Source organism: Anabrus simplex, chromosome 10, assembly GCF_040414725.1.
Source record: "Anabrus simplex isolate iqAnaSimp1 chromosome 10, ASM4041472v1, whole genome shotgun sequence".
NCBI lineage: Eukaryota > Metazoa > Arthropoda > Insecta > Orthoptera > Tettigoniidae > Anabrus > Anabrus simplex.
Genome location: NC_090274.1, coordinates 127,331,757 through 127,453,652, shown reverse-complemented (window position 1 = coordinate 127,453,652; position 121,896 = coordinate 127,331,757). Strand labels below are relative to the sequence as shown.

General features: G+C 39.5%; 1 protein-coding gene across 2 annotated transcripts; it reads right to left on the bottom strand.

The window, feature by feature from the left end:
• Nucleotides 1–3,996: 3,996 nt before the first annotated feature.
• LOC136882139 (UBX domain-containing protein 11) lies at nucleotides 3,997–62,208 on the bottom strand. 2 transcript variants are annotated; one of them, XM_067154682.2, is made up of 6 exons: nucleotides 62,089–62,208; nucleotides 55,355–55,486; nucleotides 51,580–51,668; nucleotides 14,289–14,448; nucleotides 8,558–8,728; nucleotides 3,997–4,323 (listed from the first exon to the last, which is right to left on the bottom strand). In XM_067154682.2, exons 1-6 carry the CDS (start codon nucleotides 62,203–62,205, stop codon nucleotides 4,201–4,203), a joined length of 792 nt encoding a protein of 263 aa, XP_067010783.1. In that variant the 5' UTR covers nucleotides 62,206–62,208; the 3' UTR covers nucleotides 3,997–4,200. The 2 variants fall into 2 exon arrangements, with proteins under 2 accessions (XP_067010783.1, XP_067010784.1); XM_067154683.2 differs by lacking the exon at nucleotides 8,558–8,728.
• Nucleotides 62,209–121,896: the final 59,688 nt, after the last annotated feature.

The following is a 121,896-nucleotide window of genomic DNA, read 5'->3' as shown; positions in this document are numbered from 1 at the left end:
ACATGAAAGAGACTGGCCATCAATTTAGTACAATAGGTAGAGACCTCAAGATAATAAAAAATAATTTAAAAAGGAAAGTTAATGACCGAATATGAGAATATTTATATTTGTTTAGATCAGTACTTCAATAGGGAAAAAACCTAAACGATGCAATCGAAATAAAAAAGCCCATTAATAGAACAATTACCAAAATTGCTACAAGCCTTCAAATCAGATAACAGTAAAAAATTTTAAAATTTTCAACCATAAACCTTCTAATACATCACAAATCCAACTCCCACCTTGAATATACATAGAGACCCCCCTCCGCAAGTTAAACCAGCATCCAATACCTGGCCCACACCCCCTTCTCCTACGCCCCCTACTTATCCTCCTCATGTTATGCTAGTACCCAATGCTCCACCCACAGTTCCTTCACCTTCCCCACCTACTCGCCGTCCACCACACCCATCCCATACGTATAACACAAGAAGTAAAAACACGACGACAAATAGTCTCAGACTGCAACAAGCACAGCTAAGCACTAAACCGTGAAATAAAAAGGGTTAAGTGATGTTTCAACCTTAAGAATCTATAAAAACAATTATAAACCATTACACTCATAATATCCTTTTGTTACAGACATATTCATCCATAACGCTGCAGTAAACAGCGCATCAACAACTAAGTTACAAATATTCGTGTCCCTTTTAACCACGCTTCAATAACAAACAGACCAGTAAAAATTGGCCGACTCAAATCAGTTGGGGATTGGTGAAGACTACACGTATAATGCATACAACAGACTACATACCTCCAATGATTCATCTTTTTTTTTTTTTTTTTTTTTTTTTTTTTGCTAGTTGCTTTACGTCGCACCGACACAGATAGGTCTTGCGGCGACGATAGGACAGGAAATGGCTAGGAGTGGGAAGGAAGCGGCCGTGGCCTTAATTAAGGTACAGCCCCAGCATTTGCCTGGTGTGAAAATGGGAAACCACGGAAAACCATTTTCAGGGCTGCCGATAGTGGGGTTCGAACCTACTATCTCCCGAATACTGGATACTGGCCGCAATTAAGCGACTGCAGCTATCGAGCTCGGTGATTCATCTTTTAATAATGGTATAATTCTCATTTAACGAGAATATATTGCAAGTTTAATCTTCTAATTCATTAATCTTCAAATGAACATTTATACTTTGATAAATAACTTAACACTAACAGTATTAGAAAAAAAAAAAAAAAAACGGGAATTTTTAGCCAAACCTCACAATTTAATTGGCACATTACTATGACTTGGACATCAACCTCCTGTGATTAACGTCTAGTCTATTATAGACCTATTTTAATTGTTACTTCTTCCTGTTTACTTTTTATATAGTAATGGTATTTTATTGTGTAATAACATTTTAATGAACAAATAATTGTAAAATAAGGTATAACATAATGACTCAACCTTGAGGTAATCATACAAAATGGCTGGAGACGCTCGACACAACGAGCGAAACATGTCCCATTTAATATTTGTGTTGTAGTTAATGTCCTTTTAGAGACATTAAACATTTTTATGTATTGAATAAGGTGGATATAATTACAAGTATTTGTAACTATTAGTAGTAAGTTCAATACGGGCAAAAATATTCAATTGAGAGATGGCGTGGAATTACATTAGTAGATGAATAAATTTGAATGGCGTCTTTAATAGTAGGAAAGATCACAATATGAAGATAAAGTTGGAAATCAAGAGGACAAATTGGGGCAAATATTCATTTATAGGAAGGGGAGTTAGGGATTGGAATAACTTACCAAGGGAGTTGTTCAATAAATTTCCAATTTCTTGGCAATCATTTAAGAAAAGGCTAGGAAAACAACAGATAGGGAATCTGCCACCTGGGTGACTGCTCTAAATGCAGATCAGTATTGATTGATTGATTGAAGGTCTTATTTTATGTCTGTGAATGTATGATTGTTATCAACCATATGAGAACCCATTGCTGAGAATCTGCCATATTTTGACGTTAACATGTTCCTTATACCTTATATAGGCTCAATATGAAATTTATCACATGTGGTGCTGAGTAGATTAATGATCCATGTTAAATGTCCGAATTCTAGCAAATGACGACTTCTGATGTCGATAGTTCACTCGACACTTCTGTGTGGTGCTGAAGTCAGGGCTGAATCTCTGAAGCTTGACAACTTCTGGCGAAGGATAGCTGCAGTACAGCAGAGATCAGCTTTTGCGTATTACAAGCGCATATTTTACAGTATCCGAACCTGCGGTTCTTACGGTAGCAGTGTAGCACCGACTGATTTACTTGCCTTAGAGAGACAGGAAGTCTGGTGAACTCAAGGGGAGCTCAGAAAGAAGCATGCTAAGAGCTAGCTTATAGGCAACGAATGGAACGATGGCAGCAAAAATGGAAGGAAGATCCTCGAGGAAAATGGACTAGCGGCTGATACCATGTTTAGCTGATTGGGTTGCATGAGCTCATGGTGAGGTTTACTTTTATCTTACACAGCTCTTGACGGGTCAGGGATACTTCCATACTTCACACAATTTTTGTATTTTATCATTGGTCAACTCAGAGAAGATATTTAGAAGCTGTGCAAGGAGAATTGACGCCAGAAACTATTGTGCAGTTGATGCTACGAAACCGAAAATCTTGGGATCAGGTAACAGTATATGTAGAAGGCATCCTGCATCAGAAAAAGAGGGATTTGAATGCTTATGAACGGCAGTAAAGGAGAAATAAAGGAAGAAGAAACCAGAGAAATTAGGATGACACCACCCTGAAGTAATGCGAGAGCAGTTCTGGGGCGGAGATATACGTCATGGAAAAAGGGTGTGTGGGTTTCAGTGAGTATCTCATACGCTTGTGGAGTGCAGACCCTCACAAGTGTCTCATGAAAGAAGAAGGAGAAGAAGAAGATTATTATTATTATCATTATTATTATTATTATTATTATTATTATTATTATTATTATTATTATTACGTCTTCTTTGGTTGTCCTCCTAATCAACTTGCCGTATGCCATTTTTGGATCTAAAGCTCTCCCTGCTTTGGATATTTAAGGCCCTTGGAGGAGTACTGCGAGTCCTGCAGTGTAACTTTCAGTAGAGCTGATACTGTCAAAGTTAACCAATGCGACAATATATTTTGAAAAAGATCGAGACCAGGCTACTGAAGTCAACAATCCATGTCTGACTTGTCTGCCACTACACAACTGGAGTGTGAATGTGAGAGTGCTTAACATGTTTAACAATATATTAAAATGATGTTAATGACAATCACTGTCATGTTGTATAAATGAAGGTAAACATCTCTAATGCAATTCTCTATCTATGTTGTGCATATTATGTGCTCTTCTTTTCTTAATAATAATGAGCACCAGAATTTCATGGCTGAATGGTTGGTCCAAGGAGTCCCGGATGTTTGTGCCTTCTTCAGCATTAGAATTCATCGTAGGTTGGATCCCATCCTTACAGACACCCAGGTTGCCTCAAAAGAACTACACCAATCCTTTCTGAAGGCCACAAGTACAAAATGATGGTGTTTCAGGACCCCCATGATAAGCTGGTGTGTTGTCTGAGAGAGAGAGAATGTGCATGTTTGTTTTTATGGCTTTGCTCCTATTTTCATAGGATTTCAATATTTCTTTGGTTAGTCTCTGAAGGTTCATTCTTTTGATGTGACTGTGAATGTATGTTCTTTCCAATTCTGTGAGTTCTGTTATGATATTGCATTGTTTTTTATTATCTCCTCTCTCATTCAAAGTTGAAATTTCAAGATATTCTGGTTTACAGACTTTTTTGTGTGTGTTTGGAAATATATTTCTTTTTGTAGATGTTTTGGTGAGTTAATATGTTGTTTTCAATTCTTGGTGTCTAATGTTGTTCACTTTATTTTGATTTCATTTTCTTGAATTATTTCACCAAGAAATTTAAATTGTGGAATTCATTTGATTTAACCTTATTTTTATTTTGAAGCTTGTTTCTTACATTTGTATTCTGCTTTTTTTGAATGATGTCTGGAGACCAAGTTTATGCAGTTTGATGTGTATTTTAGCTGAAACATAAAGTAGTGATACAGTTTCCCTCCTCTGTATAGCAATATTTTATTCCTTTTTGAAAGACTTCATGATAACTTGAATGTAACATTCTTAATAAGAACAATATACAAAATGATGTGCTAATAGTGAACTTAATGGAAGATTCTCTTAGTATTTTGATGTAGGAATATTTGGGTCTGATGTCTTGCGGCCCAGCCTGTAGCCCTTCCCGCAAAATGCGTGCCACTTGTTCTTGGGATCTTCGTATGGGGTATCACGTTTATCAGTCACCTGCAAAGGAGATATGATATTAAACAAGATTCTACCAATAAAAAAGTCTCAAACATACAAGGGCTTCTCTTCTGAGAAGCATGGTGAGTTTAAAGCTGCTACATCAGATGACGTAACATATGTTTATTTTACTTGAAAAGCCACCACAGAATGTGATTATTTAAAAACATGTTTTTAACATTTGCAGTTAATGAAATTAAATGATGGTTTCTTCTGAGAACTTAATTTTTGTGATGTGATTATGTATTTACTGTACATGTAAAATTATTAATTTAGCAACCACAAATATTTTAATTATATTTTAGATTGCTGGCTTAAGTGTAATGAAAGAACCCATGAAAGGAGAATTCATTTTAAAATATTTTGCCTTTATATACAAAAAAAAAAAAATCGTCACACCTGCTCAGATGATACAGATGTTGATTTCCATAGGGAACGTGAAAGTTTTTTGTCCTGAATGAGTAAATTTATAATAACAATGTAGTTGGTCCGTTATTGCACATTATAAATTTTCCAGCTAACTCATTCCTATTAGTGCATTCATTATCAGGATGTTTCTGAGCTTCCAACTTCTCTACTATCAATAACAAATTGGAAAATTCTTTTTTTATTTTTATTTTATTTTTTTGTGTTTTGCAACCTCTACTATTTATAGCGGAGCGGTGATGGTACAGAAGGTAATACAGACTATTTGGGACAGAAGAACGAAAGCAGTGTTTTTGCAGATGATCTACTAATATGGGGAAACAGCAAGAGTGAATGCATTTCTTATGGAATGAAGTTCTCAGCACAAAAGAGTGAAGTGCTGATAATGACACAAAACAAGAACCGAGCGTATAATGGCGTGACATTAGGAGGGGAGCAGTTGAAAAAGCTGAAAGATTTACATACCTGGGAAGTGTAATTGAAGAAAATGGAGTAAACAGGATGGAAATCAATGAAAGAGGAAGGTGTGCAAATGGATTCTTTAAGAGTGTGGGATGATTGATATGAAAAAAGGGATGTATCACAGAGAGGTAAAGGAATTATCTACAAGATGTATTTTGTGCCAATTTTGACGTGGGCGATGAAGAAGAGGGCTACAAGTGGTGGAAATGAAGTTTCAGAGGTGTCGAGAAGTTTAACGAGAATGGACAGAGTAAGAAATGAGAGAGTTCAGGAACTAGTAACTGAGGTACCCCTACAGGAGAAGATAGAAAAATCAAGGCTGCAGTGGTATGGACATGTTAAACAAATGGGAGAAGAGAGGATACCAACAAAGATGTTAGAAATGGAGTTGCCGGGAAGGAGACCTAGAGAAAGACCGAGGGACAGATGGCTGAAAGGTGTAAAGAAAGAAGAGGGAACTGGATGACAGTGAGAGAAGAGAAGTGGTGGATGGAGAGGCTTATGTTCCAAGCACATCCAGCCTGTGGTTGGAAACTGCTCCAGATGATGATGATGTCCTAAAGAAAGCAGCACAATTTGTTCTGGGTGATTTCTGACAACAGAGTAGTGTTTCAAAATTTAGCAAACTTTATTGCTGCAAAAATGTCAAGTAAGGAAATGAGTGGTAGGTTCTGAGGTGTCAGTGGAGAGTTGGCATTGAATGAGCTTCAAGGGAGTTTTTAAAAGTGACAAAGATCATAATATATCAAATACTCATAGCTGAATATGAAAGGGGGTTCAGGAAAGGAACAGATAAACAATCATCAGGTACTGTACATGTCAGCCTTTGTGGACTTCATGAAAGCATATTATTAAAGAATTCAGGGGCGACCTGAAACTGCTGGCATTAATTAAAGATATAAAATCCAAGAAAAAGTTCCAAGGATGTCTCTCATATTCCTTTGAGGTCAAAACAGGAGTCAGACAAGGCAATGGGCTCTCTCTGATGCTTTTCAACTGCACTCTTGAAAAGATCATCCAGACCTGTCAAATGAGATTAATGGAAACCGACTACAGCCCAGTGAGAATGGGAACCAAATCCAAGGGAATTATGGTAGACTGTCTAGCTTTTGCTGATCACATCACCATTCTGTAGAAACTGCTAGGATTCAAATCAAACTGTTAAAGGAAATCATCAAACAAACTGTCCTGCAGATATCATCTGAAAAAGTAGAAGCAATGACTAACATCAAAGATGTCCCACCAAAACTCAGGGGACATCAGGCAAGTTACTGGCTGAGAACTGGACAAGGAAGCATTTAGGGAACGAATACACAAACTTGAAATATTCTCTCAAACAACACGCATCACCTACAATAGCATGTAAGATGTGAGAGGACAGGGAGCAAGTAACCGGCTGCAGCATTTTCCATTTTGGTTATCCTCTTTTCTATCCTGCACTTACGTACTTTTCTCTCCTTCCTTTTCTAGTCTCCGAAAGGAACAAGAACGTTAGATCCCAACATGCGCTTCCTTCTGTGTTGACACATCATTAAACAAGCTCCATCCTATGAGCCAAATAAGTCCACCTTAGTTAATTTAAAAGGAGTTCCCATACTCATTCCTACATAAACGGTCCATTTTTATGACTTGAATGTGACAACTTTTTATAATGCCGTCAAGATGCTACAAGATGACTTAATCATGTCATGTGTACATTAGAACAGCTATAAGATCTGTAAACAATAGAACTTTTAAGAGTCACGCATACATTTTTAGAGGACTTTTAATTTAAACCCATCGTCATCATTTCACGAATCATCATTTTTACCTTTCCACTAGCATTTAAAGATGTCTTCAGTCATAAAATAATAATTCACTAGCCAGCTGAAGATGGTCTAAAGAAATACTGAAACATGTATCGGTGACAAGCAATGCCTTTCAATATTGTAATTATAGTGTAAAGTTTGTAACCTTGCATTCTATTGAAATATAATGATTTTCTTGCAAGAGTCAATTTTTGAGATTTGTAAGTCACCTATCGTAATGTTTATTGTGTGTAAAACTACAGACAAGTCAGGGAAGTGTGTTTTTAACGTATTGTCTTGCCTTTTGGAATCGAGGAACAGCGAGAATTTGTATTTAGCTGCCAGTATGGTTCTTAATGAAGCCATGGGTGCCATCTGCTCACAAAGTGTTGTAGATACCCTCAACAAGAACAACGTTCATTTTGACAATGGTTTGGGTACAGTTACCAATTTGGCTCGTTATATGAGTGATTGGTTAATATGTAATAACATGACCAAGTTTCTTATAACATCAGATATCTACTGTTGGGTACTTCCATTCATGTTCCTGCCCTACGTTAGACAACATTTGAAGTATGACAGTCTATGAAGGGTGACTGGTACAGAAACAGGCCACTAAAGAAGAGAGGAATTTGTAAGTCATCTCACCTGGTGCTCCAAGGTCACGGACTAAAAGTGCAAGTGTCGAATGTGGTATAAAACACAGGTTTAAGGATTGTAACAGTGATACATCTGGAATAGGGATGGCAAAACAAGAGCACATGTCTCGAGAATTCTCGATGCCTTGCCGGTGAGAAGAGTACATCACATAGTATGCTGATTGCGAGAGCAATAACACAGAATGCCATCTATAAAAGAAGAGTTTGGTTCACAGCGACGTATATCTGATTTGTCCAAATCAACCCACAAAGCAGATAGCAGGATCTGTCACTTCAGTTGAGCCTGACTGTTCATCCTTCACCTTGTAATTTATTGTAGTGCGTGTTCACAGCTACCGTCCCTGAAAATAAAGTTGTTCAGTACCTTTTAAGCATTAACTAGTAGCTCTTCTATGCTGTATCGCCTGTACTTCTTTATTTCTCATTTCTGAATAAGTATTTATCATTTTATACTTACTTAATTGCAAATAATATTTTGTTTCTTTCTTAAGAGTTTCTGAAATATTTCGATTCATTTTGCAAATACCATAAGCAGAGCATGTTAAAAGATCCATGAAATTCTAAAAAGATGTGTTACAAAAAATTTACTGAAAATGTGACTCTTTATGACAACTCAAGTCCAGTGCTTCGAGAGAGAAATATTGACAGCGTGTCATGATTTAGGGACAGCACAACACTATTCACTTTGACTCGAGACACATTATGAAGTTCTCGAGATTTTGGCTGCCGGCATCGAGATTCTGGAGCAAGAAGAATTCCCATCCCTAGTCCGTAATATGACAAGCGATGGTGAGGTGGTTTACTACAGAACATACAGCCAATAACTACAAAGCTACAAAGCACAAGGAGCTACAGGAGGGTCACATGGCAAACATGATGGCAAGCTAACAAATACTCCACCTGAAAGACCACCCCATCGGGATAATCTTTCTGCAGTTGGTGTGGGAAATAGCCATCCAATATGTCTCGTAATATTAGCCACGTTGCCGGGTCGGAGAAGGACTGAAATGGCCCGCCTGATAGAAGCAAACCATTGGAATAGAGAGTCAGAGGAATACTTTGTATAGTTCTCTGCAAGAAAGAAAGGAAATCTGTTAATTATAGAACTAGGGCTGCATGGCATTCTAACAACATTTATGAAAAACTGCTTGGATCAGAGAATGTTTACCAAATTTTGGAGCAATTGATAAGCCAATAAGCCTTTTTAACACTTTCACTACCAGCTGCCTGAGCAGCTTACTGCTGCTGGGGCCCAGCAACTTGACTGCTGAGTTCTACATTAGTGCACATTAAAGAAATCATTACTGAAAAAAAAAAAAAAAATTACAAAAGACATAATATTGTTTTCCTCAGTGTTTTTATTTACACCCATAAGTATGTCAAATATACTGTGGTTCAAATCCCAGTCACTCCATGTGAGATTTGTGCCGGACAAAGTGGAGGCGGGACAGGTTTTTCTCCGGGTATTCCAGTTTTCCCTGTCATCTTTCATTCCAGCAACAGTCGCCAATATCATTTCGTTTCATCTGTCAGTCATTAGTCATTACCCCAGAGAAGTGCAACAGGCTTCAGCAGCCGGCACAGTTCCTATACTTGCTAGATACGGGCTCTGACTCTGTCAATAACTGGAAACAGGTTGAGGATTCTTTTTTTTTACAACTTGCTTTACAATGCACCTACACAGTTAGCTCTTATGGCGACGATGTGATAGGAAAGGCCTAGGATTGGGAAGGAAGTGGCTGTGGCCTTAATTAAGGTGCTTTACTTTTCCTGGTGTGAAAATGGGGAAACCATGGAAAACCATCTTCAGGGCTGCCAGCAGTGGGGTTCAAACCCACTATCTTCCGGATGCAAGCTGATAGCTGTGCACCCCTGACTGTATGCAGAGCCCTGCGTGGATATGCAAAATAATATTCTCATCCGTTCTGTATCCGCACTTCCTTCATCCGCACCCACATTCTCATCCACGAATGGTTATCCGCATCTGCAAAATGGTTATCCAACGGATAATTTAAATATTTAACTACAGTATATTACACCCAAGGTATTAAAACAAATAGATCTGTTAACATAATACAATAGTCCTGATACCTGGCACCAGAACCCCTACAGTCGCAGGTTTATGAGGGATTTTCTCTTGCGACAACTACCGACGTATTGAACTTTGTTCCTTCCTTCCATTAATTGTGGGCAGGAGCCAGTTAGGCTTAGGTCAGGTTTACAGCTTTTTGGTCTGAAGGCTCTTTATATATCACTATTCTCCCATACCAATGTCAAGAGTCGCCTAACCACAAGCAAAAACAAGAGTGAAAATAACTAAACGTCATTATTTAGAAACGATCAGCAAAATTATCCGCACTGCCATAGAGTTTGTATCTGCCAAGAGACTAATTTTGCGGATATCTGTGCAGGGCTCTAACTGTATGGCCAACTCGCCCAGTTTTTCACTTATGAGGATAACCTAACATTAATATATATATATATACAACCTAAACCTTAATGCACAATCTTACCTATAACATTTGTAAAGTTATACACAACATGTATAACACCTGCATCACACTATAAAAGAAGGAGTATTATCTTTTCTACCCAGTTTTCAAGGTCTCCTCTAGTTTTGTCTGTTTTTCTGCATCTCCAGTGGCAGCTGAAGTCGCCACTAATCAGTGACTGAAAACTAACTCTGTGCTTAGAGTTTTGTATACTGATGTAACTGTGCATGACTGGATTTCAATGTTGTCTTTTAAATTCAGATCGGCTGATAGAATCTGAAGGTCCAGTTTTGCAAAAATTGCACTTCCATATTGTGCAATTGGTCTATTTATGACTAGCGTCATTCTGTTGTTCTGATCATTGGGACCCCTGTGTGTCTCTTGAATGAGCAGGAAGTTGTTGTTGGACCTCTGATCTTCCCATGGTTTATATCTCTGTGAGGCAAGCAGCATCACAAACACTTCATTTCTATAAGCCTGCTGTAACACACAACACTTTTCTTTATTTTCCACTCTATTGAATATCATTTATCATTGTCAGAGCTGACAGAACGGAGAAAGAGGCCTTCATACAACGGAACACACAATAGTATAAACATACTCACGGACAGAGTCAGGACAAGGACAGTGTCCACATCTTCAAATACAGGTGGTGGTGGAAGTGCAACTGGGCAACCATCTTCTTCTTCCTTTTGATTTGGCAGACCATGTTAATTCAGATTCAGCTTCATCTGTTTCCACGCTTTGATCCTCGTCCAGTTCGCATTCATCCTTTCACTCTGCAATCGTCTGTCCACGGTGCTTGGATACGGGATCTAACTTTTCCTTGAAAACTCTTGGTGGTCTTGATTCTCGACTTCTAAGCATCCCTGTTGCTGAATTCACATTTCTTCTACGTCCTTGTTCACCTCCTGATGCCAGCGCACTATAGTTTTCCTGGTCTCAAGAAACTTTATTATCTAATTGGTCAGCCTTCTTGGGTTCATTTTGTAGATATGCCCAAAGAACATGGCTCTCCTCTCCTGGATGGTACCTGATGTCTTACCCATCTTGAGGTATAATTCTTGGTTTTCTTTCTGCATGATCCATCTCTGTTCTTTGGTGTCCCAGTATTTTCCTCAGAATCTTTCTCTCCACTAGTTCCAACTTCTTGACCAATTCTGTTTTTATCAGGTTCAAATATTCAGATCACAGTCTGGTAGTGTCTGAGTTTTGCGTTAATCGAGATATTCTTCTTGTTGTATGTGTTCATAGTTAGTTTATATGCCAAGTTCATCTTGTTGATTCTCGACATCAGTGCCTCTCAATCTGACAGGTCTTGTCCATCCACTCTCCCAAATATTTTAATTTTTGCCACTTTCTGAATCCTTTCTCTGTCAACTGTCTGGGTGCTGTTTTAGTGTTGGTCATGTATTGTGTCTTCTCAAAAGAGATCCGTAAGCCTGCCTTACTTCCTTTTTTCTGGAGTTGGACAATTTGGTTCCGTGCCTCCTCTATTGACTCTACAGATCCACCAATGTCATCCGCAAAGGCTAAACAGTCAACTCCGATTCCATTGTTTTGTGCAATCCATTCATATACTGCCTATTCTTTGCATTTTTCAGTGCCATTCTCTAATCATTTTGTCAAGAACAAGTAGAATAGAAGGAGAGATAGTCCAGCTTCCTGTCTGACCCCTGTTTTAATTGCATAATGTGATGTTTTTGTAGATATTTTGTATATGTCAACTGAAGATGACCCCTTAGGGGTCGAAACCAGTATTGACCCTATTTACCAGTTTGGTAGTAAATAACAGAGTGTATTGATAAGGTGGTGATTCATATTATTTCTATATCTTGACCTTGGATGTTGTGCCAATCACTGTCTGTTTAACGAGTTCTCTTGTCTTCCTATCTTGACCCATTTCTTCTAGGATATGGATCATTGTTCCACTTTCTACTGAATTGTAGACCTTTTTGAAGTCCATAAATGTGAGCATGAATTTCTTGTTTCTCTGTTTCTGGTATGCAATGATCAACTTTAGGTTCAGGATCTGTTCCACACATGATGTTCCCTTTCTAAAACCTCCTTTATACATACCAGTTTATGGTTCCAATTGTTTTTTCTGCTCTATGTAGCAGTGCCTTTGGAAAGATCTTATATGTCTCTGGTAGTAGCGATATTTCCCTGTAATTGTTGACATCTGTCTCATCTCTGTTGAAGTGTTTGTATCCATCAATCTGGCCTCTTCACAGATGTTCCTCAGAATTTTTGTCATTTCAGTGATCATTCTATCAGCATATTTCCAAATTTCTGCAATAATCCCATCTTCATTGTTCGTCAAGGTTTTGATGACGCTCCTGACTTCTACCACAGTCAGAGGTTCCGAGTACGGATTTGGTTCTTTGTCATTGTAGTCAAATTTCTGGGATGGTGGTTCACAATTAAGTAGTATGCTAGAATCTAACTGTTCTCTACATTGCTGTGGGCTACTTTTCCTTCTTGCTTTCTCAAGTTTAGACTTGGTGGATCATATCCACTCAAGGTGCTCTTGAATGTTTTATAAAAGTGATGGTGGTGAGGCAATTGAAGAATACCAGAAGGTATGGGTGAATTGGTGTTCCCAGAAAACACCCAAACACCAGAAGAAGTTCCAGGAAACAAGGAAGAGAACTCCCAAGATCATTAGGAATCTCAGGAGAAAGCATGAGAAAGAACACTTGATCCAGAAGAAGAGGACTTAAAAAAATAACACCCGGCCATAAAACCGGGCCAAGTCCACATGTGCGACACAGTTCGCACCTGCAACCCCACAGATGTGGGAAAGGCGGTAGTAGAAGAAGAATTCTTGGGTGCATGTAAAGCGTATCTGCTCCTTTGAAATAAAGAGTGGAAATTCTGAAGTAAGTTATTTCTCCTAAGATTTGTTTATTTACTATGAAACCCGTTTCCAAGGGATGGAGGGACGTTTTTTCAAGACGTTCTTGGCTGGTTTTCCTTTCAAAATCCTATACCCTTTTGATTCAATGTAATGTTGTTAGGGTATTTTGTTTGGACAAGGCATTAGTGAGTTTGAGATTTCCAACTTTGAGGAGTGGGCTGACATTGAATGTTCAAAGTGACCTACTCTCTTGCAAGCTGGTGCAAGCTCCACTGATGTTCCTGACAACGGTGGATAAGTTACCACCTGAGGTGGTGCCATCGTACTGATTTGAATGATTCAGTTTGGAGCCCAATATCTAGACATAGATGAGAGAAACAACTGAGGTTGTTAGCTTCAGACGCTGCCCCTAAGCCGCCCCCTTTGGTTTGATACCTGCCCATTCTACTCCATTAAACCTGAGTACTTGGCTGCCTCCTCTGCCACCTACCTTCTCTGTCGCAGTTGTTGTTGAGGTCTCCATTCTCTATCAACACTAGTCGGAAGGAAAATGGAAGAGGACTGATGCTTCAAAAAATGAAGGTGTCAGCAAACGAAAAAACAAGATCCATGAACAGCGTGAAAATGAAAGACTCCCTAGGTCTCAAAAAACTAATACAGTTGGGGTTGGTAAAGAACAAGAGTTGGCCAAGGGAGGTCGGATAGGATAGATGAAAGTGAGGAGCTTGGCACAAGTAAGTGGAAGCAATGCCAGGACTCAGCTAAGAGTCCCATGGTCGCCAACTCATGTTCCCAAGTTAAGAACCCCTGGGGCAGGGGGATACCATGGATGTTATTCTACCACCCCTACACGCAGGGGGATCCTATCTTTCTGTATATGACTTGACGTCTAGTTGTCAAGGAGTGAGCTGGCAACACAAGTCTATAATATTTGTTTGGGAAAAGATAGGTTTGAACCCTGGCTGTAGAACAATCTTCATGTTGAAAGATTAAAAGGTTTTGATTTTTAATTTCATAAATATGAGTTGTACTAACAACTCCTCAAGCACAATGGATCCTTTATGAATCAAAAATGTAAAGTGAATCTGTTATAGAGAGTTCAAGTGAACATTGTTTCAGTGTCAGGCAAATACTTGAATGGTATCTTTGTTAAGACTACTGCAGTAGCTGTATGTACTGTTTCAACCACATACCAACTCTGGCAGTTCAGTTCAGTTCAAATGTAGTTTTGGAGAGAAGAAGGCAGAGAAAAGCCCCCTTGGATTCTGTAAATGAATACCTTAAAGGTAGCCCCACTGGCGGTGTAGCACAGCTGCGTTTCACCTTCTCCAGCTATCGTATTTAAATCTTTGATGCTCTGCATTAGGTCTTCGAAGTTCACCGTCAATTCGTCGAGAGGTGCTGAGTGTGACTTTGCAGGACTCCACATAGTTTCATCACTGTAACAGCCAACAAACATTACTAATGACAACTTGGGGAAACAAAAGAACTGAGGTACTAGCCCTAGCAAAGACATAAACACTTTCAATTAACAAGTTCCTGAACTCTTTGATTTAGTGTTCCCTTCTCATTTTACCTGCCAGTTTCTGTAAATCATCATGTTTTTATTTCAAGACTGCTTCATCAACTCTACCATATTTTAACTGGGCCTTGCATTATTACACAACAGGAAAACAGTACATACCTGATTTTTGTATCATACAAAGGTGTCAGCCATCCAAATGAAGATGTTAATCAGGAAGTACATATCAAAAGTAGTTTAATTATACAAGTCTTATGAAAAACATTTTAAAATGTACGGGGAAAAACTTTGACATTCAAGTTTTATCAACAAACCTTCTCAAACAATAAAATTGAATCATTTAATGTGGCTACTTAAGCCACAAATAAACACAAGTACATTTGAAATACATAATTTACCTATTTAGGAACAGTTTGTTTTGGTATATAGTAGTAGCCCTGAAAACATTGGACTCTGCACAGTCCAACCTTGTACCACCATCTACAATACTTTCTTTTCATGCTACAGGTGAATCATCAGCCTGCGCCTCTCTGTCTTAACAAAATAATAAGCCCAAAATTCGGGAGATTTGAAGTATTTCTATCATTTGTATTCAGAATATAATAATGCAGCTAAAAAACTTGCACATTAACAAGTAAAAAACTTGCGGAACTATCACTTGGTATGTTATATGGCTCGTAAGGAGAATATTCATCACTGTCATCTACTTCTGGACCGGCTGCTCCCGATAAAATATCCAAGATATCGCTATCATTGAGCCGGCGTGAGGATGTTTGTACAGTAACACAGCTGACAGCGTGCTCAGCACCCGGCACATCGAGTTCTACGGTAGAGAAACTAGCCTTTTTATCGTTTAGGTTTGAACTTCCCGATAACTGCTGCATTCTAGTGGACGCTAGATAAATTACCACCTCCAAGGAAGGGATGGAAACTGTAAGGGATATGTGCAACTGCCTATAAAGACGTGCAAAAGTCATGCACATATGGTATATAGGCGCCATCCACAATGAGGAAAGCAGTGCGCCGGTACCCCGTACAAGCATAGTGTTGAAAGTCTTAAAGTATTTGTAAATGTTAAATTACATATAGTATCAAGGGGCTGACCTCAAGAATCAATCTTATTGGTGGACATTGCACCTTGTGGGTATTTTCTACCCAAGGCAAAATTAATTGTGAACAGGTAACGGGTATTCTGCCCTCCACTACTTTACCACTGAACTCTCCTATGCTGTCCTCACTGCTTGCCTTTTGAATTGCTAAACTGTTAACACATTTGTACACTGATGTAGGTCTTGGGTATTATAATTTTTACCCAGCACGCATGCTTACGTAAGTTTACAGCAACATCTAATTTTCTCGTGGAATTGCAGAAGTTACGCAATGGACAGCCTAACCGACTTGGTGGCGAACAAGACGATGAAGTTGTAGGTGGAAGTAACAATTCAGATACAGATTTAGTTTATGAAACTGATCATGGCAGCGATTTCGAGCAGAACACCCCTGCGATAGAACGTGAAGGTACTCCTTCCAGCGAATACGAAGTTTATAAGGATAGTGTACCATTATGTATGCGACTTGATGTTTATAAGGGGAGGGATGGTACCGTGTGATTCTAAAGGGCCGCATCAGAGTGCAAAATATTGTTATTTGTTTGCCACGTCCCAAAGGAGAAGCTCGAAATGCAAAGACTGCTATTGATTGCTGGAGGCTAATCGTAGATGACAGGATAATTGATCTTATCGTAGCATATACAAACATTTACACTGAGAGTAAATGGGAGAGAGATGCCACAGAAACCAACCAGGTGGACTTCTGCAGCATGCCGGTTTGGTGCGATCACTGCAGCTCAATACAAGAGATCTTTGGGCCACCGACGGCAGTGGCGTTGACATTTTCATTGCAGCGATGTCCACTTTCTCTTATGATGCATTCTATTTGACAGTATTATTTCTGGATGTCAGAGACCCTCGACAGAGAAACTTGCGCCCTTATGAAATATACAAAGAAAACATACAGCATGCTTACACTAACAGTCAATATCCCACAACTGGCGAGTAGAGCCTTTTTGTGAGACAGTATATGCCTAAAAAGCGGGCCAAGATCCATTTTGGCAGAGTAATGGTGCACATGATATAATGAAGTGTTCAATTGATTGCACTGGGAGCAACATCAGTGTGCCGGGTGGGAGCTGTCTCTCCACATCATCTTTCAGTCGGTGTAGCCATCTCTACCTCGGTCTTCCAACTGGCCTTCTACCTTCAAACGTTCTTTCTAGGCATGCATGTTGTGTTGTTGTGCCATGTCTATACTACGTTAGACCCAAAGTTGTTAGATTCTCTTCTATCAAGTCTGTTTCCAGTTCCATTCCGATGTCATCGTTCCTTACAGGGTCATTGCGTGTTTTTTTAGAGGGTAGTTCGTAGTTCACGTGCTTGCAATTTACTAACTTCTCTTGCTTTCAGTGTTTCTAGACTGTATGTGAGAATGACTTACACAGAGTCATCTTGGTTCTCATGGTCACTCTGTTATTCCAAAGTAGATGTCTTCGAGGATGTAGAAGCTGGAGCTGCTAGACACACTGTATTATTTCTTTATCTGCAGTATCCCTGCTGGAGATCATACTCTCTAGGTATTTGAATACCTGTACAAATTGAATGTTCACCTTGAAGCTTTATGCATTCATTTTCAGTACAACAGTTTTTGTTATACTAACTTTCAACTGACATTGTGTGCCATTGGCAAATGATTTACTGAAAAGCCACAGGATCACATGGCTAGGTACTCTACCACCTGAACTCGTAACAGTTTTCATCCTTGTTCGGTCACGCTTACATCATTTATTCCAAGGAAAGTAAAAGCGGTGGTCTATTAGCTGACTGCACTATGCACTGTGATAATGACACCAGATATTAGAGGAAAGCCTGTGATAATAAAACCAAGGGTGGGGTGTGGGGTGGACACTGTTAATGAGTTATATGACTAAGGAGAAGTCCCATCCGATTTTCAGAAGAATGTTGTTATACCTATTCCCAAGAAAGCCGGTGCTGACAGGTGTGAAAACTACCGCACCATTAGTTTAGTATCTCATGCCTGCAAAATTTTAACACATATTATTTACAGAAGAATGGAAAAACAAGTTGAAGCTGAGTTGGGAGAAGATCAGTTTGGCTTCAGAAGAAATGTAGGAACACCTGAAGCAATCCTGACTTTACGTCTGATCTTAGAGGATCGAATCAAGAAGGACAAGCCCACGTACATGGCATTCGTAGATCTAGAAAAGGCATTCGATAATGTTGATTGGACCAAGCTATTTATGATTCTGAAGATGATAGGGATCAGATACCAAGAACAAAGATTTATCTACAATCTGTATAAAAATCAGTCTGCAGTGATAAGAATCGAGGGCTTTGAAAAAGAAGCAGCAATCCAGAAAGGAGTGAGGCAAGGCTGCAGTTTGTCCCCTCTCCTTTTCAATGTTTACATAGAACAGGCAATAAAGGAAATCAAAGAGAAATTTGGAAAAGGAATCACAGTCCAAGGAGAGGAAATCAAAACCTTGAGATTTGCCGATGATATTGTTGTTTTATCTGAGACTGCAGAAGATTTCGAGAAGTTGCTGAATGGTATGGATGAAGTCTTGGGTAAGGAGTACAAGATGAAAATAAATAAGTCCAAAATAAAAGTAATGGAGTGCATTCGAACGAAGGCAGGTGATGTAGGAAATATTAGATTAGGAAATGAAGTCTTAAAGGAAGTAGATGAATATTGTTACTTGGGTAGTAAAATAACTAACGATGGCAGAAGTAAGGAGGACATAAAATGCAGACTAGGACAAGCAAGGAAGAGCTTTCTTAAGAAAAGAAATTTGTTCACTTCAAACATTGATATAGGAATTAGGAAGATGTTTTTGAAGACTTTCGTATGGAGCGTGGCATTGTATGGAAGTGAAACATGGACGATAACTAGCTCAGAAAGAAAGAGAATAGAAGCTTTTGAAATGTGGTGTTACAGAAGAATGCTGAAGGTGAGATGGATAGATCGAATCACGAATGAAGAGATACTGAATCGAATTGGTGAGAGGAGATCAATTTGGCTAAATTTGACGAGAAGAAGAGATAGAATGATAGGACACATCTTAAGACACTCAGGACTTGTTCAGTTGGTTTTTGAAGGAAGTGTAGGTGGTTAGAACGGTAGGGGTAGACCAAGGTATGAATATGACAAGCAGATTAGAGCAGATGTAGGATGCAATAGTTACGTAGAAATGAAAAGGTTAGCACAGGATAGGGTGGCATGGAGAGCTGCATAAAACCAGTCTATGGACTGATGACTCAAACAACACATGACTAATACATGCTGTCCAGAAAGTTTTGAATGGCGTAGTTGAGATAACTATCCAAAAGAAGAACGCCGAGCTGGACGGTGTGGGGAATGCCCTAAGAAGAAAGATCGCAAGACCCAAACATAGTGAGTAAAGTGAAACAAACTGATTTGTAAACAAGATATTTATCTTAACATCAACATCATCTGATTACAACATTTTTTAAATTTTTTCAAAGTAAAATTACTCATTATAAAAATGGTGATACGATGAACCTTCATTTGTATAGATCACATAACGCGAAGGAATGGGTTGTGCAACAATTTTCTACCCACAGTATATTAATACAAAAATGGTATTTTGCTTCTTGAAAAGAGAAGAGAGTGTTTGTCACGCCCTCTCAGTGTTGCTATTGCTCAGACACTTGTTTCCTTACGTGCACGAATGGGGTGAAGGATTAAGGTGTAATTTTCAATGTTGCTGAGGAATAGGAATTTTTAAAACGATAATATTTAAGTAGCCCAAACCAGGGAACTGAACCAGAAACTAATCTAGATAACCAAGTCAGTGAGTGGTTAGAAATGGACAAAATGGATGCTGTCTTGAAACAGATGAACTTGTGGTACGAGTAGTTACCGCAGATAATTCAGTAACTGAAGATGAAAAGGAAGTTGCCATCATGGAAACGTTAGAAATAATAAGCCACAGAAGCTGGAACTATGCTATCAAGGTCCATTGACTGCAAGAGGAGGCAAAACTTACACACCTAAAAAATGGAAATGGCGTACGGCTTTTAGTGCCGGGAGTATCCGAGGACAAGTTTGGCTCGCCAGATGTAGGCCTTTTGAATTGACCTGCGTGTCGTGATAGGGATGAAATGGTGATGAAGACGTCACATACACCCAGCCCCTGTGCCAGCGACATTAACCAATTATGGTTAAAATTCCCAACCCTGCCGGGAATCCGACCCGGGACCCCTGCGACCAAAGGCCAGCATGCTAACCATTTAGCCATGGAGCTGGACACTTACACAGCTATTGCTGCTTTATAAGATCATCAATATTGCTATGTAGAAGGGTCAGAGAACATTAAAACAGACTTTTTTATTTTAATAAAATATACAATACGTATAATATGTTGGTTGATTTTAGAGATAGCAGGCATTACAAGCAATGTACGTCACATCATTCTACGTTAAGGCCTCCATCCTGATGGTAACCAAATAAGCCCTACAAAGATTACTTTTCAGTTTACGAAATATTGTACAACTTAATCTTCAGAGCTTCTATAACACACAGTATATTTCAGCACATTGTTTCTCCTAACGTGACATGAGCTGGACATCATCATCATCATCATCATCATCATCGTACAGTTCCAGTTTCCCGGGTACTGTTAATGAACCTGTTCCACTTCTTCCTGTCCATATACAACTTGTCATGGAGAACATCATGATCTGGCAACTAGATCAACCTTGATCATGTCCATCCATTGGGTTTTAGGTCTTCCTGCAGGTCTTTTCCCCTCCAGCTGTCTTTCCAAACTTATTCTGGCTGTTCTTGTAGGCTCCATCCTCATCACGTACCCGTACCACCGTAGTCTGGATATGCCGATTCTGTCTAATAGGGATGTCTTTATTCCGGCTTCTTTCCTCACCTCCTCATTTCTTAACTTGTCCATCTTGGTCTTCTGAATGGTGGATCTAAAAAATTTCATCTCTCATCCTTGCATTCTTGATGAATCTCTTTTCGTGAAGATACACGCTTCAATCCCATAGGTCAATATTGGTATGAGCTGTTAAACATCATCAGTTTGGCTGGTTTTGGAATCATGTCATGCCATAAAAGTGTTCTTACTTGTTGGTAGAATTCTGATCCCTTTTCACTCTGTTTGTAATTTCCTTTTTGACCAAATTATCACAGGAGATTACACTTCCAAGGTAAGGAAAACTATCCACACACTCTAGCTGGTGGTCTCCTAGCTTTACACTTGCTGGACGCCCTTCTCTGTTGACTGCCATCACCACCGTCTTGGTCTCGCTGGTGTTGAGGTTATATTCCTGGAACTGGGATTTCCATATGTTGAGTCTGGTATGTACTTCCTCTTCTGTTTCACCACAAATCATGATATCATCAGCAAAGGCTACTGCACTCAGTTCACCTGACTTTTCCTTGACGTTCTTCATTATATTGTCCATAACAGTGATGAACAGTAGGGGGGACAGTGCACTTCCTTGCTGAATTCCGCTCTTGGTCTCAAACCATGATGATCAAACTTCCCCAATTTGTACACAGCTAGTACAGTCTTTCTACAACATCTGAATTTTCCTTACCAGTCCTTCAGGCACATTTCTTTTCCTCAAGCACTCCCAGATCTTATCTCTGGTCATTATGAGGTCAAAATCCTTACAAGGCACACAGCAACAAAGAACAAGAAATTCCTGCTCATTATACAAAAAAAAAAATGTGACTCTCTTATCTTTGAAACTTCCATAATATAAACAGATTAGTTTATGTGCCCTGTTACTTTGTGTAGTAGTATTATTATTATTGTGTATTATTTTCTGGTCCTGACATATTGTTGAATGCCATGTGTATGTTTGTCCGTCAGAGGGCAGCACTCATCAGACTGCGACATCCCCTGTGGAAGGGGAAACTAGGTGACGCGACTCACCGGCGCCAGTGAGTTGCGAGACTTGAACTACCGTGGGTAGATGTGTTGAGTTTGGTGTGCTACATCTGGACCACAGCGCCCTATGTGTATATTTCGTACAGTGTAATTACTTTAGTGAATAAATTAGGTATGTAATGTACATTATGTTGGCCTTCCCTTTGTACTTAATGATGATAATGAAATACATTTCGTGGACTGTGGGAAGAGCTAGGTCTCGTTCGACATGAGTGATCCACTCGAACATGAGACCAAACATTTTGGTCCTCCGGTGCACGATGTGATTCAGTGACACTATTACATCTCTTATAATATGCGCATTTATTAGTGATTACAGTTCATTTAAATGTGTTTATATTTGTGTAAAGTACGAATTTGTTCGTTTCACCGCCAAGCCTACAACCACCCACGTGCTAGGTACTGCGCAGTAAAGTACAAACGAGTAAATTCAACTAACATGCCATATATGTAATTCACAACCATTTTCTACATGAAACACTGTGACTTGTGATGTGATTAACTGAGTTCTAATACAGTTCTCATTCATTTTAAACTTCGAGATATAAGCGTGTGTTGCCGCCATCTTGCGCGGACGAATACAGCGTTGCCAACACAATTGATGGAGATTCCAAGGAGTAGTCAAGATCCGTAGCAGTAATTCCAGAGGTGACCACCAGAGTGTAGCCCAGCCGCTCAGAGCTCTTTGGTTTTCAGCCCTGCTGTGGAAGGATACATCCTCCTGATCTGTAAGTAGTGTGGCATTCCCAGTCCTTATCTTATATCCATTATTTCTTGTTATCCTTCACCGTGGATTCTTTCCAGTGAAAAGTTCTCATAAAGAAGTGAGCAGTCATTAAGGCTTGTATAAAGAGTATAGCTAGTTTTGTCACTGCTTTTAATGAAGGCTCTAATCAGAATGATATTCGACTTAGGCAAATACAAGGATTGGCAAATGCTTTCGCTTCGGTCCGTCTTGCGACGATCCAAGAATTTCACCTCTAACGTCGCAATACGAATGCCCCTGCCTGTCACTATTAATCATTACCTCGGGTTCCGAAAACCAACAAAATAGAACCGAGGTCCTATTCCATTATTCCATGCACACAGTATTCAGGCGCAGCCGGCCTGCTTTAAGCACTCTAATTTGTTCAAAGTAAATGTGCCGGCCCACCTCGACACTCAATGAAGAGCACCGCGGTAGGATTTCATCGGGGTCCGCCTACGGCGCGCAGGAACCGCACGCGGATAACCACGGCGGCCGCGCGCTTTCGACTCGCCACCACCGGCAGGACGTCCCATGAACCATGCCAGTTAGACACCGATGAGCGATGAACCGACAGCGTGGGACACAAATCCAACTACGAGCTTTTTAACCGCAACAAATTTAATATACGCTATTGGAGCTGGAATTACCGCGGCTGCTGGCACCAGACTTGCCCTCCAATGGATACTCGTTAAGAGAGCAGTCATTAAGGCTTGTATAAAGAGTATAGCTAGTTTTGTCACTGCTTTTAATGAAGGCTCTAATCAGAATGATATTCGAGTTAGGCAAAGGCTACTATGTTCAAGTAAGGAGAAATACAAGGATGTTTGAATCCAGTTAGAAATTTTAAATTTTTTTGCTATTTGCCTTACGTCGCACCGACACAGGTATGTCTTATGGTGACGATGGGATAATAAAGGCCTAGGAATTGGAAGGAAGCGGCCGTGGCCTTAATTAAGGTACAGCCCCGGCATTTGCTTGGTGTAAAAATGGGAAACCACTGAAAACCATCTTCAGGGCTGCCGACAGTGGGGCTCAAACCCACTATCTCCCGATTACTGGATACTGGTTGCTCTTAAGCGACTGTAGCTATCGAGCTCGGTAGTTAGAAATTAACGATACCAACGAAGTTCATGATGCAGACAGTGTTGTCAACTTAGCGGATTTTCCGCTAAATTTGGCGGAATTAGAAAACTGTCGGTAGAGGAATGTATAATTTAGCAGACAGCGGATATTTTGGCGGAATTCTAGATTTATTATAGCGGAATTTAGTGTTTTATACATTTTACATTAAAAAAAAAAAGTGTACTCCAGTCTGTCTCTGAACTATTCCGTATTTCTTGTCAGGAGCTATGTGTCTTTTCACGAGAGTTTAATTCTGATGTAAACATGGTATGTCCACGCCTCTGCCAAATAAAGACTTGTGATTCGCTGAGCGTGTAGTACTGACCTCCACCCCGTTAACGTCTCGTATTCAGACGTACAGGGCGGCGCATCACCTACGACAACGGTGCAAAGATCTGACCTTCTGAATAAACAACTAAACCTGGATTCTGTTCACTTAGATTATTGAACATATTCACAATGCACTGCCTATGGTTACTTCTGAACGGTTTTCCTCTTTTGTGCTTCACTACACGCAATGGTCCTACCTCTTGCTCCATGTCTCTCACTATGAATACTGACACTGACTGCTGCTGCAAGATGCAACACCTTATCTCCACTTTGTACAGCTTGGGACTTTCCCTCACTACGAGAAATCTTCCTGAATTACACCACGCCTTGTGCCTTCGTTTCTCGTTATTTAAACACTATTTTATATAAACAAGTTTATATATACCAATATATATGACAACCACATTTTAATTTGATTATGTACTCTTCCAAACTCTCTAAATGTAATAAAATAAAATAAAATTAAATTAAATTAATGCGACGTATTACTTTTTTTCGAGCTTGCATACAGTCGAGTGAGTTTGATGGTTGCTTCTTCAATCAACTACGTCTATATCCACGTGCAAAGGCGACATGCTCCGCCTATTTGTTTACATCAGGATTAAACTCTCATGAAAAGCAGTATAGCAGTCGCATGACGAAAACATATTATTTGAATTTGATGTTATGAGGTCATTTTACCATAAATTTGTAATGCGTGGGAAAGGTTACTTATCTCTTAGTTGACAAATGACGACAGATAATGAAACTGAGAGAGAGTAGCAATTATATTTATGCTGTGAATGAAGACCATTTAATGAACTGGCCTGTTTTGTGTGTGGCCCTTGAGGTAGGGGATTCACCTACAGTAGTTTGCACCCGGCAGTAAAACGTCTACAAGTTTTAGCTCGCTAGCTCGCACGCAGGGGGTTAATCCCTGTGAAACTCACAGATCAGATAAGTGCAGACACTTACTTTATTATTATTATTATTATTATTTTTATTATTATTATTATTATTATTATTATTATTATTATTATTATTATTATTATTATTGTAGGATGATGATGATTGTTGGACATGAAAAGACGCGTGAACTTCGCAGCTACAAAATAGCTCAAGAAAGTGGGTTTGCATTGTGAAGGCACTTACCTAAACGAGCTTGTATGGTTATTTTAAGCCCCATTTCATGGTAGATGTGTTTGATTACAACTGGAACGACAGAATATTAAGTGAAATATTGAAAAGTTTGCGTTGAAATAATCCTGTTGTGAGCAGCCATCTTGTCAAAGATCAAAATCACGTAGAAGGTACACTGTGGTAGATAGACGGTTGTTTTCTAGTGTAAGCACTCCCAGCGCCCACCCACAACTTCATCTCCTTGACTTAACACACGGCCAACTAGACTCCCATATTGGCATGATGGCAGAAGCAGACATTCTGCATGATATGGTGGAACTCCCTGGTGTATCAAGGGGAAGTATCCACAATGGCCGAAATGGTAGGAGTATTGACCTAAATCTGACTGATGATATCAGTCGGCAGATAATGGAGAATCAATACAAAGAAGAGGTGCATCTTGAGACTGCAAGATCACTGTTGATGAAGATAATGGCTATTCCTCTCAAGAACCTAAAAACGGAAATAAAGAATGGCCTCATGAAGCTGGAAGAAGCTTTAGAGGCTGGAGCAACATGCCGGATGTTGTGGAAGAAATCTGCAGAAAAACTAGAGCAGAGACCAACTACCACGGAGAATAAGGAATTGTCCAACACATCAACAGTGACGTATGACTCGGAGGAAGATCAAGGAAAATGGGAAACGTTTCTGTCCAAGAAGAAGAGAAAGAAGAAGAGTGAGGATAGGAAGCACGAAGATATCCCAACAAAACAGGCCAGTAATAATCCTGAAAGTACAGTGCTTAGCGAAAGTGGGAAACGACCTCATTCTAAAACTAGGAGTCGCTCAGAAGCCGTAATCATCAAACCAATGAACGGTAAGACTTTTGCTGATGTTTTGAAGGATATCAGGAACAAGGTGAAGCCGGAAGACAGTGGAGCAGGCATTCGATCTATCCGTAAAACAAGAGCGGGAGCTGTTCTTCTTGAATTTAACAAAACAACTAAGATGGAAAACAGGGAGGTATTCAGTAATTCTCTGAGATATGCCCTCGGACGAGAAGGCTTTAATCCCCCGAACTACACTGGAGATTCGAGACATGGATGGTGTCACTACCGCCACAGACGTGGAGGAAGCTGTAAGATGAGATTCCGGCAATCCCCATGGAGGACTGAAAATATCGGTCTCGAAACCAAACAGCTGGGGACAGAAACTTGCCATCTTCGAAACCAAAGACGAGGACGCTCAGAAACTACTGGAAGCAGGAAGAATCAAGATCGGATGGCTATACTGCATAGTACGAGATAGAACCATGTTACCTCGCTGCTTCCGATGCCTATCATATGGACATCTGGCAAGGAACTGCACAGGCCCCGACAGAAGCAAGCTCTGTTTTAAGTGTGGAGAATCTGGCCACAAGGCAGTAGACTGTAAAAAGAACAATCCACGATGTATGCTTTGTTCAGACAAGGGTGTCAATGAAGCTAAACGAAATCACATTCCTGGATCGGGAGCATGTGCAATATTTCGTGAAGCTCTGGAAAAGGCAAAAAATCATAGTAAATGATGCGAATACTTCAAGCAAATATGCACAGGAGTCAAACAGCTAACGATCTTATGACACAGCTGATTTACGAGATGGAAGTAGACATCGTTATTATTAGCGAACCATATCAAGAGAGAGACCATCCAGGGTGGTTTGTGGATAACCTCGGAACAGCTGCAATTTGGATACCAGATCCAGGAAAAGTCCCAGTAACACAGCATGGATGCGATGACGGTTTTGTTTGGGTACAGACTGGGGGAATCACTATTGTAAGCTGTTATTGTACACCAAATGAATCTGTTTCCAACTTTCAGATGAAACTTGATGGTCTTGAGGACGTAATACGCAGAATGGAAAACAAACTAGTGGTCGCTGGTGACGTAAATGCTCAAGCGTTGGAATGGGGCATGCCACAAACAGACTCCAGAGGACGTCGTATAATGGAGATGGTAGCCAGAACAGGTTTGGTGGTCAACAACATTGGAAATGTACCAACATTTCGACGGCCAGGATGTCAGGGAACAATACCGGATGTAACCTTCTCATCAGAGGAAGATTTGCGAATGGAAAGTGATCGAGAACTACACGGGGAGCGATCATCAATATATCATCTTTCGACTGCTCCAAGAATCTCCTCAAGAAAGAAACATCTTGCGCAGGCCAGCACAGTGGAACATAGCCGGTATTGACAAGGAAAAGTTCATTGATGTAATTCGGAATGGAATGGACAACATAACTGAAAAATGTTTTGCTCGTAGAGGGAAAGAAGCAGCTGGTGTATGTGTTGAACTCACTATGCAGCTAATCCATCAAGCATGCAATGCCTCAATGTCCCGAAGGAGACCACGAAACAGCAAGCGCCCAGCGTACTGGTGGACTGGAGAGATTGCTGAACTGAGAAGGAATTGTCTGCGACTTCGACGCAGGACTCAGAGGATGAGAGGCAGTCAAGAGAATACCTCAGTCACAGCGGAGTACAAGTCAGAGAAGAAGGAACTCCGTAATGCAATCAGAAAAAGTAAAGCCGATAAATGGTGGGCACTGGCTAAAGAAGTAGAAGATGATCCATGGGGACAAGGTTATAAGATTGTCATGAAGAAACTCGAGACATTTTCAACCCCGAGTGCGGATCTGCAAACAATTAAACAAATTGTGGATACACTATTCCCAGACCATCCAGAGAGGATTGACTGTGACGACGAGAAAGAACTGGATGATATACCCCTCTTTACTGTAGAAGAGCTGAATAGAGCTATTAGCTCTCTTAGAAACAAGAAAACTCCAGGACCAGATGGTATACCTGCAGAAGTGCTAAAGATAATAGCAGAACTATGCCCAGAACTGTTGCTGAATATGTACAATCATTGCCTGCAAACGGGTGTTTTTAGTCCCCGGTGGAAAATGGCTCGTTTGGTTCTGATTAGCAAAGGAAACCTTGGTGGTTATAGACCTTTATGTATGCTGGACACAGCTGGAAAAGGCCTGGAGAAACTTCTGCAGCCCAGAATCCTCTCAGCAGTTCAACTAGCAGGGGATCTATCTGTTTGCCAACATGGATTTCGGAGAGGACACTCGACGCTAGATGCAGTGTGGGAGGTGGTGAATACAGCAGAAAGGGCACAAACGGGCAACCATCATTCCCATAAATTGACACTTCTTGTGACCCTGGATGTGAAGAATGCCTTCAATTCAGCAAGATGGAGCGACATGTTGGTAGCTCTTGAAGAAACTTTCAAGCTACCACAATATCTTATGCGCATAATGAGAGATTACTTCAAAGATCACACTCTGTTGTATGATACGGAAGATGGAGAAAAGACAAAGCGTCTGACAGCTGGTGCAGCGCAGGGATCGATCCTTGGTCCAGATCTTTGGAACATAATGTATGATGGCTTGTTACGTTTGGAGATGCCAGAGGACACGAAGCTTGTGGGCTACACTGATGATGTGGCCGCCTTGATAGTAGCTCGTAATGTTGAAATGGCTCAAATTAAACTGAACCAGGTGATGCGGCGTATAAAAGAATGGATGATGAGCCACAGTCTAACGTTAGCTGAACACAAAATGGAGATATTTGTTCTGACGAGGAAAAGGATCGAAACTCTTGTACCAATGACTGTTGGAGAGTTAGTGATAGAAACATCTGCGAGCACAAAATATCTAGGAGTGACACTTGACTCCAAGCTCACATTCTGGACTCATATTCAGAGAGTGACAGACAAGGCAGTAAAATACATGACTGCACTTAGCAGACTAATGGGAAATATTAAAGGTCCGAAATCCAGTAAACGACGTCTTCTCATGTCAACGGTTCAGTCAGTGCTTCTATATGGTTCTGAAATCTGGGCTGAATCCTTGAGATTTGCTTGGTATTGGAGAAGGATAGCTGCCGTACAACGGAGAGCGCATACCGCACGGTTTCCGAACCTGCAATCCTCACGGTGGCAGCAATAGCCCCAATAGACCTACTTACATTGGAGCGACATGAAATCTGGCGTACCCAAGGAGAGCTGGGAAAGAAATGTGCAAAGAAGTGTGCCTTCAGTCAACTGATGAGGCGATGGCAACTCAGATGGGAAAGTGACCCTCGAGGCAAATGGACCAAGCGACTGATACCACGCTTGGATATCTGGGTTGAAAGGGCCCATGGTGAAGTAAATTACTACCTCACGCAGCTTCTAACAGGACATGGATATTTCCGGAAATTCCTGCATAAAGTGGGCAGAGCGAGTGATGCAGCATGCATGTACTGTGATGATATTGACGACGTATTTCACACCTTTTTTGTATGCGGCCAGTGGACGATTCAGAGAAGATGTGTGGAAACTGAACTAGGAGAATTGACAACAGATAATGTTATTTCGGTGATGCTGCAAAACCAGGAATCCTGGGATCACGTGGCAGTCCATGTGGAGGACATCCTTCGTCAGAAGAAGAAGGATTTGGAAGCATACGAACGTTCGTAGAGGAGAAATGAAGAAAGAAGACGTCTGAAAGACAAAGCACGATATCACCCTGAAGTAATGCGAGAGAGGTTCCGGGGTGATGACTCACATCGTGGGAAAAGGGTGTGTGGTTTTTAGTGGGCAAGAATCCCACACACTTGTGAAGTGCGGACCCTTCACAAGTGTCTTTTTGAAGATTTTCCACAATCCCTCGTAAAGAAAAAAATATTATTATTATTATTATTATTATTATTATTATTATTATTATTATTATTATTATTATTATTATTATTATTATTATTATGATACATGCAATAGTAATATTGAGCAGAATGCGAAAACGAATTTGAGGCTTGATATAACTGAACAGATTACGGAGGATATGTTAAAAGGGGAAGAACAACTGGAAATCGCCAGGGGCCTGTTGAAAAGTATTCTTGCAATTCAGCAGAAAAATATGAAGATGGAAATTCAGCAAGGTTTAAAGAAATTGGAGGAAGCCCTAGATGCAGGATCTATGCACAGAAAAGCTTGGAAAGCAACTAGAGCATTAATGCTAAACGATTTGCCCGTTCAAGGGAAAGTAGAACAGAGCACCAGAAACAGAAACGTAGAACAGGATAAATGGGAAATAGCGTTATCCAAGAAAAAGAAGAGGGAACAGAGGCAGAAGAAGACAGATGAAGATGAAGGTACCCAACCTGAATCAGTACCGGTATCTGAAACTGTTAAAAAGAACGAGCATTGGAAACGTTCGACTATAAGAAGCCGCCCTGAAGCCGTACTTATTAAACCGATGAATGGCAAGACTTTTGCAGATGTTGTGAAGGATATCCGCAGTAAGGTGGAGCCGGAAGATAGTGGCGCTGGTATTAGATCGATCAGGAAAACTGTATCTGAAGCGGTTCTTCTTGAATTTAATAAGGCCACGGAAAAGGAGAATAGAGAAAATTTTAATAGAGCACTTAAAGGTGCTCTTGGACACGATGGCGAAGTAAAGGTTTTGACGCCTAGAACTACATTGGAAATTCGGGATATGGACTGTACCACCTCTATTTCCGACGTAGAGGAGGCTGTAAGACGAGAATTAGAAAATCCTAATCAAGGATTGAACGTCTCAATCACAAATCCGAACAGCAGGGGACAAAAACTCGCCATTGTGTAGATAGAAGATAGCGAGGCACGAAAGCTGTTAGACATAGGCAAAATTAAAGTAGGTTGGCTATACTGCGGAGTAAGACGGCGGGCCGTAATTCCTCGGTGCTTTAGATGTCTGTCATATGGGCATCAAGCACGAAACTGTAAAGGATTGGACAGAAGTAAACTCTGCTTTAAGTGCTGGGAAGCTTGTCACAAGGCAGTAGGATGCAAAGCGAGTCCACGATGCATAATTTGCACAGATATGGGCGTTGAAGAGTCAAAACTACATCATGCTCTTGGCTCGGGAAAGTGTATTGTGTTTCGTGAAGCACTAGAAAAGGCCAAAGAGCAGTGGTGAATGGTACAGATCCTTCAAGCCAATATACACAGGAGTCTAACTGCCAATGATCTATTGACGCAGATGACCTATGAAATAGGAGCAGACATCTTGATTCTTAGCGAACAATATCAAGACAGAGATCAACCAGGCTGGTTTTCAGACAATCTAGGGACAGCTGCAATATGGGTGCCAGACCTTGGAAAATATTCAGTTATAAATCAAGGATGTGGGGATGGGTTTGTCTGGGTCCAAGTTGAGAAGGTAATTTTTGTCAGCTGTTATTTTACCCCGAATGAGGCTATTTCAGACTTCCAGACAAAACTAGATGGGCTTGAAGATACTCTGCAAGGGATGAACATTACTAACCTAGTTGTTGCTGGTGATTTTAATGCTCAAGCAGTTGAATGGAACATGCCTCAAACAGATTCTAGAGGGAGACGTACAATGGAGATGGCCACCAGATTGGGATTAATGGTTATCAACATTGGAAATGTTACAACCTTTCGGCGACCAGGATGTCAGGGAACTATACCAGACGTAACCTTCGCTTCTGAAAACATTGCGTCTAGGATAACTGAATGGCGAGTAATTGAAGAATATACTGGAAGCAATCACCAGTATATCACTTTTCGTGTACTTCAAGGGACTCCGCATCTAAGGATTACCACGCGCAAGCCAGAAAGATGGAACATAGCTACTATGGATAGAGAAATATTTCATGAAGTAATACTAAATGGAATGGACTCTATGCCGGATACATGTCACGGAGGCAATAGAAGCATAATTGCTAATAAATGCGTGGAACACACCATGAGACTCCTTCAGCAAGCATGTGACGCATCAATGACCAGAATCAAATAACGGAGAGGCAAGCGTCCAGCATATTGGTGGAATGAAGAAATTGCTGAGTTGAGGAAAAATGCCTGTGACTCAGACGAAGGACACAAAGAGCACGACATAACGATGAAGCTCTCTCAGTAGAGTATAAGACTATGAAGAAAAGACTGCGAAATACAATTAAAAAGAGTAAAGCCGTCAAGTGGTGGGAAATGTCTAAGGAAGTGGATTAGGGTATAAAATCGTTATGAAGAAATTTGGGATGCTGTCAAGCCCTATCATGGATCCATGCACAATGGAAGAAATAGTACACACACTATTCCCTGATCATGTAGAGAGGATTGATGATGAGGCCGAGAAAGAACTAGTTAATGTACCACCTTTTACAACTGAAGAACTGATAACAGCAATTAATTCCCTTAGAAATAAGAAAGCCCCTGGACCAGATGGTATTCCAGCAGAAGTACTAAAGGCGGCAGTCAAATTATGTCCTCAACTGCTGTTGAGAATGTATAACCATTGTTTGAAAGCGGGAATTTTTAGCTTTCGTTGGAAGATAGCTAGACTGGTTCTGATCAGTAAAGGGAAAACTGGGGGTTACAGACCTCTATGTATGCTGGACACTGCTGGGAAAGGTTTAGAGAAGCTATTACAACCGAGAATACTAGCAGCAGTCTGATTAGCTGGCGACCTTTCTGACCAACAACATGGATTTCGCAGACGTCACTCAACTCTAGATGCCGTGAAAGAAGTGGTGAAGACAGCAGAACGAGCTCAAATGGGTAATCATTACTCTAGAAAGCTGACGCTTCTTGTGACTCTAGATGTTAAAAATGCTTTCAACTCGGCAAGATGGAGTGATATTTTGGAAGCTCTAAAAGAAACTTTCAGGCTACCAGAATATCTCATGTATATACTGCGAGACTATTTGAAAGACCGTACATTGTTATACGACACGGAAGATGGTCAGAGAAGAAAACGGCTCACAGCTGGTGCAGCGTAAGATTCAATTCTCGGACCACACCTTTGGAATATCATGTATGATGGTTTGTTATGGCTAGAGATGCCAGAAGATGTAAAACTTGTGGGTTATGCTGATGATGTGGCTGCTGTGATAGTAACTCGTAACCTAGAGCTGGCTCAATTTAAATTGAATCAGGTGATGCGACATGTCAAAGAATGGATGATAGAGCACAAGTTAGAACTCGCAGATCATAAAACGGAAATTATCCTTCTGACGAGGAAAAGGATTAATACTGTTGTATCGATGCAGATCGGGCAGATAGCCATCGAAACAACTAGGAGCACAAAATATCTTGGTGTAACGCTTGATACTAAGCTTACATACTGGGACCACATCCAACGGGTAACAGATAAGGCAGCAAAAACCATGACTGCACTTAGTAGACTCATGGGAAATATCAAGGGGCCGAAATCTAGTAAAAGGCAGCTTCTCATGTCGACTGTTCAATCGATACTGTTATACGGTTCGGAAATTTGGGCTGAATCGTTAAAAATTGCGAAATATCGGAAAAGAATTGCGGCTGTACAACGGAGAGCAGCTTTACGAATTGCTTGTGCATATCGTACAGTATCAGAACCTGCGATTCTAGTAGTAGCAGCAGTAGCTCCTATTGACTTGTTGGCCTTCGAAAGACAAGAAATTTGGCTCACACAAGAAGAGCTAGGAAGGAAAAGGGCAAAGGCTTTGGCTCTTAGTCGCAGAATGCAACGATGGCAAACAAGATGGGAAGATGATTCTAGAGGGAAATGGACTATGATACCTTCTCTGGGCGTATGGGTTGGCCGAAATCATGGTGAGGTGAACTACTATCTCACACAGTTCTTGACAGGTCATGGATACTTCCGAAAATTTCTTCATAGACTAGGGCTAGCAACTAGTACGGCGTACATATACTGTGGTGATATCGATGACGTATTACATACTTTCTTTGTGTGTGTTCATTGGCTGCCACAAAGAAGATGCTTAGAAGTTATGCAGGGAGAAATGACGCCAGAAGGGATCGTGTCAGTAATGCTACGAAGTCAAGAATCTTGGGACCAGGTGGCAGTTTACGTAGAAAATATTCTGCGTCAGAAGAAGAAGGACCTGGATGATTACGACAGACAGTAAAGCAGAAGAAGGAAGGTGAAGCACAAGATGCATTAAGCACGACATCCGTCCTGAAGTAATGCGAGAGCGGTTTCCGGGGCGGAGATAAATGTCGTGGGAAAAGGGAGTGTGGTTTTTAGTGGGTAAGAATCTCCACACACTTGTTGAGTGCGGACCCTCACAAGCGTCTTATGAAAGATCTTCCACACTCCCTCGCAAAAAAATTATTATTATTATTATTATTATTATTATTATTATTATTATTATTATTATTATTATTATTATTATTATTATTATTATTATTATTATTTGAGATCGAATTTCTTGGTGGAAATTTAGTGGATTTTTTGTATTATTTAGCGGATCTTGAAAATATAAGTTGGCAACACTGGATGCAGATAGGGAATCCATTGAAGAACTCCTAGAAATAGAATCTAAGATGGAAACTCTGTTGGATGCAAATTTGAGTGTAACTTCCCCTGCAACGTTTAGTTCTTCAAATATTAGTAGCATGCATGAAATAAGACTCCCTACAATTTCATTGCCAAAATTTACGGGAATTATTTCTGAATTTATTCACTTTTGAGATACCTTCCAGAGCCTGGTAATTAATAATCATGCCTTAACACACATACAGAGGTACTATCACCTACTAACATGCTTATCAGGAGAACCTCACAAATTAATTGAAAGCCTGCCTGACACTGAAAGCAATTTCAAGGTCGCTTGAGATATAATAACCCCAAATTGATTGTAGACCTACATGTTAAGCAACTGCTAGATCTTCCATCAGTTAAAACAGAATCAGCTAAGGATTTACAAGTGCTGCACAGGTTCACATGTCTGCAGCTCCCACGGGACATTCCCTTGGCGGATCCTCAGTTTGGTACACCAGGTGAAGTTGATTTACTACTGGGGGCTTCTGTGGTTTTTGATATACTGCGTCGTGGTCAACTCAAGAGAGAGAGAAATCATCCCGTACTATAGGACACTGAATTTGGCACTGAAACTTATCAGGCAAGATACCACCACACTTTCTGGCAGCAACAGGAAGTAAAGATGTCTCCACTGCGTTCTAAGGAAGAAAGTGCGAGGAACACTTTGTGAACAACACTACTAGGGATAGCACCAGAAGATATGTTGTAAGACTGCCTATTAAACCACATCATGAGGAACTTGGGGATTCATTTAAATACGTCACTCATTGTCTCAATCAAAGTGAACAGCGGTTACATCGCCAACCTGACCTGAAGAAGGACTGTGTCAAGTTCTGACAGAATATGCTGATCTTCATCACATGGAACTTGCGACAACACAAACCGATAAGCCAGCATATTACCTGCCGCGTCATGCTGTAATTAAGCGGTCCAGCACTACCACTAAGGTCAGAGATGTCTTCAACGCCTCTGCTAAAACTACTAGTCACCAACCTGGAGATCGCTGTACCATGTGATTGGACTCAGTTCATTAGAACATGCCAGGTAAAGAAGCTGAAATGCAATGCAGCGATTTCAAAAATTTCACATCTTTAACTGAAACATCTGGATCCCCTTTCACAAATCGCAAGTAATCTACTACTGGTGAAATGTTCCTAATCTCAAAAGTTGTATGGCTTAAAATTTCAGCTGACAAACCTGGAATTATTGCCTACAAGACATCCTTCATTGACACCTGTTTTCAAGAAAATTATATCGAAAGACATTGTAGAAGTGCTCTCATGTTATGAAGAGAAATTCCGACCATACGAAGCGGACCCAAACCCATTACAATCAGCCATTTCAATCATTAAAATGATGTGGCCTCTTTAAGTCGTGGGTATAGGTAGGCCTTCAACAGTCTTCTCCAAGTAGAACGGTCTTGGGCAGATCTCATCCAAGTGGTACCAGCGATCTTCTTGATATCTTTGTCCCATCTGTCCGGTGGTCTTCCTCTAGGCCTTCGATGTTCTCTCGGACTCCACTCCAGCACTAGTTTTGTCCATCTATCATCATTTCTTCGTGCAACATGGCCAGCCCACTGCCATTTTAAGGAGCGTACTCTCTCTAAGATGTCTTTAACCTTTGTAACAGACCGGATGTCATCAGCTCTTTTCCTATCTTTCTTTGTATAGCCTAGCATTGACCTTTCCATGGCTCTCTGCGCGGTCCGAAGTTTCCCTTTTGTGAATTCGTTCAGAGTCCAAGTCTCACAGCCATAAGTCAGCACAGGAAGGATGCATTGGTCAAATACTGTTTTCTTCAGATTTGCTGGCATTTTTGATCTTAATACTGAAGAATTCCTTCCAAATGCTTGCCATCCGAGCTTGATGCGCCTATAGATTTCTGGTCTTATATCACCTGTCATATTTATAATCTGGCCAAGGTAGATGTAATCACTGACCTCTTCTAATGGCATGTTCTTAATATTCACATTTCCAGCTTGAACCCATTCGTTGGACATAACTTTTGTTCAGCAAAATTCATGGACCTGCAAACATTAACTCAGTGGATTCCACGGCAGTACAGTGCATTTTACAGTGATCTCCCTCACGGAGAAGAAGAAGAAGACTAATATCCTACTGATGAGTGATACTTCTACAAATATAAATTAAAATTAATTCAGGAGAAAGTAATTTACAATAATTATCTTATGCAGAACTTCAGTGACAAAATTATTGAGAAAAAAAGTTGTAAAAATTGTTTTAATGTGATAATTATAACATTTTGTATGTATATTATGTTTGTTTAGCTACAGAACAGCTATAAATTGACATTACACACAGTTGTTTGCGTTTTAACTTACTTTCACAGCATCCAGAAGAGTAATAAGGAATTAAGAAGAAAAAGGGCGTATGTACATTTTAACGGTTTTTCCAAGAAAATTTAGTTTGTAATATATGAATATGAATGTATTTCACATCTACATAATTATATGATATGCAGAATAAATATATATAACACATTTACAATTCTACTGCATTTGTATAACGAGCAATTGGCATAAATGTGCAGCCAGTTACTGTTTTTAGCTTATACTGTAAAATTAACAAAATGGACATAAGCCCTTTTGCTTCTCAGTTACAGAGAGAATGATGTTGAAGGAATTGACCTAATAGATATAGAAGAACTTAATACTGTTCTGAAATCCTTCAAAAATAGAAAAGCACAAGGGTTAGAGAATATAAATATGGAGTTGTTCAAATATGGTGGGATCATTCTTAAATTTAGAATGTTACATTTCATTAATCTTTGTTTGAAAAGAAGAAATATACCTGAAGAATGGAGGAAAGCTAAAATAATATCACTTATCAAGAAAGGAAATCAAAGTTTTTGCAGTAACTATCAAGGAAAAAGTTTATTAAATGTTGGCTATAAAATATATGCTAAAATAATAAACAATAGACTTAAAATCATTGCAAACAATGTGGATTTAGAAAAGGCAGATCCTGTACAGATAATATATTTTGGAGAAGAGAATTTAACTTTGCTTTTGTCGACTATGAAAAGGCTTTTGTTAGGGTAGATAAAGAACAGTTATGGAATATAATGGTAAAAAATGGATACTCTAAACATCTTATTCAAGTTATCCAAAGTCTGTACAAAAGGACAAGAATTGTGTTAGATCTAGGATACAAAATAATGAAAGAAATATTAATTAATCAAGGTGTACATCAATCAGGGATGCAGCCTCTCTCCAACACTATTCAATATATATAGATGAAGTAATCAGAAACTGGAAACGAACTGTGCACTCTGGAATAAAATTGAATACAGACACATACATGAATACTATGCTCTTTGCAGATGATCAATTTATCCAGCAGGATGATGAAGATAAACTCCAGAAATCAGTACATCAGTTAAACAGCATTTGTAAAAGTTATAATCTTCGGCTATCCAGAATGAAAACCAAAGTTATGGCATGGCAAGGGAAGTATCCTATTAGAGCAAAGATAGTAACTGACAATCAACCAGTGGAACAAGTCTCAAATTTTAAGTACCTTGGTTGTGAAATATCTTTTAATGATGATGACGAGGTGAAGAAGATGCTTCATCGATTTCAACATACGTGTGGGACAATTCGCCGAACACTGAAAGGAAAAGTAAGAGAAGATACTCAACTTAAATTCTATAAGACTATGGCTGTACCAACTTCGTTATATGGAAGTGAGACATGGGTGGAATAAACAAGCTATAGGAAGAAAATACAATCATCTGAAATGAGATTTCCTAAGATCAGTGAAAAGATACTCCTTAAAAGATAAAATATGAAATGAAGAGATAAGACAACAATTAAATATATTCTCAGTGAATGAAAGAATACTCCAAAATAAGATAAATTGGAAAAACCATGTGCTGAGGATTGATAACAACAGAATCCCGAAACTTGTCCGGAATACCATCCTAGGGGAAGAAGGGATATTGGTCGTCATATGAAGAGATGGAATGAAATCTGTGGCTGGAACAGGCTATTAGCCTAATCCATGAAGAGGAAGTAAGTACATGAATTGCACATTGTTTAACTCATTGGGCCCAAGTCACGGAACCGTTCTGTTTGGTGAACCAAATGCCGGATCACGGAACTGTTCAGTTGTCTCACTTGTTCCTCAAGAGATGGCAGAGTGATTTGTGTAGGAACTCTTCCTCTCCAATGTTATATACTCTTTGCTAATATATCGATAGTGTAATAGAAGTGAGCTATCTCTAAACTTTCAGATTTGCTTCTAAACAGGATGGCTGCCTGTAAACAAATGAAAGTTAGCCCCTTTTTAGAAAGTAATGATGATTAGGAATGGATTTTTTTCAGTGAAATTAGTAAGAGTGTAAGTAATGCTCCTGATGAACAAATAGATGTAGAAATTGATGAGGAAGTACAAGGAGGTGACTCAGCAGGTGGACTGAGTATGGACCCGTGATGCTATAAATGCTTACAATATAGTGATTATTTTAATCCACCTATTCAATGGTTTTGTGTTGCTAGTTCATAATACTACAACATGAATTTACAGGGACATGTTTCGCTCTATTTACAGGCATCTTCAGCCTACATAATTGTCTCAAGGTTAAGACCTGTCATATTTGGATTGTTTTTACAAGTTTTTTGCTTGGGTATAAAACCATGTTATAGTGATAATATGTGAAGAACATAGGAATTATGTACACATTAAAAGTATGACAATATGAATTACAATGTTGAATTGAAGTAACCCTTAATTCTAAAATACATTGACGTCCAAAACATAGTAACTACAATTTGAAAATTAGGCTAAAATTGTTTTCACAATGCTGTGGTTGATTGAATCAACTGTAATATGGCTTTAAATTTGAGTCATAAATATAAATTGAAGGTTAAAATATAGGAGCCTTTTTTCTAAAATCCATTAATTTCTGGAACACAGTAACTACCGATATTGAGAATTTGGTTAATAATTGTGATCTCCAATGCAATTATTTAAAAACACTATGATTTGACTCCATGAGTAATTTGAGTCGAAATGATATTCTAAAAATTAAAATCTTGGAACTGTTGGAGACCAGCTTCTAGAATTTTTCAGGCTTGCTGCAATTTGGTGATTTGATCAGTGAAAGTATTAGAATAATTGGTTTTTGTTTATTGCGACTTAAATCTCCATTGGTAGCAGGTTGTATTAATGCAGTTGTAGTTAAAAGGGGGGGCTTCTATCCAACTCTTGAGTAGCTGTTTATGTTTCTTTCGAGGTAATAGAATGAGTGAAGCATCCCTTTGACTACTGCTACAAAGTCTTGTGGTCTTTCTTACGTTACTGTGACTAATGTCTGTTGTGGCTCCTTGTTAGATTAGTTGAGATTAGTTACATGTAATAAACCTGTGATGCTATCAAAAATGTATTTATTGTATTCCTCATTCTACGGTTTGTGGTGTGAATGCCCTTTGTTTTCATGCATATTTAAATCTGTATTTCTCCTGTAAGTAAGAAATTTCTCATCATGTGAAGCGTCACTATATTTCCTTCAAAATATCCCCAGTTTCAATCCAACAAATATGCAGGGCTCAACGGGTTAACCACATTCAGTAATTGTTAAGGGCAACGCAGGCATACATTCAGTTCCAATAGATAATAAAGCATTAGGCTGAGTGGCTCAGATGGTTGAGGTGCTGGCCTTCTGACCTCAACCTGGCAGGTGATCCTGGCTCAAATATTCAGCCTTGTATCCGTACATTTAATGGCATGTAAAAGAAGTCATACAAGATTAAATTCCACCACGTCGGCATCTCCGAAAGCTGTAAAAGTACTAGGTGGAACGTGGAAACCAGTAACGTTATTAGATAATAAAGCAGTGAAGCAGACATTCTATCCTTGTTGACTACAAACAACATTTGCAGATCTGTCCAGAACTGTTACAAATAACAACAGCACTCAAACCCAGGTCTGGGTTCCATCACCATAGAAAGCTTACAGGCCTGAGGTAAAGGCATACATCTGAAGTATATGATGGAAGACCAAAACATCTGCAGGCGGTCGACGTCGACTTGATGGTGCCTGATCATCATCATCATCATCATCAAAGGCATACGTAGTGGATAAGAACAAGGCTTTCGAGATCGCTGATGTTGAGGCCAGAGAGAGCATAAGGGAGTCTTTATGATTCTGAGTTGAGTCCCAGGAATCCGATAATGACCCTGAGAGACTGAATGACGGAGAATATCCACAAGGGAACGCTTTTCACACATTTTCGTACGCATAGTTTTGATGCATTATGGGTTGTATAGCCTCAGACCTATGAGAATAACAGAGTTCCACTTCTACTGGACGGACAAGTGACTCCTTGGAAGCTACTTCACGAATGAAATGGAATTCAATGGGGCTTAAGGAAGAAAGAAATTAGAACCAGCAAAGAGGATGTGTTAACAATTAATGATCTTCAGGTAAGGGCAGATAAGGGAAGAGATAAGAGATAATGGAGTATATATTCTGAACAGACATTAAAAAGGGAAGGGATACTTGAGCATACAACGCAGTTGCTGTTAGGCATGTAAATGAGCGAATGATGTGGGCAGATTTAACTGTTTCAGCCTCGCTATAGTTGATGGCAAGAATGAAAAATTTGTCTTGATGCACACAAAATCTCTTTGCAGATCACTCTGCAATCTCATCCCAGTGTTCTTGTATTCTGGTGCCACAGCAGGTTGGAGAGGACTTTCCTTGAAGTATGCAATGCAGGATGGAGCTTTTGCAGGAAGTTTTCCTCATATTAGAGATAAAGAAACTCATTCCTTATGGTTTCTGAGATCTGGCAAAAGGCTAGGGTAGAATGTTTTCATAAGAGAAGAGGTGCATCAGGTAAACATTTGTTAACAATGAAGGCAACGGACTGGCCCCAACTTTACGGAGCTCTCTGGTTGCTAGAAGATGTGCAGGGGAAATTTACCAACAACATATCTGTTGTCTCATTGATGAGTACTCAAACGGAGGAATCTCCTATGTCCTCCCTCATAGCAGCAAGTTTTTCCGATACTCAATTTCCCAATTTGTCTTCTTAAGTGTGAACTCATATGGGAATGGTTTTTGGCAGTATTTCCAGAAGACCAGATTTTTCAGCATGTTCCAGCCCTGACCTCAATCCTCTCAAACATCTGGGATGAACTTCGCTCCAGACCCCAACATTGTATTCATTTATTTGCCATACGGCTTGCGACCTGCACATCTGGATGTAGGATGATGAAAATGATAATGATAAAGTGGGAAATAGTACTAAGGGATCTGCTCCATCTTAATGTCTGACAGATGAATCACTATCAACAGAATTGTACGCCCTCACTCGATGTGAACACTGCAGAGAGGTTTGGAATTGAATCCAGGCTTTTCGTACACAATTGGGTGATTACAAATTCTATACGACTAACTCTCCTACCAGCCAGCTAATAAGACTCGAACTGGCTAACCATGGGGTCATACAATAGAGACGACCATGGCACTAGACAGGCTAAAGGTTTGTCATTCGACAGAGACAATCTGACACCTGCAGAGTTTGAGGCCCACATCCACTAGTTTCCCACGCGTGACTGACTAGACAGTGTTTGTATGATCTGCCCCTGCCTTGACGAGGGACACTCCAAAATTAATGCACCATATTTTTTTACAAAGACAATTTTATTTCTACACCTCTTTCCAAGTAGACGTTACATTTTAAGGCAGATGCCTTTTTTTTAAGTTCCTTTAGGGCAATGTGGGAAGTAATTGCAGATAATGAAACCTCAGGCCTTCTGAAAGCACTTATTAGTGTCTAAAATGTCCAAAAAGGGTTGTTAATATTTTTCAGTTTACCGACTCTCACATACAAAATGGCAGTGACTTGTCGATTCAAGTCAACAATGAATGAATGAACAACCATTGATTTCGACCACATCTAACAAGGATAAAAATGAAGCCCACACCTTTTAGCCGTAGAAAGAAACCCCTCAGAATACAGAAGTACAGAATTGAAGAACTCAAAGTCAGCGAAGAAATAGTAGTGAAGTATCACAGTTGGCCACCAACAATTGACATACTTGTGTAGAACATTTTAATTAAGAACCAATTTGAATATTCTAACAACAATGCATAGTTCATCATTTAAATTTTCATTTTTAGTTCTTTTCTCTCTTGTGTGGCCATTTTCGATCCTTTGGGACTCTTAGGTCCAGTAACAATAAAGTGTAAAATTTTCTTGCAGCACTTGTGGCAAGTGAAAGTGGACAATCATCAATCAATCAATACTGATCTGCATTTAGGGCAGTCGCCCAGGTGGCAGATTCCCTATCTGTTGCTTTCCTAGCCTTTTCCGAAATGATTGAATATTCTAACAACAATGCATAGTTCATCATTTAAATTTTCATTTTTAGTTCTTTTCTCTCTTGTGTGGCCATTTTCGATCCTTTGGGACTCTTAGGTCCAGTAACAATAAAGTGTAAAATTTTCTTGATGGACTGGGATCAGAGTTTGCCTCCTGAGCTATTAACTACTTGGGAACAGTTTCAGGCACATTTGCCATCACTCAACAACATTCGCATCTCTTGAAGACTGACGGGAGACGGAGAAATTAAACAATATGAGTTATATCGCTTCGGGGTATCTGCCGGAATATCTACAGCGACAATGGAAGTACATTTGTGGGAGCAAGAAATGAGCTACGGGAGCTTCACACGCTCTTCAGATCTCAAGTACATCAGAGGAAAGTGGATGACTGTGCATCTCAATGTGGAATACAGTGGCATTTTACTCCACCGCATGCCCCTCATTTTGGTGGGTGATGGGAGGTCGGTATCAAGTCTACTAAGTCCCATTTGAAGAAGGTTGTAGGAAATCTTGTACTGTCTTTTGAAGAAGTGTACACATTGTTAGTCCAGATTGAAGCATGCCTGAATTTGAGACCAATGACCAAATTGTCTGATAGTCCTGATGACTATTCATTCCTGACTCCCGGCCAGTTCCTGATTGGAGAACCTCTCACAACCATCCCAGAGCCAGATTTACTTGTAGTTTCAGGTTCTTGTCTGTCCAGGTGGCAGCTACTTCAGCGCTGAGGCAGTACATCTGGAAGCGCTGGTCAATGGACTATCTGTGTCAACTCCAGCAGCAGACTAAGTGGTCAGCAGGAAGGGTCAAACCTTCAACCTGGAACTCTGGTTCATCTCAAGGAAGACAACTTGCCACCTCTCGTGTGCAGACAGAGTTCATGGTAGACACGCAAGCAGGGGCCGATGGCTTGGTGCGAGTTGCCACTATTTTCACTTCCAAGAGGACCTTTAAGTGCCCAGTTGCAAAACTTTGTCTCTTCTCAGAAGAGGTTGAAACTGTACATAGTGAAAAAGTGTAATGTGTAATGTGCTTACACTGAAGGCCGTCACAGTCTTAATGATATATAACAAAAGGATCCATTTTAGTTTTAAACTCTCAAATATTCAAATATTCATGCTTTAATCTTTTAATGTTTTAATCTTAAAAAACTGTTAATTTACTTTTTTTTAACACACGTTGGTGCAATATCGTTGTTTTAGATGTTATTGTATAATATTTTATGAAATTATTGTTCAACATTTTACCCTATAATTTATAAGATTGGAAAGACTCCATATGTATTATTTTTAAGATTGATACAGGCTGATGATGCCCGTAAAGGAGGGTGAAACATGTACCATTGACTTTTATGTATTATGTATAAAATTTTTAACCATATGAAATAGTGGATTATATTGTATTGTATTGAACAGGTGGACTTATAAATATTTTAATAATATTTGAGACATACATATCACTTTGTCGAGCAGGTCGTCTCCTTTCTTCCAAATCTTCTCAGCCCAAACTTTGCAACATTTTTGTAACACTACTCTTTTGTCGGAAATTGTAGCCTGGATTGCTTTTCGCGGCCAAAAAGATGCATAAAATGTGAACGTCGAAGAAATAATAATAATAATAATAAAAGATAAGCATCACGATCATTCCGATACCAGCAATACGGTATAAACGGTATCCGCAAGTTATCAAAACACAAAGGAAGCAAGGATAAGGTTGGCTACATACATTAAAAATAAAATCGTAAATGAAATAAAAGATGCGGATAGGATACTTAAAACTTAAAGGTCTAAATGACAACTACAGACAGGAATAGTGTGGAAAGCGGAATTGGACCCTATGAGGCAGTAAGATCGTAGGATGTTGTAAGGAAAAGAACGTACTCGCCCATACCCTTCGTATAAAATATAATTAGAAAAAAAAAGAAAAGAACAGAAACCTATAGAAAACAGTTCGTAAAAAAGGAACAGAAATACAACTGCAACTTGAATCTTGAACAATAAACCAGAAAGGATATAACAATCTTCTGGATGGTCCATCATAGGATGACTACAAACTTTTCTCGTAATTTCTTTATACAGAGCTACTGGAGGCAACCTGATAGAAAATTAACACATTGCAACATTAAGGATAAAAGAAATTTTAAAACAAGAAAACCTCCAAACAAAAGGTGGCCTCGTGTAACTCAGAGGCATAAATGAAATAGCCCAAACTAAGATCCGAGGTGATTTCCTGGCAGGATAAGAACATTTATATTTCGCGAAATTTAAGAAGAAAGGCCGAAACACACGAAGTTAAATTTAGAAAGAAAAAACAAAATCACATATTACAACATTTTAAGATAATTAAACGTGCTTACCTTAGGGTAGGTTGGCCCCGTAGGCCCGGACCGCACGCACCACGCGTCCGACCTCTTCGAAGATCGAAAGCGAAAGACAACAAGAAAACGGTAGCACACGCGTACCTCACATCATACCGGAAATCGTTCGATATCAAACCGCCAATCGGAAAACACCTCCATGTTAAACCAATTACAACACTTCTAATTACAACCAATCACAAAAACCCTAACTTTATATGGGCATCAAGCAAACGACAAGCCATGAAGAAATTGCTGACGCAACAATTGAACCATCAATTTCTTACACGTGTCGTATAGGGAGTTCATTTTTAAACTGGACCAAAATTTTAAAACATAAAATCAGCAAAACAAATTATACAATCTTCAAGTTTTCTAGTTATCACTAGAATAATTGAAACAATCAAATAAATGTCTTAAATATCTTGAGGCATTTTTTAAAAAGTTCTTTAACAGTCTTATCCAATAATCTTTTGGCCTAGGAGGAAAAAAAACACAACTTTCTTGGGATACACAAAACATAATACAATTTTTCTTCATATGTCCAAACAGTTTGTTTCTAAATAATTTTCTTTCAAAATAATTTTCGGATAGTCTTTGCTTAGAAAAAAAAAAAAAAAAATCTCGAGATACACAAAACATTTTCACACAATCTTCTTCATCGAAACACCAAGTGGCTACATTTTTCCAACATAATTTTCAAACAAATTTTCACCGAGAAAACAAATAAAATTACAATTTCTTGATGTATAGAAAACACTCTTGAGATCGCCGTCCAGTAGTTCTATTCATCCAGAATGAAAACTTAAAACGTTTTCTTGCATCTCGGATACCACATCACCCACTACGGGTTACAGAAATCACCCAGAACAAATTGAGCTGCTTTTCTTTGGATTTTTTCCAGTTCTTGAATCAAGTAATTCTGGTGAGGGTCCCATACACTGGAACCATACTCTAGTTTTGGTCTTACCAGAGACTTATATGCCCTCTCCTTTACATCCTTACTACAACCCCTAAATACCCTCATAATCATGTGCAGAGATCTGTATTCTTTATTAACAATTATATTTACGTGATTACCCCAACGAAGGTCTTTTCTTATATTAACACCTAGGTACTTACAATGATCCCCAAAAGGAACTTTCACTCCATCAACACAGTAATTAAAACTGAGAGGAGTTTTCCTATTTGTGAAACTCACAACCTGACTTTTAACCCCTTTTATCATTGTACCATTGCCTACCGTCCATCTCACAACAGTATCGAGGTCACTCTGCAACCGCTCACAATCTTGTAACTTATTTATTACTCTGTACAGAATAACATCATCTGCAAACAGCCTTATCTCTAATTCTACTTCTTTACACATATCATTGATGTATATAATAAAACATAAAGGTCCAATAATACTGCCTTGAGGAATTCCCTTCTTAAGTATTTCAGGGTCAGGCCTACTCTAATTCTCTGAGTTCTGTTTTCTAGAAATATAGCCACCCATTCAGTCACTCTTTTTTCTAGTTCAATTGCACTCATTTTTGCCAGCAGTCTCCCATGATCTACCCTATCAAATGCCTTAGATAGGTCAATCACAATACAGTCCGTTTGGCCTCCTGAATCCAGGATATCTGCTATATCTTGCTGAAATCCTACAAGCTGAGCTTCAGTCAAATAACCTTTCCTAAACCAAAACTGTCTTCTGTCAAACCAGTTATTAATGTCGCAAACATGTCTAATATAATCAGAAAGAATGCTTTCCCAAAGCTTACATACAATGCAGGTCAGACTGACTGGCCTGTAATTTTCAGCTTTATGTCTGTCACCCTTTCCTTTATACACAGGGGCTACTATAGCAACTCTCCATTCATTTGGTCTAACTCCTTTAACCAAACAATAATCAAATAGGTATTTCAGATATGGAACTATATCCCAAGCCATTGCTTTTAATATATCCCCAGAAATCTTATCAATTCCAGCTGCTTTTCTAGTTTTCAACTTTTGTATCTTACTGTAAATGTCATTGTTATCAATGGTAAATTTTAATACTTCTTTAGTATTACTTACGTCCACTATCTGGACATTATCCTTGTAACCAACAAACTTTACGTACTGCTGACCGAATACCTCTGCCTTTTGAAGATCCTTGCATACACACTCCCCTTGTTCATTATTGGTTCCTGGAATATCCTTCTTTGAACCTGTTTCTGCCTTAAAGTACTTATACATACCCTTCCATTTTTCACTAAAATTTGTATGATCACCAATTATGCTTGCCATCATGTTATCCTTAGCTGACTTCTTTGCTAGATTCAATTTCCTAGTAAGTTCCTTCAATTTCTCCTTACTTCCATAACCATTTCCAAATTTATTTCTTTCGCTTGATGTAGTATGATGAAGTCAAAATAAGTCTGACATTGAACAGTTTTATGTAATAAAAGAGAATGATAATGTTATTAAAAGTTTCTTCTGTTTCTTAACATTTGTTTCACGTAAAAATGAAATGAAATAAAAATGTACTTCTATGCTAATGTTTATGTACATGACCCTCAGCATAATTTCTAAAAATCAAGGCAGTCCTTTCACAGTTACATCAGTCCATTTTTTTTTTTTTATCCACGCTTTGAGAGGAGTTCTCAGATAATTAATTTCCAGGAAGTGTGCAAGATACAAGTTTTGTGCCTCTCTACAGATGGTGCATCGTAATTCTTCTTAGACACTATCGGTTATTTCTTCACCCTCGATTATGATATTGTCATAAACTTCTTCATCCATATGGGAAAAATGAAAATCCTCACTTACGTCATTCATCAAAATTTTGAACACTTTCTCACTAAATAATACTTCAGCACGACTGTGAGTGGCCATGTTCATCAGCTAGCAGTTGATTCACAAAAGCCGTAGACATTCACCTACAAAAACTAAGTTTATGGAATTTCCCATGAGGATACGAACAAGCGCAAATTTCAATAACGTAGTCAATAGACAGCAGATAGCATGCATATGTTTCTGAACCATTGCTCAAGCAGACGATGAGTTAGGACATCAGACTGAGGATATTTTTATTGAACCACCGGATGGTAATGCTGATACAGATGAAGATTCAGCCAATGAAGATGAGGGAGGAATGGTTCATAACCTAACTGGACATGAACTGCGTGCTGCAGCTGAAATATGCTTAGCAAACAACGAACGTATTGGAGGAGATTATGAACCCCTTGAAATTTCCTCTAGTACTTTCTCACCATCCATGCGGCCTACGGAGAAAAATCAACAACAGCAGCAGCAGCAGCAGCAGCAGCAGTGACAACAACAGCAACAACAACAACCTGAAAAACAAGCTCCTGAGTGGATTCTGGAGAGATTAGCCAACCCAGCTATTTATGAATGGATTGATGGTGACGTGTTGATGTTCCATGCCCTCCTCCTGACTACACAACCTATTCAAATATGTCCTGTGTTGATTTATTTGAACTGTTTTTTGATGATGAAACACTAGAATACCTTGCTGAAGAGTGTAAACGTTATGCACAGTACCAAAATGAAATCAACCCTGAAATAACAGTGCCAGAACTGTGATGCTTCTTTGCTATTTTGTTTCTAAGTGGGTACAATCCTTTGCCTTCAAAGAGGATGTACTGGGAAGCTAGTGAAGATGTTAACAATGTCCTTGTCAGCAATTCAATGAGGAGAAATCGCTTTCTTCAGATACAGAAATTTCTCCACTGTGCACACAACACAAAACCAAATGTTGAAGACAAGATGTGGAAGATGCGACCACTGATGGACAGAATAAAGAAAAAATGCCTAACTAATTTTGTTCCAACTGTGCCATTGTCGTATGATGAATCAGCGATTAGGTACTATGGACACCATGGTTGTAAACAATTTATACGCGGTAAACCGATAAGGTTTGGCTACAAAATGTGATGCCTAAACACAAGTGATGGATATTTGATGGACTTTGACCTGTATCAGGGCAAAAACCCGTGTGGTGACAGTGACTATGACAGACTATTTGGTAAAGCTGCATCTCCGTTAGTGCTTATGCTGGATGAACTGCCTAATAAACTTATTCCGTACAACATTCATATGGACAATTTATTCACATGAATAAATCTATTCAGTTATCTCAGGCATTTAGGATACGGCGCAATTGGTACAATAAGAGAAAATCGCATACCCAAGTCATGCCCCTTGCCAGACAAGAAAGCTTTCTCTAAAGAGCCCCGCGGGAAGTTTTATCACACTATTGAATGCAACAATGGTATTGCTTTTGTATGATGGAAGGATAATGCTGTTGTCACCATAGTCTCTAACGGTACTGCAGTGGCTCCAGTAGGAAATGTGAAGAGATATTCCCAGAAAGACAAGAAAAATGTTATGGTTCCTCGTCCAGTCTGTATCGCAAAATATAACCCTGGTATGTGAGGAACAGACATAATGGATCAGGGTATTGGTCAATACTGTGTCAGTATTCGTGCAAAAAAATGGTACTGGCCTATTTTCACTTGGCAGTTGGATATCGCCATTGTGAACGCATGGTTCCTTTACCGCAAGAATCACAAGGGCACATCATAACTTGACTTCCGTAGAGAAGTTGTTCAAGTGTATCTAAAACGCTATGGTGTCCCACAAAAGATTCCTGGGAGAGTAAGTGTTGCCTGAAATACAATGCCAGCTTTGAGATTTGAAGGACTCAATCACTTTGTTGCAAACTGCAATAGGAGAAGATGTGCCAATGAAGGGTGCAGAACAATGTGTCTGAAGTGTAATGTAGGCTTATGCGTAACATGTTTTGCTACATACCATACTCAGTGAGCTATGTCAACAGGTTGGAACAATATTAACAATTTATTGTACCCTGTACAATGATAGCAGTGTAACCGCCCAGTGATACCATATGGTATCAGCTAATATCTCATAAAATAAATTCTTGTTTGAAAATATTGTGTTATTTTTCCAATTCGTATACCCTAACCATCACAAATTAATGAAAATATAATTAAAGTAGGAACATTTTTTTCTGGGCGCTAATGGGTTAGATACCAAGCGCTGTTTTGGGGAGATGCCCAAAATAGCGCCTTGCTACAAGCTGCTCTTCTGTGTACAATGTTCTACTGTATGGAGTTGAGTCCTGGACTTTAAAGCTGCGTACTGCAGTATTTAGAAAATCCTCTGGATTGCTGGAGTCATCAATATGAAAGTGCTGCGTCGCATGAACAAGAAGATGTAAATACTTGAGATTGTCTAGAAGAGGAAGCTTCAACATGCACAGCTTTGTACAGTTGGTCATCCAGCGTACAGGGTCCAGATCACAGACTAGAAAATATCCAGCCATGGTGCTAGCTCAGTTCAGGTTTGCTGTTAAAGTCCAACATTCTTGGAGGACACAGCACTTGAAGATGGAGAGTGGTGGTTTCGACCAAAGAGAGACAAGGGCCGCGAGAATGTGAAAATAAAAAAACTCCCTAGGCGTCTCAAACCTAGTACCACTGGAGTTGAAAAAGAACAAAATTTAACCAAGGGAGGTCAGATAGTATAGATGAAAGTGAGGAGCCTATGACAAGTAAGTCAAAGCAATGCCAGAGCTCAGCTAAGGGGTGTGTGCTCACCAACCCATGCTGCCGCCACACCCCCAACTTCAGAGTCCCTGGGGCCCTTTTAGCCACCTCTCATGACAGGTATGGGAACTGTGAATGTCATTCTAGCACCCCTACCCAAAGGGGGATGAAGCAGGAGGATTTTTTGTTTGTTTGGGGCGTCAACCTACAGAGATCTTTTGCCCCTACTTGCACCATTTGATATGAATCTGCATGTAATTGGAATGGAGGAAGTGTAGAGTGTTGAATGTGAGGAAAGGAACATTAAGGATGCCACAAACAGCTAGTCCCCAGGACCGGGATATTAATCATTTACAATTAAAACCCCTGACCCAGCCGGGAATCGATCCCGGGGCCACCAGGTGACAGGTGGACGTGTTGCCCCCTACACCGCAGGGCCGGACAAGAAGGAGGATAGAACTAAGAGCACATCAGAATACTGCAGTGTATTACACAGAGTAACCATATGGTTGCACCCAGATAAAGAATGTTAATACTTACATGTTTCTTACTCTGGTTTTGAGTAAATAGCATCAAATGCTCCCTCCTCTTAAAAACCATTACAGACTTGAATCCGAACTCCATCTTCCCCATTCCCTCCATGTCAGTTATAAAGATGTGATGTCATTGTTGCCTACATTGCACAATACGTAAGTGTGTACGAGACACAATAACCGTTTGCTCAGCGCGACTTCCACATACCGCGAGGCCCTCACAGTCCATACAAACACTACTCTACTAATCAGTTTTTTAAAACAAATGTTTAAAATATTAATAAATACTTAATACTTCATGCATTAAACATATTATCAGAATGAAGGAATTTTCATGTCTGTCGTATCTCCGTATCATGGAGAATGACAGGAGGGTCCATCAAGGTCTTCTAATTCTAAAAATCATACTTTCAGCGCCATTTTTGTGATCTGTGAAGATCTGTGAAGTGTACTTTGCTTGTTAAAGAGTTCCAACACATGTTCGGTCACGGTCGAACCGTTGAAGCTTCGTGCCTTGACGATGACTTTCTAAGCTGCAAGGAAGGAGAGCATACGAGAGTTCATTAAACTAAAACTCACTTGGTAAAGCTGCTTGTGGTTTCTTTTCCCTTTTTGCTGTCAGCTTTCTTTCCTCCAACCCAAGTGAGATCATAGTCAGCCAAGAACTCCTAATGCAAAAGAACAAACAAGAAAAAATCAAATCATTTTTAGAGAGGTAGCAAATGCTGACTTGGCAAGAACAAATAAGCATGCATCAAACATCATCCACATTCCATTTTAACAAAACATGTAATGTTCAAAGCTTTTGGCTGTCTGTCTCTGTGAACCTTTTTCCCCATTTTAGCCTCTGAGAGGCTTGGCTCTTGGTGTGATTTCTGGTTCATTGCTTGTTATTGACAGTGAACTGTGGTGATATTTGTTTAATAGGAAGTACAGTTGCTATTATCTCTAATCAGAGGGGAAATTGGAAGAGATCCGATACCTCCAAATAATCAAAGTATCAGCAAAATAAAGGTAAGGGCCATGACTCTCTGGGCTACGCAAACCTAATATTGTCGGGGTCGGAAGGGAACAAGACTTGACCAAGGGAGCCGGGACAGGAAAGAAGGAAGCGATGAGCCTGACACAAATGCCACACTCAGCTAGTGGAAACCGTGGTCACCAACCCACGCTCCAAGCCCTTGCTCCATCTTTCAGTTGTCTCTAGGAGTTGGACCAGTGCGATAGAAATGAAACTTCCAAGGATGATCAGAGCTACTGTCTATAGCATGACAACATGAGTGATTCCTCTTTTGTGCTAAGAAAAGTAAGGAATATGTTTGAGTTTGTGGAATGTGTTGTTGTGTTGTTCATTTGTGGAATAAACTGTCTTATGAAACTTTAAAATAGAACTAGCACTATATTTCTACAGTGCGTTTGCTAATTGGTCATTCATTCATGAGTCATGGAAACCTGTCTGGTCTAACTTGTCAGCATACTCCAGCTTGGCCGTGTTCAGAGAGACCATATTTCACAACGACTCTTCTCAAAACATTTCTTTAACCTGGTACCATCAAATCAGCTTCAGTAATTCATTTTGATTTTTTAATTTTTTAATTCCAACAACCAAGTACTAAAGGTTACATTTAGTTATCTCAGAATTTTTGTAATTTGAAATTTGTAAGCTAATGCATGTTCTATCCGCTTTCATATATGATATGGAAACAAAGTTCAGATTATGTTTTAAGTGCACCTCCTTCCGTATGTTAAGTTTCGTGGTGGATGTAACTGCATTTTAAATAATTTTGTCATGTTTCACGCATATTTGAAATGTTTTTTAACCATAAAAAGTATAATAGCTGAATACGAGGTGGTGGATCATTGACCTCTTTCCACGACTCTTTTTTGTATATGGTTTCCACCTCCCCTTGTCATCTTCCACTTTCTTCCCTAATCTTTTTCTGTCACCTCTCTGCTCTGTTTGTAATTCTGTCTGCTTTCATTTTTTCGACGTGCCTCTGTCTTCCTTCTGAACTACTTGTGAGGATGTGGTGGTTACTGTTCGTGTCTCACTGGAACATCTTTCCATACCAAAGTCTTAAAACATCATTTTTCTGTCCATGAGTCATCGTATAAAGTGTCCTGTGGCATGTTGTAATATTGAAATACAGTAACACTAGTAAAGACAGTGGATCGTTGGTTTACACTGCAGACTGCAAAGTTTCTTTTTGTCAAGCATGCAGTAAACAAATTGTGTGTGGAAAGAAGAAGCTTCAGTTAGGCCAAAATTCAACTACGAATCAACATGTTGCAGCTAAAAAGGAAACAAAGCTCCTCAAAATAAATGTTATCGACACAACAACACCCATCTTCATCTAGCTTGAAAATTTAGTTTTACAGTGATTTATGCTACTCACTAATTGCACCAAATATACCATGGAATTCACTTAGCAATTGCACATTCCACAATTTCCTAGATAAATATTGCAATCACACCATTCCAGATGAATCAACACTAAGATAAAACTACCTGGAGTAACCAAACAGGATACAGTAGTTTTACAAGAGAGATGGGAAGGAGATTGAGTGCAAGAGGGTTCTATTCAAGGGCAGAATTCTAGCCAGTTATCTTAGTGAAATCAGTATAAGTCACTGCGGGGAGAACAGCAGAGAGAAGATGAGGAATAGGGAATTGTTGCAGAGGAGGGGAGAAGTAGGAGGAAAGGAGAAAAGGCAGGAAAGGGAAATGTAGAGTAGAAGACAGCAAAAGAGGGGTGTAACAGGGTCATGGGAGGGAGAAAAGGGAGAAGCAAGTAGATTCTGCAGTCATCAGAAAAGATACGGGAGGGGGTTGAGGCTCTGGTCATGGGGGATCTGTTATGAGGCATGTGGGGAAAATGTGTGGAGGAAAGGGAATCAGGGTAGTGTTATCCAGGATTAAAGTTAAGGCAAATGTTGAAGAAAGCAGAAGAGAAGGAGGATGGTACACTGGTACCAACAATTAGGGCAAGCAGGTATCAGTAGCAACATAGTTGGGGATGTATGGGATCTAGTTAATGCAACAGGGGAGAAGTTTAGATTGTTATCAGTGGAATACTGTGTAGATGACCGACCGACCGCCCGTCTGAAAGGTGATCAGATTCTGAAGTGGGGATGTTAGAAACTGGGTAGATAGGGATCTGTGCAAAGATGGCCTGCACTTCAACTACAATGGTTTGTTTAGAAGGGTTATAAGGAGGTGCATTCAGGGAACTGGAAGTCAAGTAAGGATGACATAAAAATGTCAAACTGTAGGAGTATTGTAAAGAAAGGAATATAATTGAGACATAATCCATCTGATAGCTGCCCCAATTAGAGAATCAAAAGATAGGCCCCTAATCAGTTCATATGAACAATATTTCTTTTATCTGATGTTTGTATGTGAACGGGACTTGAGTTAAAACTGCCAACTATTAGGCGGATTCAGACTTTATTGGAAAACGACAATCCAGTACATGGTATTTCAAGACAGGGAGTACAGATGGTGTCTGACAATCACCAATGAATTTTTGAACACACAGGATTTTGTTTATTCTTAGGAAGTGCAGTTTCTCATTTAAAATTGTCCCTCCAGCACCAGTCGTAAGTTCAATGACTTCCCATGTTATCATCAACATTTCAACGAAGTGCGCCCCTCCTCTCGACAGCTTCTCAGTACAGACTAGCACGATATTGGCAGCTATCAGAACCATTTCATCATTGAGGGAAGAGAGAGCGTGCTCCGGTATTGCAGATTTTTCTGGTTGGATTAGATGACAGTGATGCATTGTACGTTAAGCCTGGTGTTAACGCTGTGTTTGGTGGAAGGGACAGGGTTCTGAGTGTAACTGCTGGTGATCTTGCCAATCCTCTCTCTACTTCTCGTCAGATTGTGCAGCCCTCTTGATCTCCACTTCACTCTGGTACAGTGTCCTCATCAACGCCCATGTCTTCGTCTGTACTGAAAAGCTGTGGAGTTAATGAAACATGACAACAGATTCAACAGGAAAGAAGAGAGGCTACAGGCCACCCTGGATTGTACACCACACAAATCCTTCTCACTGTTATAAAAGTACATGCATGCAGCAGTCTGCGCCATTTAATTTTGTCTTGATGAAGGCTACCAAATGTCTACAGGGTTATAATATCAGCACAGTGTAATATTCAAGAAAAACATCAAAGCTCATTAAAGAGAAGACTAATAGTGGAAACAAAATGATGGTATGAACAAGTAATTGGTGGCATGGCTTAATTAATTACAGTCCATACTGTTTTCTTTGAAAGATGATATTTGTTGCTTGTTTGCTTTAGCAGCACAATCACAGTCATGACTGTAGCCAATATAATGTGAACTTACCTGCATCTCTGAGAGTTGCTTCTCCAAGGCCGTGCACTTGGCTAACAGCTCATCATAGGGCAAACCATTTACAGTGCATGGACAAGCTTTCTTCTCTGTTTCCTTAGCAAGTTGTTCTTCAAGACTGGAAATCTAACAGGAAACAACAGTTATGATTCATACAACGTGCCTAGGATTATACGACCCTCCCAGCCAAGTCGTACATCCCACTGATAGTTTTCGTTTCACATCTCACTGATTTCCATATATATAAGGCCTTTTTCTGTGTTAGTGGTAAGAAATGGTATTTCTTGCTTATACATGTTACAGTTGTACCAGTGCGGCCAGTATCCAGTAATCGTGAGATAGTGGGTTCAAGCCCCACTGTCGGTAGCCCTGAAGATGGTTTTCCGTAGTTTACCATTTTCACACCACGCAAATGCCGGGGCTGTACCTTAATTAAGACCACGGCCGCTTCCTTCCAATTCCTAAGCCTTTCCTATTCCATTGTCGCCGTAAGTCATACCTGTGTCGGTGCGACGTAAAGCAAATAGCAAGGGTTGTACCCAAACTACTTCTCAGTACACGGACTCATCCATTCAACATTCCATGCATGCGCTGTGCTGCAAACAATAGTGTTGTCAATGAAAGAATGGTCAAACGGTTCGTCCCCACAAAATTCAAAAGTGCATCACAACCCCAGCAATGTTTTATTTTATTTTTTTATGTTGCACCGACACAGATAGGTCTTATGGCAACGATGGGATAGTATATTGGTAGGAGCGAGAAGGAAGCGGCTGTACCATTGATTAAGGTTGTGCGCATTTACATCTCGTAGACAGCTTTCAAAATGGCGCCGAGTGAAGGTATGGCCCGTCTGATCTATAAGATGCAAGGAATAGATATCTAATGCGATATTATATGAAGGCCATACACGTCACAGAACGGTCATATATTGAAGGCACTACGGACAGTGGACTGTCAAATGAATTTTTTTTACGAAAAAAAAAGAAGACAACGGATTGTTAAAAAACTCCATCTTGAAAATTTTCATCGGAGGGTGCAGACGCAATTGGCGAACGCGCTAAGTAATTTGAAGAAGACGGAAAAATTTAGTAGAAGTACTTGAGAAAAAGGGATCGTCGTAGTAAAGAAACGACGTAATTCACCAGCCAACGAAAGAAAGCCGATAAAAAAATATATAAATAAGCAAGATACGACGAAATACGCGTGGGAGGATCTCGACAGCAACTGAGCTACATTCCACAAGGAAGAAGCAAGTGAAACCTAGGAGAAAGATTCTCATACGGGAAGAAGACTATCTGAATTTAGTTTCAAGAGAAGAAGAACAATTTTTTTCGACATTTGCGGGAAGCAGCCGATATATATACGCAGAACTTAAACCCGACGAAATTAAATTCACCTCTGAGAGCAGCAAAGGAAATAATAATTGAGGAATTATTATCGTCGAATGGAACATACCATGGCTATTTACTGCTCTGAAATCTGCATTTTTGTTGCTAACAGAAGTAGCATGATGATGTCTTGCTAAATACGCATGATGGACCGAGCTGGGGGAGCAGTACATCCTTACTGGAAGACCAACCCACGATGAGGAAGTCAATGGGAAACCAGACCACTAACACATGATGAGGAAGGCAATGGGAAACCAGACCACCAACCCATGATGAGGAAGGCAATGGGAAACCAGTTGACCAACCCATGATGAGGAGGCCGAGGACCTACCAGGCGACCAACCCATGACCTGATCTCAGAGCCAACTACATCCGAGTGGAGGCGGAACAGCTGGACCAGATGTAACGATAAGCGAGCTAAGTCATTTACATTACTTAATTACATAGTTTTTGGTTCGCGTACACAGGTGCTTTTGGCATGTGCCGATAAGTTGGTTATAGAAACCGTGGAATTTAAAGTGCAAGTGAATAATGACAGTGATGTGTGAGATATTTAAGTCCATAGTAATACGATTAAGCAGTGTAGAATAAGATTCTTGTATGTTATATATATCCATCACCGCATTTTGGTCAGAATAACTCGTGAGTAACTACAAGTGGAAAGAAGTGTCTTTAATAACAGCTGATAGTAATGACATTGAGGAATTGCAATGAATTCATATTTGTTATGCTATATGTCTACGTCACGTTGGTATGCGCGGTGGTAATGAATGCATAGAATCACGTACTCTTTGCTTCGCAATAAGTGCATTGAACTCAGCTTTAGGGTTATGATAAATAGCGATATTGAAATGCGTTTATGAGAAAGGAATTGTGGCATTTTGACATGGTAAAGTGAAGATAATCGCGACATGTTGTTATGGAGGCTATGATAGTTAAGATGTTAAACGAATGTGGAAATATGATTACAATAGTGGTAACTCGACGAAGTATGTTGTTGTATATGAAATGCAAAGATTTATTAATGTATTACGTAGAGGCCAAGGAGTGCCTGCAGCTTAGGATATGCCATGCCACACTTATTATAGGGAAGTAATAATGTGAAAGGATACAGTTACGTGAAATTGACCACACCGCAGAGATGAGCTAAACCAAGGTATGGATGGAATTCATTGAAGTAGAATTGAATTTATGACGGGATTATATGTCAATTGTAGATGCTTTGTTCCAATTACGAGAATATTATCATATGTTTTATGACGATGATCTTGACCAAATGCATTCAGGATACCCATAAATGCGGTGATATATTCCCATGTACAAATACGTATTATTTACATTACGACTGCGCATAAGAATTCAGTAACTTGCCTAAACGAGAAATGTTATGGAATATAACAGAGAGAGGGCATATTGAGCCTCAAATACGTGTGTATGTCGACCCAAAACTTATGTTGAAGTTAGATAGATAGCTTATTTATCCTGAAACGGAGTTTGTTGGAATTTACATTCTTTCAATAATCGATGGTTAGGGAAATGATAGGCTAGGAGCCAGGTTTAACAGGCACTAGGGGAAATGCCTTAGTCCGTAAATCGTTAGCCATGCGCAACATTGAAGAAAGAACAAATAAATGAGTTCAGATTTATGATTTACAACGTATAATTTAAATATTATTCATAATTCAAATATAATTGAGATATATAGTTCGAAGTTATAATTCAGAATTATTTTCAAGCTTAGATCTATTTGTTGATCTTACATTCACTTCAGATTAACTGTACGTCTACTCAGATCTATTTAGCTTAGGTTTATAATGAAACTGAGCAATCCTAACAACATAATGACATTGGTGTCATCTTAAGGACTTGATTTCAAGGAAGACCGTAGGAATCCAGTGATTAATTGTAAATATTTGTATCCGATTTTGAATTCATGACGGAACTGATGTACATAACTTAACGTTATATTTATTTTCTTTTTCTACGAGCCAGCGCTGACTCTGAACTTTACTTGTAAATAATACCAGACAAATACTACCCCAAATCAGATTACATTTTCATAGGGCATCTGTTTATTCAATAAATACTATTATTGTGCTTTTCTATAATTTGGTGTGTTATGAATTCTTTCATCTTGACATAGTTGATAAGTTAGTTGATAAGATATGCGAACTAACGAATGGGTATTTACCCAATTTGAATATATTGAGTTCTCACGTCGTTGGTACCTTAGTTAGGAGAAATAATTAATTGATATTATGTCTATATCAAACAACCGCAGATAAGTTTACCGTGGATCGCCATTCTCTTCGACCTCATGTAAAACGAAACCTAGTGTAAAATCTCCAGATTTTACTTGACAATCGGATACCCTGAGAAGAAATTGAGCTGTTGGGAAAAATGTCCAGTCAACGACTGTGTCACAAGGTGAAAAAAAAATTAAATGGCGTATGCTTTTAGTGCCGGGAGTGTCCGAGGACAAGTTCGGCTTGCCAGATGCAGGTCTTATGATTTGACGCTCGTAGGTGACCTGCGCATCTTTATGAGGATCAAATGATGATGAAGACGACACATACACCCAGCCCCCGTGCCAGCGAAATTAACCAATTATGGTTAAAATTCCTGACCCTGCTGGGAATCGAACCTGAGACCCCTCTGGCCAAAGACCAGCACGCTAACCATTTAGTCATAGAGCCGGACGTTGATTAAGGTACAGTCCCATGATATCCCTTGTTTTTATATCCTGAGATGAACCTGCTCAACCAATCTCTTACACAGGTTGCCTGGTGTCAAAATGGGAAATCACAGAAAACCACTTTCAGGACTGCCGACAGGGGGTTTCAAACCCACTATCTCCTGAATGCAAGCTCTCAGCTATGTGATGCAAACCACACAGCCACCGTGCAGATGACCGAAAGACAGACGGCGAATGGACAATCTGGAACATTAGCCCAGATGTTACAGGTGGCTCAATGGGGCTGGCAAGTGCTTTTACCATGTGATACCAAAGATGAAAGAAGTTTTTCAGGCACTGCTGCTGGGAGCTAGACTGTGGTTGTAATTAATAGTTGCCACTAATAAAGAAATAGCCCTCACATCTCAGCCTGAAGCTCTACAGACAGCTTGGCATCACTGAACAAATGTTCTAGTGATCTTTCCTCACTGAGCCAGAAGGTTCAAACCGACTCACCCCATGATCCTCACTTTGACACCACTGGCTCCATAAACATCACATACCTTCATCTCAGACAGTAACAAATATGTTCTAGTCCATACCTAGACATGTATCTGGGCTTAATGTGAAATGTTCATAAGACTGCACCTCTCATCAAAAGTTAAGAAAGACACAAAATGGTTAACTCTAGGACAGAATTTTTCTTTCTTTCTATTTACGTTACGTTGCACAGACACAGAGAAGTCTTATGGTAATGATGGGATAGGAAAGGGCTAGAAGTGGGAAGCAAGTGAGCATGGCCTTAATTAAGGTGTAACCCTAGCATTTGTTTGGTGTGAAAATTGGGGACAGAATTGTCAGCCTACCTAGAAGGCCGGCTATAGGTCAGTTTGACCTATCTCTTGTATTAATATCCTGAGATGAATCTGCTCAAGCAATCTCCTACACAGGTGATACAATGGAATTCCTACAGTCTGACAACAATCAACAGCCATAAACAAGAAAGAAAGATCGGACATTTGAGGACTTTAAAGTATGAAGGCTTTCACGGCCGGTGTCAATATAATAAAAATCTTTCGAGCATTTTCCACGGCATAATAGCCCGGAAGATTTTTATTATATTTGAGGACTTGTCAGAAGAGTTGGATATTTGAAAATGTATCTTCTTCAGTGATGTCTTCCCTTGTGATTGAGGCGGATTGCTGAGGGTGCAAACAGTTTTCTTCAACATTTCTTTTTTTTTTTTTTTAATCCAAACTGAAACTCCTCCTGCTTAAATGCATCACAATCTATCCAAGAGTTTATTGCGTATAGGTCCAAAATGTTGCAGATCAAATGAACAGGCCATCTCCTGGTTCCATCTCAAGTGGAGTATTTGCATGCTCACAATAGTTTCTGTTTTCTTCTTCTCTCAATTCCTTACCTGCATATCGGAGTGAAGATGTTATTGTCCCCAGTATCATCTTTGCCTATTGTTCTTGACTAAGGAGGGAACCTTTTCTCATTGTGCTGATGATGCTGGTCAACTTCTCTGCTAAGTAGTTCCATATATATTCAGGTACATGTTGATCACGAGTTTTAGTTTCATCTTTCTCCAGGGAGGGGAAGTCATTTGACATCAGCAAATAACCAGTACTTGATTCCAAATTTGTCTGGTTTGCCTGGCATATATTGCAGTTTGTTAAGTACAGTTGCTCGTCACAAGTTACATTTTCTCCTGGACTGAAACAGCATTGGGAGTTCTTTATACAGGGTGGACCAGGTATATGAGCGTTAGAGCTTTGGTCATACCGATAGGTAATTTGAAAAAACATATATCAATATCTTGCACTGTTGTAATTTAATCAGCTGCTGAACTTAGTCAATCAGATCACTTGGCAGGCAATTTGAGATGGGCTTATGACGGGCTTGAGAGTGCCGAAAGAAGAAATAAACTTCTATCTATGCTGCCTGTGCCAGTTTACCAGAGTGATTTATGATTGAATTTTAATTAAACACCAACATTGTACATTGTACCACACGGAGACCTCTGCCGGGTTCGAAGCTGTGATCTTCACATAAGGATGCTGATCCACAGAGGAAGTTCACTACAAGATGGAAGCGCCTGCCATCTAGAAATGTCAGCAAGTAACAATGAGTGCAAAATAAAGTATTGACTGTATTTCCCCACATTTGCATATATCTTGGCAAAAGTTCTAAGTTACAATCCTCCCCATTTATCCGGGCTTAGGACTGGCACTGTAACAGATGAAAATCAAGAGTAACAACTGGAATTCTATGTGATAAGAGAATGCTATTGATCCTCCAGGGTAAAGTCTGTAGGGGCACCTTACTGTTTGCTTTAGAGACAGTTTCAGTGACCAAAACTTTCAAAAGAAAATTAGAGGTCACAGAAATGAAAATTCTGTGTTGTTCATGGGAACTGACAAGGCCACAGGGAGTAAGGAATCACGATAACACTGGTAAGGCCATGTTGTGACACATTGCTGGAGAGAGTGGTAGAGGAGGCCATGAACACACTGGAGGGAGACTACAAGATGAGCGTTGACGAAGTGCCAGTCTGTAATCGAGCGGTATGAAGAAGGGACCCTCCCTCCTAAGCAGTACTTAATGCAGGAGAACAACAGATCCTGTGAACTTGGCATCACAACTCCTGTCACACTCACCTTTCCTTGTAACTCAGCAATCTGAGCGTCCTTGCAGCCATGTTTTTCTTCAGAGGAGATCAGCTGCTGCTTGAGTCTTTCCAGACGGCTGTCACTTCTCTGCAGCTCCTTGTTCATGAAGAGCAGTAGATCTTCATCACTCACAGCTGGATGATAAATACACACAAGGATTTCTTTCAAAACAGAGTGAAGACGAGTTTATCAAATTAGTATTTTAATGCTCTCCCTCACCGTTAGAGGTCGAGCTAACCCATGTAGTTACCACCTGGAATGTTTAAATGGCAAATCAAGTCACACACAAAATGACAGGGATGTGAAAAGGAAGAAGGAATAATTATAATTCCAAAATGCTCGTCAACAAACTCAGCCCGTTATGATTTATGTCACGACACTGATTATATCCAGTTGTTTGTGCTTCAAATGGGATGCCTCGGTTGTCCAACCAGATCTGTGTTATGAACAAATCATCTTTAATGAACTATATTTCTGATGATTCAAACAATGAGATGTTCCCTGATGACATAAATCACAACATTTATTAAATTTTTAGCGCCGTATGAGACATCAAAATGATGTAATTTTAATACAGTAGAATTGAATTTTAAATATTGTTTTTTATGGAATAAATCAACTTGTTTTAATACATGTTCCATTAGATTCTAAGACTGAGTTTCATAATTGTTTTAAGGAACACAATCTGTGAAGATATTTGTCAATATTTTAGATTATGTGGCTGAAGATTACCTCAGTTTCAGGTCGAAACTAGTCCCACAAAGTGTGATGTTTACATAGTTACATCAATAAATTGTACTGATTAGGTGGATTTTCTTTTTCATTCTTGTTGTAATTATTCATATCAATATGAAGATTTTTTTTTTTTTTTTTTTTTGCTAGGGGCTTTACGTCGCACCGACACAGATAGGTCTTATGGCGACGATGGGATAGGAAAGGCCTAGGAGTTGGAAGGAAGCGGCCGTGGCCTTAATTAAGGTACAGCCCCAGCATTTGCCTGGTGTGAAAATGGGAAACCACGGAAAACCATTTTCAGGGCTGCCGATAGTGGGATTCGAACCTACTATCTCCCGGATGCAAGCTCACAGCCGCGTGCCTCTGTGCGCATGGCCAACTCGCTCGGTGATATGAAGACTATTTGATATAATATTTTACATGTGCGCTGATAGACAATTTCCAACAGCATTGAAACTTTTTAAGAAAATGAAAGTTGCAGTGGGGTTCAGTGGTATCAGGTCATCTCCTTAAAATTTTATGGAGTATGGGTTTCAAATCATATGATCCTGAGACTCACTCAGCCTACACCAAAAATGAGTACTAGGTTAACTGCTGTGGACAAAGGCGGCAGGCGTAGAGCTAACCACTCTACCCCATCAAATGCTGAGGTTACGGATAGTGGAAGCCTTTACCTTGCACCCCTCCCAGGGCCTTCATGGCCTGTACAGAGATGAATTTGCTTTGCTTTGGGTTTCAAATATAAAAATGTATTGATGGATGTAAAATGTTAGTGGAATGCAATAACGTTGAAATGGTTTTTCTAAGGACCATTTATGACATAACACAGCACGATAACTCAACTATATTTTATTCAGATGAGACCCATACGGAAGGCATGCTGGGTAATGTAAACTATAGATAAGGGGACTCAGCTTATCATGTATAACGTGGAATCAACATCCACAGGATTCGTACTGTAATACAAATTAATTTTTCACTCCAAATCAGAAAAGAGTTCCACTGATTATCATTCGGACATGAGTTGTTGCAAACTCCGCCACTAGGAATGACTTGAATTTCCTAGTGCCTGTCCCAAGTCCGGTAAAGGAGGAGGGTCAATGGCTGGTTGTTGAGCCTTGGGGGTTGCACTAATGTCAATTGAGTGATGCCATTAAAACTCAAGAAATGCTTTAGTTGACAGTCCATCTGTTAACGTAACCAGCAAATCCTACCCCTCATGGGGATGGGTGAGGGCGAGTATCTGGCGTCTTAAAACTGGGTCCCTCGGCTAAGGTATGGTAACCCTGACAGAAGAGTCCCTGGTCCCCCATGGACTGCAAGAGGACAGCGATCAATTATTGACTATATAATGGTCAATGAAAAGGCAGCAATTTATACACATTGCAAAAATCAGAATTCTTGCTAAATGGAGGAGAAGGCTGAATAGAAATATACAGAGAAACCAAGAAATCTATAAGGTATATTTACTACAGGATGATGGAATGAAGTATTTATATCAAAATCAGTACCAACTGGGTGGACTGAGTAGCTGTTGCCAGTCCCAAGCCCAGGGAAAGGAGGAGGATTGGCTCAATGCTGTAAAATGACAGCCAGAGAACATCTTGAGGCAACCTCTATGGTTCATAACCATGGTTGTAACTCGGAGCTTGCTCCATCCAAGGCTATATGCCTTTGACGGTCAAGAATGGACGGAAATCTTTTCGGTAAATTTCCACCACTTGGTACTAGCCAGGGAAGACTGCTTTCAGATACGGTGGGCAGTTGCTTGAAAGATGAGTCACATGAGTCAGAGCATCTGGAAATACCCAAGACAAATGAACAACTAAACCAAAGATTAAAAGTGAAACAGATAAACTATTTAGCAACACATATCATCAACTCTCTGGCACAGGTGGGAAAATTAAAAATCCTAACTAATGAACTAGACAAACAAGGGATCCTTATAGCAGGACTAACAAGAGATGAGGGATTAAGACCAGGAACCCATGGAATGCCAAGGGTATAGAGTGCACAAAGGCATTCCTGGAGAATGATGAATTGTCCACAACTTGGTACAGTGTACAGGATTCATAGTCAACTTGAAAATAACTGATTTGATAACAGATTTTCAGGCACAATCCCCAAGACTCGTGATGCTGCGTAAGTCTTTTTTAAAACTGTACAACTTATTGATTTGTTTTAATTTTGGAAGTAGATTGTTAAATTCTTTTAACATCATATTTGGTAGTGTTAGTGGAATCTTTGTAAAACTGGTTTGCTGATCTTGTTTTATGGGTGTGAATATCTTTGCTGTATCGTAGTTCTGTATTAACAGAAATCATATTATTTTTATACCTGAACATAAATAAAGCTTCAGAGTATTTAATCTGGCATTGCACTGGTAATATGTTTGTTTTCTGAAAAACTTCCACAGAAAATCTGGCCTGTAATTACTGGGGTCAGACTGTGTTCCTTTCTTAAGAACTGGTACCACTCTTGTAATTTTAAAGTTATCTGGTATTACTCCTGTTTGCAATGACAAATTAATATCTAAGTGAGCAAGGGGGCCAGATGATTTGAGGAGTATGTTATTTATTCTGTCATATGTGTAGTTATTCATGTTGGCTAGTGCTTCTATGATTTGTGTACCAGTAACTTCTTTAACATCTGTTGGCCTAAAGTATAGAGAGTTGCAGATCATATGATTAGATAGCAAAGATGGGTTTCATTGACCAAGATCATTAACCAAGTTTTCAACTACATTAACGAAAAATGTGTTAAAAGCTTACAGATATCCTGACTAAAGTATGCATACACAAGTTCTATAACTTTTGGTTTATTATTAGTTCTACCAAGTATCTGGTTTACTGCCTTCCACATTTCTTTAATAGTATCCCCTTTTCTAATTACATGACTATAATATGACCTTTTTAGCAATCTTTTCATTTTGATTATGTCCTTGCAACTTCTTGTGTACTCTTCTATTGTTTCAGTTGAAGGGTTTTTAGCTTTAGTTTTTGTGTATAGGATATTTTTTCCTTTTACCACTTGTAGGAATTTTTGTGTTACCCATGGCTTATGTGTATCTTTTCGTGGTGGTTTTTGCCCGATATTTGAACTAGCTACTTAAGTCCCTCATTAATAAAAACACAGAGCTGGTCGTATGCTTCGTTCACATCAGCAGATAGATTTGAACATGTATTTCTTGTGAAAAAGTCATTTAACTTAGTGTAATTTATGTTCATGTTTGTTTGTACATTTGCGTCACTACTGGATGGAGTACTCTCTTTAATTTACGTTGTTACTTCTAGAATTAGAATATTATGATCATTAAGGTCACTTATTACATGATATAAATAGTAATCAGCAGTGGCAAAGTTTCAGTGTATGTGGTCAATTAAAGTTGAGGATGTGGGTGTTATTCTTGTTGGTAGCCGTGTATTGCAGAGGTAAAAATTGTAACAATTCAATAAAGATGTATAGTTCCTATAAATATTGCTATCTTTAAAAAAAATCTATGTTATCATCTCCTATAAGCAATGAGTTTGATTTTCGTGTATATGCTTCGCTCACGTCAGCAGATAGATTTGAACATGTATTTCTTGTGAAAAAGTCTTTTAGCTTAGTGTAATTTATTTTCATGTTTGTTTGTACATTTGCGTCACTACTGAATGGAGTACTCTCTTTAATTTACGTTGTTACTTCTAGAATTAGAATATTATGATCACTAAGGTCATTTATTACATTATATAAATAATAATCAGCAGTGGTAAATTTTGAGTGTATTTGATCATTTAAAGTTGAGGATGTGCCTTTGCTGGTGGGACCTAGTGTTTACAGTGCACTATGCCTTCTGGTGTGGGCTAGAGCAATTTTGTTACTTACATTGATCGGTTTCAGCTTTATCCTTGGCTTTGACAAAATGAAAGTGACTGAGGTATGAGTGATACTAGTAATGCCATTCCTTCTGCAGTGAGTCCCTGCTATGAATGGTGTGAAAATATTGCTCATAGGGTTGGTTGGTGCATGCATTTCAGTGGGCTTGGCAGACTGATATGTAATAGCAACTTCTGGCTTGGTGAGGAAAGCAACGGGAAACTACCCCACTCCTCATTTCCCTAGTACGCCTCTTCAGTGATGCCTAGGCCATCTATGACAGATGATGGTGGAGCTGTTGAGGATCCAACCAGCCTTCGAGCTGAGGACTAAAATACAACAACAAGGTTGAGGATATGGGTATTATTCTTGTTGGTAGCCTTGTATTGCAGGGGTAAAAATTGTAACAATTCAATAAAGATGCATATAAATACTGCTATCTTTTAAAAAATCTACGTTATCGTCTCCTATAAGCAATGAGTTTGATTTTCGTGTATTGCACAAAACAAGTTCATAGTTCAGATTCCAACAAGTACTGATATTAACAATGAGAAATCATAACCTCAGCAATTCAGAGGGCAGCAGATGAAGCCATTGGAAGGCAAAAGATGGCTTATAAGTTAATGAAGCACCTCAACAGTGATGAAAGAGAAACTGCTAATATAAATGTAATCAATAGAGACGAGAATTATAGGCACCAAAAACAGTTAAAATAGGCAGGCATATAGGCTCTTAAATTAGCCAAAACAGGCATGTAAATAGGCACTAACATGTAAAATAGGCAACAAAATAGGCATGAAAAAATACTTATAATTTAATAACACACTCAATTACTATAAAAGAAATTTACAACAAGCAACTTTTATATGATTTCCAGTAACAATCTTATTCTCCTGTCGGGGAGACTGTTTTGTACTGAGAGAAAGATCTCTCAACATCACAGGAAGTGATTGGACAAAACTTCAATGAAGCCACTTCATCTGGTTTTAGTTCAACTGCTTCATCTACCGCCCCTCGTAGCACCCTGACTACTTTTACCATCGCTTTCTATGATGGCTTCTGCTGCAGGACTCTAATGAAACGTTTTGCTGACAGCGGCCACCTTCCCAGAGGTTCGGTCAAAACTTCTCCTGACTTCTTCCACAACCCTAAATGACACCACCAGGTGAAAGCCACTCTTCTCCAACTCGGTGATTGCTCCCGGCAGCTTGTTGAAGTTTGAAGGTGCTCCATTTTATTCCTCCCACCATTAAGGTGTGCAGGTCTATAGAAAATTGTTCTTGGTTGCTGTTTACAGTGGACAAGTAGAAAAGCTGCGATGACACCGCTTTCTGTATTCGAGTCAAATGCATCGCAGTATTTCTATGTTGATCTATATGGTATCTTTTCATATTTGATCTCAAAAATAATAAAATTGACTTAAATTACAATGTTCCTAAATCTTAAATTTCTACAGGTGGGCTAATTGGCAATAATGCTTAGTATAATCATGCATTTGTTTCATAAAAAAAGAAAAAGGCTATTAGAGGTGATGTTCCTAGAAGTACACGATTTTAAAGTAGGAACAAGAGAATTCATAATTTACATGGAAATATGTCCTTAAAAATGTTCAGTTATAATCTGTCAGTTTTCTGTCGAGTTCACCGGGTGAAAAAATAACAAAATGACTTGAAACGATACCTGAGTAGCGTAGAGGAGAGATCCTACCTATATTCTTGCCAGGGACTCATCAAGCTGCCCCTAGCAGTATTCTTACTTATATAGGAGAATTAAAACGGAGGCACTAAAAATCTCAGATTTGTGAACATTTTATATGTTGCTATTCGCCGGCTTTGGTCAGTCGGGTCAGCTGCCATGAAGACTATTTTCTGTTGCCTGCAATAGATCCTGCATCATGTGTGCCCACAAGGCTGCCACCCTCGTTGAAAATTAGAAAGCCACGTGATTTGAAACTGTCGTGGCATGCGCCCATAACCTTACTTTTTGTCACAATTTAGCAAGACTCTAGATGGGATGCTAGAGTTTACCCACCCCAGACTCTTTTTGCTTGCCTCTCCCCGCCAGCTTAACGGTTACTAACCGGACCTCACCAATCCAGACCAACGGTCTTCTCACTGGCCTGATGTTGTAAAGATAGACTTTGCAGCCTTGTAAAACACGCTGTGACATCGTTGAAGCCGTGCCATCCTGTATGTCTAGCCTCTGTGACATCGTCCTAGCGGCACCACATTCGATCTCCATCCTGTGTTTCGCGAAGGCTTAGCGGAAGCGTAATAGAATTCACTAGAGCCTACACATAGCGCTGGTAAAAGTTACTCACGATTTTAAAAAAATCAGTTGTAGTCCGCGCCTGTGTTGTAGTAGTTAGCGTGAATAGCCGCCACCCACGGAGTCCCGGGTTCGATTCCAGGCTGTGCCACAAAATTTCAAAAGTGGCACGTGGACTGGAACAGGGTCCACTCGGCTTTGCGAGGTCAACTGAGTAGAGGTGGGTTCGATTCTCACCTCGTCTATCCTTGAAGTGGTTTTCCGTGGTTTCCCACTTCTCCTCCAGAGAAATACCGGGATATTATCTACGATAACTTAAGAACGCGGCCAATTCCTTCCCTCTTCTTTGCCTGTCCCTTCCAATCTTCCCATGCCTTCACAACGCCCCTGTTTAGCGCAGAAGATTTGGGGGAGGTACTAGTCCTCCTCCCAAGTTGTATCCCTAACCAAAGTCTCACGCTCCAGGACACTGCTGTTGAGACAGTAGAGCTGGGATCCTTCGCTGAGCCCGAGGGAAAAACCTTCCCTAGAGGGTAAATAGATTAAGAAAGAAAGAAAGAATGAAAGAAAGAAAATATTTCAGTTGTGAATCTCTATTTTCACAGGAAATGAATCAGAGTTCAAAATACCGATTTTTTATTATCATCCACTCTGTGACAAGAGACCACCGGGCGTTCTAACTCCTCGTTCAGTAATTAAATGATTATTTCAATTTTAGCAATATAAATTATTGAAAGTTCACGACTAATACAGCATTGCAACAAAACAACTTTCCACAATACGTAATTTAATAGGCCTATAAATGCTACAATGCAATGCGATCATAGTTCAGTCACAAAAAAGGATAAAAGGAACAAACGAACTTTCCTCCTTACAGCAAGCTTGGCAGAAGACTACGCTTTCATCCATAGTGAAACTGGGATCACCTGTGATCCACCGCTTCAGCCAGTAGGACTTTGACGATGTTTCTTTGCAATTAAGTTTTAAAAAATTTGCGTCACACCGACACAGATAGGTGTTATGGTGGCAATGGGATGGGAAAGGCCTAGGAGTGGGAAGAAAGCGACCGTGGAATTAATTAAGGTACAGCCACAGCATTTGCCTGGTGTGAAAATGGAAAACCACGGAAAACCCTTGTCAGGGCTGTCGACAGCGGGGCTCGAACCCACTATCTCCCGGATGCAAGCTCACAGCTGCGCGCCCCTGAGCCCACAGCCAACTCGCCTGGTGAATTTTCTTTGGGCATTGCCACAGACACACTTCTGCACAATAAATCACAACACGTTCTGAAGATAAAGCGTACGCGTACAACAGTTCACATCGAGAAGGAGGTATAAGGGGTATGGGTTGTGCAACGTAGTTCGACGTTGTGAAATTGTTCCTTGTTTCTCCTGACGGAAATTTCCCAAGAACTATTTCTGGTAACTTCCGAGAATTTCCATTTTTGTTCGTGGTGTAAACAGATCTTGAGAAATGAGAAGGTAATTCTGTCGAGCACATCAGTTACTGGAAGAAAATCGGCTTCTTTAAAATAGATTAAAAAGGCATCAAATAGGCAAATATATTCAAAATAGGCACAAACCCCTGAAATAGGCATTTATAGGCACAATAAAACCAACGAAATCTAGCTTAAAGGACCCCAAAACGGATTTATATCTCAAAAGCCTACGTTTCTGAACACAGGAATAAAATAGGCAAATAGGCAAATTCCCGTCTCTAGTAATCAAAGAAGAATCATGGATACAACACTACAAAGAACTATGGCATAACAGATAGTATGGAGAGAATCAGGAAGATCAAGATATAGATCTGTACCTGAGAGGCAAAAGGGCGTATGTCCACTTTTTGTGATTCTGAGTTACGGCCATTTTTATGTTCGGTATAATCGACCACATCTATGGAATAAAGGCGGTTGTCCTGTTGCCATTCCCTGTGGATTTAGAGTGTGACATAAAGGCGGTAGTCCAGAGTGCTTTTAGGACGGAAAGGGGGCATGTGGGACATCCACCTTTTTTCTTCTAAGTAATTTCTCTGCAGGAAGAAAAAGTCAATAAACATTCACCTCTTACCTACGTTATTGGAGTATGGTAATGAAGTGTGCTTATTATTGTGAATGTTATTATAGTTTCCTGTGTTGCAGGAATATACGAGACCTGCATTATCACATGCGAATTAGCATGAAAACAACAACAGTGAAATATTGTAAGCCACAAGAAGTTAAAAATTACGTGAGACTTCGGTACTTGAACATACGCAAAATGTATAGTTTTTCAAGGGGGAAGATAATATTGCAACTTGCTCTGAAACAAGCACATGAAGTGAGAGGTAAATACATTTATGTTTCTTACTGAAGAGTTCCGTAATAGTCTACATTTTGTTACTGACTATGCCTTGTGGGGTTACGCTTTAAACTGAACAATCTTATGAACATATAACCCTTTATAATAGAGAAATACGTAAATGTTAATTGATAAACATATATTTGGATATAGAGAAACATTTGTTTCCTAAAAAGCTTTTACATTATATTGTCCTCAATGACCTCGAACCAGTGTATGTTGAAGTGTCAAAATTGATTCGCTTAATATTAACATTTCCTGTAACCACGGCTTCCCCTGAAAGGAGTATGAGTACTCTGAAGAGGATTAAGACCTTCTTGCATAATGCAATAAATTAACAATGAAAGACTCAGCAGTCTCAGAACAATTTCTATCGTCGGTAGATGCAGAGTGGGTCTCGGCGCATAACTGACCACGGTTTGTCCGTAGTCCAACAGCTCTGCACTCTGACCGGCCAACGGCTGTCCTGAGAATGGTTTTCTGTGGCTTTCCATTCTCCTGCACTAAGGCGAATGCCAGGACATTTCCTAGTATAGGCCACAGCCCCCAACTCCCTCACCTTCTCCGAACATCTCCTTCACCGTAACAAGTCTCCTGGCCTGAGAGACGGCGTCACCATCTAAGAGGCCCGCCTCCCCCTTCAGATGAGGAATTAAAAAATTTTAGTAGTAGTAGGCAATTTCTATCAAGAAAAAGCCTGTGAAGGAGTTGAGGAATGATGAACTATTGAAGAACCAAATAATTGACCATTTGGAACCAAGAAAACTCGACGTTTGGAACTACTCTACAAGAAACTTTAGGCTAAGATTTCCTGCCTACCCATTCATTAACTAATAGCTTCGCCACTGCATATCCTGTATTGTTTAAGTTGTATTGCATAGCAGCGTGAAGAGAAGCAATTCTGAAATGTTTCTTTATTCTTTTACCTGAATTATAGCGTATTTATGGTAGGGAAAACATTTTTGTTTGTTTGTGTAACAAATAGACAATAATTAAACACTTAAAAATGTATTATTATTATTATTATTATTATTATTATTATTATTATTATTATTATTATTATTATTATTATTATTATTATTATTATTATTATTATTATTATTATTATAACAACCGTCAGTATAAAACCTCCAGTAACCCACAGAGATCCTCTAAGAATGATCGTGAACATCGGAAGGCTAAATTCGAGTATGAACTGACTTAATATGAATATTTTTACCAAAGGAGGAAAGCAATTAGAAAAATTTTAAGTGGCAAAAGGACTAATAATTTGAAAGTAGAGAAAGATGTTGTTGAAGGATATTTTAGGAACAGAATTGAAACTCCGAATGATTGCATGAGAGACTCCTATATTGATTATACGAATGAAACCTTAGATGATACAATTTCAATATCTCAAGAGTTAGTTTTCTCTATTATCAAGAGCATAGCAATTGACACTAGCCCAGGTCCGGATAAAATTTTATTGAAATCTGTTTATGATCCACTTGCTGCTAATATTTTAGCCCATATCATCAGAAGAATATTTGAAAGTGGGTTCATTCCTGAGGTTCTTAAGGCAGCGAGGACTGTTCTTATACATAAAGGCGGTGAAGAGAATGATCTGTCCAAATAGAGACCGATTAGTATTTGCTCCATTATTCGGCGCATATTAAGTAAGATCCTTGATAAAATTGTAAGGGAATACATCCCTTTGAACCAGTTCCAAAGAGGTTTTGTCATGACCCCTGGCTCTTTCATTAACGTGAATATTGTTGATGGCATTTTACGAACAGCTGTCATGAAAAAGATTTCAGGCTGGGTAGTATTCCTCGACATCAGCAAGGCGTTCGATAGTATTGGACACAATCACTTAAAGGCGACAATAGAGAACTCTATACTACCCAGATCCATTAAGAAGTTACTAGTCAACCTTCTCACAGAAAACACAACACAAGTTCAAACTGCTCGTGGTCATACAGATAAGATAAACATCAAATGTGGAGTGATGCAAGGAGATCCCATTTCACCTTTCTTATTTAACTGGGGTATAAACCACATCCTTGATGAACTCACAGACATTAAAGTATCAGAAATGTATGATTTTCAATTGAGTCCTAACACTGTACCTTTAACATTCCTATGCTTTGCCGACGATCTCGTGATCATAGCTAAAGACCAAGCAACAGCTTCAATCCTAGTCACTTCTGTCATAAATCTGCTTCAAGAAATAGGTTTGCATATAAATGCAGACAAATCAAATGCCATTATTATAGAAAATGGTAAACTTCATTCTGATGATATCGTGACGGTCTCTGGAAACATTAGAAGTATAAATGATAGTGAAGAAATAAAATATTTAGGGGCAACTTTCAGACAGACTTTAGTCTTCAATGAACATCAGGTACTTGAAAAATTAAAAGCTAACTTAGATCAGATTACCAGGACTCACTTACTCCAACCGCATCAAAAATTGACTGTAATAAATCATTTTATTGGCCCTACACTGATATACCCCTTCCAGACTGTTTCGGTTGAGAAAATTCCCAAATCAAGTCTGTTAAAAGCCGACAACATGATCAGAAGCGCACTTAAAGAAATTCTACAACTTCCGAGTGACACACCGACAAGTATGATCTATTCGAGCCACAAATATAAAGGGTTAGCACTAATGCGCGCTACTTGGGAAGCGTACCTTCAACAGCTGAACATCAATCTTAAGCTAGAAGCTGTGAATGATTCGCAAGTAAATGCTGTTCGAAATTTCACAGCAATAAAAACTCGCTGCCTATCTGAACTTCAACTCAATGAAGAGACATCAACGAAATCTGTTAGACAACTGCGCGATATACTTAGAACACGCGAATTTGAAGCTTGGTGTGCATATCCACAAAAAGGAAGAGGTGTTGAGTTATTTGCTCAAGTTCCTGCTGCTAATTCTTGGGTTACCAGAAGAGATGGTTTAGCTTGTTCGGAATGGAGGGAGATGTTGAAGATGACCGCGATGGTTGCACCAGTACGTACACTGCCGGGATGTTCTACCAGCACAGGCCACTGCAGACACTGCAGTGAGTATGAAACCTTACCACATGTGCTGGGGAGTTGCCCTCAAGGAGAACTGCTTAGGATCAAACGCCATAACATCATCAGAAAGCTGATTGCTAATGCTCTTCGTCTCAAAAATCTAGAAGTGTACGAAGAAGTCCACTGCCTCGCCGAAAGAGGCAGCACTCGCAGGATTGATATTATAGCGATTGACAGACGGAGGAATGAAGCAGAAATTATTGATCCTACGGTACGCCTTGAATCTTCAGCCTCTCAGCCGACTGACGTAGACAATGAGAAAAAGGATATCTATAATCCAACCATCCCTTTCTTTCTTGAGTCGTATAACCTTAAAAAAATTACGGTGACTGGACTTTTCTTTGGCGCGAGGGGAACAATTCCCAAATCTTTCGTCACATGGCGACAAAAATATAAACTAGCGAGAAGCCTACAGGATGAGATAGTCGTCTCACTCATCAAATACTCCGTTTCGATTCTTCATCACCATTTATATGGAGTTCATGCCATTTAACATGGTTAATTGCAACCTGTCATTTTTTTAAACATTAATCTTTTTATCTTCCCTCAAAATTGTTATTGTGCATTATTCTGTGTCTTATGGCAAATCTAGGGTGTCCTGGATGAGACTAAATAAATAAATATTTATGCATACTGGATACTGCTGGTAAAGGATTAGAGAAACTTTTGCAGCCAAGAATACTTTCAGCAGTTCAATTAGCTGGGGACCTCTCTTATCGTCAACATGGTTTCTGAGGAGGACATAAAAGAATCGATGCAGTATGGGAAGTATTGAACACAGCGAAAAGTGCACAAATGGGTAATCAACATTCTCGAAAATTGACACTCCTTGTGACTCTGGATGTTAAGAACGCTTTCAACTCGATAAGGTGCAATGACATATTGGAAGCACTTCAAAATACTGTCAAACTACCCGAGTATCTCATCCGCATAAGGAGAAATTATTTAAAAGATCATACTCTAGTATATCACACAGAAGATGGGCAGAGAGTGAAGCGGCTCACAGCTGGTGCAGCACAAGGGTCCATCCTTGGCCCAAATCTGTGGAACATAGTGTATGATGGATTGTTGAGGTTAGAGATGCCGGAAGACACAATGCTAGTGGGCTATGCTGATGATATAGCTGTTTTGATAGTTGCTCGAAATTTGGAGTTGGATCAGTTTAAGTTAAATCAAGTGATGCGATGGGTGAAAGATTGGATGGCAAATCACAGATTACAACTGGCAGATCTTAAAACAGAGATCGTTTTCTTGACAAGAAAAAAGATCATGACCGTCATTCCAATGTATATTGGATAAACAGAAATTGAAACATCTAGAAGTATAAAGTATCTCGGTGTGACACTTGATAGCAAACTTACTTTTTGGGATAATATCAAACGGGTGACAGATGAGGCGGTGAAAACAACGATTGTGCTGAGTAGATTAATGAGCAACGTTAAAGGTCTGAAGTCCAGCAAACGACTTCTGATACCGATAGTTCACTCAACACTTCTATATGGTGTCGAAGTCTGGGCTGAATCTCTGAAGTTTGAAAAATACTGTCAGGATAGCTGCGGTACAATGGAGTTCAGCTTTGCGTATTACAAGTGCATATCGCACAGTATCCGAACCTGCAGTTCTTACGGTATCAGCGGTAGCACCGATTGATTTACTTGCCTTAGAGAGACAGGAAGTCTGGCGAACTCAAGGGGAGCTTGGAAAGAATCATGCTAAGGAGCTAGCTTATAGGCAACGAATGGAGCGGTGGCAGCAAAGATGGAAGGAAGATCCTCGAGGAACATGGACTAAGCGGCTGATACCACATCTAGCTGATTGGGTTGCCCGAGCTCATGGTGAAGTTAACTTTTACATTACGCAACTGTTGATGGGTCATAAATACTTCCCGAAATTTCTACATAGAGTAGGTAGAGCGAGCAACTTGGCATGTATTTACTGCAATGATGTAGACGATGTATTTCACACATTTTTTGTATGCTATCACTGGTCAACTCAGAGAAAAAAAATGAAATTGCTTATGGCTTTTAGTGCTGGGAGTGTCCGAGGACAAGTTCGGCTCGCCAGATGTAGGTCTTTTGATTTGACGCCCATAAGCGACCTGCACATTGTGATGAGGATGAAATGATGATGAAGACGACACATACACCCAGCCCCCGTACCAGTGAAATTAACCAATTATGGTTAAAATTCCCGACCCTGCCGGGAATCGAGACTGGGACCCCTGTGACCAAAGGCCAGCATGCTATCCATTTAGCCATGGAGCAGGACAACTCAGGGAAGATACTGAGCAAGGAGAGTTGACGCCAGAAACTATTGTGTAGGCGATGCTACGAAACCAAGAATCTTGGGATCGGGTAGCAGTATATGTAGAAGACATCCTGATTCAGAAAAAAGATGGTCATGAATGCACATGAACGACAGTAAGGAGAAATAAAGGAAGAAGAAACCTGAGAAATTAGCACGACACCGCCCTGAAGTAATGCGAGAGTGGTTCCAGGGCAGAGATGTACATAGTGGGAAAAGGGTGTGTGGCTTTTAGTGAGTAGGAATCTATTATTATTATTATTGATTGTTGCGTGATGGAAAGATGGGTGAATATGTGTGTGCACTTCTTATGTTGAATTTGTAAGTAATTAATGATATGCGTCACTAGAAGTTGAGCTAGAATATTCTTCTAGTACCTGTAGTATTGTTTTACAACTTCATCAAATTATTTCGTTGACTTGTAGACAAATTGACTGTAGATAAGTGTTTCATCATTCAGTATTTAGGTTATAAGTTGCTTTCAAGGAATATACGACATCAAAGAAAGGATCCTTCACCGCCGCGGCTCAGTAACGGCCAGTTAGATTCCTTTCTTGCATGATGACGGAGGCAGAAGTTCAGAGAGATTCGGTAGAGCTCTCTCTTTCGTGTCAGAATAGGAGTGCAAACGTACTTGAATGTGCCAGTATTGGGACACAGGATATGACGCAAGTACCTAATGGGAGGAGTGAGGAAATAACAATGGAGGAACAGCGTAAAGAGTAGGAACATCTTGAGATCGCTAGGGCATTGGTGAAAAGCATTCTAGCTATTCCGCTTAAGAACCTTAAGTTGGAAATCCAGAATGGATTGCGAAAATTGGAGGAAGCTCTCGATGCTGGAGCAGCATGCAAGACATCCTGGAAGAGAGCTAGTGAAAATCTAAAACGGGAACAAACAGCCGTAGAGATAAATGAATTGCCTACGACACCGTTAGTGACGAACGGGGAGGAGAAAGATAAGGAGAAATGGGTCGAGATTTCCTATAAGGAAAAAAACAAGAAGAAGGAAATGAAGGAGGATAACGATATCCAACCTTTAACAGATAAGGTAGATTCTGGCAGAATGGAGGTCATTGATAGTGGGAAAAAAACAAGATAAACGGACCCATTTAAAATCAAGGGATCATTCTGATGCTGTCCTTATCAAACCAACAAACGGCAAGACTTTTGCAGATGTCCTGAAGGGTATTCGGAGTAAAATAAAACCGGAAGACAGCGGTGTGAGTATTCGATCTATTCGCAAAACTCAGACCGGGGCGATTCTTCTCGCTTTTAATAAAGACACGCAAAACGAGAACAGGAATAATTTTAATAAATCTTTAAGGGATGTCCTTGGAACGGATGGCGATGTGAAGACATTAACTCCCCGCACTACCTTGGAAATTCGGGACATGGACAGTATCACCACTGCTTTAGATGTAGAGGAAGCTGTAAGACAGGATCTTCAGAATTTTGAAGGAGAACTCAAAGTCTCAATTAATAAACCGAACAGCAGAGGGAAGAAACTTGCTATCATTGAGATAGAAGATAAGGAGGCCCAGAAACTTTTAGATATGGGTAAAATTAAAATAGGATGGTTGGATTGTAGAATCCGAAAAAGGATCGTGGTATCTCGCTGCTTTCGAAGTCTTTCGTATGGACACCATCCACAAAACTGCAAAGGAGTAGATAGAAGCAAAATTTGCTTTAAGTGCGGAGAAGCCGGGCATAGGGCGGTAGGTTGCAAAGCAAATCCGAGATGCATAATTTGCACAGGCATTAACGTCGACGAAGCTAATCGAAGTCATGTGCTTGGCTCAAAAGCCTGCACAGCGTTTCGTGAAACTCTCGAAAAGGCTAAAACTAGCAGTAAATGATGAAGGTTATTCAGGCAAATATGCACAGGAGTAGAACTGCCAATGATTTTTTAATTGCAATTTGGATACCAGATTTAAGTAGGTGCCCAGGATCAAACCAAGGATGCGGAGACGGTTTTGTTTGGGTCCGCACTGGTAGATATACTTTAGTGAGCTGTTACTTTACACCAAATGAGTCAGTATTTGAATTCAGGCTAAGCTGGATGGCCTAGAGGACGTATTACAAGGTTTTGACAACGGTTTAATCGTGGCTGGTGATTTCAATGCCCAAGCACTAGAATGGGGTATGCCACAGTATGACTCTAGAGGGTGCCGAACTATGGAGATGGCCGCTAGGCTGGGTTTGACGGTCACTAATATTGGAAACGTGCCAACTTTTCGACGACCGGGCTGTAGAGGAACCATACCGGATGTGACTTTTGTATCTGAGGACATCGTGTCAAATATCAATGACTGGTGGGTGATTGAAGAATACACGGGAAGTGATCACCAGTACATTACTTTTTGTATTCTTTCTGAAACTTCACAGATTAATATTACTGGTACATCGTATGAACCAATGCGGTGGAATATAGAAAGTATGGACAAAGAAAAATTTCTTGCTATCCTAAGAAATGAAATGGATAGTATAACAGAACAAATATGTTGTTATAAAAGGAAAGAAGCTGCTGAGAAATGTGTCGAGCTCACCATGGAGCTTATTGGGAGAGCATGTGATCTTTTCATGACTCGTAAAACATCACAAAACAAGAAGCGTTCAGCTTCCTGTTGGACCAAAGATATTGCTGATCAGAGAAGACGTTGTCTGCAACTTAGACGGAAGGCACAGAGAGCGCGAGTCAGCCAAGAAGACACCTCACTCACAGCTGAGTATAAGTCGGCGAAGAAAGAATTGAGAAATGCTATCAAAAAGAGTAAAGTCGACAAATGGTGGAAAATGGCTAAAGAGATGGATGACGATCCATGGGGTTTAGGATACAAGATGGTTATGAAGAAACTTGGAAGTTTCTCGAACCCGATCATGGACTCAAATGCAACGAGGGATATTGTGGATACATTATTCCCAGATCATCCTGAGAGGTCTGCTGCTGATGACAATGATGATGACTTCGTAGATGATGTGCCACTTTTTACACGAGAAGAATTGACGAGAGTGATTAGGTCCCTTAGAAATAAAAAGGCCCCAGTACCAGATAGTATTCCAGCCGAGATATTAAAGCTGATAGCAGATTCCTGTCCACAACTACTGCTGAAAATGTACAATAACTGCCTGGTATCGGGGGTGTTCAGTGTTCGCTGGAAAACATCTCAGCTAGTTTTAATAAGCAAAGGAAAATCTGGGGGCTATAGGCCTTTATGTATGCTGGAAACTGCTGGCAAAGGAATAGAGAAACTTTTGCAGCCAAGAATACTTTCAGCTGTTCAACTAGCTGGGGACCTCTCTGATCGTCAACATGGTTTTCGAGGAGGGCATTCGACAATCGATGCAGTATGGGAAGTGTTGAATACAGCTAAAAGGGCACAAATGGGTAATCATCACTCTCGAAAAGTGATACTCTTTGTGACCCTTGATGTTAAGAACGCTTTCAACTCGATCAGTTGGAATGACATATTGGAAGCGCTTCAAAATACTTTCAAACGACCGGAGTATCTCATGCGCATAATGAGAAATTATTTGAAAGATCGTACTCTAGTATATCACACAGAAGATGGACAGAGAGTGAAACGGCTCACAGCTGGTGCAGCACAAGGGTCCATCCTTGGCCCAAATCTGTGGAACATAGTGTATGATGGATTGTTGAGGTTAGAGATGCCGGAAGACACAACGCTAGTGGGCTATGCTGATGATATAGCTGTTTTGATAGTTGCTCGAAATTTGGAGTTGGCTCAGTTTAAGCTAAATCAAGTAATGCGACGGGTGAAAGATTGGATGGCGAATCACAGATTACAGCTTGCAGATCATAAAACAGAGATTGTTCTCTTGACAAGAAAAAGGATCACGACCGTCATTCCAATGTATATTGGACAAATAGAAATCGAAACATCTAGAAGTATAAAGTATCTCGGAGTGACACTTGATAGCAAACTTACTTTTTGGGATAACATCAAACGGGTGACAGATAAGGCGGTGAAAACAACGATTGCGTTGCGTAGATTAATGAGCAACGTTAAAGGTCCGAAGTCTAGAAAATGACGACTTCTGATGTCGATAGTTCACTCGACACTTCTATATGGTGCCGAAGTCTGGGCTGAATCTCTGAAGTTTGAAAAATACCGGCGAAGGATAGCTGCGGTACAGCGGAGATCAGCTTTGCGTATTACAAGCGCATATCGCACAGTATCCGAACCTGCGGTCGTTACGATAGCAGCGGTAGCACCGATTGATTTACTTGCCTTAGAGAGGCAGGAAGTCTGGCGAACTCAAGGGGAGCTTGGAAAGAAGCGTGCTAAGGAGCTAGCTTATAGGCAATGAACGGAGAGGTGGCAGCAAAGATGGGAGGAAGATCCTCGTGGAAAATGGACAAAGCGGCTGATACCATGCCTAGCTGATTGGGTTGCCCGAGCTCATGGCGAGGTTAACTTTTACATCACGCAACTATTGACGGGTCACGGATACTTCCGGAAATTTCTACATAGAGTAGGTAGAGCGAACGACTCGGCGTGTATTTATTACAATGATATAGACGATGTATTTCACACGTTTTTCGTATGTTATCATTGGTCAACTCACAGAAGATGTCTATATACTGAGCAAGGAGAGTTGACGCCAGAAACTATTGTGCAGGTGATGCTACGAAACCAAGAATCTTGGGATCAGATAGCAGTATATGTAGAAGGCATCCTGCGTCAGAAAAAGAGAGATATGAATGCTCATGAACGACAGTAAGGAGAAATAAAGAAGAAGAAACCTGAGAAATTAGCACGACACCGCCCTGAAGTAATGCGAGAGCGGTTCCGGGGCGGAGATATACGTCGTGGGAAAAGGGTGTGTGGGTTTTAGTGAGTAGGAATCTCACACGCTTGTGGAGTGTGGACCCTCACAAGTGTCTAATGAAAGATTTCCCACACTTCCCTCGTAAAAAAAAATATATTATTATTATTATTATTATTATTATTATTATTATTATTATTATTATTATTATTATTATTATTATTATTATTATTATTATTATTATTGATTGTTGCGTGATGGAAAGATGGGTGAATATGTGTGTGTACTTCTTATGTTGAATTCGTAAGTAATTAATTACATGCGCCATTAGAAGTTGAACTAGAATATTTCTCTAGCACCTGTAGTATTGTTTTACAACTTCATCAAATTATTTCGTTGACTTGTAGACAAATTAATTGTAGATAAGTGTTTCATCATTCAGGATTTAGGTTATAAGTTGCTTTCAAGGAATATACGATATCAAAGAAAGGATCATTCGCCGCCGCGGCTCAGTCACGGCCAGTTAGATTCCTTTCTTGCACGATGACGGAGGCAGAAGTTCAGAAAGATTCGGTAGAGCTCTCTCTTTCGTGTCATCAGAATAGGAGTGCAAACGTACTTGAATGTGTCAGTATTGGGACACAGGATATGACGCAAGTACTTAATGGGAGGAATGAGGAAATAATAATGGAGGAACAGCGTAAAGAGGAGGAACATCTTGAGATCGCTAGGGCATTGGTGAAAAGCATTCTAGCTATTCCGCTTAAGAACCTTAAGTTGGAAATCCAGAATGGATTGCGAAAATTGGAGGAAGCTCTCGATGCTGGAGCAGCATGCAGGACATCCTGGAAGAGAGCTAGTGAAAATCTAAAACGGGAACAAACAACCGTAGAGATAAATGAATTGCCTACGACACCGTTAGTGACGAACGGGGAGGAGAAAGATAAGGAGAAATGGGTCGAGATTTCCTATAAGAAAAAAAACAAGAAGAAGGAAATGAAGGAGGATAACGATATCCAACCTTTAACAGATAAGGTAGATTCTGGCAGAATGGAGGTCATTGATGGTGGGAAAAAACAAGATAAACGGACCCATTTAAAATCAAGGGATCATTCTGATGCTGTCCTTATCAAACCAACAAACGGCAAGACTTTTGCAGATGTTTTGAAGGGTATTCGGAGTAAAATAAAACCGGAAGACAGCGGCGTGAGTATTCGATCTATTCGCAAAACTCAGACCGGGGCGATTCTTCTCGCTTTTAATAAAGACACGCAAAACGAGAACAGGGACAATTTTAATAAATCTTTAAGGAATGTCCTTGGAACGGATGGCGATGTGAAGACTTTAACTCCCCGCACTACCCTGGAAATTCGGGACATGGACAGTATCACCACTGCTTTAGATGTAGAGGAAGCTGTAAGACAGGATCTTCAGAATTTCGAAGGAGAACTGAAAGTGTCAATTAATAATCCGAACAGCAGAGGGCAAAAACTTGCTATCATTGAGATAGAAGATAAGGAGGCCCAGAAACTTTTAGATATGGGTAAAATTAAAATAGGATGGTTGGATTGTAGAATCCGAAAAAGGATCGTGGTATCTCGCTGCTTTCGATGTCTTTCGTATGGACACCATGCACGAAACTGCAAAGGTGTAGATAGAAGCAAACTTTGTTTTAAGTGCGGAGAAGCCGGGCATAGGGCGATAGGTTGCAAAGCAAATCCGAGATGCATAATTTGCACAGACATTAATGTTGACGAAGCTAATCGAAGTCATGTACTTGGCTCAAAAGCCTGCACAGCGTTTCGTGAAGCTCTCGAAAAGGCTAAAACTAGCAGTAAATGATGAAGGTTATTCAAGCAAATATGCATAGGAGTAGAACTGCCAATGATCTTTTGACGCAGATGACCTTTGAGATAGGAGTAGACGTATTTCTTCTCAGTGAACCTTATCAAGACAGAGACCACCCAGGATGGTTCGTAGATAATTGTGGCACAGCTGCAATTTGGATACCAGATTTGGGTAGATGCCCAGTATCAAACCAAGGATGCGGAGACGGTTTTGTTTGGGTCCGCACTGGTAGATATACTTTAGTGAGCTGTTACTTTACGTCAAATGAGTCAGTATTTGAATTTCAGGCTAAGCTGGACGGCCTAGAGGACGTATTACAAGGTTTTGACAACGGTTTAATCGTGGCTGGTGATTTCAATGCCCAAGCACTAGAATGGGGTATGCCACAGTATGACTCTAGAGGGCGCCGAACTATGGAGATGCCCGCTAGGCTGGGTTTGACGGTCACTAATATTGGAAATGTGCCAACTTTTCGACGACCGGGCTGTAGAGGAACCATACCGGACGTGACTTTTGTATCTGAGGACATCGTGTCGAATATCAATGACTGGCGGGTGATTGAAGAATACACGGGAAGTGATCACCAGTACATTACTTTTTGTATTCTTCCTGAAACTTCACAGATTAATATTAGATCGTATGAACCAACGCGGTGGAATATAGAAAGTATGGACAAAGAAAAATTTCTTGCTATCCTAAGAAATGAAATGGATAGTATAACAGAACAAATATGTTGTTATAAAAGGAAAGAAGCCGCTGAGAAATGTGTTGAGCTCACTATGGAGCTTATTCGGAGAGCATGTGATCTTTCCATGACTCGTAAAACATCACGAAACAAGAAGCGTTCAGCGTACTGGTGGACCAAAGATATTGCTGATCAGAGAAGACGTTGTCTGCAACTTAGACGGAAGGCACAGAGAGCACGAGTCAGCCAAGAAGACACCTCACTTACAGCTGAGTATAAGTCGGCGAAGAAAGAATTGAGAAATGCTATCAAAAAGAGTAAAGTCGACAAATGGTGGAAAATGGCTAAAGAAGTGGATGACGATCCATGGGGTTCAGGATACAAGATCGTTATGAAGAAACTTGGAAATTTCTCGAACCCGATCATGGACTCAAATGCAATGAAGGATATTGTGGATACATTATTCCCAGATCATCCTGAGAGGTCTGCTGATGATGATGATGATGATGAATTCATAGATGATGTGCCACTTTTTACACGAGAAGAATTGATGAGAGCGATTAGGTCCCTTAGAAATAAAAAGGCCCCAGGACCAGATAGTATTCCAGCAGAGATATTAAAGCTGATAGCAGATTTCTGTCCACAACTACTGCTGAAAATGTACAATAGCTGCCTGCTATCGGGGGTGTTCAGTGTTCGCTGGAAAACAGCTCGGCTAGTTTTAATAAGCAAAGGAAAATCTGGGGGCTATAGGCCTTTATGTATGCTGGATACTGCTGGTAAAGGATTAGAGAAACTTTTGCAGCCAAGAATACTTTCAGCAGTTCAACTAGCTGGGGACCTCTCTGATCGTCAACATGGTTTTCGAGGAGGGCATTCGACAATCGATGCAGTATGGGAAGTGTTGAATACAGCTAAAAGGGCACAAATGGGTAATCATCACTCTCGTAAAGTGACACTCCTTGTGACCCTTGATGTTAAGAACGCTTTCAACTCGATCAGTTGGAATGACATATTGGAAGCACTTCAGAATACTTTCAAACTACCGGAGTATCTCATGCGCATAATGAGAAATTATTTGAAAGATCGTAATCTAGTATATCACACAGAAGATGGGCAGAGAGTGAAACGGCTCACAGCTGGTGCAGCACAAGGGTCCATCCTTGGCCCAAATCTGTGGAACATAGTATATGATGGATTGTTGAGGTTAGAGATGCCGGAAGACACAATGCTAGTGGGCTATGCTGATGATATAGCTGTTTTGATAGTTGCTCGAAATTTGGAGTTGGCTCAGTTTAAGCTAAATCAAGTAATGCGACGGGTGAAAGATTGGATGGCGAATCACAGATTACAGCTTGCAGATCATAAAACAGAGATTGTTCTCTTGACAAGAAAAAGGATCACGACCGTCATTCCAATGTATATTGGACAAACAGAAATTGAAACATCCAGAAGTATAAAGTATCTCGGAGTGACACTTGATACCAAACTTACTTTTTGGGATCATATCAAACGGGTGACAGATAAGGCGATGAAAACAACGATTGCGCTGAGTAGATTAATGAGCAACGTTAAAGGTCCGAAGTCTAGCAAACGACGACTTCTGATGTCGATAGTTCACTCGACACTTCTATATGGTGCCGAAGTCTGGGCTGAATCTCTGAAGTTTGAAAAATACCGGCGAAGGATAGCTGCGGTACAGCGGAGATCAGCTTTGCGTATTACAAGCGCGTATCGCACAGTATCCGAACCTGCGGTCCTTACGATAGCAGCGGTAGCACCAATTGATTTACTTGCCTTAGAGAGACAGGAAGTCTGGCGAACTCACGGAGAGCTCGGAAAGAAGCGCGCTAAGGAGCTAGCTTATAGGCAACGAATGGAGCGGTGGCAGCAAAGATGGGAGGAAGATCCTCGAGGAAAATGGACTAAGCGGCTGATACCACGCCTAGCTGATTGGGTTGCCCGAGTTCATGGCGAGGTTAACTTTTACATTACGCAACTATTGACGGGTCACGGATACTTCCGTAAATTTCTACATAGATAGGTAGAGCGAACGACTCTGCGTGTATTTATTGCAATGATATAGACGATGTATTTCATACATTTTTCGTTTGTTATCATTGGTCAACTCAGAGAAGATGTTTATATACTGAGCAAGGAGAGTTGACGCCAGAAACTATTGTGCAGGCGATGCTACGAAACCAAGAATCTTGGGATCAGATAGCAGTATATGTAGAAGGCATCCTGCGTCAGAAAAAGAGAGATATGAATGCTCATGAACAGCAGTAAGGAGAAATAAGGAAGAAGAAACCTAACAAATTAGCACGACACCGCCCTGAAGTAATGCGAAAGCGGTTCCGGGGCGGAGATATACGTCGTGGGAAAAGGGTGTGCGGGTTTTAGTGAGTAGGAATCTCACACGCTTGTGAAGTGCGGACCCTCACAAGTGTCTAATGAAAGATTTCCCACACTTCCCTCGTAAAAAAAAAAAAAAAAAAAAAAAAAAAAAATATTATTATTATTATTATTATTATTATTATTATTATTATTATAGATTTCACATCTCCATCTCCCAGACTGTCTGTACTAACTTTCAAAAGTGGAAACAAATTGTACTCCATCTTCAGTGCTCTTGCTCCAATTAGTGAAGATAACAGAAAGAATCAAGAGAAAGTAGAAGAATTTTGGTCGAAGAAGAGCTGCTCAGAACCCCAGAAAAACATGTCAAGATCTTGATGGGAGATTTTAATGCTCAGATTGGAAAAGAGATAAAATTTCAAAACATCATTGGAACATACACGGCTCACAAAAGGGCAAACAGAAATGGTGAAAGACTGATAGATGTTTGTAATCATTTGGCATGAAAAGAATGTCCACTCAGTTTAAGAGAGCTCCCAAGTGGATGATGACATGACGATCACCTAACTCCATGTTAGGAGAATTCCAAATTGACTATGCAGCGACCACCAGCCCAAAGGAAATAATTGATGTCAGAGTGCAGAAAGGTGCTAATTTTGAATCCAACCACTATCTAACGAGGATAAAAGTGAAGCCCACACCTTGTAGCCATAGAAAGAAAGCCCTCAGAATACAGAAGTACAGAATTGAAGAACTCAAAGTCAGCGAGAAATAGTAGTGAAGTATCAGAAAGACATGTTGAGTCCTATGAGTGGGACAAAATGGCTCAAAAGGTTCAGGAAGCAGCAAAACAAACCATTTTTCTTGCTAAGAAGAAGAAACATCCATGGTGGAATGATGAGTGTGAAGATGCTCTACGAAGACGATCAGAAGCTTGGAACAAGTGGAACTCCAACAAACAGACTTCGAAGAATTTAAGATCCAAAGGAAAAGGACAGCACAGATGTTCAAGAATGCCAAAAGAAGGTTCAAAGGAGACCAGATGAGAGAGATAGAAGAGAATTTCAAGAAAAACAACACCAGGAACTTCTACAGGATGTTTAAGATTAAACTTCGAGGTTACTCGTCACCCAATATTTGTTTCAAAAATGATCAAGGTAAGCTGATTATGAGCAACCAACAGAACTGTGAACACTTGGCTAAATATTTCAAAGAACTGCTCAACTGTGATCTACCTCAAGAAAAACTGACGTTCCAGAAACCAGAAAGCACACTTCATGGATCAACCCCGCCAGATAAGAACAAAATAAAGGAAATCAAGAGCTTGAAAAATAACAAAGCATCTGGGAAGGACTCAACTGTTGCTGAACTTCTGAAATATGCAGGGGATAACTTCCTGAAACAACTTGAAACACTCTTTCAACAGATCTGGTCCACAGGAGAAATCCCAGAAGAATGGAAGGAGGCTATCATCCACCTCCTGCAAAAGAAAGGAGACAAAACGAATGTCAATAACTATAGAGGGATATCACTTTTGCCAGTAGCCTACAAGATACTTTCTATAGCACTCAAGCATATGATAGAAGATCATATAGATAAACAATTAGGAGAATATCAAGCTGGCCTTCGAAAGGGGCGGTCATGTGCAGAACAGATTTTTACCATCAAGATCTTAATCAAAACTATGACATTAGCAGCAGATAAGAAAGTGATAATGACATTCGTGGACTTCAGAAAAGCATATGACTCCATTGACTGGAACACACTAATGGAAGTGCTTAAGGAATTTGGAGTAGACACTAAGACAACAACCCTGATTCATCAAACACTAAAAAACACACGATTACAGGTAAAATTTTTAGGAGAACTGTCAGAGCCATTTGAAATTAATGTGGCTGTTGGTGAGCAGAAATCAGTGAAGCAACAGAAGTCCTTATTTTGTAATGTTATGTAAATTTTGTCTTGTCATCATTTTAGGTAACAAAAACATTTAAAAAACTGAAGAATTTGTGCAAAGCAAATTATTGTATGAAGCTTTCTTATTTAAAAATTATTACATATTTAGGCCTATGAAGAAATGGACTATGAAGAAGATTTATGTTCTGTTACATTTCCTGATTTAAATTGTATTATTTTGTTAACTGTGGAAAGGGATGTGGAAATTTTATACATGACTTGTGAGGCAGGGTGTGCCACGTGTAAGTGGCCCTTCCTGTCATTTTGTAATATCTGCTAATATGCAATATGCGATTCCAGAGGATAATTTTCATTGGTCAAAAGTACAAGTGTTTTATTGGTCAGTATATTCGAAGTTTTAATTGGTGAATGTGGCAAACTGGAGTGTTGCTATTGGTCATTTGTGATCTCTCTATTTCCTGTTTGTGGCTCGTCGCGTGTGCGAGTCACTTTGACCGCGTCTTTGAATTTGGATCACTACAGCGGGCGGGCGTGTTTAGCGCCCGTCCCGCAATGGGTCGTCGGTCGCCAAAGGTAAGCGCTTCGTTTTTGCCTTATGTTATTAAATTCATTCTTATTCCCACTTAATGTAAATTCAGTAATTATGTAGAAGATCATCTCGTGTGCCAGAGTTTCCTCTAGTTTTCCACATTTTCCAAAATAGAGCATTTGTATGACTTAGCGATTATGCTAGTCCGCAACGTGTTGTTTTCAGAGGCAAACCTTCTTTTCTAAATCTAGTTGTAATTGTAAGTAACGGTAACACTTTCTTGAATTGTGTAATTAATTTTGTTTCGTTCGAGGTTGCCTCCTTTCATTCTGTAAATTCTGAAACTCTTTTGTCAAAATTTGTTCGTGATCGAAGACCTTAATTGTTTCACTTACACATCTCTTGTTTTGTATCTCAAGTATCAGTTAATCCGCAGTTCATTTATTTATTCGTTTATAATTGTATGTTCATTTCCTTAATAATTATTTGTCTGTTGGGTGTATTATTGTAAGTCTTTTCTCCCCCATAACGTATACCTTCCATAGACCTCGTAGGGGTTCCAAGCACGTTCCACGATCCTGTCTTAGTTGTCATTTTTAGGCCTGTAAGTGTTCCCTATATCTGATGTAATTTTGCATATCGACAGATACTCGTCACGCTTCTAAGTTCTGATATGAATACTCCGCCACTGCGTTATTTATAATTTCCTTAGTCATACTATTAAGTATTATATTATTTACTATTGGTATTACCTGATTATTACTATTATTATTATTATTATTATTATTATTATTATTATTATTATTATTATTATTATTATTATTATTATTATTTCACATTATTACTATTATTATGTTTATTATTTTGTGTAGCCGTATTTGTATTGTCCCTTAACGGTTACAATTAAAACAGGTTTAAGACAAGGAGATGGCCTCTCTCCAATTTTGTTAAACTGTGTTTTAGAGAAAGTTATCAGGGAATGGCAAAAAGAAATGAGCAAGTTCAACTTTCCAAATGGAATTAGATTAGGTCACTAGAGGACCGGCCTCTTGGTGTATGGGGCAACGCGTCCGCCTGTCACCCGGTGCCCCGGGTTTGATTCTCGGCCGTGTCAGGGTTTTTTGATTGTAATGATTAATATCCCTGGCCTGGAGACTGGGTGTTTATGATGTCCTTAATCTTCCTTTCCTCATACACAACATTCCACACTACCGCCATTCCAATTACACGCAGGTTCATACAATATGTTGCCAGTAGGGGCAAAAGATCCACATGGGTCGACGCCCCGAACAAAAAGCAATTTTTTTTAAGTCACAAGAGAACTGGGCTTAAATTTGAATGCCTCGCATTTGCAGTTGATATAGTCTTTTTCAGTTGTAATCGAGCTAGCGAAGCGAGAGGTTGTATTGTGCAGTGAGTGCTGAGTGAGAAGTATGAATATTGCTATAGAGCAATATCGCGCGGCCATAGGTCGATGGCACGGGCGAGTGAAGTGTGTGTGTACGCCAAGTGATAAGGTGCATTTACGAAAATCTGGGCTTGAGGGATCTATGATGGTAGCAGCAGTGGTGGCAATTCTTCTGATTATAGGAGGCATAGAAATGAACCCTGGACCAACGGGTTCATTGAGCTGGGAGGACATAGATAAGATTGGAGAAATAGTCAGAGATGCTTGCCAGTGTGAGCAAACGAGGGAGTTAATTCGCGAGCTGAGAAATGATATGACAGAAATGAAAGACTGTATAAAAGAAGACAGAAGAATTATAACAGAAAAAGTGGTGGAAAACTCTACGGAAATAGAATTATTGAAGTCGAATATGAAGGAGATGGAAGGAGAAACTGATAAATTAAAGTGGCAACAGAAAATGACTATCCAAGACGCTAAGAGGAAAAATATTTTCATATACGGCATCCCAGAGAAGGAAAAGGAGGATTTGAATGATCTAACGAATAAAGTGTTGGATATCATAAATAACCACATAAAGATAAATTGTAAAGAAGAAGATATTGATGAAATCTATAGGCTGGGGAGAGTCAAAGGGAAAAGACCTATTAAGGTGAAGTTGATTTCTGCTTTGAAGGCGAACAAAATTATCCTTATGGGAAGAACGTGAAAGGAGAAAGGATTTGGGTAAGAAGAGATATGGATATAGACACAGTCATGGAACAGAGAGTCTTGCGATTTCACCTAGTAAAAGCTAGGAACTATGGACTAAAAGCATACATAAGAGGCAAACGTCTTATAGTAGGAGACAGTAACTGGTCGTGTATCTGGTCAATTGCACAGCTACGAGAAATGGATAGACAGTTGAGTTCATCACAGCAGGAAGTGCAACGGCCTGTAGAGGAAGGAAGGTGCCAGTCAGCTGCCTGCACAGTGGCTGATAACGTACAATCTGATGACAACAGCGATCTGCATACTCTACAGAGGAACAGAAGACGGCAGAGTGACGAACACCTAGTGGAGGAGGATGGACAACCAGCTGACTGCCGAGTCGACACGAATCCAGGAAGTAGCGGCACACCTGATGACAGAACCAAGACTCTGGCTGGGAAAGGTAAATTCTTGAGTGTAATAGACTTATGGATTAGAAAGGGCAAAGGACAGAAAGACAATTTAGACAAAGAAATAATTACTTCACCAGAGGGTAGTATTATAGAACTGGAGAAAAAGAGAATAACTAGAAGTAAGACAAGCAACTCGTCTGAGAGTAAAAGTAAAAAATAACTAGAATGGAATATTGGTATGGTCAACATTGAAGGTTTCTTGAGCAAGTTAGGAAATGAACAGGTGAAATTGTTAATGTCAGAAATGCACATCATTACCTTTGTTGAGAGTTGGATAGCACTGGGATATGAAGTACATATTGAAGGTTTTAAAACGTATAGTAAGGCAAGGGGCAGGAATGCTCGTAAAGGTAGATATCCTGGTGGTATTCTAACCTTGATAAGGGAAGAAATAAGGGAGAAAATTGAAATAATAGAAACAGATATTGAAGAAATACTTTGGGTGAAAACAAGGGTAAAACAGAGCAGGGAGGTTAATCTATGTTTCGGTTTTGTATACAATCCTCCCAAGGACTCGACATTGGCAAACAAGGAATTCTTCACAGAATTAGCACTAGAAGTAAACAGATTAAGGAATATATATGAAGACATAGGTATTGTAATAATGGGGGACTTTAATGCGAGGATTGAAGACTTAAAACCAATTTATAGTAAAGAGGCTGAGGAAATAATAATTAGAACAAGAATTAGTCAAGATAAAGTTTGCAATAACTATGGTGGAAAACTGTTAGAATTATGTGGTACAGAAGAACTCCATATTTTAAATGGGTGGTGGCCAGGAGATGAATTGGGTAATTTAACGTTTATAACAGAAATGGGTGGTAGTGCAATTGACCTAGTATTATGTTCTAGAAAGGCATTACCACTCGTTAAGAGGATAAATGTTAAAGGTTGGGGAGAATCGCATCACTTACCCATAATTATTAATATGGTAAGCACGGAAGAGAATACTGGGGGGGATTATATAAATAATATTAAAGAGAGGCCAGTGACAAAATATATATGGAGAGAAGACCTCAGCGCAGAATTCTAGGAATATTTTGAAGGTAGATCCTTTGAAATGATCAAGATAGGAATAAAGTCCGCGATGGAAGATAATAAAATAGACGAGGCGATAAGCTATTAGAAAACTCAATATTGATGGCAGGACATAAGATGCGGGCTCGGGAGGTAAGAATACAAAGAAATAGTGGGTGGTACAATGAAGAATGCAGACAAAAAAAATCAGAAGTTATGAAAGCCCTAGACACATTCAGGAAAATAGGCGGGCAGGAACCAAGAATTGCATTCTGTAGCAAAAGAAAAGAGTATAAAGAATTATTGGTAAGAACTAAAGTTTTGTGGCAGAAGAAACAAACTGACAACTTAAACAGAGAGGCTCTGAATAATAATAGTAAGAAGGTATGGCTTAAAATAAATCAAGTTTGTAAGGATAGAAAAAATATAACCCAGGTAAATATAAGCCATAGAGAATGGATAAATTACTTTAGTAAATTATTAAGTGGTGAAGATAGTTGGAAAGAGGATGTTCAGAAGAGGGGAATCTCGAGAGGATTGCGGTGCTCCCTGCCCGCTTTAGATAAGGAAATTTCAGCCGCTGAAGTAGAATAAATATTAGAGAAAGGGAGGAAAGGGAAAGCAGGAGCAATGTCAGGAATAAACAATGAATTCTGGAAGGAAGCAAGCAAAAATAGCTTCATCCTTGCTAGTATAGTCAAAATATTTAACAAGATCTTCGAGGGAGCTAGATTCCCTAAATCATGGCAAGAAGGTATCATCTGTTCTGTATACAAGAATAGTGGAGAGAGATCTAACCCAAGTAACTATAGAGGGATTACGTTGCTAGATTCTTTAAGCAAGATATACACAGGGATATTGGCAAAAAGATTAATGAATTGGGCAGAGGAGTACTCGATCCTGTTGAGATTACAAGCAGGATTCAGAAAGGGAATGAGGACTAGTGACAATATAATGGTAGTTAAAACAATATTAGATAAATATATCAGAAAGAAAAGAGGCAAGTTGTACATTACTGTAATTGATTTAGAAAAGGCTTTTGATTCGGTGAGTAGAAAAGCTGTTGGCCATAAGTTGTGGCAGATCGGAGTATCAGCTAAAATTATAAGAGCAATTGATAATATATATTCGGAATTTAAAAGTTCAGTCAAAGTTAAGAATGGTTTAGTAGTGGGAGAGATAACTTCTAAAGTGGGCCTTAAACAAGGGTGTAAACTGTCCCCCATATTATTTTTATTGTTTATTAACGATATTTTCCACTCGAAAGAATATGAAAAAGGAGCTTCTCCATGTCTTGAGTGCCAAGATATTCCAGGCCTAATCTTTGCGGACGATATCATTCTACTTGCATTAACACCCAGCAAGATGCAAAATAGTATTAATGAGGTAGAGAACTACTGCAAAGAGTGGAACTTAAAGGTTAACCCACAGAAAACCAGAGTAATGGTCTGTAAAAGGGGGTGTTAAGCATTCTAAGAGTGAACAGTGGTGGATGGGTAGGACAAAGTTAGAAGTGGAAAAAACAATCGAATACTTAGGGACGATTATAAGTAGTAATGGAAACTGGTCTGACCAAATAAAAAGATCCAAAATGAGGGGAATAAGTGCCTTGGCTGGTAGCAAAATATTAGATAAAAAGATGCCCAACGTAGAATACAAAATCCAGGAAAACATATTTAATGCAATAGTTAAAGCTAAAGTACTTATATGGATCAGAAATTTGGGGAGTAGATCAGGGAATTGTAGCTTTAGATGTAATCGTTAGCAAATTTGCCAAAATAATTATGGGACTACCTAACTGTACTGCAAACAGTGGAGTAAGAATGATGTGTGAAGGGGTGAGTATGCGAGCTGAGATTGCTAAGCGAAGAGTCAAGTACTGGTTAAGAATAAAGACTGGGGGAGGTGGTGAAATATTAGGCTTAGCCTACCATCACCAAATGAAGCATTTAAACGAAGGCTATTGGGTGGATGGAGTGAAGAAGCTTCTAGAGTACATAGGAATGGGATCATACTGGGTGACTAATATTGAAAGGCATGACAGGAGATTGCATAAGAAAGTAGTTCAAAGAGTGAAAGATATAGAAAGACAAACAATTAGGACAGAATGCAATAGTAAGAGAACACTAATAGAATTTTGTAAAATAAGTGAGAATATGACAATAAGGACACAAATGTAAACAAAAAGGGTAATGAGAGGAATAATCTGGTGGCTGATGGGAGTGTATAAAAATAAAGCTTTAAGAGAAAAAAATGACGAAAATAAATGTATTTTATGTAATTCAAATATGGAAGTGGCTCATTTGATTAAGGACTGCAAAGAAACAAGAAACATTAGAGAGAAATACATAGAAAGGAAAGAATTGGATAAAATTCTAAATGAAAATGAACTGTACACACTCTCTAGTCTATTAAGCAGAGAATGGAAGAAACCGGGAAAGATAACCAAATTATTTAATATTATGAGAGGTATTTGGGAAAAATGTAAAGAAAACAGAGATAATTACATGTAGCTACGTTCAAAGATATATGTAAGCAACTATTAATGAATATGTCTGTGGTAGTAGATTATAACTGAATTTGGTACAAGTTACAAGTAAGTGACAGTTCGAAACTGAACAGAACCAGTGACATGTGATAGTGATGGATGCGATGATCGGACGGCCTCTCCCCCGTTGTGGTGGCCATCCTTGGATGGAGGGGGAGGGGGTGATGTCCGTTCATTGTTTTCAATCGGTCGTGTGGAATTAATATATTCGATTTATTCACAGATATGGAACATTATATAGTATAACTCACTAATAAGTAAGGGCGACAATAATTATAAGTTTAGTATTATGTTTCGTTTTTTAAATTTATATTTGTTCAGTTTTGTCTCTTTGTTCCTTAGATATTGTATATTTCTAATTAGTAGATTCAATTCATTGATATGTAAGCCGTACTGTATACCTTCTAATGAGATTGTTGGTTGTTTGTCTGCCCATTTTATTTTATTTTGGTTTTATTTTAGTTTGGTTTTGTTAGTTTATTTGTTTTTGGCTGCTGACATACAGTAGAGTTGGAAGAGGGCGGGATAGGCCTGACCTATCTCAAGCTAAAGTGTTGATTCGGTACGTCTGCACATGTAAAGTAGAGTAAAGTAGTGAATAGTGTTAGGTTAGAGGAAGTAAGTTGTCAACGAGACAGTGAAAGATGAGCCGAGTTATGGAATCCGTCTCAGCAGTGAAATACAGGTGTGACAGCCTACATGTAGAGCTAGGCAATCCGCACACATGTGGGTTGTTACAGGAAGGAGTGGTGAGGAAATAACATTGACAGCTTAAAGGGTCTATGAGGTATCGGTTTCCGAGCCTCATGAGAACATGTCTGGTCGTGACATCCCAGGGAAGGGTGGTAGCAGTTCCTCACCAGGGGTGAAGTCGCGGCCAGACAGATTTAGGATAGATTTAGTATATATTCATGAAGTAAAGTAGTTAGTTTAGTTAGGTGGTGTGTTGCATGTGGAGCTGGCGATCCGCCCATGTGCAAGATGCTACAAAGTAGATTTAGAGGTAGTTAAGTAGTATATTCATGTAGTAAAGTAGTTAGTTTAGTTAGGTGGTGTGTTGCGTGGAGCTGGCGATCCGCCCATGTGCAAGATGCTATAAAGTAGATTTAGAAGTAGTTAAGTAGTAAGTAGTTAGTGTCTAGCTATAAATAGTTTGTGAGTGTTTATTTTATTGGAACATTGTAACTGGGCGAAAGCCTGTTATGTTCAGTTCATTATAGTCTTTTTTGCAGAGAATTTGCAAATTGCAACTGAGCAGATTGAAGTACTCAAAGAAACAGCAGACATAACAGGATTGCAAATATCTTTTGAGAAGATGGAGTACATCAACATAAATACCACTGACCCAACCTGGACAATGAGGACCAAGTACGGTGACATCAAAAGAGCTACAAAATTCAAGTACCTAGGAGATATTTTGACTCCAAACATGAATGAAAAAGCTGCAATTCAAGAACGTGCAAGAAAGATGGAAAATGTATTTACATTACGTCAAAACAACTACAAATCAAAGTCGCTCTCCTACCTGGCCGAATTCAAGCACTACAGCACGATAGTCAAAACTGAATGTTTATATGTACCTGAGATAATAGCCACAGAGGGACTCGCAGATTTGGAAAAGAAAGAAAGGAGGTTCCTTAGAAAGATTCTTGGACCCATAAAATCATCAGACAAGTTTACGCTACACATGAGACCAAACCGAGAACTATACCAACAATTTGAAAACATCGCCACAATGAAGAAGAGGAGATTGACATTCTATAGACACATTAAAAGATGGCATCAGAGAGACTCGCCAACAGGATCGTCACCTTCCAGGAAAACAGGAAGATACAAGTCCCATGGGTAAAAGAAGTCCACCAATATTTAGAAGAGTGTGGGGATCATGGCAGAAGAATGAGCACGAGCAAGCCAATGGATGAAGGAATATTGGCAAAAGAGGAAGGAGAAAGAACTTGAGAAAGCAATGGAAGTTGCAGAATCGCAGCCCATAGATGGCTGAAATGAAAAGAATTATTATTATTATTATTATTATTATTATTATTATTATTATTATTATTATTATTATTATTATTATTATTATTATTATTATTATTATTATTATTAGACATACATACATAAATTATCATTATAGACTGTTATGCCTTTCAGCGTTCAGTCTACAAACCTCTGTGAATTTACTAAACGTCGCCACAATCCTCTATTTGCAACTAGTGTTGTGGCCTCATTTAGTTCTATACCTCTTATCTTTAAATCGTTAGAAACCGAGTCTAACCATCGTCGTCTTGGTCTACCTCTACTTCTCTTACCCTCCATAGCAGAGTCCATTATTCTCCTAGGCAACCTATCCTCTTCCATTCGCCTCACATGACACCACCACCGAAGCCGGTTCATGTGTGCAGCTTCAACCATCGAGTTCATTCCTAAATTATCCTTTATCTCCTCATTCCGAGTACCCTCCTGCCATTGTTCCCACCTGTTTGTACCAGCAATCATTCTTGCTACTTTCATGTCTGTTACTTCTAACTTATGAATAAGATATCCTGAGTCCACCCAGCTTTCGCTCCCGTAAAGCAAAGTTGGTCTGAAAACCGACCGATGTAAAGATAGTTTCGTCTGCGAGCTGACTTCCTTCTTACAGAATACTGCTGATCGCAACTGCGAGCTCACTGCATTAGCTTTACGGCACCTTGATTCAATCTCACCATATTACCATCATGGGAGAACACACAACCTAAATACTTGAAATTATCGACTTATTCTAGCTTTGTATCACCAATCTGACATTCAATTCTGTTGAATTTCTTACCTACTGACATCAATTTAGTCTTCGAGAGGCTAATTTTCATACCATACTCATTGCACCTATTTTCGAGTTCCAAGAAATTAGACTGCAGGCTTTCGGCACAGTCTGCCATTAAGACCAAGTTGTCAGCATAGCCCAAACTGCTTACTACATTTCCACCTAACTGAATCCCTCCCTGCTATTTTATACCTTTCAGCAGATGATCCATGTAGACTACGGACAGCAAAGGTGAAAGATTACAGCCTTGTGTAACCCTTGTAAGTACCCTGAACCAAGAACTCATTCTACCATCAATTCTCACTGAATCCCAATTGTCAACATAAATGCCTTTGATTGATTTTAATAATCTACCTTTAATTCCATAGTCCCCCAGTATGGCAAACATCTTTTCCCTTGGTACCCTGTCATATGCTTTCTCTAGAACTACAAAACATAAACACAACTGCCTATTCCTCTTGTAGAATTTTTCAATTGCCTGACGCATACTGAAAATCTGATCCTGACAGCCTCTCTGTGGTCTGAAACCACACTGGTTTTCATCCAACTTCCTCTCAACGACTGATCGCATCCTCCCTGCCAAGATGCCAGTGAATGCTTTGCCTGGTATACTAATCAATGAGATACCTCGATAGTTGTTGCAATCCTTCCTGTTCCCTTGCTTATAGATAGGTGCAATTACTGCTTTTGTCCAATCTGAAGGTACCTTACCAACACTCCATGCTAATTTTACTACTCTATGAAGCTATTTCATCCCTGCCGTCCCACTATACTTCACCATTTCAGGTCTAATTTCATCTATTCCTGCTGCCTTATGACAATGGAGTTTATTTACTATCCTTTCCACTTCCTCAAGCATAATTTCACCAACATCATTTTCCTCCTTTCCATGAGCTTGGCTGTTTGCAACACCACCAGGATGATTTCCTTTTACATTGAGAAGATGTTCAAAATATTCCTTCCACCTCTCCAGTGATTCCCTGGGATCTATTATGAGTTCACCTGAATTACTCAAAACACTGTTCATTTCCTTTTTCTCTCCCTTCCTAAGATTCTTTATTACTGTCCAGAAAGGTTTCCCTGCTGCTTGACCTAGCCTTTCCAGGTTGTTACCAAAATCTTCCCATGACTTCTTTTTGGATTCAACAACTATTTGTTTTGCTCTGTTTCTTTCATCTACGTACAAATCCCCGTCTGCCTTGGCCCTTGTTTGGAGCCATTTCTGTAAGCCTTCCTTTTACGTTTACAAGCTGCTCTCACTTCATAATTCCACCAAGATGTTTGCCTGTTCCCAACTTTACACACAGTTGTTCTTAGGCATTCCCTTGCTGTTTCTACTACAACATCCCTGTATGCCACCCATTCTCTTTCTATATCCTGAACTTGCTTACTGTCTACTGTTCGAAACTTTTCACTAATCATATCCATGTACTTTTGTCTAATTTCCTCGTCCTGGAGATTTTCTACCCTTATTCGTTTGCAGACAGATTTCACTTTCTCTACCCTAGGCCTAGAGATACTTAGTTCACTACAGATCAGATAGTGATCTGTATCATCGAAAAATCCGCGGAAAACTCGTACATTCCTAACAGATTTCCTGAATTCGAAGTCGGTTAAGATATAGTCTATTATGGATCTGGTGCCCCTAGCCTCCCATGTGTAGCGGTGAATAGCCTTATGCTTGAAGAATGTATTCATAAGAGCTAAACCCATACTAGCACAGAAGTCCATCAAAGAAGTCCTTCAGTTCTATTCCCAACTCTCGCATTGAAATCGCCCATTAGCACTATTCTATCCTTGCTGTTGACCCTGACCACAATGTCACTCAATGCTTCATAAAACTTGTCAACTTCATCCTCGTCTGCACCCTCACATGGTGAATACACGGGCACAATTCTAGTCCTAATTCCTCCAACTGACAAATCTACCCACATCATTTGCTCATTTACGTGCCTAACAGAAACTATGTTGTGTGCAATGGTATTCCTGATAAAGAGCCCTACCTCAGACTATGCCCTTCCCTTTCTAACACCCGTCAAGTACACTTTATAATCTCCTATCTCTTCCTCGTTATCTCCCCTTACCCGAATATCACTTACTCCCAGCACATCCAGATGCATCCTCTTTGCTGACTCAGCCAGTTCTACTTTCTTTCTTCCATAAGCCCCATTAATATTGATAGCTCCCCATCGAATTCCATTTCGTTCACCAAGTTGTTTCCAAGGAGTCCCTCGCTTGTCAAATGGGAGTGAGACTCCGTTACTCCCATAGGTCCGAGGCTTGGTTAAAATGTTCTGAGCTCAGTAAATTCATGAAGCAGGATGCTATCCTACTTGCACATAGTCCAAGTGAGGATCTCTCTTCTAACGGGTTATGGACCACCGGTGAATTGTATAGCCCTAGCCGCCTGAGCACAAGGAGGGCCATGACTCAGAATATGTCCGAGATGCCCACTCCCATTCCATAGCAACTGGTATCCTGACTCTCAGGACCACTTACTAGGCCACTCAGCCATTGCCCATGGTTCACGAACCAGGACGTGACTACAGTAACCCACAAACATGAACCATTCATTTGTTTAAGAAAAGGCTAGGAAAAGAACAGATAGGGAATCTGCCACCTGGGTGACTGCCCTAAATGCAGATCAGAAGTGATTGATTGAATGGATTGATTTAACCCGTTAACGCCGTGTGTGTCCATATGATCACGGCCTGCATTCCTTCATTTAGATTGCTCTCAGTGCTTTGTATAGTGCTGGAATTGATTGCTGACTGTGTAGATCAATTCAAGAAGCATGTGGCAACTGTGTGAGAGCGTGTTATTACGTGATACATATCGACTCATTGTTTCGGCGCACTTTCGTTTCGTGTCATTGTCACAGCAGCTGAATCATGATGGTGTGCTACAAGTAAGTTTGATATTTCACATATATTTATGTTTAGATTACACAACTAATATGCTTAACAAGTTTTGGAGTGATCTATGTTCACATTATGATGCAGTTAATTTACATTTAACAGTAAATATTACTCCCGTAGGCACTTAAAACATTGCGTGATCGTATGATCACGCTAGGCGCTTGTGTTAGCTATTCACCCTGTGCATGTATTTGATGGTGGACATTATGCTACCTGTTACTATGATTGTTATACATCAATTTTCATTGAACAACTTTATTCAATTTACGGTCATCTATTCTACATTTAAATAAATTGCGACTTGTTAACATATATGCAGCTACAAAACCTTTTTTCCCTTTTTACAGGAATGTTATGCTCCAAGAAGTATTAGATATTCTTGAAGAGGACGAACCAATTGGAGAGGTTAACAGCATTTTTATTAAACCTCTGGAAGTTAATATTCATTCCGACAAAGATCCAGGAGATAAAGATGTTGGTGGATTGGTTGATAACCTCACAGGTCGCCAGCTTTCAAGTAAGGCAGAAATTGTACTCGCTGGCAATGATCGTATAGGAGGCGCAGACGATGATCCCGTTTCAGCAGGAACAGATAGGATGGACCAAAATGTGTCATACTACAGAGTAGGCATACGTGGAAAGAAATGGTGGTAGTTGCTATTCACATGACTCCTGGACGTATCCATTCACAATTCATGGTTACTGCTAAGGAGGTCTGGATGTGATTTGTCACACCTAGAATTTCGTCGCCACATTGTGCAAACATATCTACATAAGTTCAAAATAACGCCAGTAGGAAGAGGCCGCCCTATCACCTCGAGATACAGTATCCAGCAGAGTAGTGTCACTGAAGATGTACGACTTGACGAGATCGGGCATCTCGTAGCGCCCTGCAATCGACGACGCTGTGCTGGAAAGGAATGCTCTGGTAATGTTCGGACTGAGTGCACAAAATGTAATGTTGGACTCTGTGTTCCATGCATTGTCCTATTTCATACAGTATGAAGCATACAGTTCTTATATTTGTTCCTAATCGGTAATTTCTGTGAATTAGATAACTTGAATGTAATATATTACGAATATCTTGAGACTTTTATTGCTTTATTTATGTATGTACATATTGTAATTAATGTATATTCTTCATAAATTATCATCTTAAGTTTATTTTAGTGTATTTTGTTCATAATTTATCAACAACAATACATAAAATCTATAAATAATAAAGAAATGCTATACAGAATGAAATGCTAAGACATCCGCCTAGCGTGATCATGTGAACACACCACCTAACGATGAAACCATGAAAAGCTTAATATTTTGTAGTTATGTTATACTATGGACCTGAAGTGATTTAGACGAATTTCAAAGAAAACGGATGGGAAAAAAAATTTCGGCGTTAAAGGGTTAATTTCAAACTTAATTTAGATCAAGGATATTGGACTCACAACATCGTTTCGTGTAATCTCCATACTTGCTGGCAGGACGATACAGCTTGTTAGAAGACAGTGATGATGAACTTGTTTTACTGCTATCACATTCATATCTCCCTGCCACGTTGTAACTTGAAGGACATCCTTCACCTGTTGGCTGGAAATGAAGATCTCATCAAGGACATGACATGACAGTAAGAGTTAGTACTTATCTACATAATAGAAATTTTACATTGTTATTAATGACCGGATACATGTAAGTAATGTACCTCGCCCCTCATCTTGCCTGGTACGCCCCATTTTGGCGCCACCATCGCACAGTGGGCCAGGAATCATATCTAGCTGGACGAAAGTAATTTTTATCTGGAATGCTTTACATTTGACATTTTATTGTTCGACATGTACTGGTACTGTATATATACTATATTATTTCTTCACTGATTCTGGTAATTCTAGCTGATTTGACTGGGTCATGAAAGAATCTTTGAACAGTATTCCCATCATTGGAATTTCCTGCTCCTCCGCATCTAAGCTGATCAACGATTAGACCCACTTCAGAGTGAAATCATGCTACTATCTGCTGCTTCCTCATAGCAACTTTGACTTTGTCTTCGGGTTTTCTAATCTGCCATGCTCTTACATTAAGTCAGACGGCAATATGCAGAAGGGATTCAAAAAATCTAATGTTTACATGCAGCGGTGGAAGACCAAATGCAAAATGGCTGACATTATCTCTTTTTTGATCTTTACTGAATATTGTTATGGTTTTAGGTGTAGCTTCACATACATAACATTTTTGTGCTGGCATTTCACTCAAAAATTTTCAGACTTTACCATCAACACTAGTCAGGACAAAGTCAGTAATTACATTAAAATTTGCGCCTTCAGCAAATACTTTAGTGGGAACCAAAGATTGTATTTGTTCCTCAATACCACGAAGTTCTCTCTTACTTATGTTTGATGTCTCTTTTTCATACAGAATCGTGATTGGACTACAAAATCTTGGAGAGGAAGGACAAGGATTTTTCCATAGAACCCTGTTACATTAGTCCCCATTTGAAGCAGAATGTAACTGAAAAGGCACCAACGTAATAAATATATCTGAGTCACTTAACTCTGTACTTTCTGACTGGAATTTTTGTTTGTAAACACTTTGATCACTGCTACCATCACAGCCCCACTTGAACACGGCCTTTACCATACCATTGTCTTTCTTCTTCTTCTTCTTCTTCTTCTTCTTCTTCTTCTTCTCCTTCTTCTTCTTCTATGACCGCATAGGATCACTTTAGCCAGTCCATCGTTCAGGTCTCTTCGAAGGGATTGTTCGGGCTTTGCGGTCTTCCCAGTACTTCTTCAGACGCTCCGATCTTCGTGCCCTTTCCTCGGTTGAAAATATGCGTGTTGTTGGTTTGTTTTGTGTAAGGGTAAAGCGGAGGTTTGTATTTTTGAGTTTTGTATTCAATTTTATCTTATTTGTGGTGTCTTCTGTTGTAAGGCCTATTTCCTTCAGATCCTCTCTTACTTCTCTGATCCATTTACATCCTGTTGTGGTATATTTTGAGATGAGATTGTGTTGTACTAGTTGTTTCAGAAATCTTGAATCCTGCATCCTCATGATATGTCCAAAGAATCCCAGTCTCCTCTTATGCATAGTATCTGTAATGGGCTCTAGCTCTTCGTACATAACTTTGCTAGGTATTATCCGCCTCTGTCCATCTTTATGGTATTTCTTGTTGATGCAGGTTCTTCCAATCCTCCTTTTAGTTTTCTGAAGTCTGTCAGTCTTTGATTGTTTATTCAGGTAAAAGAGTGTTTCTGCTGCATATGTAGCTTCCATTTTTATGACTGTGTTGTAGTGTTTTATTTTTGTATTTATTGATAGACTATCTTTTTGTAGATATCCCATGTTAATTTTTGTGCTTTAGCTAATCTATTTGTTCTTGTTTGGATTGAGATTTTTTCATTTAGGTTATGTGTTATTACTTCTCCAAGATATTTAAATTGAGTTACTATTTTGATTTTATTACCATTTATGGTAACTTCTTTTAGTTGTGTTGGTTTTTGGGGCATAATTTCCGTTTTTTTTTAGATGATATTTTGAGGCCAATTTTATTTTCAATGTTTTGAAGTTCTGATATCTAGGTTTTTGCTTCTTTTATGTCCACTGATAACAATGCTAAATCGTTGGCGAAACCCAGACAATTTGTTTTGATTTTTTGGCCATTCTTTATTTTGGGGGGACTTTTCCTAAACCATTCCCTCATTACCATTTCTAGAGCACAATTAAATAACAGTGGTGAGAGTCCATCTCCCTGCCGTAGCCCAGTTTTAATTTCAAATGTCTCTGATGTTTCACCCCTAAACTTCACTTTTGATTTGGTGTTAGCAAGAGTCAATTTTATCATGTTTATTAATTTGGGGTGTAGTCCAAGGTGTCTTAAAATTTTAAACAGAGATTCTCTATGGATGCAATCGTAAGCTTTCTAAAAATCTATAAATGTTATCACCACATCTCTGTTTCTTCTCCTGTTATAGTCCATTATCAACTTAAGACTGATCTCATCTCATCTGATCAGGACAGCTCCTCCAGGGTCTGAAACCTCCTTGATATTCTCCTAGTTCTTTCTCAAGTTGTAAAATTATCCTATTAAGAATGATTATTGAAAATATTTTGTATGTTATGTCTAGGAGTGTGATTCCCCTATAGTTATTAGGGTCAGTTTTGTCTCCTTTTTTGTGCAGTTGGTGAATGAGGGCTGTTGTCCAATGTTCTGGCAGTTCTTCTTTAATCCAGATAGAGACAAGTTGTTGATGGAGGGCAATTTTGATGGAGGGCAACTTTTGCTGATCTTCCTGCATATTTCCAGATTTCTGCAAAGGTCTGATCTTCTCCTGGTGCTTTGTATTTTTTTAAATTTATTCAGTGCTTGTTAGACTTCCTTTATTGTGGTGGGATTGATATTTTCTAGTGGTGTTTTTATTGGGATGTTGGTGTCCAAATGAAGGAGTCCTGTAGGTTCCTCACAATTTAGAAGCTTGTTGAAATATTTAGCCAGAATTTCTGCATTGTCTTTATTGTTATGAGCCAGCTTACCATTTTCATCCTTCATCAGTAGGATCTGGGGTTCATATTTTTGGAGCTGTTTTCTGAAGGTTTTGTAGTAGTCCCTTGATTGAGTTTTATTGAATTCTTCTTCAAGTAATTGCAGTGTGTCCTTATGATGTTGTCTTTTTATTCTTCTTAAGACTTGGGTAGTTTATTTTCTCTGTTTTACTAGAGTTTGATAGGATATTTCTGATTTTTGGGACTGATGTAATAGCCATGCCTGATGTCTTTTCTCCACTGTTTCATCACATTCACTGTTCCACCATTGTTGTTTTTTACGTGATTTAATTGGAACCAGGTCTTCTGCAATTTGTTTAAGGTTGTGTACTAAGTCTTCAAGTTTATCTGTGATTTTTATTTCTTCAGTTGCTTTTTGGTAATTTTCATTGTTGATTAGCTTCTTCTTCTTCTTCTTCTTCTTCTTCTTCTTCTTGAGGCGCCTTCTCCTAGTGGAGGTTGGCGGTCCATATAGCCAGCTCCGGATGTGATATTGCAGCATGGAAAGCATCTTCTGAAGTACAGTTGTGCCAGTGAAGTATTCCTTAAAAGACCTTCCATGGTTGACTGTCAAGGTGTCACCTGTGTGGGACTAGGTCCCGAATTACAACTCTGGATGTGATCCAGTGAGGTGATAATGAGGCCGCTCCTCTGGAGTGCAGAAGCCTTGTGCAGCTGCCCCTAACCTGGAGAACAGATGCTGCATAATGAAGTTCAGTGGCGTTTCCTCCACTGTGGGGACCATCACCCCACCTAAAGGGGCTCATTCGCCCGAAGTCGTTGGGCCCCTTAGGGAGTCAGGTTATTTCCCGCCGCCCAACACTTGGTGTTGGCAGTTTTACAGCTGGGTGCCAGACCAGCAAACCCTCCTCCTTTCTCATTCCGGACTTGGGACCGGACAATGGCGGTGTTATCATCGTCTTTAAATACATTGTGTTATAACATCAGCATGTGTGGTCTACAAGAGCCTGCAATGTTACTTCAGCAGATAACTCTGTCACCGTGAGAGCTGCCTTTGGAGGGGAGCAGTTCAGTTTTGTTTCTCTCACAATATTACAGGTTGCATAAATGTCACTGTTCCTTGCTTTTGCCCCAACTCATATGATGACATACTGTCTCTTTAAAAACTCATTATCTATTAAAAAAAACCTAAAGCTTCTTGTGCGCTACGACGCATGACAGGCACTGATTGCAATTTGAAAGACTTCTTATACCTCGTAGCCCTTGGTGGTGATTCTTAAGAGTCTCTGCAGCATCCCTTTTACCAGTGATACCTCCGCATCCAATACAAGTTCTTTACGAGGTTCCTCTTCTACTAAAGACTGGATATGTCTGCATTTTATTTTATCTTCAGTTTCAATAAAAAGCTTCCTTGGTATTTCCATTCTTGAAGGACCAGGTTTTTCTGTTGCTACTTCCTTGTCTTTGTTATATAATTGTACTTCCCCATCTAGACAAGCACTGCATTTGGTAAGAAAACAAGCTTTCTTTGTACCATACTGCTTCCATTTTATACCAAAATTACACTTAAAAGCACTTAGATTTTTAATAGATCCTAAAATATCCTTAGAAGAGTTATCAGTGCCATATTTGTGCACTATAAAATCATATAGTGCTTTAGTGGAAGCCTTAATGTACAATACCTACTCACAGAGTTCTCATCTTTTCACAACACACTGCCATGACTACAGAGTTACTTGTCTACACAATATAATATTTATCAAAAAGGCGCAAATATGCACAATATTTTAAGGATGGAAATTGAAGAACACACTATAGGCTATATGTTGTGGTCATGAATAGCGCTGAATTCTTACAAGTTCTTTTTATAAATCTATGAGAATTTAATGGATTTGAAAATGATCATTACTTTTTCATTGGTCACTACTGACTCTGTATAGCACAATGAATAGTTATTATGGACATTAAAGGTATAAGTTCTTACCCATTGTGACAACCTAATACCAAGATTAAACTAATGTGTTTCTTCTTTACCATGTTATGACAAAGAGAGTCCATTGTCAACTAACTTATCAAGAAGCGCGCCATCAGAAGTGGCTGACGCATCGCAACTTCAGTGTTTATTTTTTCTTGATTTATACCAGTGAGAGTCAAAACTAACTCAGGCTAGTGTAGTTCAGACAGGGGTAGATGAAATGCACAGGGTAAAATATTGTTTCAGTTAACTTCCCAAAATGACTTTTGTCAAGCTAGATATGATTCCTGGCCCACTGTGCATCATTTTCTGTACTCCACCTTTGGTGATGCTATTTGAGGATCCAACCAGCTTCTGAGCTGATGACTTGACAGACAGACTGTCGGTATGACAGCCTCTACCCTTCCTCCTGCAACTTGGTGGGTTGGTCTGACTGTAACTTATCCAAGAGATGTTCAATTGGATTTAAATCAAGGCTTTGAGGTGCCCATTCTATTTCATTCACTCCCATATTGACAAACCCCTCAATTATGGCCTTCACATAGTGAACGAACGGAATGAGAATGAACAGGGCTCGATTGAAGTTGTTGCTAGACAGTGATGGGCTTTGGCATTCATGGTTCGAGGAGCTACATCGAACACCACACCATATTGCCTCCGCTGGCGAATTTCACCATTGTCTATCGGACTCCTCTTCCTTTGTTTTAGGCAGTGAGTACCACAGCTTGCCCACAGAATACTGAGATCATTGTGGCCACATTTCACAGCTGCATTGCTCACCTATGAACATGGTAATCTGAAACCTATCGGAAACCACACAGATGGTGGGTGTTGGTAACCGTGTCCCTTTCATCGCTACAGCTAGTGAACATGCTCTTGGGGATTATCCATTGTATGCACTCTGGAATGCGTGAAGAAAGGATTAGAAGAACCTTTCAACTTGACAGTAAATTAGAAAATTCTTCAAATCATGATGATGTTTGTTGTTTAAAGGGGCCTAACATCTGGGTTATCAGACCTTTTTTTTTTTTTTTTTTTAAACCACAGCAAATTCCAAATTTCAGGTTGTGTAACCATAATCTTCCATTAGGGAGTTGACCAACAGCAACCCTAAAGATGGTTTTCCATTATTTGCCATCTTCACATGAAGTGAATTCTTGCCCTGTTCTATGGTCCTACATCTTCCCTCACGTATAGCCAGCTGGTGAGTATGGAGCGAGGTTACTATGACCTAGGCTGTGAAGCCTCAACAGCTGCCAGCAGAAAACAACACAATTAAATCAAATATAGGCACGAGTCACCAAGCAGTTTAAAATCGGGCAAGACACGGATATTCTTGAAAGGCACAAGAACAAGTCCAAATAAAGAAGTCTGTGCAGTGGGACTAAAATAGATCATAATCGGAAATGAATAGGACTGGGCCAAGGTACCTAGAGGTTAAAAGCCAAGGAAAGTAGATGCACAGAGGGTAGAAACATAATGTGTGTATTGAACATTCATTAAACACAAAGGCCTTCGAAACTTGAAAACAGGTAAGAAAGTTCTTAGAAAATCATGCCAAGGTCAGCAACAGTAATGAAAATATTGGTAATAATGAAAGACTATCATGAACAAATTTAAAGCTTTGTAACATAATTAAGGAAACTAACCTCTCTTAAAACAACTGCACCACATAGATTTGTTAACTTAGGAACTCTGAAAGGAAACCATACCCCAAACACACAAGATTAGGATGAAAAAAAATAAAACAATAGGATATTACATGGTAATAACTCCGCCATTGTCCGGTCCCAAGTCCGGAATGAGAAAGGAGGAGGGTTTGCTGGTCTGGCACCCAGCTGTAAAATTGCCAACGCCGAGTGTTGGGCGGCGGGAAATAACCTGACTCCCTAAGGGGGCCAACGGCTTCGGGCGAATGAGCCCCTTTGGGTGGGGTGATGGTCCCCACAGTGGAGGAAATGCCACTGGAATCCATTATGCAGCGTCTGTTCTCCAGGTTAGGGGCGGCTGCACAAGGCGTCTGTACTCCAGAGGAGCGGCCTCATTATAACCTCACTGGATCACATCCAGAGTTGTAATTCGGGACCTAGTCCCACACAGGTGACACCTTGACAGTCAACCATGGAAGGTCTTTTAAGGAATACTCCACCGGCTGAACCAAGAGTTCAGAGAAGGCAGCATTCGGATACGGTGGGCTGCCACCTGAAAGATACCGTGAAGTCGGAGGCACGGAAATACCCCAGTACTACATACACGAATGAGACAAAATCAAGAATCAAACCAAAGCAGATAACATACTTCTCTACACACAACATAAACTCACTCATGCAAACCGGTAAACTAAAAGTGATCACCGACATAATGGACCAACACAAAATTCTTATCATGGGATTACAGGAAATTAGAAACACTGACCAGGATGCCTTGGAATCTCAAGGGTACAGACTTTATAAAGGTATACCCGGGAAGAGAGTGATGAAGAATGTCCCACAATTTGGAACAGGATTTTTGGTCAGCCTTAAAATAATAAACTCAGTTCAAGAATTCAGATCACAGTCTCCACGACTCTCAACGCTCACCTTAAAGGCATCTAATAAAATCTATACTATAATAAATGCCCATGCTCCCACTAATGATAAAAACAACTCCTCAAAAGACCAGGAGGAAACAGGAGAATTTTGGGACCTATTGGACCAGACCATAGATAACATCCCCAAACACCATATAAAATTATTAATAGGTGACTTCAACGCTCAACTAGGCAGAGAAAGAAAATACCGTGACATCATCGGAAAATGGCCAGCACACAAGAAAACAAATAAAAATGGAGAGAGACTAGTTGACCTGTGTAGAAACCATAATTTAATCTCAAAATCTACATGTTTTAAGAGGAAACCTCAAAAACTCAAAACATGGAAACACCCTGACTACACTAAAGGAGAATGGCAACTGGACCACGTCTGCATGGACAAATACCACCACAAAGAGATCTATAACGTCAAAGTCCTCCGAGGAATAGACACAGGTTCAGATCACTACGTAGTTAAAATTAAAATTAAACTCACTCCCCAGAGGAGACAACAAAAGCAAGCCCTTAAAACTAAAAGAAAAATAGATCCTACCCAGCTAATCAACAACAAAAATTACCAGAAAGCAACTGAAAAAATAAAAATCACAGACAAACTTGAAGACTTAGTACACAACCTTAAACAAATTGCAGAAGACCTAGCTCCAATTAAACCACGTAAAAAACACCAATGGTGGAACAGTGAATGTGATGAAACAGTGGAGAAAAGACATCAGGCATGGCTATTACATCAGTCCCAAAAGACAGAAATATCCTATCAAAAGCTAGTAAAACAGAGAAAAGAAACTACCCAAGTCTTAAGAAGAATAAAAAGACAACATCATAAGGACACCCTGCAGTTAATTGAAGAACAGTTCAGTAAAACTAAATCAAGGGACTACTACAAAACCTTCAGAAAGCAGCTCCAAAAATATGAACCCCCGACCCTACTGATGAAGGATGAAGATGGTAATGTGGCCCATAACAATAAAGACAATGCAGAAATTCTGGCTAAACATTTCAACAAGCTTTTAAATTGTGAGGAACCTACAGAACTCCTTCATTTGGACACCAACACCCCGATAAAAACATCACCAGAAAACATCAATCCCCCCACAATAAAGGAAGTCTACCAAGCTCTGAATAAATTAAAAAACTACAAAGCGCCAGGGGAAGATCAGACCTTTGCGGAAATCTGGAAATATGCAGGAACCTCAGCAAAAGTTGCCCTCCATCAACAACTTGTCTCTATCTGGATTAAAGAAGAACTACCAGAACACTGGACAACAGCCCTCATTCATCCTCTGCACAAAAAAGGGGACAAAACCGACCCTAATAACTACAGGGGAATCTCTCTCCTAGACATAACATACAAAATATTTTCAATAATCATCCTTAATAGGATAAGTTTACAACTTGAGAAAGAACTAGGAGAATATCAAGGAGGTTTCAGACCCTGGAGGAGCTGTCCTGATCAGATCATGAGTCTTAAGTTGATAATGGACTATAACAGGAGAAGAAACAGAGATATGGTGATAACATTTGTAGATTTCAAGAAAGCTTATGATTGCATCCATAGAGAATCTCTGTTTAAAATTTTAAGACACCTTGGACTACACCCCAAATTAATAAACATGATAAAATTGACTCTCACCAATACCAAGTCAAAAGTGAAGTTTAGGGGTGAAACATCAGAGACATTTGAAATTAAAACTGGACTGCGGCAGGGAGATGGGCTCTCACCACTATTATTTAACTGTGCTCTAGAAATGGTAATGAGGGAATGGTTTAGAAAATGTCCCCCCAAAATAAAGATTGGCCGAAAAATCAAAACAAATTGCCTGGGTTTTGCTGACGATTTAGCATTACTAGCAGTGGACATAAAAGAAGCAAAAACCCAGATATCAGAACTTCAAAACATTGCAAATAAAATTGGCCTCAAAATATCATTTGAAAAAACAGAAATTATGCCCCAAAAACCAACACAGCTAAAAGAAGTCACCATAAATGGTAATAAAATCAAAATAGTAACTCAGTTTAAATATCTTGGAGAAGTAATAACACATAACTTAAATGAAAAAATCTCAATCCAAGTAAGAACAAATAGATTAGCTAAAGCACAAAAATTAACATGGGATATCTACAAAAAGAAATGTCTATCAATAAATTCAAAAATAAAACACTACAACACAGTTATAAAACCGGAAGCTACATATGCAGCAGAAACACTCTTTTACCTGAATAAACAATCAAAGACTGACAGACTTCAGAAAATTGAAAGGAGGATTGGAAGAACCTGTATCAACAAAAAATATCAGAAAGATGGACAGTGGCGGTTAATACCTAACAAAGTCGTGTACAAAGAGCTAGAACCCATTACAGATACTATGCGTAAGAGGAGACTGGGATTCTTTGGACATATCATGAGGATGCAGGACTCAAGACTTCTGAAACAACTAGTACAACACAATCTCGTCTCAAAAAATACCACAACAGGATGTAAATGGATCAGAGAAGTAAGAGAGGATCTGAAGGAAATAGGCCTTACAACAGAAGACACCAAAAATAAGATAAAATTGAATACAAAACTCAAGAATACAAACCTCCGCTTTACCCTTACACAAAACAAACCAACAACACGCACATTTTCAACTGAGGAAAGGGCACGAAGATCGGAGCGTCTGAAGAAGTACTGGGAGGACCGCAAAGCCCGAACAATCCCTTCAAAGAGACCTGAACGACGGACTGACTAAAGTGATCCTATGTGGTCATAAAAGAAGAAGAAGAAGAAGAAGAAGATTACATGGTAATGGCTAATTCCTAAAACTCAGAAAGCTGCAAGAGGAACCTTTGAATTGAACATTCCCATAATACTGGTTATTAACTTAATAATGAGAGTACCATGAACAAACAAAAATCTGTTTCCATTTAAGAAAACTCCTAACAATTAATTCTAGTATTCAATATTGAGGGCTGAATGAACTTGTTCTAGAACACATACAAATTGGTTCCAAGCTGTTTTTACAATAGAAGAATGCAAATTACACAGATAATATATAACAAACAATAACACTGATCAGACTGCTAACAACAAAGTAAACAGTTCAAGATATTCAGGACACCAAAAGGGTCTTACAAGCTAGCCATCCAAGGTTCATGGGCTTATCCAAACTTTTCAAGAATACAAAATAATCCTAGGGAAGATAGAATAGAGAGGGTAGGAGAAGAAGTATTCCCTAGACCCAACACACCCAAGTTTCTCTGAAAAAAGTCTCCAGCAGAATTCACAGTCTGTGAAGTGCATAAAGTTCCTAATTTGGAAATTAAATCCACAGTTAATGGTCTCACAAAAGGTCATGAAGAGTTAGTCCAAGATAAGACAGTGGCTGCAGAATACATCACTTGACATGCCCATAATTAATTCCATGAATTAGAAAGAAACTTGGAAGAAAAAGGTCTCTCATTATCTCACCTTGAGTTGATGATAATGAGGTGTTCATGGAAGACAGAACCAGCTCCCTCCTTTAGTTAAGCCCACAATGTATGATCTTTCATTACACTTGTGTAAGTCCCCGCGAGTCACCCACCATTTACCGTTTTCTTTCACTGTTATAGTGGCGTAGGAAGGGCCGTGAATGTTTCTGCTCGCCAACCGATACTGGTCTTGAATGCCCTGTCTTAATTAATTTATTCCCTGACTGAATGGTTGTGGATTTGGAATTAGTCATGGGTGGCCAGTGTGTGGCCTAGCACTAGGAGCTGCCTAATTTGAGATGACCTTTGGTCTCTTATACTTGAGGCCTTGGGTATCACTGACCATTACCATGCGAAGTACTTCATTAATATTCCAAATTGTATTTGTGATTTAGTAAGTGTAGTGATTGTTTAGAACTGTAAGACCGGGGAATTTTATTTTGTGTATTTATTTATTGTTTGCTGTGTTGGTTTATATTTTTAGTGTGTAAAGTTTGGAATTAGTTGATTTTAATATGGTTTTAAGATTATTTGATTGTCGTGGTAATTCTGGTACATACTGTATCACATGCGCCAGATCGGCGTGAGATGTTTCCAGTTCCATAATATTGCATCAATTTTGACGTTTCTGGATGCTACTTCATGTGCTTTATCAGATTTTGTTCCTGGGCCCCTATTGGTCATTATAAAATTGTGATTGGTGAGTGAAGGAAAAAGAACAGACGCTCATTGGTTGTTTTACGATTTCCTAATTTCAGGAGAGAAGCGCTTCGCTAGAGCCTAGCTCTTCCGAGGCGTTTTTGAATCGTGACCGCTGAAGGGAGAAGTTGCCTTTTGCAGGAGATGGGTCTTCTTGGCCCCTCCAACAGGTAAGCACTTAGTTGTTTTTCATTTTTCAGGTTATCTTCAAATATAGTATTCCATTTAATTTCTTTTGCCGGAGCTTACCCGTTTTTTCCTTCAGTTACCAACAATTCAGTAAAATGACTTAGCCTTCCGGCAAGTCATATTAGAGTAATGTTAAGAGACAGTTCCCATTTCTTTTGTTAATTTGGTAAATTAGATATTCTACGCCTTTCGATGTAATCATAATATGTAAATTTCTCCTTGGGGCTGTCTCGTTTATCCCGCTTCATCTTGGAGTATTCACTTTTAGGACGGGCACCCTTTCTCAGAAGTGTTTTTGAGGGGGTTGCCTCATAAAGGTAGGCATATTTATTTTATATGTTGTTCTCTTTCTTACATGTACATCTTCATAATAGTGTAACGTTACCTTCCTTTTCTTTCTTTCCGACAGTTTCATGTGTTTTAAAAGTGTTGGCACGAACAGCGGAACATAGTATGCGAAGTTCCGGTATAAAATTAGATAACTAAATGCTGGGTAAATTGTAGTTACTGTTGGGATTCTGTTTTCAAATTTTAATGGTGGATTTTGTTGTTTATTTAAGTTTAGGATTACATTTGACTTTGCTTCTTCAGCATTGCCAATACCTTTCACCGCCTGGATATGGTTCCCAGCGCTTCCCTGTTATCCTTTCTTAGCCATCATATTGGTTATCTGCTTTTGAGTATAGTATTTTTAGAAAGCCTACACAAATGGCAGTCACTATTAGATAGGACTCGGAACATCCACAGAGTCAAAAAAGATCTACATATAATAGTTTAGTAGAACGGGCCTTTAAGATTCCTATGACAAAAGGTAATTTGAAAAAAGAACTCAATATAATACGTTCAGTAGCTAAGGCTAATGGTTTTAGTGAAGGCTTTATTGAATGTATTATTAACAAGTTTAAATTCCAATTGCAAACCGCTTTGGTCAAGGACAAACCCAATCATAAGACATTTGCAACTTTTACTTACAAGAAAGACATTTATAAGTTTACTAATATTTTCAAAAAACATAACATGGAAATTTCATTTCGCACTGATAACAATAATACCATAGTATTGCACAATCCAACTTCGGTTAATAGGTCGAACCCGTATACCAAATCGGGAGTATACAAATTTAAATGCAATGACTGTGATAGTACATATCTAGGCCAAACAGGCCGTAGTTTTAAAATTAGATACACAGAACACGTCAATGCAATAAAATATAACAGATTTTCAGCGGTAGGCCAGCATGTACATGATCTAAAACATTAATTCACTTCTATAGAACAAGACATTGAAATTTTGGAGAGCGTAGGGAAAGGTAATTTGCTGGATGTTATGGAGGGCTGTTATATACATTTAGATCAGTATTTTAATCCAAATTTTAATTTAAATGAAATTTCCGAAAAACCAAATATTCTTTTTGATTTTCTTATTGAGTTTTTAAAAATATACATATACCGGACAATAAGACGGTTTTTCATATTATGCGCAGTAACTTTACATACTGCCTTCCAAGATCACGCCCTCCGGAGCTCCAACAGGTTGCCGCCCCTCGGTTGCTCCTCCCTCCTTCCCCTAGTTCCCCTCTTTGACCCAAAACCAACCTTGGACACTGGATTACTGACACAACAAGGTTCACTTAGCTACACGGTGCTTTGCAAGGACAGCGATCTCACGAGGTGAGTCACATGTTATAAGATGTAAAGTTTCACACTTTTTCAGTTAAAGTGAAGGTTAATATATTCATATTATTTCAGGTCCGCATTGAACTGAGAATGAAGTAATTGTTAACTTCATAAAGCACCGGCTTCTGAGTCCGCCTCTTTTCACGATCGCCACATTTCAACATTTTGAAGATTTCATAGAATAATTTTAATATGGTTTTAAAAGATTTTGAAGTGTCAAACAGTGTCAATGTCATTTAAGAAGATTGTTTAACCTTATTCTGCAACATTATGTTCACTACATAGCAATAGCCTGAGGACTTTATTGAATGGTTTTAGTATGGTTCTACAAAAACATTTTAAAAAAAGCGTCAAACAAAGTGAATGTTTTTAAGAAGATCGTGATTTTATTATTAGTTTTGTTTAATTTTAATGATTATTTAAACCAAATTGCATCAGATTTTAGCAATTCAAAGTTTAATAATTGCAAGTCTTGGACAATATGGACTCGGAAATAGTATAATTATAATATGGTTTTTTTAAATCTTTATCATAGTTTTTATAATGTGTATGACGTAGAAAAACTTATATATGTTTGCCAATGTTTCCAGTGTATATCAGCTGATGATGACACAATATAAAGCATCGAAATTAGTCCTGATAAAATAAATATACATGTTGTAATTTCATCTTAACAACATTTTTTGTATTGAATAAGGTGGATACGAATTTTAATAAATTGTAATCTTGGTTCAATACAGACGAATAATGAAATTTATATACTTAAGTGTTTTGATCACAAAGAAAACCTGATTCAGGAAAGCTGCAATTTAAGGGAAAAAATAAAATCCCTAGAGTGCCGAGTGAATGACACGGAAATGTACTCAAGAAGGAATACAATTGAAATCCAGGGGGTTCCTGATATTCAAAACGGAACTGTACTGGACACAGTTAAGAAGACTGAATGGGCTCTGGACATAGAGGTGAAAGAAGAGGTGGTGGACACGTGTCATCGCCTCCCGAAAGCCCCGCACCAACAACACTGCGGAATTATAGTGAAGCTGGTAAGGCGAATGGACAAAGATCTGTTCATGGAAAGACAGCAAATGAAGAGAAACCTCTCCACCAAGCACGCAGATCTACTGTACATCAATGAGAGTCTGTCACCGCAGAGAAGGAACAAGCTGGCTCAGGCCCGAGTCATCTGCAGAGAAAAGGACTATGCGTACATATGGGTAAGAAATGGAGTCATTAAAATGCGTAAAACTCAAGGTTCCAAAGTAGTTGTTATCAACAACCAGGATGATCTAAATAAGCTGTAAATTAATGGACGACACTAGGCTTAGTATTTATTATCAAAATGTGCGCGGGTTAAAAATAAAACCTGATGAACTGAGTCAGAACATTCAGGCCAATGACTCTAACAGAGACTTGGCTGAACTCTACTGTGTTCGATAGTGAGGTTTGTAGTGAGCAGTACAGAGTGTACAGGGCTGACCGTACCACTAGGAGGGGGGGGATGTGCTCACTGATGTCAGGAGATGATTAACTGTGCTCAAAGCTGAACAGGTCACAAATAGTTTTGAGGGGCTCTTGCTGAAGTAATGTGTATGTACCACCTTCCCCAAAATCAGCTGTCTACAGTGAAATATTTGGATGGCTAGAATCTCATTACGAGCTACACAACAGTAATGTCGTCATTGTTGGCGATTTCAACATACCATCAATTAGTAACATGAACAGTGATTTAAACAGAAATACGCAAAGTCAGCAATTAAGAAATTTTATTAATCTTCATAATCTGTTCTTATGTAATTCAGTTCCAAACTGTAACAGAAAAACTTTAGACTTAGTAATGACTAATCAAAATATTTCAAATATTGAATGCATAAGGAGCACAGACCCGCTACTGCCAGAGGATGTACACCACCCGGCCTTAGAAATAGAGCTACAAATTACATTGCATCAGACTAAACCTAACACTACCCCCCAGACTTCATATAATTTAAAAAAAGCGAACTACGAACGATTGTTCATGAGGCATAGAGATACAAATTGGAACTCTCTCTATGAATGGACTGAAGTTGATGCTGCAGTAGACTGTTTTTACGGCAACCTTTATTCAGCTATAAATGAATTGGTTCTCACGAAAGAACAGGCAATGGCAAAACATACCCCATTTGGTTTCGAAAATTGAAAGAAAAAGAATATTACAGAAAGCGGAAGCACATAACGGAACATTATGATAGTCAATATAAAATTCTGAGAGCTCAAATTAAATCTGAAATTAAGTCCACACACAGAAGATACATTGAGACAGTGGAACAAGGTATCAACAATGATGCTAGATCTATCTGGGCATACGTTAAAAATAGGAGAAAGAATAGTAGGGACTGCGACACTTACAAATATGAAAATAACGTACTAGATACTAAGGATGAAATTGTAGAAGGTTTTGCGGACTACTTCCAATCAGTATATTCCCTGCATAAGGGAAGGCACAATATCGCATACCTAACGCTCCATCTTTCACTAACGATACGTTGCATATTAAAAACTTTGCTTTAGAAGAGGTTGAAGTAGCACTTAAAAAGCTGAAACCTAAAGCATCTGCAGGACCAGACCATCTACCACTATATGTGATAAAAGGTTGTTCAGATGTTCTTAAGCATCCACTTCTGTTTATTTATAATTTAATTATTAAAACATCCATATTTCCATCTGTCTGGAAGTTATCACGAGTGTGCCCCACACTTAAATCAGGGGATCCCACACTAATAAACAACTACTGGCCTATTTCTATTTTATCCGCAATAGCAAAAGTTTTCGAATTTATGTTATGTAATCGACTAACAACATATTTAAGACCTCTTATATCAGATAAACAACATGGTTTCCTTTCACGACGTTCCACAGTCACAGATTTGGTTAACTTCACTCAGCGAGTGTCCACAGAACTTGACGCTGGAGGACAAATGGATGTAGTATTTACAGATTTCACAAAAGCATTCAATACAATTAATCATGATGCCCTACTAAGCAAGTTAAACCTGTTCGGTTTCTCGAAACCACTGTTGCATTTCTTCAGTTCCACTCTGGGTGATAGGAAGCAGTTCGTTTCTTTCCAGAGACATTCTTCTTGTGAATACCCTGTAAATTCAGGAATAATTCAGGGGTCAAATTTAGGCCCTATAGTTTTTCTCGCATTCATCAATGACTTGCCTGAACAAGTGAAATATTCCAGCTGTCTACTATACGTCGACAATTTCAAAGTGTTCAAAGCCACTGAAAACATAAACGACTGTAAACAGCTTCAGCTAGACTTGAAAGTGTATTGAAGTAGGCGACTGAAAATAAACTGTACTTAAATGTAGAAAAATGTGTTGATATAGATGTTGATTCCCATAGGGAATCTGAAATATTTGTCCCGAATGAGTAAATTTATAATACCAATATAAATTGTCTTATTATTATTATTATTATTATTATTATTATTATTATTATTATTATTATTATTATTATTATTATTATTTTCCTTAAAGTGTACATATACAATTTAGGGGTGGTAGATGGAGAACATGGAACACATACACGGAAGTGCCTCCATCTCCATGTGTGTACATAAACTCTACTGAATATTTACATATAAACTTATGTAGACAATTTTAAATTTACATATTTACACTCCAAACACTGTACCCTTAGAATACTAATTATCTTGATTTTTCCTGAAAATATTAGAGTAAGAAGACCAAAGTCATTCATACTCTCACTCAGACCCCTGTATACACACTCATTCACAACCACTCCCACACGCGCACACATACACATTCGCCCACATACACCTGTACCTGCACCCATCCTTCTTGCAGTTCTACTTTATACAAGTTATATACATCGCATATGGGTTTCTATTTACATACACATTTTCTTTACTTCGCGGAGGAAGTGAGGAAGAGCAAGTAACTTTACCTCAGATGGTATAAGGTTCCAGATACGAGTAGCCCTTGCGTAAAACCCATTTAAATATGAGGTTGTTCTAGCGAAGGGAGGGACAAGAGTAACTCCTTGGCCTCTTGTAACAGAGCGGTAATTGAGCTGCAGGCGGTGGAAAGGGGAGAGGTGTGTGTTATCTGTCAGGGATTTCCTAAGGAAGGCTACATCTATTTGTGTACATAACGAGTTCACTGGTGGCAATGACCTGGCTATGTTTAAGGGGATGTGTTTGTTAATTGAACGTTCTGCTCGTCGCTGGATACCTTCTAGTTTCCTCATATTTTCCATTGTAGTTGGATGCCAGGAAGGAAGGCCATATAATAGTATGGGCCGCACAAGGGAAATATAAGGGCTTTACTTCTTCCTCCCGAGAGACATCTACGGACAAAACCTAGCGCTCTGTATGCCTTACACCTCACTTCCGCCACGTGTTTATTCCATTTCAGATTGTCCGTAATGTGAATACCGAGCATTCTGATGGAGTTAGAAGTCGGCAGTTGGATTCCACATAGAGTAGGTTGGTTCTGGAGTGGTTGTTTAACTCTGCTTAGTCTTATATATTTACACTTCTTAATATTTATATGCATTCTATTTACCTCACACCACAGAGCTATACTATCCAGATCCGATTGGAATATTGCAATATCATCACTGTTTTTCATGGCTCTGTAAATGACTGTGTCATCGGCATACTGCACCATGGTCAATTTTACACAATCCGGTAAGTCAAGAGCATAAATCGTGTACAGGAGGGGCCCTATCACACTGCCCTGAATTAGTCCAGAAGTAATTGGGGTTTGGTCTGATTTGGCTCCTCCGTACACAACACATTGCATTCGACCCACCAAAAATGATCTCAACCATGACAGCAGTTTACCCTGAATGCCGTAGTTGCTTTTTTTTTTTTGCTAGTTGCTTTACGTCGCACTGACACAGATAGGTCCTATGGCGACGATAGGACAGGGAAGGGCTAGGAGTGGGAAGGAAGCGGCCGTGGGCTTAATTAAGGTACAGCCCCAGCATTTGCCTGGTGTGAAAATGGGAAACCACGGAAAACCATTTTCAGGGCTGCCGACAGTGGGGTTTGAACCTACTATCTCCCGAATACTGGATACTGGCCGCACTTAAGCGATTGCAGCTATTGAGCTCGGTAGTTGCTAAGTTTTAACAGAAGTCTTTGATGTGACACCTGGTCAAAAGCTTTGCTCCAGTCCAGAGTCACACAGTCTATTTGTGAGACATCAGTCTGCTCCAAAGAGAACTGCCAGTCATCAATGACTTTTGTTAAAAGTGTTGTGCAGGATTTTCCCGGAATGAAGCTGTGCTGGTTTGAGTTCAACAGGTTTCTCTCCTTGAGAAAATCCAACATACATTTAGCAACTAGACGTTCCATAGATTTACAGACCCCTGATGTTATAGAAACTGGGCAGTAATCATCTACGTTTTCCTTATCTCCATCTTTGAAAACTGGCACTATATTGGCTTCTTTCCACTCCACAAGTACAGACCCGGTATTAATGGAATAGTTGAAGAGAACGCAAAGAGAGGGCGCCAAGGCGACTGCACCAATTCTTGAGAATTCTTGCTGGCACTCGGTCCGGCCTGGGCGCGGCATGAGGTCTTGTTTTCAGAAGGCTCTCCTTTACTTCATTCGTTGGGAAATACAGGTTGGTTAGAGGGAAGAGAGGGGTAGATGTTGTTCTTGAATATAGCATGTTCTCTTCCTCAGTAGGTACGGAGAAGTTACTTTTAAATTTCCTGTTGAAGGTGTCTGCAATTTCTTGTGGTGTGGAGACTGCTGTACCGTTATGTTTAAATACAGATGGAGCTCTGTTGCAATCTTTACTTCTGAGAAAAGCCCAGAGTTCCTTGGAGTTGGTGTTGAGACTGTGGATGTAAGAATCGTAGGAATCTCTGATAGATTGTTTAGCCTTGTTCTAGCCAGCCTGTATTATTCCCACTCATAATCGGTTGGATTTCTTTTCCATTTCTGGTATAATAGGCGGTCCGAATTTCTCGCACTATCTCCTTGGTAATCCATGCAGATTTCCGTCTGCTGGTTATATTTACTGTTGGTGTGGTTTCTTCTACGCATTGAAAGAAAATTTTCTTCCAGTTGTTCCATATCTTGTTTATGTCAGTACTGCCAGTGAAATCTGAGGTGAAAACGGGGAGGCGGTTGGATAGTAAAGTGGCTAGA

Coding starts and splice junctions, on each gene's coding strand:
- LOC136882139 (XM_067154682.2), bottom strand. CDS start 62,205: ATGAACAAGGAGCTGCAGAGAAGTGACAGCCGTCTGGAAAGACTCAAG. Junction 14,449..51,579: donor ACCACAAGCAGCTTTACCAA/GTGAGTTTTAGT, acceptor TGGCTGTTACAG/TGATGAAACTATGTGGAGTC. Junction 8,729..14,288: donor CCAGTGGGGCTACCTTTAAG/GTATTCATTTAC, acceptor TCTTTCTTGCAG/AGAACTATACAAAGTATTCC.